General features: G+C 44.8%; 7 protein-coding genes across 10 annotated transcripts; 4 read left to right on the top strand and 3 right to left on the bottom strand.

Annotated features, from left to right (window-relative positions):
* Window positions 1-269: 269 nt before the first annotated feature.
* Taf10 (TATA-box binding protein associated factor 10) lies at window positions 270-1,587 on the top strand. 2 transcript variants are annotated; one of them, XM_032893192.1, is made up of 5 exons: window positions 270-540; window positions 646-800; window positions 965-1,029; window positions 1,113-1,236; window positions 1,393-1,587. In XM_032893192.1, exons 1-4 carry the CDS (start codon window positions 309-311, stop codon window positions 1,231-1,233), a joined length of 573 nt encoding a protein of 190 aa, XP_032749083.1. In that variant the 5' UTR covers window positions 270-308; the 3' UTR covers window positions 1,234-1,236; window positions 1,393-1,587. The 2 variants fall into 2 exon arrangements, with proteins under 2 accessions (XP_032749083.1, XP_032749082.1); XM_032893191.1 differs by having other exon boundaries at window positions 1,113-1,227; window positions 1,393-1,562.
* On the bottom strand, window positions 1,531-7,794 carry Ilk (integrin linked kinase). The gene is made up of 13 exons (XM_032893190.1): window positions 7,679-7,794; window positions 7,153-7,289; window positions 4,099-4,264; window positions 3,841-3,936; window positions 3,586-3,682; window positions 3,410-3,493; window positions 3,223-3,308; window positions 2,970-3,079; window positions 2,747-2,874; window positions 2,551-2,672; window positions 2,362-2,461; window positions 2,116-2,246; window positions 1,531-1,943 (listed from the first exon to the last, which is right to left on the bottom strand). Exons 2-13 carry the CDS (start codon window positions 7,239-7,241, stop codon window positions 1,794-1,796), a joined length of 1,359 nt encoding a protein of 452 aa, XP_032749081.1. The 5' UTR covers window positions 7,242-7,289; window positions 7,679-7,794; the 3' UTR covers window positions 1,531-1,793.
* A 79-nt stretch (window positions 7,795-7,873) lies between these two features.
* On the top strand, window positions 7,874-12,277 carry Rrp8 (ribosomal RNA processing 8). Its single transcript, XM_032893189.1, has 7 exons — window positions 7,874-8,097; window positions 9,309-9,675; window positions 9,884-10,337; window positions 10,437-10,566; window positions 10,697-10,803; window positions 10,883-10,979; window positions 11,188-12,277. The coding sequence occupies exons 1-7, from the start codon at window positions 7,999-8,001 to the stop codon at window positions 11,305-11,307; spliced, it is 1,374 nt and encodes a 457-aa protein (XP_032749080.1). The 5' UTR covers window positions 7,874-7,998; the 3' UTR covers window positions 11,308-12,277.
* A 9,533-nt stretch (window positions 12,278-21,810) lies between these two features.
* Dnhd1 (dynein heavy chain domain 1) lies at window positions 21,811-107,839 on the bottom strand. The gene is given in 44 exon segments (XM_032893188.1): window positions 21,811-22,197; window positions 22,325-23,136; window positions 23,332-23,481; window positions 23,633-23,724; window positions 24,461-24,659; window positions 24,743-24,856; window positions 25,052-25,238; window positions 25,405-26,367; window positions 26,490-26,668; window positions 26,962-27,114; window positions 27,323-27,628; window positions 30,087-30,549; window positions 30,707-31,138; window positions 31,265-31,447; window positions 31,682-31,831; window positions 34,995-35,097; window positions 35,173-35,377; window positions 35,601-35,809; window positions 35,983-37,591; window positions 42,652-42,940; window positions 49,224-49,416; window positions 49,576-49,741; window positions 49,942-52,825; window positions 52,933-53,030; window positions 53,399-53,524; window positions 59,054-59,261; window positions 59,842-59,936; window positions 60,309-60,507; window positions 60,605-60,732; window positions 62,384-62,873; window positions 63,658-63,815; window positions 69,174-69,417; window positions 69,508-69,770; window positions 83,401-83,452; window positions 83,584-83,721; window positions 83,828-84,082; window positions 88,889-89,045; window positions 91,155-91,265; window positions 91,349-91,552; window positions 92,705-92,863; window positions 96,217-97,039; window positions 97,261-97,460; window positions 105,912-105,969; window positions 107,818-107,839. Coding segments are annotated over 42 exon segments (14,364 nt in total). The 5' UTR covers window positions 97,325-97,460; window positions 105,912-105,969; window positions 107,818-107,839; the 3' UTR covers window positions 21,811-21,846.
* On the bottom strand, window positions 105,652-108,537 carry Timm10b (translocase of inner mitochondrial membrane 10B). 2 transcript variants are annotated; one of them, XM_032893186.1, is made up of 4 exons: window positions 108,428-108,537; window positions 108,190-108,285; window positions 107,818-108,022; window positions 105,652-105,969 (listed from the first exon to the last, which is right to left on the bottom strand). In XM_032893186.1, the coding sequence occupies exons 1-3, from the start codon at window positions 108,455-108,457 to the stop codon at window positions 107,846-107,848; spliced, it is 303 nt and encodes a 100-aa protein (XP_032749077.1). In that variant the 5' UTR covers window positions 108,458-108,537; the 3' UTR covers window positions 105,652-105,969; window positions 107,818-107,845. The 2 variants fall into 2 exon arrangements, with proteins under 2 accessions (XP_032749077.1, XP_032749078.1); XM_032893187.1 differs by lacking the exon at window positions 108,190-108,285 and having other exon boundaries at window positions 108,428-108,532.
* An 82-nt stretch (window positions 108,538-108,619) lies between these two features.
* Window positions 108,620-114,731, top strand: Arfip2 (ADP ribosylation factor interacting protein 2). Of its 2 annotated transcripts, none has more exons than XM_032893184.1 (8): window positions 108,620-108,762; window positions 109,566-109,666; window positions 109,881-109,977; window positions 110,637-110,755; window positions 110,927-111,148; window positions 111,682-111,839; window positions 111,974-112,148; window positions 112,566-114,731. In XM_032893184.1, exons 2-8 carry the CDS (start codon window positions 109,568-109,570, stop codon window positions 112,719-112,721), a joined length of 1,026 nt encoding a protein of 341 aa, XP_032749075.1. In that variant the 5' UTR covers window positions 108,620-108,762; window positions 109,566-109,567; the 3' UTR covers window positions 112,722-114,731. The 2 variants fall into 2 exon arrangements, with proteins under 2 accessions (XP_032749075.1, XP_032749074.1); XM_032893183.1 differs by having other exon boundaries at window positions 109,526-109,666.
* Window positions 114,732-115,383: 652 nt separating this feature from the next.
* On the top strand, window positions 115,384-138,067 carry Trim3 (tripartite motif containing 3). Its single transcript, XM_032893182.1, is given in 13 exon segments — window positions 115,384-115,547; window positions 122,898-123,063; window positions 128,649-128,880; window positions 129,036-129,205; window positions 129,419-129,599; window positions 129,908-130,640; window positions 130,816-130,919; window positions 135,073-135,221; window positions 135,223-135,238; window positions 135,422-135,590; window positions 135,828-135,898; window positions 137,249-137,389; window positions 137,506-138,067. Coding segments are annotated over 12 exon segments (2,250 nt in total). The 5' UTR covers window positions 115,384-115,547; window positions 122,898-122,932; the 3' UTR covers window positions 137,659-138,067.
* Window positions 138,068-141,522: the final 3,455 nt, after the last annotated feature.

Raw genomic sequence — 141,522 nt, 5'->3', positions numbered from 1 at the left:
GACTGTTAAGGAGACTGGTAATGAAGTATCTGACATATGAGTCCCCAAGTCAAATCTGCGCACCCAGATGAAATGAAGTGTGCAGTCCTGGATTCTTCGCGGTCCCATCTGGGCAGGGTTGAGCCGCAGGGTGGAGGCTAGGTCTTTCACAGCTCTCCTCTGCCAGTCTACACCTAATCTGCCAACAGCCAACCTAAGGTCGCCCGTGGCCGACTAAAGCGGTGGGCGGGAACTCTGACGTCATGCAACGTGCGCCTGGGCGAGCGGAAGCGGAAGTAGCTCTGTTCGCCGCCTTTCCCACCAGCCCCATGAGCTGCAGCGGCTCCGGCGCGGACCCCGAGGCGGCGCCAGCCTGTGCCGCCTCGGTCGCGGGTCCGGCGCCCCCGGTGTCCGCTCCCGCTGCGCTGCCCACTAGCACGGCCGCGGAGAGCAAAGCCAGCCCCGCGGGGACAGCAGGGGGCCCTGGAGCTGGAGTCGCCACTGCAGGCACGGGCCCCGTGGCGGCACGGGCAGGGGAGCCGGCGGAGCGGCGCGGACCGGGTGAGCGCCGGGCCCGGTGAGGGAGGGGGGAATCTCCGACTGGGTGCCGCAGCGGGGGTTGGGGGGACCCTGCGCTTCTCACCTGTGTTGTTGATTCTCCTTCAGCTTCGGTGGCAGCAGGCGGCGCGGCTCCCCCTGAGGGGGCAATGTCTAACGGGGTTTACGCCCTGCCGAGCGCGGCCAACGGAGAAGTGAAGCCCGTAGTGTCCAGCACACCACTAGTGGACTTCTTGATGCAGTTGGAGGATTATACACCTACGGTGGGCTTCCCGCCTGTACAAGGCCACCTGCCTCGCTGTCGTGCCTTTCAACCGCACCTTCATGCTTTCAAGCGTCCTCTACTAGGAAGCTGCCTCTTTATTCTTCCTTCCCACCCAGCGCATCAGTAGGCAGAGCTAATAATGACGGCTATTTGATTTTTCAGATCCCGGATGCAGTGACTGGTTACTACCTGAACCGTGCTGGCTTTGAAGCTTCAGACCCACGCATGTGAGTAAACTCAGAGGTTAGACTGTTGAGTGCTGGGTGGAGTTTGTTAAATATCTCATTACCACCACCCCCTTCCTCTCTAGAATTCGGCTCATCTCACTAGCTGCCCAGAAATTCATCTCAGATATTGCCAATGATGCCCTGCAGCACTGCAAAATGAAGGGTACAGCCTCTGGCAGCTCCCGGAGCAAGAGCAAGGTGTGAGAGGTTCGCCTTCCACAGCAGTACAGGCTTAACTTATCCTGAAAGCCTTTTGGGGAAGCAGCATCCTAGGGGAGGTATTGGGCCTACTCAGGGTTACCCACAAAGGACTGGAATCTGGACTTGCTGTGCTCAGCTGGTGGTCTTCCCTCTTTCCCCCAGGATCGCAAGTACACCCTAACCATGGAGGACTTGACCCCTGCCCTCAGCGAGTATGGCATCAATGTGAAGAAGCCGCACTACTTCACCTGAGCCACCCAACCCAGATGTATTTGTCTTCCCCTCTGTCCCCACACGAGCCTGTTTTCATAATAAACTTTATTGTGACAGGCGGGGCTGATCCCTCCCATGTTGGGAGACATCATGTGGCAAGTGACAAAGCTCTGAGCCCAGCCCTCTTTGGGGCTACAGTGGTAGGGATGGGAGCAGGGAACAAGCCCCATAACTGGGGTAGTACCATGATTAGAGACAGGGGAGGCAACCAGAGATCTTCAGCTTCGGGGAAGTACACTCCCCCAGCCATATTCTGATACTTCTGAAGTTTGGGCAGGGACCTTCAAGTCCTACTTGTCCTGCATCTTCTCCAAGATAGGTACAATCATGTCAAACTTGGGTCGCTTTGCAGGGTCTTCATTCATGCAAATCTTCATGAGCTTACACACGTGGGGAGAAATACCTGGTGGGATAGTAGGCCGAAGGCCTTCCAGTGCCACCTGCAAATTATACAGAACAAGGTGAGCTTCCGAATTTGAGTTCATCATATGGTCAAAAGCCTTTGACCCTTGAATGGTAGGATTACTATAGATCTGTATACACTGCAGGAAGGGCTTACCAGTGATGTCAGCACCACTATACCCACACAAGTATCTGCAGTTCTGTGCTCACCTTCATTCCAATCTCCATATTAGAAAGGTCGGCAAAGGGCACCTCTCGTGTCACCAGTTCCCACAGAAGCACCGCAAAACTCCACATGTCTGCTGAGCGTCTGTTCGTATCTTCAGGCTTCTTTTGCAGGGCTGGAAGGGATAAGGCTTATTAACTATTCCAGTTGCATAGCCTTTTTAGTCTCTGCCTCTTCTACTGTTACTGAGCTAATTCTTCTTCATTTCCCAACATGATGCCTTTACCTACCTTCAGGGGCCACCCAGGCAGGTGCATACATGCGCCCAGGGCACTGGAAAGAAAACTTTACATCAGCCATGCTGATTCGGGCAGTCATATCTTCATCGATCTGAGGAAGAGAAGTTAAGGTCAAAAAGGTGGAACCTATTGTAGGCCAGCAAAGGGCTTTGGGGACCAGAAGTGAACTTGTGGTCTTACCATTACACTACGGCTATTGAGTGCGTGCCGAGGTATGAGAGGCTCTAGTGTATGAAGAAAAGCCATGCCTCTTGCCATGTCCAAAGCAAACTTTACAGCTTGGCTCTGGTCCACAACGAAATCTAACAGGAAGCAAGAATCATTAGTTTAGAGTCCCCCACCCCTATTCTATTCCCAACAAGACCAACATCCTTACTGGTGCCTTCATGTAGAACATTGTAGAGAGATCCATATGGCATCCAATGTGTGATGAGGGTTGGGTGGGGAGCTGGGGGAGCCTGGCAAGCACCTAGTACCGGAAGCACGTTAGGATGAGAGAAAATCCTGGGAGAGGAAGAGAGTGGTGAGACCCAACAGAATTTCACTTTTCAGTACTATTTGGGGTTCCTTGGAAACCGCTTCCAATTCAGGTGTCTCACCTGAGCCGGGGACATTCCTCATTGAAGTCCCTGCTTTTCCTTGTACTCCAGTCTCGAACCTTCAGCACCTTCACAACAATATCATTGCCCTGCCAGCGGCCTTTCCATAGCTGAAGGACAGGTAGAGGTTAGAAGACATTAGCTCGGGCTGTACCATTTATTTTCTCCTAACTTGAAGAAAACCTTAATTAGTAATACAGAGTGGGCAGTTTGTGGGTGTTAGGGAGGGAGAAACAAAATGGATAGGGATCACCTCTCCAGAATGATTCTCGTTGAGCTTTGCCAGAAAGTTGAGCTGTTTGAAGTCAATACCAGAGTGTTTGTTCAGGGTCCCATTTCCTGAGAATATGAGCAGGTCAGGTACCCAGCTTCACCTTAATATGACACCAACAACCCAGGAATCTTGTGTTGCAGCCCTTCCCCCCACAGTAGTGACTCACGGGGCCTTGTGCGAGTGGTCCCCTTCCAGAATGTGTCCTTGTATGGAATACGATTAAGATTCTGGCCCATCTTCTCTGCCCGTTCTAGAGAAAAAGAATGGTCTTGGCTTTAATTGTGCTATGGAGAGAGAAGATGCAAGGTGGGACAAGAGACAAGGTAGGAGTAGATAATGAACCTCGGAGAAGCTCTCGAAGGGGTGCCTTGGCTTTGTCCACAGGCATCTCTCCATACTTGTTACAGATGCTCACAAGAGCCCCATTAGCTACTAGGTCCTGAAAAGAAAATTGTCAGGCCAGTCACAAACAAGCATGAACACATGGACGCAACGACAGTTCTGTAAATGTCCCACAGTGGGACTGACAGATGCACTGATGGTTCCATGCCCAGTTTGCTTCCCACTCACCATAGGACTTGGGGTCTGAGTACTTACCTCTGCCACCTGGTCTTGGCCCCAGAAACATGCATAGTGAAGGGGCACATTCCCATGTTCATTCACTGCATTGATGTCAGCCTTGTATTGCAACAGCTGCACCCCATGGCCAAGAAAAGAAAAGGGCAGTCAGTTCCTGTGAGATACTTGTGCCCAGGCACGAAGAAAGAAAGAACAGCACACATTCTCCACATGACAGTGCCTGTTACTAGCTTCATATTGTGTGTGAGATGTGGATGGTAAAGGATTTGCATGTACCTTCTGTACAATGTCACGGTGTCCGTGACTAGCTGCCAAGTGCAGGGGGGTATCGTCCCCACGATTCATCACATTGATCCGTGCTCCCCGCATGATCAGCATTTCAACCACTGCAGATCGGCCTTCTCGGCAGGCCCAGTGCAAAGGGGAGAAGCCATGATCATCCCTTTGAGAAAAGGACATAGACACTAAACTGGTGTTGGGAAGGACAAAGCTTTGATTCATCGGGGAAAAGAAATTCTGTAGCCACAGAAGGCTTGCCTCTTTAAGACTTAATTTCTACTTGTGTTGGCAATTCCTAAAGTTCAGTTCAGATTTTCCCTTGAGCTTTACACCCAACAATCACCTAGATGTCCCAACAGCTCTAAGGTTTATCACTTTAACAACTCCTTTCCTAGCAGTTCTACTTCATTAGGTAGACAGTACTCTTCCTGGGGTCCTCTGGCTTCCCTACCTTCTTGTCTTCCCATCTGACAGTGCTAGGAACCACACCCAGGACTTCGTATGCTTGGCACATGCTATACCACTAGGCTTCATCTCCAGCTCATGCATCTTTAGTAACACCTATCATCCTTTGACTGCTTTTGTGCATCTCCTTGCTGTAAAGTTACAAAGGCATACTGGAGAAGACAGGCTATACAACTTAGGAGAGGAAACAGGCTTACTTTTGGCTCTGTTATTGAAGCTGACATCTAAAAATGGAATGGAATTAAAATATTTTGAAGGGGTACAACAACAAACATGCTTTTGATTACTGAAGAGGCAGATAACCACACAAACCAGGATGTTCCTACTTACCAACCAAAATTCACAGAGGAAAATGTAAATTGAAGCTTTTGAATAAAAAATGTATCTGAGTTTTATTTTCATCCCCTAAGGACATATATTTTATAAAAAGAAGTGTACAAACAAAACAACTGTATGGGCTGGGTCAAACTGACAGCCTGGAGCCATAAAAGGAAATTCCCTCCAGCCCTGGGATGCAGATCTGAGGGGCGGAACAGGGGGCGGTCTGTGGTCTAGGCCTGCAGCCTCCAGATGCTTTAGTGCTGTGGTCACTTCCTGTGAGGGGGCTGGAGGAGGGGCCTTGAGTTGATCCTGGCTTGGTCACCCAGAATCCCCCAACAGTTGAAGGAGATGTGTAGCTTTAAATAATTGTCCCTCTAGTGTGCCCTCATCAGTTAATACAAACTCGGCAAAAGCTTTCTGAGGATGTGAGTATATCCATTGCTATCAGTCTTCTCTCCCAGACTTCAAGTATTCTGACCAAACAACTTCCAGAAGTCTGTGGCCTCAGAGGAAGCTTAAGCTTGAGAACAAATGCAAATGTTTTGCCCACTGTCACCTCAGGGCCTGGATTTCTATCTGAAGAATGCCTGCAGGGAGTTAACCACCTCCAGCACCACGCCCTTTCCCTTCAAGCCACCAAAGCTTTCTGGTTTCCCTAATGATATCCTTCACCTTTTGACAACAAGGATTCTTCCAAGATGCCACTCCCACTGGACAACAGCCTAAACTTCTATTTTCTTACCAACAAAATAGGACAGACAGCTTAGTGTTTACAGAGCGCACAAGTTAATGTAAAAAAAATGAAACAAGTAACTTTGAATATAACAGAGAAACAGTATTCACCCTAATGGAAGCTGGTGAAACCTGGCCTAGGATGACAGATGATCCTTTCCAACCTAAAACAATCCTCTTATAGTCAAATACAGTTGCAACAAATGGAAATCCCAGCACTCAGAAGGCTGACACAGGAGGAAGGAGAGCTGGAGGCCATTCTGAACTACATGACAGGCTGTCTCCAAAAGCAAACCAAAACTACCTACTAAACTCTTCCAACACTTTCTTGCTTTCTTATATCAGCCAGCATTGTAGAAAGTGTTCACATTATCTATTTCCTCACTTTCCATTCACTTTTTTCCCTGACAGAAGCCTGCCATCTATAGGGAATAGATGATGTCTTATTCAAGGATTTTTTTTTTTTCCGGAGCTGAGGACCAAACCCAAGGCCTTGCGCTTGCTATGTAAGTGCTCTACCACTGAGCTACATTCCCAACCCCTCAAGGATTTCTTATTTGAAGGAACCCAGTGTAATGCAGTTTCCTGTTACTTTCTGCAATACCATTCAAAGACCAAATACATCCTAAATGGAAACTAAATGAAGACTTAAAATGCTCACTTATGTTCTTTAACTTCTCATTAAAACATCCATTCTCTAATCTTAGTCCATTTCTTATTTCTCCTTCAGATGGTTATTCTCTGTCAGTCGGCCAGCCTTCTCGACCTCTGCCTTTATTTTACTCCTCTTCTGAGGTACTATTTTTCACATTATAGAATCTTAAGGTATCATTTAAACGCTAATTTGTGGTATCTTGGTGTCCCAATCAGACCTCTCTCGAACTTAAAATCTGCACGAACAACAACCTGCCAAGCATTTCCAAGTTATTGTAGTGTCACCAAACTGTAGTCAGTCCAAAATGGAGCATCGGCAACTGCCAAGTGTCCAAGTTCCCAAACCTAAACCCCAGGTCATCTTTGACTTCCTCCTTCACTTCCCATACCAACCCAACTACTTCATTCTTATGACTTTAGGGCTCTCACCACTAACCCTGTCTCAATTCTTGTATCCAAAACATCACTTTAAGGCAATTGCATCCACGGTGACACCTGACAAATGGGTAGTCTCATCACTACACAGCTTCAGAACTTTAGATCTCTAATGTCCTTTTCCACTTCTACCCAATGCTCTAGGGCGCAGAAACTCATCCTCCAACCACATGTAATTCCAATTTTCTGGCACTCTGGTCTGCCTTTGACATGAGTTCACAGAGGCTGCAAAGTCCTCGGGAACCGATTGTGAAACTTAGTAAAAACAAAAAACCCAGACACAAGCTTCCTCTCTGTAAACCCTCCTCCATCAACAGACTTTGCTTTCTAATACTCCTCATCACACTGGATAACAAAGTTAGCTGTCTCCGCCCGACATGAGCACCCCAAGTAGCGGAGAGCGGACTTCTAGCAGTCCTCTCACTCGCCAATGCTTCAGCTCACCCCTGATTTAGGTCGTTCTCTGTGTTGTCCAGCCACAAGCGCACCGCCACCGCGTTGCCCTCCCGGCACTGAGTGAAAATGTCGTCCATAGCAGCGTCCCGGCACAGAGACCCCGGGACTGGGGAAGTCTCGGGGAACTGCGGGAGAACAGAGACAAGAGAATGACTGTATCTCTGTTCCCTCAGGACAGAGGTGTCAGTGCTGGGATGGGGAGCGTCGCGAAAGGGACAGTGGTTGTCTGTGAAGGGCTTCGGGCAGCGGACGACCCCTGGGCTCGAGGAGCAGGGGGATCTGGAGGTATAGGGTAGACTTTGCTAGTTTCCTGAGTTGGCGTCAGCGGGCGTCAGAGTTGGAGTCACGGCCCTAGAACACGGCTTGGGGGAGGGGAGGGGCCCAAAGCTGCAAACACCCGGGGGAGGGGAAAGGGGTCCTTGCCCGGCGGCCCCGGCTCAGAGCTACTGTAGAGATCGCACAGACAGGTTTGCAAGACCAGCATGGAACAGGGCGCGGAACTACCCGCACTCACCGGGACTCGGGTCGCAGGCGGCTTCTCCGGGGAACTCCCGTCCGACCGCGCCCGCCGCCCGGCCCCGCCCCGGCCGGCCCGGCCCGGCCCTCTCCGGCCAGCGCGGGCCGCGGTCCCTCCCTTCCGACCTCCTACTGCCTCTCTAGCTCACGAGCGGTTACACTCGATGGTGCTCTGCTCCGCGCGGGCCGCTCTAGCTACCACAGAATTTCTCTCGGTGGCTTCCGGCCGAGTTTGGTCTGGCTCCAGTCCTAGGATTCTCGGACGCGCGCTACACGTGGGCCAGAGCGTAGACTCCTCCAACCCTGCCGGCCACCAGTATGTTTGAGGAACCCGAATGGGTCGAGGCGGCCCCAGCCATCGTTGGCCTCCGGCCGGTGACAACACAGGTTCAGGCGGCGACTGCCCCGCCAGTCAAGGTGAGCAGCCCTGCACCGGTCTATTTGAAGAGTTTTAAGGAGGCAAAGTCGATCCTCCCGGGGTCGTGTTGGGTAGAGGGAGAGCCTGAAATGCTGTCGTTTATTAGGATGGTGAGAGAGTTAGTCATGATCTGAAGATCCGGAAACTCTCCAAAAAACTGACCTTAAAACATAATTGGTGAGAAGTTGGTGTGGAGAAGAGCGTACCTGAGATTTAGAAAAATGTTGAGAAGCTCCCGGGCAGTAACTCACCGTGTCACAGTGTGTCCTAATAGGAATGCGGATTAGGAGCTTGGAGCGCAGAGCTTGAAAAGTTAGTAAGTTTTCTGTACACTAAGGGTAGAAATCAGTGGAGTTTTAGCAGTGGAGTGGTTTCTCCAAGTTTTCTCTCACCTGGCATCACTTTATATACTGAGGTTCGATTCCAGGGCTTCAGCATGGTAGACAAGCATTTACTACTGAACTGAATCCGAAACCTTGAAAGGGTTTTTAGTTGCAGTGTATATTAGACAGAATCAAGGCAGGTGACAGGGAAAGTATCAGAATCACTATTCAAAGGAGGCTCAGGGAATCTAGAACCTCCAAGGTAAGGGTCTGGCTGAGGACCAGCAGTAGGACTTGAACCCCAAATCGACTTCACGGAAAACAGGCCTTTTCCTTTGAGTCTCATCAGATGTGAGGAATTCTATATTCCCTTAAGCTGTTCCTGACCTTCAGTCAGCCTAGGATGTACTATTCATTTCTGTGGTCCATTTCTGCTTGTCTGTGTGCAGCTTCTTCCTAACAGGCTGTTCCTTCTACTGCAGTTAGGAATATCTTTAATAGACAGACATGTGTGACACTGTCCGTCCTGTTTCAAAACAAAAAAAAAAACAAAAAAACCTCTGCTGCCCCTAGAATGCTGTCAGTGAGAGGCAAAGATAGCCACAGTCTTACCTTGGTCCTGTTGCTTGGGTGCTTAGCACATTCCTCTAAGGAAATCAACTGGCAATCCTTTACCCATTTAGAAAAGTAGAACGGGAACATTGTCTGCCCTCCAGCTTCCCAGAAGTTGGAATTGCAGCCTGAAAGTTCTGGACTTGGCTGACTTCACAACAAATGTGCTAATTTTGGATGGGAAGGACCACCAGTAGCTGAAGTCCATCTCTTTTCATAGCCTTCAGGCTTCATCCATTCTCACATACACACTCTTATCCCTTGTTTGCCTCCAGGGCCGCAAGCGCCGCCATCTCTTGGCTACATTACGAGCCCTGGAAGCAGCATCTCTCTCCCAGCAATGCCCCAGCCTACCTGGCAGTGACTCTGAGGAAGAGGAGGAGGTAGGAAGGAAGAAGAGAAACCTCCAAAGGTCCTCACTTGCCAATGTCTCAAAGGAAGTAGGGAAGAAAAGAAAAGGGAAGTGTCAAAAACAGGCACCATTTATCAGTGACTCTGAGGGGAAAGAAGTGGAAAGAACATGCCACAGACAAGCTCCTCCTCTTGGCGGGATCTCTGCTGGAGAAGAAAAAAGAAAGAGGAAATGCCAGGAATATTCTTATTTACACCCAACCCAGTCCCTGAACAGTGTTGACCAAACAGGTACCAGTATATGTGAATGGGGGGAGGGGTATGAACTTACTGTGTAGATGGCACTGTCTTTCTCTTGCGTGCACACACACACACCATGGGCTGGATGGTAAGAGCTATAGACTCTGTCTTAAGGACAAGGGAGTAGCCAGGATGACTTCCTATGCCTCTGAATTTAGGGGATCAAGCCTCAAATGCCTTCTCATCTCCCTTTCTGCAGTTCACAATTCTAGGACAAGTACTGCTACACTTGACCCACCCAAGTCAAGCCTCGAGTCTGCATCACCTAACTCCTCACACACCCTGAGCCGCAAGCAGTGGCGGAACCGGCAGAAAAATAAGCGGAGACACAAGAACAAATTTCGGCCACTTGAGACACAGGACCAGGTGCCTCTCAAGGCTTCCCTAGAGGAGACTGAGGTGCCTCCTGCTCCAAAGTCAGACAGTCAAGAGACTAGAGCTGGAGCCCTGCGAGCACGCATGACACAACGCCTGGATGGGGCCCGATTTCGCTACCTTAATGAACAGCTGTACTCAGGGCCCAGCAGTGCTGCCCAATGCCTATTCCAGGAAGACCCTGAGGCTTTTCTCCTTTATCACCGTGGCTTTCAGAGACAAGTAAAGAAGTGGCCACTGCACCCTGTGGACCGCATTGCCAAAGATCTCCGTCAGAAGTAATAGGGGGGCAGGCTATAGACTACGAGAGGGGTGGTGGTGGTGATCAAGACTTTGACCAGACCAGTAAGTGACCCGACCCTCCCTTCCACTCCTAGGCCTGCATCCTTAGTGGTAGCTGACTTTGGCTGTGGAGATTGCCGCCTAGCTTCAAGTGTTCGGAACCCCGTGCACTGTTTTGATTTGGCTGCTCTGGACCCCAGGGTCACTGTGTGTGACATGGCCCAGGTAAGCCCTTTTGTGTATCTGATCTTACCCTTCTTCCTGGTCTTCTCATCAGATTATCCAGTTCAAGCATTTTGGTGCTGGATTTCCTCTTCCAACACTGTGTACTCCAATTAACATTCTTCTTCATCAGGTGCCTCTGGAGGATGAGTCTGTGGATGTGGCTGTGTTTTGCCTTTCACTAATGGGAACCAACATCAGGGACTTCCTTGAGGAGGCAAATCGAGTACTAAAGCCAGGGTGAGTCCCTAGAACACAGATGATTTTGCTGTGCATACATGAGTCTACACCTTTACACATGACTTCCTCCTTTTCCCAGGGGTCTTCTCAAAGTAGCGGAAGTCAGCAGCCGCTTTGAGGATATTCGGACCTTTTTGGGGGCTGTGACCAAACTTGGCTTTAAGGTCATCTACAAGGTGAGGGTCCCCAAGAAGTCTGCCTTTGTTCTTACATTTTTTTCGGATAATGGTGCTCAGGAAGGAGGATGTAAACATAGAGACTGGCATTTTGCTTTTTCAAGACAAAACTCTGGGAGGAGCTGTGAGATGCTCTCTGAACAGGGGAAACACTGAGGTGTGTGGTTGGAGTGAAGATTTGTAGCTCATCAGTATTCTCTGCTCCTAGGACCTGACCAACAGCCACTTCTTCTTGTTTGACTTTGAAAAGACTGGACCTCCTCGAGTAGGACCCAAAGCCCAACTCTCAGGCCTTAAACTTCAGCCCTGTCTCTACAAGCGCAGGTGACCAATGGACACCTGTTGAAAGGGAGAGATCAGACTCCCATCTCAGAACTCTGAAGACTGTATCTACCCAGGCTCTGAGCCGGAATCTGGTACCACCCTCTTTCTGTGCCAAGAACACTGTGGTAAAGGCTCCAGCTCAGCTCTATTCTAATGGAGCTTTCGTGGCTACAGAAAGCATGAAATTTCTTGGGCAGGTTCAAGAATGAGGTGTTTATTGTGAGGGCATGGATGTGTCTGGAAGTTTTGGGTCACTTCAGGTATTGTGGAAACTAGTCAGCTGAGAGTTGATGGATCTCTGGATTTCTTTTTATCTCTCAGAAGGCATGTGGGCTGCCTGCTGTGTTGTCTTCTAATCTGTGTTGTTCACCTCTGCTCATCTATAGTTTCTGCTCCTTCAGCTTCAAGACTGCAGACAGGAAGCTTTTGCCACATGGCAGGTCCCAATGCCAGTTTGCCACTTGGGACTGGGAATTATTTAATTTCTTTGTTTTTTGGAACTGGAAATCATTTAATTTTTTACATCATCTCACACTAGTTCAGGCTGACCTCAAACAAAACAAATGGCAATCCTCCTGCTTCAGCGTCCTGACTATTGGGATCACAGGCATGAGCCACCATATTCAGCTTAAGAAATCATTTACTCTCTGAATATTCCATTTCTCATTTGAACAGTGTAAACGTCTCACAGTATGTTGTGTGGGTTCACTGAGGAGAGCTAGAGTTGAGAAGAGTAAGGTGCGAATGAACCAGCTGTGGCTACTGTATATCGTTGATCTTACTGTTCTTTAAAGATCACCTCTAAGCAGGTTTAGAGGTTGAAGAGTAAGTAATTTAGATGTGACGGAGAAAGATTGGGAAAGTTTGATATAGGCATGTAAACAGGCTTATTTGCTATTTAGAGACTTAGTCCATTTGAAGCTTTCTTTGGAAGGGGGTAATAAAGAAGCTGGATCTCTGTTCAATAACAAAAACTGTGGGGCTGCTCACTGGCAAAGTCTGGCCATGGTGCCTACCTTGACCATGTCCATGTCCTAGAAAAACTACAGGTACTAAATATACAACTTCTTGAAGTAGTGCTGAGGGAAGGTGAACTAGATTGACATGCTGAGCTCATCCAGGAGGTATCTACCTTGAATCCAGGTATATAGGCTTGTTTACGAATTCCTAAGAATAAGACCTGGGAGTTCCCTCTAGGAAGAAATAGGTCTCAGGATTCTGATCTAGTTAGCTGCCTCTAGTCCTAAAGGAATAATGATTTTGAAAAAGGCCAGAAGGCATGTTGGAGGCTGGACTGTGAGGCTAACCTTAGTCGACACTATGCAATGTTTGCATGTGCTATTGCTGCTGAACATGCATTTCACTACCAAAGTTTAGCCACCTCCCCAGATAGCTTAGCCCTCCCCAGAAGCATCTATATTCTCAAACTGCAAATGGTCTCTTAGCATACAACTACTGTGTTGTGAGTGGTTTGTATGTTTCACTGCAGACTTCTCAAGCCATATTTCTTTTTCTATTTCCAGGGTTTGTTGACTTTTCACTTGTGTATGTTGTGAGGGGTGTAAAGGAGTAACAGTTAACTAAAATGGATAGGAGTGTTGCAGAAGCCAGGTCTGGGCTTATCCTAAGGGTGCCGTGAGCTAGTGCTGGAAAAGGGATGTCAGCAGGAGAGCCTCAAGACAGACTTGGTGGAATGCAGAGTATTGGAAGCTGCAGTAAACGGGCGTGCTGATGTGGCCATTCTAAATGTGGCTAAGAGTACTGCTATGCAAGCATGAAGACCTGAGTTCAAAGCCTTAGCATTCATATAAAAGTGCGTGTCCAAAGCTGAAGAGGGTTGGAATTTTGACAGATAGAAACAGAATACTGGGCTTGTAGGCCAGCCAACTTACCTGAACAATCAATGGTGAGTCCCAGATCTAGTAAGAACTTGTCTCCAAACAATAAGGCAAAATGATAGAGCAGGGAACTTGATGTTTTCCTGTAGCTTCTACACCTACACGTGCATATGCATACACACACACCATCAACTCTCACAGCATACCCAGCTTAAAGGACAGGAGGCATATATGGCCAGTACAGGTTGAAGGAGGGAGAAGAGTACTAAGGGTAAGGGGTAATGGGAGGATTAACTGAAAGACAGTGGCTTTCAAACTTTAGGGGGTCTAGAGTCATCTATGAGGTTCATTAAAATGCTGCATTCTGAGCCTTCTTGCATTTCCTGGTTCTCTAGATCTGAGTAGGGTCCTAGGAATTTTTTCTGATGGCTTTGAGTTTTATTCTTGGAGGAAGACACAAAACTTTATTCATTGAGAGTAAAAGTGGAGAGAGGATTGGGATTTTGAGGAGAGGAAAATGAAGATCACTTTGAGACTAGAAGAGAATGAATGATGGCTGGGTGTGATGGCGCACACCTCTAATCCCATCACTCAGGAGGTAGAGGCAGGTGGAGCTCTGTGAGGTTGAGGCCAGCATGAACTGCATAGTCCCAGGCCAGCTAGGGAGTACATAGTTAGACCCTGAACTAAGGAAATACCATAGAAGTGCTGGTAGTGTTAACATAGGAGAGATGGAGCATGATTCAGTGTTATATCAGAAGCTTGTTACTTCCCCTTACTACTGGTCTATTAGAATGGAGCCCGTTTGTAGGAAAGGGGAAAGAGGTTTCTAATCATAGTTCTAACTAAGGTCTACTGGGAAGACCATTTGGGAAGCATGAGACATTTATTGGTACCACTAAAGAATAATGAGCCTAAAGTTCTACTCCTACTCTGGAAAAAGTACAGGGCCAGGAAAACCTCACTGATTGTTTGGATGGTGTGGCAGTGCAGTGCTGCTGCTTAAGCACTGGCTTTTGTTTCCAGAATGCAGGACAATAGCACATGAATAACATTTGAGTGTCTTCTGTGCATCTTGTGTGAAGTGTAGGGTAGGCTTGGGTCCTGTCCTGCGGAGCCACTTTGAAGAGATAACAAGACTTTATAGCAAGCAGCAAGGAGTCAGCCATTTGGGCTGATGGAACAGTTTCAAGAGACCACCCAGAATCCTGTAGTATTCATCAGAGACCAATGGGCTTTCCCTTTTGAATGTCCTCTAGGCCTGTTGGTCCCAGAATCAACCGGTCAAACCAGATTTGTGTTCCTTTGCCTCTTCTTGTTAGCACTTGTGTGTGGAATAATCAGCAAGGAGGTAGAAACAAGGTCCAGAAAGCAGAGAGCTCTCCTCCATTTCCCCAAAGCAGGCAGGCTCCTTAGGTGAGGCAAAGCTAGGAGGGGAAAGATTTCAAGCCAGCACAGGGTCAGTTCTTTATTGTTATTCAGAATTAGACATTCTCCTCGAGAATATTTGTGTCTTGAGTTAACTTAGTTAACTAAGAATATCAGTGAGCCTGAACAGATATGTCTGATCAGGAGCAGTGACTGCTCTTACAAAGGACCCCGGTTCAATTCCCATCACCCACAAGGTGGCTCATAACCATCTAGTCCTTGGGGTACCCATGCCAACTTGGACTTCTGGGCATAGCAGGCATGCATGTGGTCCACAGACATTCATGCAGGCAAAACTCATAAAACAAAGTTAAACAAAAATCCTCACAGACTCGCTTCAACCTTTCCCCATGTCAGAGAAAGAATAGCCCTCTTTAAGAGCTGTAGGAGACAAGACTGAAGTTAGGTATGGGTATCAATCCAGATCTGGTACACATTCAGTATCCCTTCAGAGCTCTTGGAGTAGAGTGTTCTAATGCAATTATTCGTGTGCTGCTGATTTTGTTCCTGTAACATAGTCCTAAGAGAGAACACAGTTCCAAAAGAAACAGTGTGATCTTGGCAGAGGCAGCTCAGCTTCAAGCATTCACCAGTTACGTCATTGCATAAGCCCTGTGCAGCTTTTCACAGAGACTAGCAATTGGAGCCTTTCATTTCCAGGTCATCCTCCTTCCCAGGTGAGTTTTCTAACTAGCCACCTGGTTCCAGGACCTTTGGTTACCACAGTAACTGCTATGGGGATCTACTTGCCTTTGCTCCCCACGCAATTCATTTTCCTTACTGCCAAGTGATCTTTATGAAATGTAAATCAGATTGTGCCACCTCTTTGCGTAAAATCCTTCAATGGATTCTCATTGCTTGAGGAGAACAAAAGACAGACTCCTTCCCAGGCTCTGTGTGATCTTACCCAGTCATTGTTCTGCTGGCCAACTGCAACTTAACTTCCTCTTCTCCATCCTCCTGAGCTCGCTATTTATTTGTAATGCACTCCAAACTCTCTTTACTTCTAAACATGCCCCTCCAACTTTGTACAGTATTTCTTTCTGGGGAAGAAATTCCCCCAGTGCCCTCTTTCTGAACTTAACAGTTAAACTATTTTTCAAGCCTGTGTGTTAGGCAGCCCATGTATCTAATGGATAGTCTGGGTGACGTTTTCATACCAGACAAAGAAAGTGAAAGGTAGATCAGCTCTTTCCACTTTCTCTCAGGCTCAAAGAACAGGCTTTGAAAGTGATGAAGTCATAGTATACGAGAAGTTTGGCTAATTTAGGAGAGAATTGGACTCTGAAACAGAATTAAAACCCTTAAATAGCGAATGTAAGCATGTTACAGCAATTATCATTATGCATCCTGGACATGTCTTCCTGTCCACCTTACCACAAAACCCGCTTTCTTTTAGGGATGCTTCAACATTTGTCTTAGCAGATGCCACTGTGCATTTTCTAATCAACCTACTTTAAAGATTTATTTTTAAATTCCATGTCTGGGGCCTGTTATACATGTGCAAGTGCAGTGGCCAAGGCCACAGACATAAGAGTTTTGGGAGCTGCCTAATAAAGGGTGGTGAAAACTAAACTTGGACCTTCTGCAAGACAAGAACTCACCCTTAACAACTGAGCTATCTTTGTAACCCATTATCCTACTTTTTTTTTTTTTTAAAGAATTATTTATTTATTCTATGTATGCGAGTGCACTGTCGCTGTCCTCAGACACACCAGAAGAGGGCATCGGATCTCATTACAGATGGTTGTGAGCCACCATGTGGTTGCTGGGATTTGAACTCAGGACCTCTGGAAGAGCAGTCAGTGCCCTTAACTGCTGAGCCATCTCTCCAGCCCCCATTATCCTACTTTTAAATGAAGAAATGCTCACAATCAGAAAAGAAATATTGAAATGCTCACAATCAAAAAATATTTTTATCAATTATTTGTGACTAAAAGAAGATCCCATTAAGTGTTTTAAACATTTTATTTTTATTTTTTTCTAATATAACAAGGGATTTGAAGGTTGGTGACTTTGCTTTCGGTTCAGGAGCTCGAGAGTGTTAGGAGTCAGAGCTTTATGATTTTGTGATTCTCTGAGTCACAAGATACAGGATTAACTAAGCATAGACACCTTGCTTTTTAGGCTTCTTGGAAGTCTCTCCAGTTGCCACAGCCTTTTCTTCCTTTTTGGTTTCACTTCAAGGATCTGTTCTCTTGTTAGTACTCTGGTACAAATATGTTCTCTGTGATAACTGAATCCAATCTAGAAAATTGATCCTTTAAATACATTTTCCCTCTCTGTTACCTCCCACATTTCGGGACCTTATCAGTAGCTGTTAGGTCTCAAACTTCTCTTCAGTTCAGTGGATCAGGGAATATGATCTCTTACTCCTTCCTTACCTCTTCTGTTTGTTTGGGTATTGGAATAGAGAAAGGAATATTGGAGAAAATTAAACTTAGCCAATTAATGCGTCATTGATATGTTCAACCAAGACAAACTTTTGAATGTAGGCTTTTGTGGGTATTGTTGAGGTCCTGGAGCTTCCCATGGTGACAGGCATTAGCTGACTTTTATAGATTCCTATGATACATGAAACAACCGCCCCTCACATTTGTAGCTCTTAACCCAAATGGTAGATGCTGGTTAGTTTCTGTCACCTGGGAGGAGACCATCTCAGCTGAGAAAATGCCTCCATCACATGGGCCAGTAGGCATGTCTATGTGGCATTGCCACTCATAGGCAGGCAGGTCTGGGCCATGTAGGGAAAATAATTGAATAAACCAGGGAAAGCGAACAAGATAAGCCACATTCCATCCTCTCAGTTCCTGCCTCCTGCTCCTGTCCTGGCTTTCCTTGATGATGGACTCAATCTGTGAGATGTAATGAACCCTTTCCTCCCTGAGTTGGCTTTCTCAGTGTTTTACCAGAGCTATAGGCAGAACACAGGGTATCTACTGCCACCTAGTGCTGAAGAGCCTTACCTAGCAAGAAGCCCTCCAAGGAAGGTCCCAACATACCCTCAGGGCTGGTTATCTTTCAAGGAGCCCGCGGGAAAGCCATGCACATTTATCCTGCCAACTGGGAGCACAGGCTAGGCAGCAGTAACAGTTCTTCCTTTGTGCTGTTGAGAAGTACCCGTCCATATGGTTCTGAAGCACTTCCCCATGTCCCCTTCATTGCATTATGTATGTCCCTAGCCTCATAAATATCTTTGGCACACTACATGGTGGTTTGGGTATGTGCTATGGTGGTGAATTAACAGTGTTCTTCACGTTCATTTTCTTTCTGGCAAAACCAGAAACTGTACTATATGCCTATATCCCCATAGAGTTGTGTGCCAACTGATAGTATAGACAGTTGGTTAATAGTGAAACTACTGCTTCCAAACTCCGATCTAACACAGTTCCCTTGTGTTATTACCACATTGCCCAATGTGATGCATTTAGCAGCGATGACTATATCTAGACCATCACCAAAACTAGAGTCCCCATGAATAGGGACGCCTGGACTAGGTTTCACCTCAGTAAGAAGTGTATTGCTGTTTTGTAGTGGGGCACTAGTAATCTCTTGAAAGTACTTTTAATTGAAGGGAACAAAGCACTGATAAAGAAAAATATTTAACTGTGGAAACCACACAGATTAAGCAACAGAAGGCTGTTCTCACCTAAGGCCTCCTCCCCACACACATCCTAACTTCTCAAACTTTTTTCTCTTGATCCACAAAATTCCCACCACCTTAACTCAGTGTGATTTCCTTGGTCTTCTACATAGTCTACCATGTAAGCTTCCGCATTTAGCCTTTCCATGTGTCCAGTTGTTTGCACTCATCCCTTACCATTCATCCATGTTACTAAGTGCAACTCTTTGTTTTTATTACTATGAATAAACTGCAGTTTATTGATTGCTTAAACTATTAGCGTACATATATCAGTTGGAGTGCCTAGGTCCACTCCACTTCTTACAAGAAATAAAAGCCCAAAATATTAATGATTTAAGCCAATGTGGTAATTTCAAGAATTTTACAGTTTTATTTTTTTATTTGGAGGGAGTGGTGGTACATGTATGCCATGGTATATGTGTGTGGAAGTCAGAGAACATTTGATGGGGTCTGTTTATTTTGTGGTTCCAAGGGTTTCCACCCAGCTTGTCAGCCTTAGAGTCAGGTACCTTTACCTACTAAGCAATATCACCTCCAATGAGATTTTTCCCCTATCAATATAGATTGAGAGGGAATCTGATCACACTCAGGGATCAACTAATGGAAACACTATCAACATATTCTCTTAGAGTCACTGAGACAAGAAAAGGGAACAAAAACAAAATCATCTTATTGCCAAAATGGAAAGGAATCCTTTGTGCTCCTATGCATGTAATTGACCAAAACAATTATCAATGTGAGATATAACTTCATAGATTGAAAAAAAAAAAAAAAAAACAACTAAAAAACCCTCCAACCATATCCAAAAGGGAGAGAAACAGAACAGCATTTGTACACTGTCTAGTAACTGTCTAGTATCCCAAATTTTTTCTGATTTGTCATTCTTACAAATAGTGACATTTTTGAAAAAATTGTATGTATGTATTCTTACCAGGAACATAACCAATAACTAAGAGTATAATTTAAACACATAAAAATGTAATCTCAAATTTGTAGATAATGCTATTTCTAAATTATATTAGGAGATAGGGTTTCTTGTAGCCCATTCTGGCCTTGAAGTCACCATGGAGCAGAGAATGACTTTGAATTTCTGATCCTTTCATTTCTCTCAAGTGCTGGGATTACAGGTGCGTGCCATCATGCCCAGTTTTATGCTTGAGGTCAAACCCAAAGCTGTGTGCACGTAGGCAAAAATTACCAACTAAATAAGTCGCATATTTAGTGGTTATACACACACACACACACACACACACACACACTATAGTTTGAATATGTTGAAGGTCTTGTCCCAAGCAGTTGGTGCTATTTTGAGAAATGATAGGAACTTTAAAGTGTAGGGTATAACTGAAGGAAGCAGGTCTCTCTGGTGATATAGCTTTGAAAAACACTTTTTGTCTCCAGCTCTTTCGTCTGTCCTCAGCTTCCTGACCATCAGGACTGTGTTTCATGCTCACTGCCTTGGCATTCAGCCTATTCACAGGTTCACAGCAATAGAATCATCAGTTATGAACTGAGGCTCCTGCAACCATGAGCCAAGACAGCACCTTCCTTAACCTTGTTTCTTTCAGATATTTACATATTGACAGAAACTCTAACCATAAATTTATCCTGAAGAAGTGAGGTTATGTGATTAAACCTGACTTTGTGATTCTTTGGGATTGACTTGAGAGAAGTATAAACTGGAGAGATCTTAGAATGTTGTTAGAAATGCTTAATGGGCAATTCTGGTGAGAGTTCTGAAAGCTAGAATGCTGATAGGAATGTAGACAATAAAAATGAGAAGATCTCTCTTGGGGAACTGGACTACAGACAATTTTTAATCCCAGCCAAAAAAAAGTTTGCATGAGTGCAAACTTAAAGATTCAGACATATAGCAGAGGGCGTTTCAAGGCAGCCTGGAGTTGAGGCATGGCATGGTTGTTGCTAGCTGCTTTTAGTCAAATGTATAGCAAGAATTGTTACCAAAAGCAAAGTGTTGACATTTGAAACTCAGTTTGGGCGGGGAAAAAAATGTTGCAAGAGATATAAATGTGGCTACTGAAGAGATTCAGGCCATTAAAGGAGTAGGCTGTGTGCTTATGCATGTCTACCATTACCAGCCAGCAATTGGTAAGATAGAGGCAAGAGAATTACGGTCAGCTTAGCTATATAGTACATTTAAGTTCAGACTGACTATGTGAAACCCTGTCTCAAAGACAGAGGCTGAAGCAGCAGCTCAGTGGTTAAGAGCATTTGTTGCTTTTGCAGGTTCCCAGAGTCCATATAGTATTCACAACTTTCCATAACACCAGTTCCAGAGGACCCAGCACCCTCTGACCTTAACAGGACTCCATGTACATATAGTACATGGACAGGCAGAACACTCATGCACATAAATCTTTAGAACAGACCCCCAAACAAAAGTCAAGACAATGACAATTATCAGAACTTGACATGAAAACAGCAGTGAGTGGAGCAAGCCCTAGAGAGAAGTCCAGGGTGCTTCTGGCCAGGGCCTACAGGACTTTTGTCCTGCTGGGTTTCACTCTTGCTCTGGTCCACCCTTTCTTTGATGTCTATCTCATCCTCTTGGAATGAGACTGTCAATTTTAGAATATTTCCTGATTTTATAGCTAATAATTCAGGTTTGAAGACATGAAATTTAGACTTTTGAGCAATGCATTTGAACTGAATATGGTTTGTGCCTCCAGTTTTAGCATTTGGAGAGTTGAGGCAGGTGTTTGAGGCCAGCTTGGAACATAGCAAGACCCTGTCTCAAAACACAGAGGGTAGAGGGAGATGCTTTTTCCATTATGAAGCTTTGAGGTCCAGTTGTGGACTGGTGAAGTTTGGATATGATGTATCCCCCAAATGGGTTTATGTCTAGAAGGCTTGGACCCCTTGTGGTGCTGCTTGTTAGAAGCTAACTGGATAATGAAAGTGCTAATTTCAACAGTGCATGATTGGGCTGTTAAAAAGTATGATCTAGTCACCAGGGGAAGAGTGCTTTTTTTTTTTTTTTTTTTGGAGCTGGGGACCGAACCCAGGGCCTTGTGCTTCCTAGGCAAGCGCTCTACCACTGAGCTAAATCCCCAACCCGGGAGAGTGCTTTTAAAGGGTATAATCTGTTCCCGGAACTTACATGGGACAGGACATAGGTTTCCAAGGAAAGCAGGAGTTTGGTCCTGAAAGAACACCTCACATGGAGGAATGCCTGCTCAGATGGTTATTGTTGAGTGGGGGGTTGGGAATCTCATTTGGCCTTTGTTTTGGGTATATGACTCATTCAGAGAGGCAGAACTGGGGCATTCCAAAAAAATGCTAAATGCCTTAACCAACTTTCAGCTGTAGTGTTCTCCATTCAAAAACACCCACTGGATATTTAGTGCAAGTGCTGAGCCCACAGTAGTGAGCTGAGCAAGAACCCAGAATTTTGTTACATTTGCCTATGCTTTTGTAAACATGAAACAGCAGGCCCCTGTACCCAAAGTGTCCCCACAGCCTTTGCCCCACTTGCACCTCCCTCATCTTCCTCTGTTGATAGTGTCCTTTCCCATCATTGGGCCACAATTTGTGCTCTGTGCATATACACCTATTTTCTTCCAAATGCCAGAGGTCATTCCTGACATCACTACAGCTTTATTTTGGTCAGGACTCAGGTTAAAGTTGGGCTGCACACATGGACTCTCCGTTGAATACATGTATCAGGGCTGAGCCTTGTGGGTAGTGGCAGGCGCATCAGGATGTTCTTGCTATGCAGCTTGGTGGTGCCAAGGGGCCCAGTCATATATAAAGGACAGGAGTATATGCCCAGGCCAGCTGAGACTGATGCATCTTTGGCACCCCGGGATTGTGTGCTGACACTGACAGGAGGCAGAGGACAGGGTTGGCTGGAAAAACTGTCCTTCAAGGCTCCATCTGTCTGGTCCCACGCCGCGTGCTGGAGTTGTAACCCAATCAGCAGCAGTCCCATCTTAGGAACTTTGGGATTTGGGCCATTCTCCACCTGGGGGGGAGGGGGCAGGGTACCAGAAAACAGTTAGGCAAAGCTAGAAAGATGTGTCAGTCAGGGATGACTAGGATGGGACGTAATTAGATACTTGGATGGGGAGCAGGAAGTGACTTCAGAATACCCAGATATGCAGAGGGTGGTTGTTCAACTCCTGACGTCTAGGTGGGAGATTGCCAGAGCCAGAGCCTTGGTGACCAGGAAGCTTGGGGCTGTGTCCTGAGTTCTCCAGGACAGCCTCCCAACGAAGCGCTAGCAACAGGCGACGGGGATGGCGAAAAGCTGACAGGTGAAATATGCGCTCTGGTCCGTTGGCATTTTCGCTCATGCCACTGTCCAGGTATTGAATCAACAGGTGCCCACGGCGGGACAGTTGTCGCAGCCATAGCCAGGGAAGCTGTGGACCAGCAGGTGCATGAGATCTCCAAGGCTGAGGTAGGCGCCCAGCCCAAAGAGCCTGGGCCACCTCAGCACAGCGGCTGGAAGTGCACGGGGTCTCGCCCTTCAGCTGCTGTAATAGGCAGTCAAGGTCACGCAGCAGCATACCCACCAGCTGCTTCAGTTCCAGCACCTCGGTCTCTAAGAAGCCCTCTAGAGGTGGCCGGGCATTGGGTCCTAACACTGCCCAGGGGGTGACACACTGGCCTGAGCGAAAACGGTTGTTGGTTAGCAAAGCCTGAAGTGCCACCAGCCTCTTCTTGGCTTGCACTAGGCGGTGCCGAAGTCGCCTTTCTTTGCGCTGGACAGTTCCTCCACAAACTGTAGGAACCCAGGTGGATGAACACTGCCGCAGCGCATTCAGGAGAGCACGACTTTGGCGTCTCAACAGCCAGACCTGGGGCCCCTCGTTTAGTCCACAGGTACGAGGTTCAGATGGTGTGGGCAGTAGGTGCATCTGGGCCTTGCAGTCTGTCCTGGCATCCAGCTCCCCTAGTTCTTAGAATTAGAGGTGAGGGGATGAGGAACAAAATAGATTCTCCCATCAGACCCTAGGAAGTAGGTCTTCCTCTGACCCCATAGCTATCAACATTGCCTGCTCATTCTTTTATTGGTGTGAATAGCCATGCTGTGGGGGATGGCAGTGCAATGCACTAGTCCGTACCCCAGTGTGGACATTTGCTTGAAGCTTACCTGGGCTGGGCATCAGAGTAGCCAGGAGATACTGGGGTGTGTGTGGCTGGACCCAGTTCATGTTCCTGGGATTCAAGCAGGCTCCTGTCAGGCTAACCAGGGTCTCTCTGTCCTCCAGGTCCCTCAAAGGACCTCCATAGAGAACTGAAGCTGCAGATGAAGTCAGAGGTCCTGAGCTTCAGCCCTTCCAGTTTCTACCACCCCTCAAAACAAAGCTGTATGTCTATCCATCACATATGTCCTTGCAGACTCCCACCCCACCCTTTTCCAGGTCTTCTGGGACACAGCAGGAGACCCTCACCAGCCAGCTCCAACAAGGCAGCACTGGGGTTGCTAAGACTGGCCCACAGCTGCTCTTGGATCTGAAGAACCCTGGTCAAGGTCACTTGACTCCTGGGTAGGGGCACAGAGAGTACATTTTTAATAACAGTATACTGAGGACTCTAACATTTTTTCTTCAGTGCAAACCTTTCTCCTGAGCTCTAGACTTATGAGAATTCATTGGACATTACTGCTTTGTTCCCCCAAACAACTTGCTTTCTATTGCAATTTTCACTTCCCACTATAAGACCTGTTCTACCATAGTAAGAGGTATCACCAGACACCTAGTTGTCTAAAAAGAAGTCTAGGACTCATTCCTGACTTCTACTCTGACTCCCACATTACTTCCTACTACCCATCTCATGGTCTCTTTCTTAGAGCCTCCTTAAAAGCTTCTCTTTCTCTAGTCCCACCCCATCTGCCTGTTCTTCACATCACAACCTGGGTAATGCTTTCAACAGACTGAATCAAGTTTCCTCTCATTTAAAACTCCCTCAGCAGTTTTTTGATGTCTGCAGAATAACTGCAGACCTCTTGCCATGGTCCTAAAAGCCCCTTGTGATAAACTTCGACATTCTCTAGTCCATCCATCGCATATGCATATCAGCCACACTACATTCCCTCTGCTCAAAAAGCCCTGTTTCTACCCAGTTTGCTTCTGCTAATTTTAAGGCTCAGTTCAAAGTGAGATTGCAGATAAAGTCTTTGGAGAAGACTTCCTTGCCTTCACTCTTCAGAGGTTCCAAAGATCATGTAGAAGATACCCAGTGTTTGCCAGACAACTGAATGGGACTGGTGGATCACTCACCAGCGTCCCCTGTGTGCTTGCAGCTTTAACCCATAGAGCTGTCTGTGTACTAGAAGACCATATAGGAAGAACAAAGGAAATGTCTGGGTGAAGGATTGTGTGCTGAGTTCTTGCTGGGAATCCACACTGTCGATCAAGATACGGCCCAGTTCTAAGGACTGATTCCAGAAAACAGGCATGGAGTGCTGGGTCAGCACCCCTGTGGAGGAACAAAGTGCTGAGTCAGCATAGTGTAGTTACTCTCCTCTTGGACCTGATAGCTTATAAGGGGATGTTTCTCACCTGGCAAAGAAGTACTGGCCTCAGTAGATGCAATCAGCCAAAGACGGAAATCTCTATGGACAGTGGCCACAGTCCTGCTTTCTGGTTCAGCTATCAGTTCAGAGTCTGAGACCACTAAAGTTAGATAAGGAGCTGAAATAAATCCTCTGGTAATGAATGGATTGACCTACAAGTTCAGGGGCCATATTCAAGACTGGAGCAACAGGAATCAGTTACACGGCCAAAGGGATAGGCTTTGAACTTGGAGATCAGCCATTAAAGCCTTGGAATTCAAACTCAGGACCAAGTGTAGGGTACCCCAAGGCTTACCCTTGGCTCCATCCAGCAGTCCCTGCAAGGGTTGTAACAGCTCTCTTGGCCAAAAGGGCATCAAATGACAGTTATCTAGCACTAGCCAGTGCCCCTGCAGCATAGCCTGGGATAGAGTGTTGACTACAGTTGATACAGGATCCCAGTCTTCCGAGCCCAGTGCTATCACATGCAGATGCTTCTGCGGCTAGGAACCAATAGAAAGGTGACAGAGTGAATCAAGGACATCTTGGAGTTATTCGATAGACTGTTATGCCACAAGAATCCTAAAGTACCCATGTGATTTAAAAAGACCCATAAGAATGTTGGAACAGGGCTCCCACACACTGTGGGCTAAGTAACTAGATCCAAACCTTTTCACTGGCAGCCAGTTTCCGGATGACAGTCACAGGATGCAGGGTGGCTGTAGGGTGGCCAGGTGGTGGCAGTAAGATCAGTATGGGTTGAGTAGGCTGAATATGTTCAAAGATCATGGTAGGGGCATCCAGGTCTTCATCTAGGGGCCGACCTAATAGGCTGGTGGTGAGGTCTGCTAGGGCACCTACCAGGCAATCTGGTCTCAGTACCCGCCATAGAATCAGCTTTTGGAAGAGGCTAAGTGGCTCAGAATTAGGACCAGGTGCAGGACCCAGCACAGTGGATGATAGTGACAGGTAATCCTGCCACACATCAGAGTGACTTGCCAGGGATGCACGAAGCCCAGCAAATGGGGACAACAACTCCAATGCTCCACACTCTTCCCAGGCTCTTGAACTTAGCCAGGCTGGCCTAGTCACACCAGGGATCTGTATGTTGTGGCCTGAGCTGGGAGAGGCTAACAGTCCTGGCCATAATGCCAGTCTCTCTAGCTTTGGTGTCTTCTTTGTCACTTGCAGCATAGCCAAAGCACCGAAGGCACCCACCAAGGGTGTTTGGATTAATCCTAGGGCAACCACAGTGTTGATCAGCAATTGACGGGCCAGGTGTATTTTCATCCGTAGCAGATGACTGGGCAAGTCTTCTCCATGATAACTATCACATGACTTCATGCTGTCTATAGCCCTTCTGATGACTGCCAACCAATTCTCTGACTTCATACAGAAAAACGGCAGCAGGTTCTGTAGTGAGCTTAGTGCTTCTACCATAGCCATTCCATAATAAGCTACCTGCCGGTAGGGTGCCCACAATGCTGCCACCTCCAGCTTCTGCTCATCTAACTCCTCCATTTGAGCATTCAGTTGACATATCTTTGCTTGAGTCCTCACCATTTCTCTCAAAAACCTTGATGGTTTCTGACGCATTTTGTTCTGGCGTAGCAATATCACCAGCAGCTGTTCCTAAATGTGGTAATTTGTTAGATAGACGTGGATCTTTGTGATGGTCCCCAAACATCATCTCCAGCTCTTTACTTGAACCCTTTCAATGTTTATCCCACCCCACAGAATGGGCCCCCACACACCTCATCAGCCTTTATAGCTTCATAGTTATCTGCTGCTCTGACTTTGAGGTCTTGCCAGCGGGTTTCAAGCTCAGGGCGCTCTCTGCACAGAATTTCATGCAGCATCTGTTCTTCTAGTATTTCCATGTTCAGACCCAGATCCAGAACATTCAGCCCTTTCAGCAATTCATAACCTAGTACTTGGATCACATGAGAAATGCTAAGTTACCCACATCAGAGTCAAGGGTGGAGTAGACAGGGAATTTGGCTCTCTGTCATAGTTCTCTCTGGGCCTAGTTGAATGAAGCCCCCTTAGGGATGATTCTGGGGGCCTAGTATAAAAGAAAGAAAGAAAGAAAGGAAGGAAGGAAGGAAGGAAGGAAGGAAGGAAGGAAAGAAAGAAAGAAAGAAAGAAAGAAAGAAAGAAAGAAAGAAAGAAAGAAAGAAAGAAAGAAAGAAAGAAGCTATGCCAATAACTTAGTTCTGGTCTCACCTCGGTCCAAAGCATGGATGGGAAAGGTAGTACTCAGAAAGAGACAGAAGCCAGGCTGCACATATGGTGGAATCAGATTCTTCTTTGACAGCAGCCATTGAAGTTCTTGGCACCCTAGGCTCAGCTCCATATTGGTCAAGAGCACAGGCAAGCCTGTGAAGGGGAAGCAAAATCAACCTATCCACAACACCAGCACCACGCTATCCAGTTCCTGCACAAGATCTGCTTCTCTTTTTTAAGAGGGCTCTATCAAGATTCTTCAACACAGTGAGACACAAGATCAGAACTGAGGTCAGAATGAGGTGTGAAAGGATTATGGAACCAGGGAGTCAGGGAAGAAAATGGAGGCTGTGGCTCTCACCATTGGCAGCTGCCTCCAGGAGCTGAGGACCCAACTCTGGGTCTGTGCCTGAGAGCACAGTGAGGTAGGAGGGCAGAGACTGAGTCTCAGAGGGTGGACTTGAGCTTGAGTCTGAGCTTGTGCTCTCTGCTTCATTCTCTTTCTCTGTTTCTTGCTCTTCCTGCTTGTTCTCTTCCTCACTCTTGTTTTCCTCTGTTTTGTGCTCTTCTCTTTGCTCATTGACCTCATCTTCATCTTCATTGTTCTCACTTTCCAGTTCATCTTCTGTTTCATCCTCACTGTCTTGATTTGTCACATGGTACTTTGCTGGGGTAGAAAGATGCAAAAGAGTGTTTCTTAGAGAAACTGGGTTTCTGAGGAGTCCTGATCACCCAAGGGGAGGGTTCATGTGTGACCTTATGGAGTTACTCTGAAGATTTACTGTGATAATACACAGTTTGGACTAGGACATGGAAACCAGCAAACACTGGATGACATTATTATTTTGAAGTTAGATTAGCCCCAAGAAGAGCTAATCATCTCTGAAATTGGCTCCGTTTCTGCCCTTTTTATAGGTTAGAGGAGTCAGTACCTATTCCATCTTTTTAAAAAAAAAAAAAAAAGCTATTTTGGCTGTAACAACTGAAAATTGTCCTCCTTGATACAGAAACTGGTGCCTGAAGCAGTGACTTGTAATTCAAGGACTGTAAACTATCACACTAGATAAGTCATGGCTAGGGTTCTGGAATGGTACAAGGTGTGGGAACAGCCATTCCCAACCCCTTTCTCCTTCAAAAAGTGATGTTTTCTTACTTGGCTCTCTTACAAGTGGAGGCTGCCAAGCCTGCAGTTTATTGCATTCATTTTTCTCTCGCTAAAAAAAAAAATTACTGCAAATTTAGCAGGTAAAGCTGCCATTTATTATTCCTAAGTATTAAAGGCTAGTGGTCCAGCATAGATAGCATCGTTAGATTCTCTGCTCCACCACAACAGGGTTTAGATGACGGTCTCATCTGGGACTGGAGATCCTTCATCAGGTTTCATGGATTATTGTTGTTTGTTTAAGATAAGATCTCATTTTGTTTCCCAAATAGTCCTCTAACTGTTGGGCCTAAGCCATTCTCATACTGTGGCTTCTTGAGTAGTAGAGTCCACAGGTATGTACTGCTGAGCCTGGCTCCTTCTGAATTTTCACAGTATTTATTTCCTTGCCACAGCTGACCTGTTATCCCCATCAATCTCAGGTCAATAACAGTTTGTTGACTACTTCCTGGCCTTCTAATCTGTGTTTTCTTTCCCCCTTTCTTCCCTGAAGGGCGTATTTGATTATCTTGAGCTCATGAGATAATTCAGACCAATAGCTTTCTTTCCCAACCTTTGGTATCCTATCCTATCCTGGAATATTATCATGGGAGAAATACTAGAGGGCAAAAGCTAAAGGCCAAGGATGTCGCTTGGTGGTACTATGCTTTCCTAGCTTATACAATCCCCAGCACTTGAAAAAAAAAATCACAGGGACAAAAATTCTGCCCAACAGTTCTGAAAAATCTTTTGCTTTCCTGACAGAAGAGATGCAAATTGCCAGAAGTAACTTTGACATGATACCTGGGTGGTGGAAATCCTGAAACTATGATGTATGGATTAATTTCTTAGATGACCATACCAACTTTCCATAAACTTAGTGCCTTAAACTAATATTCTCTCAAGAGTTGTGGAGACCAGAAGTCCAAAATCAGTGTGCCAGCAAAGCAGTCTTCCCTCCAGAGGCTCTAAAGGGCCAAAGGCTCTAAAGGGCCATCTCTCTCTGTCTCTTAGTCCCCTGGTGAGTGGAATTTTAAGTATTCCTTGGTTTGTGGCTCTGTAACTTCCTCCTTCATATTATCTCCCCAACTGTATATCTAACTCCCCTATCTCTTAAAAGATGACTGTCATGGGACTTAGGGCTCACTTGTACAAGGAACAAAATGATCTTATTTCAAGGTCCTGAAGTTCATTATTTCTATAAAAACCCTAGGTCCATAGAGGGCTATAATTTCCCTCTCATCTATTCAATTGACCAACCTCTCCTTTTACAACTGTATTCATTCCTGTCTCCTAGGAAATGTTCCTGCCAATACTCTATTCAGATAGGTCTCTGATTGAAACCTAGCCAAATCATTCCCCTCTGTATTGTCCCGCTCCCCTCAGGTAACCTCTGTCTGCCCTTTCACATTGCCCCCTACCTCACCCCTACTCATGCTTTGGTCATTTGTCTACACCAGAAGTTGCAGGAGCAAGCCAAGACTGTGTTTGGAGATGTCCTCTTGTGCTCTGCTGCCATCATCTATCTGGGTCCCTTCCTACCACAGCAGCACCAAGAACTGCTGGGAAAGTGGCTATCTCTGTGTCAGGGCTTTGAGGAAGCCCTGGGCCCAGAGGGTGTGACACAGGCACAGGCAAATGAAAATATCTTTCAAGAATTTCTCAATATTGCATGAATTTGGGTAATACTACCACAAATTGTAAGCTTTAGTTGTAAGCAAGATTTCCTATGGTGTTGGGTAGGCTAAAGAAGTAGAAGATCATGGCTGGGCCAGCCATGTAGATTTAGGGTCATTTTAACATGAGCTAAAACCAACCACAAAAAACTGGTAAATGAGACCATTTATTAATATAGTTTAAGCTAGTAAAATAATACAGTTTAGTCACCAAAAGGCAGTATCTCTACCATGGAAGGGCAGACCACAAGAAACTGAGTGTTGGGGCTCAGACTTCCAAGAAAGATAATGCCATTATCCATGCCTACCTCTGCTCTCTTTGGGAGGTTGTTCCAACCACTTGTTCTGCTTTGGAGGTAGTGGGTTCAACCAGATGATGGCCTGATTGCTGGGATCAAGCAGCAGAGGCCAACGGGAACTGCTGAAGTGGATGTGGCTTCGCAGCAGCAGGCCTAATAGGCGGGCTGACTTAGCTTGGGGCTTCAGGTCTCGATCCCACTGGTGCTGTTCAGATCCACAGCTCAGCAAGGTCAAAATCCTGAAGGGAGTGCGTGTGGGCAGCAGAGGGTCCTTTGATACCCTAACAGATTTCTGCCTCAGTGCCTGTGCCACATCATCTGGGTCCAGGGCTTCCTCAAAGCCCTGACACAGAGATAGCCACTTTTCCAGCAGTTCTTGGCGACGCTGTGGTGGGAAGGGACCCAGATAGACGATGGCAGCAGAGCACAAGAGGGCATCTCCAAACACAGTCTTGGCTTGCTCCTGCAACTTCTGGCATGGACAAGTGAGCAAAGCATAAGTAGGAGTAAGGCAGAGGGTATGTGGAAGGGCAGACAGAGGTTACCTGAGGGGAGTGGGACAATACAGAGGGGAAGAGAGGTATGAAATTAACTGGGAGAGAGACATATGGGACATACGGGTTCATTACCTGGAGCTGTGTCGTCCACATGTGCATGGGTGTGAGCAGTGCAGACTTCATGGGCCATCTGTGAAAGTGCCCACATTGTGCCTGATTGAGGGTCTCCATAACGCGGTTATGACTGAGTTGGGCCTCTTCTAGCTTTTTAGTCAAAAACAGAGTTTGCTCTAGCAGATCATGGGCCTGAAACTGGAACTGGCCAAGGCGGGCCTGCTCCCGAGCCAGTGTTGCATCTACCTGCCGCAACAGCAGGCCAGTGGGCAATCCTCGGCGTTGTGCCAGCCCGTAGCGCAGGACTGCCCGGAGCCAGACTGCCAGGTTTGCTGCAGGGATGCTTACTGACCTCAAGGATGCATCACTCATACCTGGAGCCCTTAGAGCTTGGCTCAACTTGGTCAGCTCTGAGTCCATCAGCTTCTCCTTGGGGAAGAATACCAGCTCCTGGGAGGATGTGTGTTAAGGGGAGAGAAGATATGGGTGCTTTTGTCCTTGATTTAATAAGCTAATCCTGCCCAATTCTCTTTATGCCACCCACTCCTCTCCCTTTATGGCGCTAATCTTCCCTACCTGATAAAAGTCTTCAGTACATAACAGCTGCTTGGCACTGGACCAGCCTGTCTCATGGTGGAACAGGTCACATAATGCGTCTGTCACCTTGACTACGGATTCTGGTGGGGCTCGGTAGCTCCTTATCTCCTCAAAGTCAGCCACCCGCAGCTGGCTCAAAGGACCTACGAATGCCTTGCCCATCTAAATGAGAACAGATACATTGCTGCAGAGACCCTGTGATGTTCTGCCCATTCTTCAGGATGTTTCCAAGAGAACTCACCTCTTAAGGATCCTCATGAAGGTCCATTCCCAAGCCACCCTATCACCTTGACCTCCCTGATGGAGCCTTGACTTTTAGTCATACCATTCTGTCCTCTGGGTATCCTATGAGTGGTTGTCCTCTCCCCAGCAGGCCAGGTAGCAGGAGGAACCTACCTGCTCCAGGAAAGCCTCGTGTTGAGCCTTTAGGGCATCATGCTGCCTGGTCAGATTCTCAATGAGGCTCTCCAGGTGTTGGCATTCTGCCATCTTCTGCTTGTACAGGATCTTACATTGTTCAAGTTGGGCTTGATACATACCGACATTCTGCGAACAGAGGTCCAGATCTTTCAGCTCCATTCCCTGGGCTATCTGAGACTACCCCCACACAGAGAAAGCATGTGTACACAATCAGATGACCAAATCAAACTGTCAGTAGGCCACAGATGGAACTTTTCTGAGTCTGTGACTTTCACATCTGGTAGCAGAGCCCTAAGTGGGGATTGCTTTTCTTGCAGTTTTGTTGCCAAAAAAGTAACTCCAAAGCTTGTATAGCTATTCTGCTACATCTCTTATCTTTCCAACTCCTTAGCAGCACAAGACTTAAAAAGCAGTCCTTCTCTCTGGGAGCTTCATGACATAGGATCTCTCCATCTCTTCTTTTGCCACCCTCTAAACTATTTCCTTAATAAAAAGTTTTCAGGCTCCCATTTCTTCTCATCCTACACTTCTGCATATCCTCTCATCTTATGGCTTTGACTGGTTGTACTGTGTAGTGTTTTACTGTATCATTATTCTAAAAACTCAAATCTCCTCTCTCTCTCTCTCTCTCTCTCTCTCCTCCCTCCTCCCTCCCCTCCCTCTCTCTCTTTCCCCCTCCCTCCTTCCTCCCTCCCTCCCTCTTTCTGTCCCCTCCTCCCATTTCTTCCCATCCTATACTATGTATTCATCTACTTCAGCTTCTTGTAAGCCCCTCCAACTCTATATGTCCCCTAAATTAATATGTTCATGTCTTCTGAGCTTTCTTAGTCCTGTCCTTTTTCCCAAAGAACTTTGGTAGAATACACTCAGATTAGTCATCTTGTTGCTACCCTTTGCTTTATTTCCTCAACACTAGCTCATTTTATAGAACTTTCCATTATACCTCCTGAATGTTCTTTATCCTAATTCTCATTCCCTGTGTCTGCTGAATCTCTCTCTTGAGCCATACTCCTTTTCTAATTGGTGCCTTGGTTTCACTTCTCATTTACCTTCTTCCAGCCATTCATCACACTGCAGCCTAGGTGGTTTTCTTAACTGAATCTCATTGTCTTTGTGTCTTAACACTTGCCTTTGTGGCTACTCATCTCTCCAGGTTCCTTGTTTTTTTGTTTGTTTGTTTATTTGTTTGTTTACTTTTTGTTTTTTTTCCTTAAGCACTATAGTCTTCAGCCATTCCCATCTTTGGCTTCCTCTAGTGTGCTGCCTGTTCTCTAGTCTCCGTGCCTTCACTCAGACTGGTGCACCAACTCGGACACTCTTCCCCTCCACCCTCCTGTATGCATGCCCAAATCTTACCTCAGGGAACAACTTCAGTGTACTTCATATTTTATTGCATTGTATTATAGTTTATAAGAATGTTTTCAAACAGCCACCTAATTCTATACATCTCATACTGAGACCTCTTCTTCTCTCCTTCCCCTTGCCACCCACTTCCTTTCTCCCCTTTCCTCTCCTCTCTGAAAAAGATTTCTTCGTATATTTTAAAGAACTCTAGATATTCTTTGTCAAAATAAGAATAACTGAAATTGCATAGACAAGTCCCTTAACTTCTTTGGACCTCTGTTTTCTCATCAGTAAATCAGAATGGAGAGCTTCTTCCTGTGCAAGGAATGGATATATCATTTTTTCTACCCATAAGTTTACATGCAGATATAAACACAAATACAGACATCAACATTGAGGACCTTGGAAAAAGTTATAGAGTTCAATCAAGTTTGTTGGTGATTTTGATGAATAAATGAACTAATTGAATATCAGAAAGGAGAAACTGGAGGAGAGCAGAATGATTCCAGGGACTTGGCTTAGATGATTATGGGAATGGTAGTACCATTTTTGAGGCATGGGAAACACTGGAAGAATGCATTATTAGGACCATTGAGTGGATGGCCAAGGGATCTAATAGAATGGCCCCAGAGATATGAATGTCTCTTATCTATATTTGGAGCTTGCTGTATTATGTTGCAATATAAGGATAGATATTGATCAATCAGATCAATAATTCATGATATTAATTATTTTGAGAAATAATTAGAAATGTAGGACCCAAGGCAAGACAGTAGAATTTAGGATATAAGAGAAAGGAGACTCCTATTTACTTTGAACTTTCTAATACCCCCAGTCCCTATTTTTAAATTCATCTAAGTCTTGAGGTCTAATGTGTCCATCATCGGATGACTAGGATAGGAAGAGAACACCAGCATCTTGAGAACTCCATGGGCCACAATTTACATAGCACCTGATGGAAAACATGTAACATAAGGAGCTAGCACTGCTCATGTTGATATGAAGAGGTATGTGGATCTGCAAGACCTGAAAGCTTAGTAGAAAATTGAAGAGATTACCTAATTCAGATTGTGACACTGGTTCACTTCTCAGTAGCTGGCCCTGAGCCTTTTTCAACATCTTACACAAAAGAAACTAAAACAAAACGTTATTTCAAAAGCCATTATATTAAAAATTAAAATTCACTATTTTGTGCAAATAACCTCAATGGAGTATTTGGCTGGTGAAGGTATAACAGCTCCCACCCACTATTTTTAGCAAGATATAAGAGGTTTATTTATTCAAAAGTGTTGGCTCTGCATTAAAGAGCAAAAAGATTGGTTTTGGGGCCAGAATGGAACTGTATTTGGAGTAGCTGTCAAATAGAAACAAGGAGCTGATGAGCAAGTGTTAGAAGTGGAGGAAGGAGAGGGCTAAGGGAAGACAGCTAGCAGCAGAGGCTAACTAAAGAGATCCAGGACATTGATGTCTAGCACACCATTTAAATACAATTCTGTTACTTTGCTATATGTCCCTCTGTTGCCATATTCATCCACATTTTTCTTTGTTCAGCACAGCACAAATGTCTTATACATTTGGTGTTTTGGGGGTGGGGGGGTGGCGAGAAAGATACAAAACAAAGTGGTACACCAGGAAAACAGATGGCTGTCATGAGTTCCACTGAAGAGGATAAGAAATCCAGGAATCTTGGGGACATACCAAACTGAGTCAAGGCACTAAAGGCATCCAGGGACAGACACTTGAGATTTCTGTGTTACAAAAGTCAATTTAGTCTGAGCTATATCATGGGAAACTTTGGGCCCTAGGCTCTAATATGAGAGGCAGCAGGGATTAAAGAGATCCTCCAAGAAAAAGAAGACTCTAAAAAACCGAGAATTCCCCAGGCCCTTTTTTGTCCTCTTGCTTTGATATAACTATGTAAATCTCACAATCTTCTTCCTCTTACTTTGTAGGAGCCTTTTAGCTGCTTTTCCAAGTCAGTGAGCATGCTGGTTTGGGTACTATGCCTCTCAACCAGCAGCCTCAGCGTCTTCAGGGCCGATTGGATGCTAGAAACAAAATAGACCTCTTGAGTGGACTCAAGAGAGGAGAAGGAAGTGAACTGCAGGGATGGGGTCACTTACCGCCTGGCCCTCATCCTCATCTGCAGGACCATCTGCTGCTGCTGCTGCAGGAACATATCCAAGAAGTCCTGGAAGGTCCTGGGGGTGACAAGTGGCAGTGCAGGACACATGTGTTGATGGTAATAGGCAGATGAACCATGAATGCGAGCCATGATGTTGGCCACATTGGGAATTAGGATCTTGAAATCTGGGCACTTCAAGGAGCCTGCAATGGATATAGTTTTGGTCTGGTCTTGTAGGATTGAGTGGGAATGAGAAAGGAAAAAGATCTTCTCCCAGTTCAGGAAGAAAGGTAGAAAATATCAGTCAGAAAACAAGGAGAGTGAGAAGAGTGAGATATCAGATCAAGACAATGAGAGAGACACCCTGGGCAGGAACTCTACTGGTCGGTTGGGATGAGTGGTGAGAACAAATGAAAAGTGGCTCACCATCATCAAGAGGTAGACTCTGATCATTCTCCAGACGGAACTGGGCAATCCTGACCAGAGAAGCTTGGTCCCAGGGTTCATAGCGGTCAACACTGGCAATGGTCAATTGAAGGAGACTCAGGAAAAGGGTAGAGGGCAGCTGCTTTTGGACTTGGTCATCTTCCATTAGGAAGAACATGTGGAGGTTGCTACACACTTGCTGGTAGAACCTGGAAGTCAAGGAGGACTCAACTGTCATCATCCTCTAGACCTGTTTACACACCCAGACACCTGTTCCAACCGTGATCCTTAAACCCTCATGCAAGCCTATAGCCTTTTCTCTTGTCTTTTTGATCAAGAAAGAGTAAAAGCAGAACTGACTTGGAGGGGTTCTGGGCCTTACCTATTCAGTACTGTGTCCTTCTTAATGCTGTATTTGTTCACAAGGTTTTCCTTGGGGAGATGCTCCTCGATGTTATCCAGATCTGCTTCTGTGTACTGGTCAGGGAAGCTACCTGAGGTTGCCAGGGCCAACAGCTGGCAAAAGGTAGCAACATTCACTTGATCAGGCACCAAAAGAGCCACTGACTGGTTTAATACGCCAGCATGCCAGCTGGCATCTCGGAGACACTGGAAAACAGCTTCCTCTGATTCAAATGGTAGATGAAAAAGGCGAGCCTGACAAATGTTAGAAGCCAGGATGATGGCTGTATTGCGCCCAGTACCCCGGAACTCTGAGAGTAATAGACCATGCTGCCGGGGCCTAGCTAGAACTCGGACCAGGCGAGCCACATGCTGGACCATCACATGGCACTGGGCAAAGTCAGAGTTCATCTTCAGCCCAACAGCTGAGGCAGCCAACTGCTTTTCCAGGGTTTCCCACTGCCGTTCCAGGTACAAGTTGGGACTCTCAAAGTTAGATCCCAGTGTAAGCTCCAGACTGAACACCAGGTCTGAGGGATTCTCCTGGGGATAGAACAATAGCACCGGTAGCAACAAAGGTAAACTTAAGTCCGTCTGCGGTGCTCTCTGCCACTTGCGCTTGTGTGTCTCTAATTGGAGCTTACTGTTAGAATTCCTTATATCTTCCAACTGCTGAGCCACCTGACTTACATTTTCTGTGTTCTCCTTGTTTACTGACTTTATGGGCAATGGTGCTAGACCGCTCTCACTGAGGAACGACCCTGTGGTGGCCTGAAGGCCAAATGGATCCTCCTCTTCCTCTGATCCACTGTCACTGTTGCTTAAGATCTCCCAGTGGGCTATTTCTTCTTCAGATTCTACTTCAGGCACTTTCTCCTCCTCCACTTCCTCTTCCTCACAGTCCCTGGCCAAGGACTCAGACCCTGGCACACTACAGAAGACCCTCTGAGCTACTTCTAGAAGCAGCTTAACACAATGAGAACGTTCCCTATCACTGTCCAGCCGGTCACAAAATGTTCTTTGTGCCTCATGCAACCAAAGACGCACCATGACACGCATAGACATCATGATAGTCAGGCGAGTTCCACGCAAGCCGGATACCCGGCGCAGATGCTCCTGGTGATGGAAAGAATCTACAAAACCTCGTGAACCCATTCTGGTAGGCAGCAGCTGCAGGCTTCCCAGAATATGGCTCACAGAATGTGGGGAAAAGCGGTAGTGTGGGTGGAGGGGTGACGGCATGAAGCAATTGCACACAGCCTCCCAAGCCTCCACGGAAGCCCTGACAAGGGCTCTTGCCAGAGTATGCTCCCGCTCCACAGAGGGGAAGCGCTCAAGCCAGGCTTGGATACTAGGTACGTGCCTACTCAACAGGGTGTCCTGGGTCATGCTGTTCAGGGCCAACACTGTGAAGAGTCGGTAGAGACGCGGGCAGAGTGGGCGCTCGGAGTAGCCTGGCACTGTAGCAGTGGCAAGGAAGTTGACTGTAGGCTGCAGAGTCTGTAATTCCAAGGTGTTGTGGGCATAGATGGTGCCTTCCATTGCCTGCCGCAGAGTCTCCAGCACTGGCTGGCAGCTCTTCTCTGGGTCTGTAAAAACATTTGACCAGCACTAAGGACATGTGCAAGTCTACATTAAAGTATCTCCTGTCTCTGCACATAACCACTACCAGCACACAGAGTTCTAAAGGAATTCTGTGCACTTGATGTTTTGGCAATAGGTAACCTCTGAGTAAGTTGCTTTCTCCACACATTCCTAAAATAAAGTGATGTCTTCTCTCTCCTCCCTTAGATTCTACCTATGAATACTGTAATAAGATTTGTAAGTTGAGGTGGTTGGAAACTGGGTCAGATCACAATTAGAAAGTGCAAATCATCTCCATTAAAGAATGCACAGTCATGCAACACCTATACTTTGTTTCAGTCATAGTGGAACCTTTCATCCCAGGACCTGGGAGGTAGACACAGAAGGATGAAGGCCACCTTCGGCTACATAGTGGCTTCAGAGTCAGCCTGGGCTACCTCAAAAGGGGAACAGGGGGAGCAGGGAGTAGGAGTGCTAGCCAAGCAAGCCTAACAACTAGAATTCAATAAAATAATGCCAGGTGCATTTGTAATCCCAGCACACATATTACAAGATGGGAAGTAGAAACATTAGAATTGCTGGGAGTACTTAGCACAGCACTGGAGCAAGGGAACTCTTCCTGCTGCTTGGAAAGTGTGTGTGTGTGTGTGTGTGTGTGTGTGTGTGTGTGTGTGTGTGTGAGAGAGAGAGAGAGAGAGAGAGAGAGAGAGAGAGAGAGAGATAACTAGTTCCTAGAAGTTGTTCTTTGATCTCTACATATATGCTGTGGTGCACTTATACATGCACATACACACATGAATAAATAAAATTTTAAGTGACTTTAAAAATGTAATTTACCAGAGAGAGGCAAGGAGAATAAGGAGGGAAATGGGAAGGAGTTGAGAACAAAGCATAGAGATACATATGCATATGAATACATATGATACATATGAAAATAGCATATGAAACCCACTCCTTTGTATCCTAATATGAAAATACTGAGGGGGGAAAAGGTGATTTACGTAAAACAAAATATACATGTTTAAATGTAGTGAGTACTGACAATGTAGACAGCTCTATAAGCCACCATTTTCATGCTATTTAGATTTTATTAGCCCTAAAAAGCTCCTCTGTGCCCCTCTTTATTGTCCCCTTCCACCACCATGTAGACATTATTCCTTGAACTGACTCTATCACTGTCAACTATGCCTCTTCTAGAGCTTTACAAATACAAACATAGAGCAGCTATTTGACCATATGTTTTCTTTCACTTAGCCTACATTTGCCATTCTGAAATGTAAGTAAAGAAATATATCTAATAAAAAATGTAAATAAATATCAAATAAAAAAGTCAAAAAGAAAAAAAGAAAATGACATAACTTATAGGTCCATTAACACAAGGAGGTTAGTTCCAGGCTTTGGCTGGTTTATCCATAACATTTTGTGGGGGAGACATGTGTTTGATTTTGCTTAGACAAATACAAGAGAACAACTCTACTACATTTTTTTTCTCTCCACTTTACTTCTACCTATATCCGACCCCACTAACAGCATTGTAGTATTTGTTCTGACTACCAGCTATCCTTTAAGGAAAGCACAGAAGAAAATGACAGTCATTTATATGCAACCACATGGTCATTATATTTTTATGTTCTTCACTCTTCTCTGCACATCAAATTTCCACGTTATCACTGCCACTCTGCTGAACCAAGGCATTCAACATTTTTCCTTTTAAGATTTTTATTCATCTTATTCATTTATGAGAATGTCATGTATGTGCAGGTTCTAGCAGAGACCAGAAGAGGGAGCCAGATCCCCTAGAGCTGGAGTTACAAGTGGTTGTGAGCTTCCATGTGGGTGCTGAGAATTGACACAGGTCCTCTGAAAGAGCAGCTAATGCTCTTAACCACTGAGCCATCTCTCAAGCACCTATGAATACTGTTTTATTTATTTTCTGTGTGTGAATGTTTGCTTGCATGTCTATGTGCACCACATGTGTGCCTGGTACTCACAGACATGAGATGTCAGGCCCTTTTCTGGAGTTACAGATAGCTGCCATGTAGGTGTTAGGAACCGAATCTGAATCCTTTGGAAAAGCAACAAGTGACTGTAACTGCTGAGCCATCTCTCCAGCCCCCTGAACACTTTTATAGTTGTTTTAAAGTATTTGGCTGATAAATCTAACATGTATGTCATGCCAGAGTCAGTCTCTATTAAACTCTTCCTCTTCACTCTCTTCCTCCTCTTTCTGGCAGAGCCTTACTGTGTAGCCCAGGATGGCCTCATGATTTTATCTTCCTACCTCACCTTCCTGAAGGTTGCAATTACAGGCATGTGCCACCATGCCCAGCTCATTGCTGATGCTGTTTTTTCTCCTCCCCCTCCCTCTTCCTCCTCCTCTTCCCTCTTCCTCCTCCTCCTTCCTCCTCTTCCTCCTCCTCTTCCCTCTTCCTCCTCCTCCTTCCTCCTCTTCCTCCTCCTCTTCCCTCTTCCTCCTCCTCCTCCCTCCTCTTCCTCCTCCTCTTCCTCCTCCTCCCCTTCCCCCTCCCCCCTCCTCTCCCTCCTCCTCTTCCCCCTCCTTCCTCCTCTTCCTCCTCCTCCCTCCTCTTCCTCCTCCTCCTCCCTCCTCTTCCTCCTCCTCTTCCCTCTTCCTCCTCCTCCTCTCCTCCTCCTCCCCCCTCCTCCTCCTCTCCCTCCCCCTCCTCTTCTCCTCCTCCTCCCCTCTTTCCTCCTCCTCCCCTCCTCTTCCTCCTCCTCTTCCTCCTCCTCCCCTCCTCTTCCTCCTCTTCCTCCTCCTCCTCTTCCTCCTCCTCTTCCTCCTCCTCCTCCTCCTCCTCTTCTTCCTTCTCCTCCCCCTCCTTCTCTTCCTCTTCCTCCTCCTCCCTCCCTCTTCTTCCTCCCTCCTCTTCCTCCTCCTCCTTCCTGTTCTTCCTCTTCCTTTTCCTCCTCTCCCTCCTCCTTTTCCTCCTCCTCCTCTTCCCCTTCCTCTTCCTCCTCCTCCTCTTCCCCCTCTTCCTCAATATGTAGTCATTCTTTAAATTTTGCAGGAAGCATTTTGGTTGGTAACTGTCACCCAAAGACACTATTTCACAGCAGCAACTCTAACATTCCTCTCTCTCTCTCTCTCTCTCTCTCTCTCTCTCTCTCTCTCTCTCTCATGTTGTTTGCAATGTTTTCAATCTTACTATGCCTGCCTTACTCCTTTCATTGTCTATAACATATATTTAAATTCAGCATAATGGCCAAAATATGGTGAAAAAGAATGATAGATTTAGAACAAAATAGAATTGGATTTTAATATTAATTCTGATACTTAGTAGCTAGGGTATTTCAGTCAAGTTATGAAATGCACCAGTGTTTCCTTCTTTGAGATTTATTTTGTTCTTGTGTGTGTGTCTGAGTGTGTGTCTCTATTTGTGTGTATTAGTATGGGTGCCCCACAGAGGTCAAAAGAGGGCATCATTTTTCCTGGAGTTGTAGTTACAGGTTTGCAAACTACCCAGTGTGGATGCTGAGAACTGAATCCAGGTCCTCTGAAAGAGCAGCAAGAGTTCTTAACCACTAAGCCAACTCTCTAGCTACCTAACATTCTCTTTACCATTAACTTATTCCATTTTAAAGTCACAGTTTTACAAAAGTCTCCCCCTCCCCTCCATCTGAGGCTAGAGAGGTGGCACAGTGACTAAGAGCACTGGCTGCTATTCCAGAGGACCCAGGCTCTAGTTTTAACATTCACATAACAGCTCACAATAGTCTGTAACTCTAGTTCCAGGGGATCTGATGCTCTTTTCTAGCTTTTACGGGCAGCAGGCATACATGTGGTACATATATATACATTCAGAAAACTACTCAAACACATAAAAATAAATGCATATGCATACATATTCTATGTTTTTATAAACGTTAAGGATATCATAAAGCATGGAAGAGATAGTAAATTTTAGCACTCCATTTTTAATAGAATTAATACACCTGGTTCAAGTTTTCTACATACCACTACAGACTTTAATATATGATCTGACAAGCCACCCAGTACTTCAGTATTTATTGGGAAATATTTATTTGGAAAATGAATAAAAATTTTTAGTTCTTTCTTCCAAAACGAACAAGGCAGATTCATGCCCTCATGTAACTCAGAATGTGACAAAAAGACAAATGTGCATACAACCATAAAATCAGGCTGTTATCTATACACAGATTAGTATGGATATCTAACCCAGCCTGGGGGCTTAGATAGGCTTCTAGGGATGCTACTGTCTTGATGATTTAGAAAGAATACTTAGGATTTTTGCCAGATGAGCTGAAGCAAGGGAGCAGAGGGCAGCATCTTCAGGGCTGCTTGAGTCTGGTGAGAGCAGAGTGTAGAAACACAGAGAACGCCTGGTCACAACAGGCTTCACACTCCATATGTCAGTGTTCAAGGCATTATCTACCACTAAACCAATAAGCCTGCCCAATGGTATTTAGGAGATAGAATTGACACACATTGGAGTGGACATTAATTAAAGAGGAAGAGACGTCAACAAGAGTCCTGTCGTGGGGGCCAGCAGGATGACTTAGTAGGTAAGGACACTTAGGACCAAGCCTGGTAACATGAGCCCCCATGGAAAGGAGGACTCCCTCAAGTTTCTCCTCTCACATCCACACATGGAATATTGGCATGCCCTGCCTCATGCACATACATACACAGTAAATGTTTTTAAAACTTTTTAAAGGTTATTATAGCTTAAGTAACCAGTTGGATGGTGAGATATGTTATTTAGAGACACAGGAGCAATTTGGGAGGGCATGATGAGGCCAGGACAGGACATGAGGAGTCAATGAGCTCTCACGAAAGAGATGTACAATAGGTACTTGGATAAATAGGTCTGCATTTAAGAAATATGTCTGATTTAGAGATAAAAATTCAGTCCAGGCAAAGAGATTGTGGGTGAAGCTTTGAGAGAACATGTACAATTAGATAATAATTTGATTTCTTTGGCATTATTTTGATCTGCAGGCATATGTTTGAATCAATGAATATTGCCATGGATTTAAGTATGAGATGACAGAAGCTTTCCCTTCATTTCCCCTCCCAGCTCCTTACCAAAAGCAGCCAGGTGCAAATCTTCCATCAGGAAAAGGATAGAGCCTTTGGAGTCCTGATGAGGCCCAACAAATGAGCCAGCTTGTGTTTGGCCATGGACTGCTCTGCTCAGCAGGTTACGAAGGTGAGCAGAATTTAAGGCAGGGTTAATGGGTCTGTGAATGGTAGGGTGATTTGGCTCCACCAGCACCTCCACAAAAGCTGACTTCCCTGTTGCTATCTCTCCAGCAAGCAGCACTGGCTGTCCATTTGACAGAAGTAGGTCCACCACATACAAAAGCTGTTCCATCTGCAGGCAAGGAAACAGGCTTAGTATGACAGTTCCAGATAGGACAACAATCAAGCCAAAACTTAGGTCTAGGGAACTTCTCTATAAAGCCATAATTAAAGAACAGGTAGTCTCCATCTGTGCACCATGGAGTTAACCTTGTGGCACAGCTCTCTGGAACCAAATCCCACCTGGAGAGAGCTGGTCTCCAAAGAGTGCTAATACACCTAAGATCACAGGATCCACTCAGAGACAGCAAGACCAACTAACACTAGAGATAACAAAATGGCAAGAGGCAAGCACAAGAAGGTAAGCAACAGAAACTAAGGCTATTTGGCATCATCAGAACCCAGTTCTCCCACCACATAAAGTCCAAGATACCCCAACACACCAGAAAAGCAAGATTTGGGATTTAAATTCAAATCTCATGGTGATGTTATAGGACTTAAAGAATAACATAAATAACACTCATAAAGAAATACAGTACAACATAGGTAAAAAGATAAAGGACTTGAGCAAAACCACCCAGGATCTAAAAATGGAAAAAGAAACAAAGAAATCATAAAGGAGACAGACCTGGAGGTAGAAAACATAGGAAAGAGATCAGGAGTCATAGACTCAAGCATCACCAACAAGAGATGGAAGAGAGAATCTCAGGGGGAGAAGATACCATAGAAAACATTGACACAACTGTCAAAGACAATGTAAAATTCAATAAGCTCCTAACCCAAAACATCCAGGAAATCCAGGATATAATGAGAAGATCAAACCTGAGGATAGTAGGTATAGAAGAGAGCAAAGACTTCCAAGTTAAAGGGCCAGTAAATACCTTCAACAAAATTATAAAAGAAAACATTCCTAACCTAAAGAAAGATATGTCCATAAACATACAAGAATCCTAAAGAACTCCAAATAGATTGGACCAGAAAAGAAATTCTTCCCATCACATAATAGTCAAAAATACCAAACACACAAAACTAAGAAAGAATATTAAAAGCAGTAAGGGAAAAAGGTCAAGTAACATGTAAAGGCAGAACTATTGGAATTACACCATACTTGTCAAAAGAGACTATGAAAGCCAGAAGATCCTGGGCAGATATCATACAGACACTAAGAGAACACAAATGCCAGCACAAGCTACTATATCAAAAAAATTATTAATTAACATAGATGGAGAAACCAAGATACTCCATGACAAAACCAAATTTTACACAGTATCTTTCAACAAATCCAGCTCTAAAAAGGATAATAGATGGAAAACTCCAACACAAGGAGGGAAACTACACCCTAGGAAAAGCAAGAAAGTAATCTTGCAATGAACCCAAAAGAAGAAAGACACATAAACATAATTCACCTCTAACAACAAAAATAATAGGAAACAACAATCACTATTCCTAAATATCTCTTAACATCAATAGACTCAATTCCTCAATAAAAAGGGATAGACTAATAGACTGGATACATAAAGAGGACCCAGAATTTTGCTGCATACAGGAAACACATCTCAGTGACAAAGACAGACACTACCTCAGAATAAAAGGCTGGGAAATTTTTTTCCAAGCAAATGGTCCCAAGAAACAAGCTGGAGTAGCCATTCAAATATCGAATAAAATCAACTTTCAATCAAAAGTTATCAAAAAAATAAGAACACTTCATATTCATCAAAGGAAAAATCCACCAAGATGAACTCCCAATCCTGAATATCTTATGCTCCAAATGCAAGGGCACCTACATTCATAAAAGGAAACTTACTTAAAGCTCAAAGCACACATTGCACCTCACACAATAATAGTGAGAGACTTCAACACCCCACTGTCATGAATGGACAGATCGTGGAAACAGAAACTAAACAGAGACAGAGAAACTAACAGAAATTATAAACCAAATGGACTTAGCAGATATTTATAGAACATTTCATCATAAAACAAAAGAATATACCTTCTCAGCACCTCATGGACCTTCTGCAAAGCTGACCATATACTCTTTCATAAAACAGGCCTCAACAGATACAAGGACATAGAAATAATCCCAGGCTTCCTGTCAGATCACCATGGACTAAGGCTGGTCTTCAATAACAAATACAACAGGAAGCCCACATGCACATGGAAACTGAACAATGCTCTACTCAATGAAATAAATGCCAAGAAAGAAATTAAAGACATTTTAGAGTTTAATGAAAATTAAGGCACAACATACACAAAGTTATGGGACACAGTGAAGGCACTGCTAAGAGGAAATCATAGCTCTGAGTGCCTCCAAAAAGAAACTGGAGAAAGCATACATTAGCAGAATGACAGCACACCTGAAAGCTCTAGAACAAAAAGAAGCAAATACACCCAAGAGGAGTAGACAGCAGGAAATAATCAAATTCAGGGCTGAAATCAATCAAGTAGATACAAAAGGAGCTAAACAAAGAATCAACAAAAACCAGGAGCTAGTTCCTTGAGAAAATCAACAAGATAAATAAACCCTTAGCCAGACTAACCAGAGGGCACATAGTATCCAAATTAAGCAAAATCAGAAATAAAAAGGGAAACATAAAACAGAAACTGACAAAATTCAAAAAAATTATTGGATCCGACTACAAAAGCATATATTCAACAAAACTGGAAAATCTGGAGGAAGTGGTCAAATTTCTAGACAGATACTGGGTAGCAAAGTTAAATCAGGATCAGATAAACCATCTAAACAGTCCCATAACCCCTAAAAAAATAAAAGCAGTCATTAAAAATCTCCCAACCAAGCAACCAGAGCTTCCAGGGACTAAGCCACTACCTAAAGACTATACATGGACTGACCCTGACTCTGACCTCATAGGTAGCAATGAATATCCTAGTAAGAGCACCAGTGGAAGAGAAGCCCTGGGTCCCTGCTAAGACTGAACCCCAGTGAACTAGACTGTCGGGGAGGCGGCAATGGGGGAGGGTGGGGAGGGAACACCCATAAGGAAGGGGGGAGGGAAGGGATGTTTGCCAAATGTACATAAGAAATACTCAAGTTAATAAAAAAAAAAATCTCCCAACCAAAAAAAAGCCCAGGACCAGATGGGTTTACTGCAGAATTCTATCAGACCTTCAAAGAAGGCCTAATACCAATACTCTTCAGACTATTCCACAAAATAGAAACAGAAAGAGCACTACCAAATTCCTTCTATGAAGCTTATACCTTAACCACACAAAGACCCAACAAGAAAGAGAACTTCAGGCCAATTTCCCTTATGAATATCGATGCAAAAATACTCAATAAAATTCTGGCAAATCGAATCCAAGAGCACATCAAAATGATCATCCATCACAATCAAATAGGCTTCATCCCAGGGATGCAGGGATGGTTCAATATACAGAAATTCATCAACATAATCCACTATGTAAACAAATTCAAAGGAGAAAAACCACATGATGATGTCATTAGATGCTGAGAAAGCATGTGACAAAATTCAACGCCGGCCAATTCATGATAAAAGTCTTGGAAAGATCAGGAATTCAAGGCCCATATCTAAACATAAGAAAAACAGTATTCAGCAAACCAGGAGCCAACATCAAACTAAATGGAGAGAAACTTAAAGCAAACCCACTGAAATCAGGCACTAGACAGAGGCTGCTCACTCTCTCCCTACTTCTTCAATATAGTACTTAAAATCCTAGCCAGAGCAATCAGACAACAAAAGGAGGTCAAAGGGATACAAACTGGAAAGGAAGAAGTCAAAATATCACTATTTGCAGATGATCTGATAGTATACCTAAGTGACCCCAAAAGTTCCACTAGAGAACTCCTAAACCTGATAAACAACTTCAGAAAGTGACTGGGTAGAAAATTAACTCAAACAATTCAGTAGTCTTCCTCTACTCAAAGGATAAACAGGCTGAGAAAGAAATTAGGAAAATGACACGCTTCACAATAGTCACAAATAACATAAAGTACCTCGGCGTAACTCAAACCAAGCAAGTGAAAGACCTGTATGACAAGATCTTCAATTCTCTGAAGAAAGAAACTGAAGAAGATCTCAGAAGATAGAAAGACCTCCCTTGCTCATGGATTGGCAGGATTAATAGAGCAAAAATTGCCAGTTTGCCAAAAACAATCTACAGATTCTATGCAATCCCCATCAAAATTCCAACTCAATTCTTCATAGAGTTAGAAAGGACAATTTTCAAATTCCTTTGGAATAACAAAAAGCGAAAACTTTCCTCAACAATAAAAGAACTTCTGGGGGAATCATCATCCCTGACCTCAAGCTGTATTACAGAGTAATAGTGATAAAAACTGTAGATATTGGTTCAGAGACAGGCAGGTAGGTCAATGGAATAGAATTGAAGACCCAAAAATGAACCCACACACCTATGGTCCCTTGATCTTTGACAAAGGAGCTAAAACCATCCAGTAGAAAAAAATAGCACTTTCAACAAATGGTGCTGGTTCAACTGGAGGTCAGCATGTAGAATGCAGATTGATCCCTAATTATCACCCTGTACAAAGCTCAAGTCCAATTGGATCAAGAACCTTCACATAAAAGCAGACACACTCAAACTAATAGAAGAGAAAATGGGGAAGTTCCTCGAACACATGGACACAGGGGAATATTTCCTAAATAGAACAGCAATAGCTTATGTTCTAAGATCAAGAATCAACAAATGGGACCTCATAAAATTGCCAAGCTTCAGTAAGGCAAAGAACACTGTCATTAGGATAAATGGCAACCAACAGATTGTGGAAAGATCTTTACCAATCCTACATCAGATAGAGGGCTAATATCCAATATATAGAAGGAACCCAAGAAGTTAGACTCCAGAGAATCAAGTAACCCTATTAAAAATGGAGTTCAGAGCTAAACAAAGAATTCACAGCTGAGGAATGTTGAATGGCTGAGAAGCACCTAAAGAAATGTCCAACATCCTTAGTCACCAGGGAAATGCAAACCAAAACAACCCTGAGATCCCACCTCACACCAGTCAGAATGGCTAAGATGAAAAACTCAACTGACAGCAGATGCTGGCAAGGATGTGGAGAAAGAGGAACATTCCTCCATTTTTGGTGGTATTGCAAGCTGGTACAACCACTCTAGAAATCAGTCTGGAGGTTCCTCAGAAAATTGGATGTAGTACTACCTGAGGACCCAGCTATACCACTCCTGGGTATATACCCAAAAGATGCTCCAACATACAACAAAGACACATGCTCTACTATGTTCATAGCAGCCTTATTTATTATAGCCAGAAGCTGAAAAAACCCAGATGCCCTTCAACATGAGCATGGATACAGAAAATGTGGTACATCTACACAATGGAGTACTGCTCAGCTATCAAAACCAATGACTTCATGAAATTCATAGGCAAATGGGTGGAACTAGAAAATATCATCCTGAGTGAGGTAACCCACTCACAGAAAGAACACACATGGTATACACTCACTGATAAGTGGATATTAGCCCAAAAGCTCAGAATACCCAATATACAATACACAGACCACATGAAGCACCAGAAGAAGGAAGACCAAAGTGTGAATGCTTCATTCCATCTTAGAAGGGAGGACAAAATATTCAAGGGAGGAAATATGGAGACAAAATGTGGAGCAGAGTCTGAATGTAAGGCCATCCAGAGACTGCCCCACCTGGGGATCCATCCCATATAAAGACACCAAACCCAGACACTATTGTGGATGCCAAGAAGTGCTTGCTTACAGGAGCCAGATATGGGTATCTCCTGAGAAGCTCTGCCAGAACCTGACAAATACAGAGGTGGATGCTTGCAGCCAACCATTGGACTGACCACGGGGTCCCCAATGGAGGAGTTTGGAAAAGGACTGAAGGAGGTAAAGGGGTTTGCAATCCATAGGAAGAACAACAATATCAACCAACCAACCAACCCCCTCCCAGAGCTCCCAGGGAATAAACCACCAACTGAAGAGTATACATAGAGCAACCCATGGCTACAGGTGCATATGCAGAAGAGGATGGCCTTGCTGGGCATCAATGGGAGAAGAGGACCTTGGTCCTGTGTAAGTTCGATGACCTGGTGTAGGAAAGTGCCAGGGCAGGGAGATGGGAGGGAGTGGATGGATGGGTAGGGGAGCACTCTCATAGAATCAGGGGGAGGGTGGATGGGATAGGGAGCTTCTGGAGGGGAAACCAGGAAAGGGGGGTAACATATGAAATGTAAATAAAAAAAATATCCAATAAAAAAAACAGGTTGTGTTTTCATAATTTTGGAAGTATCAAAAATATGGGCATAGGTGGGTTTTGGGGTGATCTCAAATATTGGCTACTAGCTTCTTAAGCCTCAATTCAAATTATTTTCTGTCTTCATACCTGAGAAGAGGGCTGGAAAGAACCCAGACTTCTTTTGACACGGGTGCTCAGGTACTGGCCAGTGAAGGGAACCAGTGTTCCATCTTCAAGGTTTATATGTAGATCAAACACCAAGGCTGAAGGAGGTGGCTCGGGATAGTTGGGCAGGGAACTAATAGACTTCCTCATGAAGTCATCAAAGAGAGGCCAGTGTCTGCTCAGAGGACACACAGGTAAAAGACAGTCATAAAAGTTACATCTATGACATTCAACTACTCTACCATGTCCCCACTGTAATATCCCATGACTTTTAGTTCCCACAGGTCAGTCTGCCTCAGCACTTTCTACACCACACCTCCCATTATCATAGTACCTGGAGGAAAGGTGGGCTCCAAAGCCCCAGATTATGGCAAAAAGAAAGCTACTGATAGCCAGCAAATGTCTCCTCTCCTTTTTATACACACTGATGCGGTCAGACTGGGCCTTGCTTTTTGAAGATCTGAAGTTTTGAGTCACAAGATCAGTGCCACTAAAGTCCTCTGCAATGGTCAAGGTCAGAATAGGAATCCACATAGGAAAAAGAAGATAGAGGGAAGAACAGAGGTTGGTTACATTCTCTTCACCTTTAGTTCCCTAGATCAGCTTCACCAAGGAACCCATGCTTGTGGTTAACCCAGATATAACCCAGTTACCCTGAAGATCCCAGCTCTCTCAAAAGCCAACCTTTTTACCTTCCTACCTTTTGTGTGTGGCTTCTCTTCCTCAAATAAGTGTAGATGGGGGTCAAGTAGAGCACGCAAGATGCGGATCAGGCTGGTGACTTCTGCCACACCTGGGCAAACAGCCTGATGTCCATGTACCTGTAGCTGAGAACTAGCACCTATGCGGGTAAGGAATCGGAACACTGAAGGCACTAGTACTTCAGCTAAGTGGTTGAACTGCACGATTGTCTCTTGCTGTAGATGGTATTCATGAGGCAGAGATGTTATCAAGATATTAAGCATGGACTGCCAAGTCTGTTCCCCACAACACCAGACGAGAGCACACCGGCCTAACATTGTAGGAGACATACCTGCTGCCTCTGCTACCTCTATCAAGAAAAAGGTACCTAGGGGCCGTGCTATCTGTTGACCATTTGGGAGACTCAACTGGGGACGGTCAGCCAGGAGGCAAGTGATGGAGTCTAACCATGCATGATTAGGAGCCCCATCGCATATTATCCATTGCTGGATCCCTGTGAATCTTTCTGACTTCTCTTCTGAGCCTACAGTCTTACAATAAGGGGCAGCATGAAGGAGCTTAGGAAATATACCATAGTGCCAGGAGGAACCTTCTGACCATCCTAGGTATTCTTGGGAAGTGAGCACACTAGGATATAGGTGGACAGTTTCCACAGATTGGAAACCCTTGGTTGAGGTATGTTCCATGGCTGCCAGACGATTCTGAATCTTAAATAAGCTCTTCCAACAAGTACTCTTGCCACTGCCTGCAGTACCCAGGAGCAGAATGCCAGAGGCCTTGCTCAGGGCCTCACTGAGCTGCTCCAGAGACGTCAATGTGTTAAGGGTGGGAAACAGGCCTAACTGCTGGAGTTCTTCCACCACTACTGACTTCATCAGCCTGTGGCACACAGGCTCTGCCAGCACATGACTAGCATTAGGAAAAATCCCACAGAGCAGTTCTTGGAGCTTTTGTAGGCGGAGCCCATCAAGAATGCTGAACAGTGGTGAATGCAACAGGGCACGCAGTAGCGCAGCCTCCTCAGCGGCAGCTAGGTTGTGGGGTTGCTGGGACTTGTTTTCTTCAGATGCATTTAGTGTCTCTATTGTGTTTTCTAGTACCTGTTTGAGCAGTGGCAAGCGACTGGGCAAGGTCCCAGACACCAGCTCACGTTCTAGGGAAAATAATTTGGATAGGCGAGTAGCCATTCTGGAGGCATCCCGTACCCCTGCTCCCAGCAGTTGCAGCTCTGCCACTCGCTGCAGGTCTGGGAATGCCAATGCCACAGGACGCAGTAGCAGATGCAGATTGGCAGGCACATCAGGACTCAGGGAATGAAATGTCAGGAAACAGCCAAAGCCAAGACGTACGGACACTTGATGCTTCTCAAAGAAACCAGCACCAAGGAGTAAGTGTTTAGTAGGGTTTATGGTACTGATGTTTTTGGAAGCTTTCTGATATAGTGGGGCGTAAAGATGGTGCAGTTCATCCAGACGCTGGCCCAGGGCAGAAAGCAGGCCAGAAGGTAGTTGGTGAACATTCTCTAACAGCAACCAGGCCCCACACTGAAGGGCACCATTCAGGTAATTGCTCAGACATCGGAACTCTATCTGGGGCAAGCAGGGCATTATTACCAGCTGGCAGCCCAGGGCCCATGCCAGGCTATTCACAGTTTCTGCCTTGCCCAGACCATCCCTGCCCAGTACGGCCCCATAGGCCACCTCATTCAAGGCCAATAAGAGAATAAACACTTGCCGCTCATGCATCAGGCTAGGTAGAGGCCCCAGTTTGGGCCCCATGTACTCATAATTGTACAAGAAGGACCGGCCAAGCACATCTATCCAGCATGCAGCTGGTGACACAGAGGGCTCCTCAGTAGATGCAGTAGTCGTAAGACATTGCAGGGGGCTTTTGAGATTCAAGTGAGATGAACCCAGGTGATACTTAATTTGGCGGACCCAGTGGAAGTCTGTCAGATCACTGACCTGGTTCTTCTCCAGGAGTTGTGCTATATCCCTATGAGTCACTGCCTTGACCAGCAGGGAACTGAATAGACTAGTCTGGCGAACAGAAGGCAGAGGTTGTTCACCCTGAGAGCTCCTCTGAGATCGTATAAATTGTACCAGGACCTCAAGATTGCGTACATGTATGGAACTCAGGCGCATAGTCTTTGACTCAAGCAGAGCCTCCTCCATCTCGGCTCGCCACACTATCTCCTCTGCCACCAGTATGCACTGCCATGGAAAAACTTGCACTGCATCTAGCCAATGCTGGACATACAGTTGTGTGGACATCTGTCTTTGTTGAGGCATTGCCTTCAATGCCTTAATGAGGGATGGGCCTTGAGCAAGGCGGGTGGCCACACAGCTCTGGAGCAGGTTCACTACTACAAGCCGTAGACATGTCTCCAAAGAGGCCAGCCACTTAGGAAGGTCTGGATACAGAGGAAGGGGCTCCTGAAGCTTCACTTCCTCTCCACATGCTCCTAGCACAGAAATCGTCTCCACAGTCTCTATACTTGACTTTGAATCCTTGTCATTATTTTCCTTATTAGTTGATTTGGACCTGAAGTTCACAGCTTTAATGTAAGGAAAACAACGCTGTGCCCATGGCTTGGCCTCAGAGGTATCTAGAGGGGAAGCCAGCAGGGCCACCAGTTCACTGTCACTGAGGAAGAAAAGGCGGGGGAAGTTGGCACGTACCCCATAGAGGACATCCTCCAGACCCATGATGATGGCCTCCAGCTCTACTGATCCTACTTTCAATAGGTGCTGTAGATGCTGACCTTGGAAGTAAGGGCTCCTCTTGGTATTGGGCACTATAAGTGACAGAACCATTGGATCAGCCACAGAGATTCGCATTAGAGTCCGATACTGATCATCCATGACTTTGAAACGAGCATTCTGTGGTAAGAAAGGTGGTAAGTGAGGGGAGTGTGACAGCCACTCTTTCATCCCGAGCCCTGATACTCAGGAGCACTTGCCCAGTCTGCTTTAATTCCCTTCCCTACCAGCTCAGCAGTAGGAAATTCGATCTCCATCTCATGAAGAACTTTGTTCAGAAAAATCCACTTCTGCTGGAAAGACACCCATACCTCCAGCAGGGCACCTGTGTTAAGCAGTCAGAGAAATATTTGAGAGAGATTCTATGGTTCTAATACCTTTGAGTGGGTCCAGCGTACACCTGACCTCTCCAGTGACCCATTAGCCCAACAGAAACAAGCTGTTCAGCATAACCCAAGGACCTTATTAGAAGAAGTAAAACATTCACTAGAAATAAAGACCTGGTGTCATTGAACCAAGTAAAAACCTGGGGAGCCCTTACTCTGTCTTAGAAAAATACTTACTTTGTCTTCTCAAATTCTCATCTGACATTGGGAAAGTTACTTACATCTTCTATCCAATGTTCACCTGTTATCCTCTGGGCCAGTCTACATCGTGTTCCACCCACCCACCCAACTAGAGCCCTGTACTCACCTAGGTCATACATGATGGTCACCCACTCTAAAGCTATTTTATGCAAATGTCCTGACTTTTGGATGGCTAGGATCTTGAATAGTGCCTGAAGACTGTTCTGGATGGCATCTTGTAGGCTGCTGTAGTCTAAGGAAGAAAAAGATGCACTGTCAATGTTCAGCTAAGCTAGTTTTATTCCATTTGAGTCAAGAGGAGAGGCTGGGGAAGAAAAAACTACATCTTGACCTTCTAGGAGAGGCAACTGTCTCAATACACTTCTATCTTCAGAGGCTCCATGTCATGGAGATGATATGAAAGAGGCCTGAAATCTTAAAATAGGCACCATGGGCAGACTCGAAACAGCTCATTTCTCCAGCTAGATATTATCATTCTTGTCTAGTTCTACAGACAGTCTTTAAGGCATCAGAGCCTTCATCCTAGAAAGAAGCCTCATAGATCCAAGTCCCTACACAGTATGCATTCAGCATGAATGTCCATTTTGGGATGACTGAGATCCTGGTAGAAAAGTTGAGACCAAATGTTTTTCTCATGATTCTAGCGCTTAGTTCCTTGGTGCCACTTAAAGAGTCCCACGATTTTATGTGAGACCAGACCTGAGTAAGGCAGGGACAATACCTGGGTAACAACAGGAGAGAAATTGGTTTGGATAGTTGTAGGACTCTCTAAATAAATACCCTATTTAAAAGAAAACACTCCATATCCTCATCTCAGAGTTTTTTAGAGAAAACAATATTGGAATAGTTTGGGTCCTCTGTTTTATCCCCCTTTAAATGACCCCTGAGTGGAGGGGGCATAAAGGCTCATCTGTAGTGCTTGTCTAAGGAGTATGGAGCAGACTATAATTCCCCAGAGTTACCTGAAAACGCTGTGTCTCATTTCCTTTATACTTCAGACCTCAGATTCTCATCTGATCTTGGGAAGGTTAAAGAGGTTGTGTGAAGTTTTAACCTAAGTATGTCTGCCAACATATTAGATACTAAAAAAGAGACATCCCTTGGGGGATATTTTGGATGTTGAACTATCCTTTTCATATATGTCCTTGCCTTTATTTTGCTAAGAATCTAAAGCAGGGAGTAATGTCACCCCTATAAGAACATGTCTTCTTGGAGTAAGAGTTAAATACACAAGGTTTCATCATCTTAAGCTCATTCAAACAAGTGAAGTCATGAGTTTCATGGTACATGGCAACCACAAAATGGGTGCTTGATTAATACATCCAGAGCTGATGCAGAATCCTAGTACAGAGAAAAGAGAAAATCTGTAGGAAGATATGCAAGTGTACAGTGCTCTGTGTGAGTTGGAGCCAGAGGGAAAGCTGGACAGAAAGTAGGCTAACAACTGTGAACTCTTGTGACGATTGGAGGACTCTACTTGGTACCTGAAATTATACTTAGAGGTGGCCTAATAACCAAACCATCTACAGTTTGTTCTCCACTAGTTTTTAAAATTACTTAAGTAGCAGAAGATCCTATGGGTGATACAGGAAAGTAGAATAGAACAGAGAGAAGCAGATTGAAAAGTGTGGAACCAGGGTCAAACACAAGCAAAAAGATCAAAGATCAACATAATATGTGCTCCTGTCAAAACTGGGGAAAGATGTCCACTGAATCATGATCTGAGTATTAATTACAGATGTCTGGTCTTATTAATGTTTCAGTCAATACTGAAAATGATTAGTTCTAAAGAAGAAAGATGTGAACAATAAGTCCCTGGAAAAATAGAAAAGAAAGGTATTCCAAACCAAATGGAAAACCATGCTGCACATGGAAGCATAAAGATAACTATTATAATAGAAAAGCCATATCCTATGACGAATTTGCACTGCCTACACATTTTGCCCAGATAGACTTCTAAGTAGCCCAAAAATGACTTCTGCCATTATTGTTTTTCACTTGAGTTACACCAGGTGTCTCCCATTTCTGTTTCTTTGCCTCTCAACTCTCTCTATTGAACTAAAATCTGACTTTATTACTTCCCTATAACAAAACATTCTCCATATTCTTTTGCATGATCTTAACTCCCTAACTTCATGTGCCTATTTCCTGTCTCTAGTCTCAGAGAATTGGAAGATCCTCTATATCATAGATATACTGGTTGTACAAAGTTTGGTTGCTATGATGAATTGCCTAGCATACACAACTAAGGAGAAAGAGATTTATTTTAGTTCATCATCTCAGGGATTTTGTCAATCATGGTGGGGAGGGTAAACACAGCAGCTTACATCATGATAGCCAAGAAACAGCTAAAAGGGGAAATGGGAAGAGCAGAAGCAAGATGTGGCTCTCAAGGATGCATTAGCAGTGAACTACTTCCTCAATTAGGTCTCATCCCCTACTTCCTACCATCCAACAGTGCCACTGTACTACGAATTTATCAAGAGATTAAACCAAGGGATAGGATACAATCACTTCCTAAAAGCCTATCAGCTGTCAATCAAACTCTCAATACATAAGCCTGTGAGATACACTGCATATTCAAACCACGACTATGGTACTAATGATCAAAATTAAACCAAACATCACAAATTTCAAGCTATTCTTTAGAAGATTCCAGTGTTTTTGCTCCAAATTAAAGCACATGCCTGATTAAATGCTAATTAAATGAGTGCTTAAAAACCTATTTGTGTGAGTTATGTCACAATTTTAATTAAATAATCTAATCTAACAGAGGGCTAAGTACTGGAAGTATGTATGAGAAGATGTTTCTAAGGACACCATAGGCTTAGGAAGAGTTGAGCTGATAAAAAGCTCTTGTTCTTAGAACAAAATGTTAGCATGCAAATGTGCATGCATATGTTTTTTAGCTAAAATAAAAATCTCAAGTCCTATTTACCTACTTATCATGATTATATACTTAACTTCTTGGATTCACTGGTTTGATACCCTTTATGTTCAATAAGAGAATTTCCCCTCTACTAGCAATTCCCACACATTTTGGATGTTTTTTGTCATAGTTAGCTTCAGTTCTCAACTTGACACATCTGGAAGAAGGAAGTTCAATTGAGGAATTACCTTAATCTGTGGGCATGTCTGTGGTCATTTTCTTGATTGCTAATTGATATAGGGAGGCTCAGGCTACTGTGAGCAGCATCATACAAAGGCAGGTGGGCCTTAGCTATATAAGTGAGGTAAGTGAGGAAGCCAGAGGAAGTAGGCCAGTATCAATCATTCGTTTGTGATCTTGCTTCAGTTTCTGTCTCTAGATGCCTACCTTGAGTTCCAGTCTTGGCTTCCCTTGATAGAATAATCCCTTAATTATTTTCTTGATAAGCCAAATAAACGCTTTCTTCCCCCTAAGTTGTAAAAATGCTGTTCCCTATGTGGCATTCTTTGCTCACCTTGCAAATCTGACAAACTCTTACTTCAAAAGTTAGCCCGAGGCTGCTGTCTAGGTTGTACTTCTCTTAATATCTCTGTCTCTTTGAGCTGGTCTCCTCTTACCTACTGTGCTCAGGGTAGGCATAATGTTATTGTGCACTGTGTGAAGATTATCCTTGTATTATTCAAATGCTGATTTCTCTGCCCCATACCTGGTTGCAACCCTTATTCTGAGAATCTCTTAACTTAATGTTGTGTACATTGCTCCCCAATTATTTCCTGATTGGCCAATAAAGAAGCTGATCACCCAGTGACTGACCAGAGGAGAGAAAAGGGCTGGAAGGTGGGAGGAAAGAGAGGAAGTGGGGATTCTCCATGGGGAGAGACTCCAGGAGACACCATGAGAAAACACCTGGAGCCCAGAGAGACAAATCAATACTCAAATATAAGTCTCACTGAGACTTTGACTGGGAGGTAGCCAGATTAATTTAGAGGATTAAAATAAAGTAATATTGCTCAGTTGTTGTGTCCTTAAAGCTTGGTAAATAAATAGTCCAGTCTCAATTATTTGGGAGCTAGCTGGGTTGAGAGGAAAACTGCAACAAGCACTTATTTAAAAGCCATTAACACCTCAGTATTGTGGTCTATCATGCATTTAAATGTATGGTACTGTCAGTTTCTCACTGGGATGTCAGATAGGGATATATCTGTTTGATACAAAGGAGGCCCTTGACTTTAATAAGAAAAAAAGAAAAGAAAAAATGACTCTTTTTCTTCAACAAGGTGGCCAGTTGGCAGACGTGCAGATCTTCCTAAAGACCCTGATGTGCAAGACCATCATTGTTAGCATTCTGTCTAAACTCTGCCCCACAGTTACCTGGCAACAGCCAGGCATGCCTGACACTATAAAAGGGGCTGCTTGCCCCCTCCTCACTGTCTTGCTCTTGCTCTTGTTCTCCCTTGCTCTTCACCTCTTTCCCTTTGTCCTTTTTCTCCCCATTCCCCTACCCCCTACCCTCCACATGCTCATGGCCCGCCTCTACTCCTCTCCTCTTTTCTTCTTTCTCTCGTCCCTCTCCATTGTCTCATTTTTCCATTAAAACTTTCCACGTGGAACCATGTTAGCCTGGTGTGGTTTGTCAGGACGTGAGCCGAGATTTCTAACCCACCAGTCATTACCCTCAAGGTTGAGCCCAGTGATACCTTGACACCATGGAGATGGTGAAGGTCAAGATCCAAGACATGAAAGGCATTCCATCTAGCCAGGAGTGGCTAACATCACTGGCAAGCTTCTGGAGGATGGCTGCACCTGACTCCAACATCTGGAAAGAGTACACCCTCCACCTGGTACAATGCCTGTATGGTGGCCTCATTGAGGCATTCTTTGCTCAGCTTATACAGTACAGCTGTCACAACCTGCTGTAAGTGCTATGCATGCCTGCAAACCCATGCTGTCAACTGCCACAACAAGTGTAGCTACACCAACAACCTGTACCCCAACAATGAGGTCAAATGAGGTGGGGGCCCTGCTTGGCCTGTGGCTCAGGGTCAATAGAGTTTTCTTCTGTCAACTGGGAGAAAAAGAAAGGATGAAATGAATGAATGAATGAATGAATGAATGAAGAATAAAATCAGCAGGATAAAATCCAGAAGACAGAGAATTAATAGGTGGAGAGAATTGTTTAAAGATGTATTTTACATGTGTAGATGTTGTGTGTGGGGGGGGTGTGGGGGGGGGGGTGAGTCTGTCTGTCTGCCTGCCTGCCGAATGCCTGTGGAAGCCAACAGAAGGCACTGAATTCCTGGACTGGAGTTACAGATGGTTGTGAGGTGTCATGTGCTGCTGGGAATTGAACTCAGGTCCTTTAAAAGAGAAATTAAGTGCTTTTAACCACTGAGCCATCTCTCCAGCCCTATGAGTAATTTTTTAGGACTGGCCAGATGGCTCAGCTAGAAAAAAAAAAGGGGGGGGGGCTGCCACTGTCAAGTGTGATGGCCTAGTTTCATGCTCTGGACCTACATGGTAGAAAGAGAACTAAGCCCTGCAGGATGTCCTCTGATTTCAACATATGCACCATGGCATGCAAAATCATTTTCTAGTATACCAGAAAAGGATTTGCTGAAGGAGCCAGGAATTGAGTATAGGAAGGAATGTTGTGTAATGAGTTCCTGCAAAGACTAGATATTAAGGGAGCTTGGAAGATGCTATTTCACAAAACATGTATGTCTCAGCTTATCTTTAAGGATGGGCCTGACTATGGGAGCCATATTTGATGATTGGTAGATGAAAAGAGCCTTTAACTGGAGGCATTCACTGGAGCATAAAGCTGAGACCAACCTGAGAGGAGGAAGGTGCCGCTATCCTTGCCCACTAACTCCCACTGGGGGCTTCGGAGTGCCGGCCTTTTGGAGCGCTCTGAGGTTGGAGGCCTGTAGGGCACTTGCAGGATGAAGTTGAGCAGACGCAGCTGGCGCCCCTCCCAGTACTGCTGCATCTGCTGTAGGATCTCTTGGGCATGAATTCGTTCCTTATCGCGCTGCCAGACCTGGAAAAGGTATGTCTCAGAACCACACCTGGCTAGTGACTCAGGTAGGGCAGCTTTGAAACTGGGCCTTGAGGACTGGGTCTGATGCAGAACCTAGGGGCCTGAAGAGTAGAAGTCTCAGTGATAAAGGAGGAGTGGGACCAGCAGGCTTCAGTGATGTGCTTGCAGCACAAGTTAATACTTGGCTCAGTATGGCTGCCTCCACTGAGCAGCCTCCTGATGACTCCCTACTGAGCAGACAATACCCTACCTAGTCAGTCTGTGCCCCTTAGGGATCAAGTAATCATTGGCAGACATGTGTCCGTCTATGTGCCCACAGCTTTGAGGCCGTTACTCACTTCCTTCCACCACCGGAAGGAAGCATTTAGTCAGATATGAGTCTGGAACTGCCCATCAGGTACTCATTTGCAGATGGATAGGGACTCTTCCTACCCTCTAGGATGTGACCCAGTCCCAGCTTCCCTCTTACCTCCACACCACCCACTGTCCCCACAGCTCCAGGGACTGCTTTATAGGCCTTGACTGGTTTTAGCCCACATTTTTTACTCCAACCACCTCCATTCCTTCTTGTGAGCCCTACCTGATTGATTCGGTCTGCGAATTCCAGCAGTGGACAATTGAGCAGCCGGCCCAGTGTAAGGAGGTCCAAGCTTTGTAGACCACCCAGCCCTAATGCTGGAATAGAACAGACCAGACAGAACAACACCTAGCACATAGCTAAAAGTGAACTCGTATCCCAAAACTCATTTCTACCTTGAGCCCAGACCAGCTTGGACTGCAGTTCAAGATCAGGAGCAGAACCCAGAGCCAAGAACCCAGAGCCTAAGGTCCAAGGCACAACTTGAACCCAAATCTGAGACTAATCCCCATTGGTTAAGAGGACCCTGTGTTGTAATGAGCCAGTATAGAAAAGTGTTTCCCCAGGTTGAAATGAGTTTAGCATATGTGGGAAAGAGGAGGGTGGAACAATGTTCTAGCAAAAGCAGCAGGAAATTACTCCAAACACTGTTTTTTCTCATCCCTCTCCCCTGCTCTAACCAAACACACCTCTCAAGAGGGATTGGGTATTAACATCCTGCAGCTCCAGGCTGCCCAGCTTGATAAGCAAGGGCAGGTAAGCTCGAAACTCCTCTAGCATGCGCATACAGCGTTGGAGCACAGGGCTTTGCTGCCCCAGGGCTGTGCTGAGCCTTGCAGCCTCTGTCAGCCAGGCATTGGTCTTCTCCCGGGCCATAGAAAGATTGAACTGCATAGGAAAGAGCTTATTGTCAGTTTGATACCCTCCCGACCTCCACCTACCAACTTCTGCCCCCAGCAAGAGCTCCCAGAAGGAGTGTCAGGACCTTGCTAAAAGCCACACATTTCCACTCGCTGAAGTTTTCGTGGATGATCCTGTAAAGCCTCCAGATGCGCTGCTGCAGTACTATAGGCCGGTTCCCAGAAGCAGGCGGAGACATAGTAGTCTTATGCCCTGCAGAACATAGCTGGCTGAGAATGGGCCATAGTTGTGGGGAATGGATCAATCAAAAGCCCATCATGAACAAAAGTCCAGGAAAAAAGTTGATGTGCCTATGTAAATCTCTCAGTTCAACCATGGAAGTGGGGCCACCCAAAGAGCAATGATTTCAAAGAAAGGATTCCTGAGGAAATGCCATAGTGATCAACTAAAAGGGCTCCTCTCTACCCTGCTCACCTACTCAATTCCAGCCATACTAGACTAGGCTCAGATATACACCAGGAATACTCCCTGTTGCCAGAGCCTTGGACCTACAGGCTTTTTTCCCCATTATTTTATAGGAAATTCTTGCTACAGAGAACCACCACTCACACCATCACCACCTCCAACTCCAAGTGCTTGCTGCAACAGTACCTTCCTCATGAGGCCTATGCAGACTACCCCATAAAACACTGTTCTCTAATCAACTGAATTTTCAGACACTATTTCTTGTTCTGGTGTTTTCCCCCAATGTCTTTACTTATCACTTTCTAATATGCTATGTAATTTAGTTATATTTGATAATTATTATTTATCATCTTTCTTCTCTAGTTGCAATATTGGTTCCATTTACAAAAGATGGTTTGCCATTTGTTGGTGTATTTTAAGCTCAGTAATAGACATTAAACAAATAAGTGTTTAATGAATGGTAAGTGAATGAACACTCAGAAATAGAGGATGGTTATTAAATCATCAGGATCTAAAGTACTAGATTATTTTTACAAAAACTAGAATTAGATGAGGAGCTGGGGACAGAAGGAAGTGTATATATTGCTATGCAGTTCCCTGGGCCTAGCAATGCCTGGCCTGAGTCCTCTACCCTGCTTTTCCACCAACAATCCAAACTCCTAACAGAAAGGGTTGAGTCTATGGTTGAAATCAGTTAGAATATGGACTGAAAGCTTCTTAGTACTCTGCAAAAAGAAAAAAAAAGTTCCTGATGAAGGATGGTTCTAGAGTTCTAGAGCATCTCCACCCCACCTAGCTAAAAGGCCCAGTTGACAGCTGACTAAGGAGCAACTCACAATGCACCCTTTCAAGAGGTTAAGTGACAGCATATGGGAAAAGAGCCCATGTGAACCAGCCTAGCTGTACAGCTGTAGAGAAAGCTGGTCATGGATCAGCAGCTCTGTCCTGATCTCCTGTGGGATAGTGAAACTCACCAGTTTTGTTTTGTTTTGCTTTGTTTTTCTTTAAGATATGTTGGCTGGAGGCAGTGGTCAGCAACCATATCAAGATCTTATCTTGACTATTCTTATCCATGACCTGCTGCTTAGAATAGGACAGCACTGACCAAGGCTACACACAGGCTAAATTTTTACAGTAAGTGTACACTTTTCTTCTGAACCAGTGTTCAACCCTGGCCCCATCACATTCTAATGAAACATTAAGCTGTTTGTTTTCCCTTCCAGACCGTGAACTCCCTGTATCTGCTAACATAGCAGCTGAGACATATAACAAATGAGGCTTTTGTCCTCTGATATTTGTTTGTAAAAGAGACCAGGGGAAGTATATGATTCTCAAGGCTTGTTTAGGATCACAGAAGACACAAGACCCCAAGTCCCAACCCTTATCTTAGTTGGACAGCCCATCCCAGGGTGAAAGTGGAGACGGTGAAGATCAGTACCGGTGAAGGAGCGGTAAGCATAGCATAGGGCATTGAAGTTATTGAGTGTATTCAGGAACTGATTCTCCAAGGCACCAAGCTGTTGCTCAGTGCTCCTCTGTTCTTGGGAAGGATCCATAAAGGGACCAGACAGTGCCTTCGCTAGCAGGCCTTCCAGCTCTGCCAATGCTGCTGCCATCAACTGCTGCAGCTTGGGCACAATGGCATGTCGTCTACTGAGCAGGAACTCTGAAACTTGGCTTCTCTCGAACTGAAATGTCTCCCATAAATCCAGAAGCTGTGGGTCAAGCAGAGGACAATTGAGATGTGGTTATAGAGAAGGGAGACCAGGAGAGATGAATAATTTCTTATATTATTCTCTTACCGCGATGTCTAGAGTCTCATTCTCAGAAATGAAGAGGACACAGTGGTTCCGGATGAGGTCATGGAGTGATCGGACATATTCCACTTGCTCCTCCAGGTGGCAGTATTGCTCGTTGGCTTCATTCAGCTGCAGAGGTGACAGCCTAAGACCAGCACCCCAACAACCCTGGACTCACCCTCAAGGGGAAATCCCATCTTCCAGAGTGGGGCATCTAGAGGCTCCAAACCCAGCTTCAGCCTTTAAACCATTTGAGATGAGGAGGACTATCTAGGATCAGACTTGCTTTAGACTTAGGTCTTAAAAGACATCTAGTTCTTATCTCCCAGACCTGATGACAGGACAATATATCCTTCACAGACCAATTGTCCCAAGATACAAAGACACATCTTTGAAAGCAGTGGTTCTCAACCTTCCTAAAGCTGCAATCTTTAATACAGTTCCTCATGTTGTGGTGACCCCAACCATGAAATTATATTCATTGCTACTTCATAACTGTAATTTCACTGACCCCCGTAAAAGGGTTGTTTGACTCCTAAAGGTGGCGCAACCCACATGTTGAGAACTAATGTCGTTTTTTTTTCTTTTTTTTTTTTTTTTTTTTTTTTTTTGTCTTTTCTTCGGAGCTGGAGACCGAACCCAGGGCCTTGCGCTTGCTAGGCAAGTGCTCTACCACTGAGCTAAATCCCCAACCCGGAGAACTAATGTCTTAAAGCAAGGTTCTCTCTTGTTTCTTTGGGGTCTGCTCCTGTATGAGGAAGTAGAGCAGCACATAAACAGCAAGGACAGATGACATAATGCAAGCATGGCTTCAGATTGTCAAACCCTGTAAAGAACTCAACAAAAATCTAAATGAGCTTTTGAGCAGGCCGGACCCTGGATATATGAGGAAGAAAGGATGAGGAGAACTCACTTTTTGGGAGCACTGTGCAATGGCATGAATGTCTAAGTTGATGGTTTGGAAGACCTGCAAGAACTCTGTCAGTTTTTTCATCAGCTGCTGATTACGGCTCCAGCATTCATCTTTCACCTGTTCAAGAATGTTCTTCCTCAGGTTATTTAACTTGGATTCTGGAAATAAGAGAATATAGTGTTAGGGGATGCATAGAAATAAGCATATCAAGTTAATATACAAGAGGGAAAGGACAAGACAGGACGTTTCCTCATACTACAACAATAGAGGTAAGCATATAGACATAAAGGGACAATTACAAGGGGTTCTCATAGTGTAGTAAATCCTCTGAACTGATGGATACCAGCCCTTCATCATGAGGGGAAGTGGACCCTGAGAAAGCTTGAGGAGGCCTCTACGGAGGAGAGTATTGAATTGAATGTGCGAATAGTTCTAACACTCCAAGCAACATGGAAGTATACATTCATGAGTCCTTGTCTTGTGTTCCTTTGGAGTCTTTCTTCTAGCAGAGGGACACCAAGAAGAGGATTAAAGCTGCCTTTTTCTGTTTCTTTTTGTTTGGTTTGATTTTGGCATTTTGAATACATGGTTTTGCTCTCATATTCCACCAAGCCCAGCATATATTTTGCTTTTGCAGATTCAAGGAAAGCAGTTGGGAGTGGATATAGGGTTAGAAGATAATCTACCTTAATAATAAGAACAAATTCATTGTCTCAGGAAGCAGGAATAAGGGGGCTGTAGTGATGTCTCAGATGGGTAAAGGTAAGCAAGCCTGACAACCTGAGTTCAATCCTCAGCACCTACATGGTGGAGAAAACTGACTCTTTTGAATGTCCTTTGACTTTCACACTCACACACTTATGATTGTGCACACATGCACCATGACATGTGAGCACACACACTCAAAACAAATATATAACTGTAATTCTATTTTTTTAGTTTTATTACTTTTAATTGTATAGTGTGTGTATGTGTGTGGGGGGGGTTGGTTGGTTGGAGTATGTGCAAGGAATCATAGGTGCCAGAGGAAGCCAAATAAATTTGCTTTCCTGAATGTATACCAGGGATACTGGGAACCAAACTCAGATCTTCTGGAACAGCAGTCCACACACTTGCCCACTAAGCTATCGCTCCAGACCCAAATATAATTTTTTTTACAAAGAAGTCTGGAATAATATTCACATGATACAATTCACTGCCTCTTTTTTTAGATATATTTATTTATTATACAGGAGTACACTGCAGCTGTCTTCAGACACAGAAGAGGGCATCAGATCCCATTACAGATGGTTGTGAGCCACCATGTGGGTGCTGGGAATTGAACTCAGGACCTCTAGAAGAGCAGTCAGTGCTCTTAACCACTGAGCCATCTCTTCAGGCCCTTAAGATCTCACTAGTTATAAAAGATATCACAATTTTAAATACTACTAAAAAAAGGGAAAATTAAACTGACATACTGCAATGTTATAAGAACTTCTCCAGTTTAGGTGTGTTAAAATAGGCATAGGGTATCAAAGTGCAATATAAAGATACTATATACCACAAATCCAGTACTGAGTACTTATTATATGTCAGACATCATTTCAAGTACTTCACATACAATAATTTACTTTACCCTTTGAGTAAGTACTATTGTTTATACTTATTTTATGAATAAGCACATAAAGACTCAGAGAGGTTAACTGTACTTGGTTCACATTATGCAATGGAGAATAAAGATTCATACTTACAGAGCTTCACTTTGCTCCATTATAGTTCAGGTTACAGAGTTAAACATGTATACACGTAGTCTGTGGTATACACACACACACATATATATATATATATATATATATATATATATATATAATACTACAATTTTATTTTATATACTGTGGTGGGTTTGACTGGTATTGTTATATATTCAAATGCTAAAGGCCCGAGACAAGGAGAGCCTTACATACACCAAATGATGTTATATAACCTTGTTCTCCAAGTTACCTTAGGATCCCTTATTTTCAACACAGAAACTGCTCCAGAGGGGTTGGGGATTTAGCCCAGTGGTAGAGCGCTTGCCAAGGAAGCGCAAGGCCCTGGGTTCGATGCCCAGCTCTGAAAAAAAGAACCAAAAAAAAAAAGAAAGAAAGAAAGAAACTGCTCCAGGCCCAGTGGGATGAATGTTTTACAAACACACACCAATAAAAGGTCTGTGGTTGAGCGGTAGATAGTACTTCACATACAATAACTAGGTGGGTGGGTTTTCAGTTACCTGTCTGGGGGTTGCAAGTAAAGAGAGGAAAAGGAGAAGAGATGAGACTAACGGAGGAGGCGGCCACCTTAAGAGGAGATGGACTATGAGTACGTGGCCAGGCCAAACAGCAAGTACCAGGGGCATATGGCTGGGATGTAATACAACAGCTCCAAGCCTGCCCAGTCTAGGCTCACAGCTCATAAATAAACACCTGGGCTGTGTGTCTTTCACATGAGCTAGCTAGAATTTGTAATTCCTTTTATAATATACTATATAATGTTATACAGAAAGTAAACCTACCTACCCTCTATTAGCATCTATGCAACTGGTGGGTAGAATAGTGAGTTTGGAGGGCAACTGAGATACACTGTAGATGGCACTCTCAGAGACTTGGAAAGACTATACAAGAAAACTAGGTACCAAGAGATGAATCTGATGAACCCTACCAAGAAGGACCTTTTGAAGAGCACCTATGCTGAACATCTCCCTTGGTGGTGATGGCCACCAGGCCACTGAATGCTGCTGCTGTGGTGCCAGGAAGACCATGTGGGAGTGCAGCAGTGTTTTCACATGACATAAAGAAGCAATGGCATGATCAAATGTTGGGGCTCCTTGGGTTCAAGAGCTGGGTGGTGATGAACTGGAAAATGTTTGAGAGATATCAAAGGGGAGAAGAAAGGGAAAGACTTGGTGATAAGTTAGGTGTGGTGTATTTCTACCTTTCTCTGTTCAAGTGAGTTTGTAAAGAAAAGGGGCAGAATTAACATCAAGGATGGTCAGTTAGAAGACTGAAGCAGTCATGGAATAAGAGGAAATAAAAATGCCACTGTCTACATCAGTCACTTCTAGAAGTAATTCAAAACTAAAGCAAAAAATAAAAAAGGAAAAAAAATGTTTTTCTTTCTGTAATCCCACATGACACATTAGCCTGCCTAGGCTACAAAGAACCCAAAGCTGAGTGGTCTTACATCACAAAGTCAGTGAGAGCCAGAGTTAGGACACTAGGACACTAAACTCTCAACTTGAAGAGGTCAGTGGATCATGGAATTCACAAACTAGAAAGAAATTAAAGACTCCTGGGGCAGGGCCAGAGAAAAGCCTGCCCAAATCAGGGTCAATAGAGAAATTGAACCAGTCCTGCCTTGCTAGAACAAACCCCTGCTCACGAGATGGAAGCCTCAGTGGTCCATAAGAAATTCATGAGGTCTGTGCATTCATCTAGTAAGGAGCAATAGCCAGGATGGCTAGGCAGGTGAGTGCTATCAAAAGGCTCACACCTTCATAAAGAAAGCAGGCCTGTGTGTGTGTGCGTGTGTGTGAGTGTGTGTGTGTGTGTGTGTGTGCGCGTGTGTGTGTGTGCGTGCGCGTGTGTGTGTGCGTGTGTGTGTGTGTGTGTGTGTCTGTGTCTGTGTCTGTGTCTGTGTGTCTGTGTGTCTGTGTCTGTATATGTGTGTTTGATTTTTCTCCTGTAAATAGGTACTGTGGTTGAGCCTATGTGAGGATCAAAATGCCTTCATATTTCCTAAGTAAACAAAGCAATGAGTTCCTAATTTACTCCACTCTAAGCCTCTCTGAGGCCAGCCGGCTCATAGTCTAGGCACTTAGCTGGGACGTGACAGCATGAGCCATACTTCACACAGGAAGTAAGATAGAGAAAGGGGGAGATAAGAAAAAGAGGTTATAAACCAGACTTCTCAGATCCAGGAATATTAATAATTGGTCTTGACCTAGTAGAGTATGATGTGACTGGAGGACTCAGGGTGAGGGAGCACACCTCTAATCCAAACACGTGGGAGACAGAGGCAGGGAGAGCTTGGATTTCTAGGTCAGCCTAGTCTACAGAGTGAGCTCTAGGACAGTGAGAAAAACCATGTTTAGAAAATACAACAACAAAACGAAACAAAAAAGAAAAGTAGATGGACTGAAGAGGAAACGGACCAGAGTGTTCTTAAGTCCTACTTTTACATGGAACTTTGGGATGAGGCCTCCTTAAATGGCTTCCAGTTTTGATAGTAAACAGTCACTGCATAGTAAAAATTATGGTGTGCTGTGTTGTGGCAGAGAGGAAATGAACCCAATATTTACAAGTCCTCCTGGTCCCAAATGACCGGAGATACCCCAGATAGCAGAACATTGATCCCACTGAGCCTGGATGCAGTTTCTGTATTAGATATAAGGGATCCTAAGACAACATAGAAGTGGTCGGCTAAAACAAGTGGCAAACGCAAGAGATAAGAAAAAGACTTCATTAACCTCCCAAAGAGCCACCATGGCAATAGGAGCCATGGTTGGGCTGATTCAGAGAAGGGTGGGGCTGGAGAAATGGCCCAAAGGTTAAGAGAACTTGCTGTTCTTGTAGAGTACCAAAGTTTATTTCCCAGCACCCATATTGGACATGACACCAGCTCCAGGGAATCCAATGCCCTCTTTTAGCCTCTGCTGGCACTTGCACACTATACGCACCCTGCATATTGTGCAACACACACACACACACACACACACACACACACACACACACAACTTTTAAAGAAAAAAGAAAAAATGCACACAGAACACATCCCAGCTACACCAGCCTGCGATGCACCAGCACCAGAATCATCAATGTCAACAGGGCTAGGACCAGGCAAGGGAGTGTTATATACTCTGTGCAGATATTGTACAACCTAGTAGGCTGCCCCAGTGCCAGGGTTCCCGTGGAAGCAAAATGGAGCAGAGAATAATTGAGAATAAAAATCAGTGGTGTTAAGGATTCTGAACTGACTAAATATTCAAAATAGACTGAGTTGGACCACAGTGACTGTTGTTAATGAGAAGAGTCCTCATTAACTGGGAAGTGTATGCTGCTTTGCCATTGTCCACAGAGGCAGGACTGCAGCATGAGGCAAAAACAGAGAGGAACTTCTCACTCATGCAGATGGTGGTAGAAATTTTAGCACCATTACATTCAAGAAAGGGTCATCCTAGATTCCCAAGACTCTCTGTGAAGAAATCCAAGCTCAGGATAAGCTTCTTAGTCATATATGGTTTGACCTTTCTTTACAAGAATAGAAAAGTTTTCATTAACTAGAACATGATTCCCAATAAATACAGGGAATTCCAAATAGGAATATAGGAAAGCCAAACTTTTGATGGCAAAAAGGAGGAGCTATGAGCTAGTGCTCTGGAAGACTCTAAAGATACAAACAGGGACCCGAATCAAAGGTTTCTAGACGATATTCTAGCCCCATGGTAACCCATGTGTAAGGATGTAAGGAAGGAAGATATAGAGAAGACAAGAAGCACTTACCCAACTCTTCTTGAACATCACGGCCACTCAAGAGCAGCAACTTGCTTTTTGTCAGCAGCTCGACAGGCATATTGGAGACACGTTCTTGCCAATTTTTCAGCTTTCTTACCAGTTTTACATAGTCACTGATAGGAGAGCCTCTCAGGTCCTCTAGCTTCTTAGAGTTCCAGGCTTTCAGGAACTCATAGATGTCTTCTACCCATTGCTGTTTATTGCAGAATTCCTGCACCTCCTGCCTCATGTCCTATGGGCAAATAAGATGTATAAAGCAGAAGGCAGCAGCTGTAATGGGAGCTGGCAGCCAGAAGCCCATTTCTTAAACCCCTGCTCTCACCTCCAGGAGAGCCTGTTGTACAGCCAGTGCCTGTTGGATTCCAGCATTCTTGTTCAAGTCCTCCTGTACATGGTCATAATTAGGATGCAGATACTGACCCCGTAGCCGGTGCCCACGGACTTCCAGGACATTAGTAATTGCATGAGACTTCCAAGGCCACACGTATCCTACGTTCGGGCCACAGAAGAGGCGAACAGCATCGCTGGGCTTTCCATGAAACTTGGGAATTGTGAATTCTGTATTTGAGTCCTGATCTTTATTGTCTAGTGGAACACATGATAGAATAGTCTGTGAGCACTCTCTAAAGCTATACACAAACCTTCTCTCTATTATGAATGCACACTCACAACACACTGTGCTCCTATTCCCTGTTTCTTAGTGGAAATATATATATATATATGTCATCAATGTTAACAGTATAGCAAATCCATGGGAGGAATGGGTCAGCTAGAACTCACATACTGATAATAGAATTTGTCCAGTGTAAGCAGAAAGGGAAATTATTACAACTTATAAAGTGTGTTTCAAAGTAACTAATAGATGAGAATAGGCTGAAGAGTCTAGCTAACTGGCACAGCTCCTGACAATATCTTCTTTGGCTCAGCTTCTCCTGGCTAAACTGTCACAAACTGACTTCTCTAACACTGCTCTCTGACCCTACTCTCTGTCTCTTGGAACCTCCACTCCTTTTCTCCAACTTAATTCTGAATTGAAAGCTCAGATGAATCTAACTGTCAGACCCTACATCAATAGGCTGTCCGCCTGCAAAGGCACTGGGAAGTGCACTTTAGGAGTATACCTAGCCTCTGCACAACAAAGGAGGACAGAAAAATGGATGCATGTTAGGCAAAAAATTATCCTTGGGCCTGGCTTCTCCCAATAACATTTTAGGAACTGACTAATTGCCAATGTCAGTATTTTTGGTAAAAAGGCATGTAAGCAGGAAGAGTTGAGAGCTCACATCTCAAAACTACAAGCAGGAGGCAGAGAGCACATTAGGAAGGATGGGAGACTTCTGAAGTCTCAAGGCCTGTGTGCATGACACTCCTTCAACAAGGCTACACTGTAGTATGATTCATTTTGTGTGCCTAGCCCTTTACCGGACTCTGTGCCTTTCAGTGTTGATTGCCTCTTGGAATTCTGGGATACAAAAAAAGCCTGCAGAAGCTGAGACAGAGGAATAGGATCAGAATCAGAGAATAATAGAGTCCAGTTGGCAGAAGAGGGGAGGTACCTGGAGACAGAGAGTAGGGTCAGAGAGCAGGGTTAGAGAAGACAGTTGGTGACAGTTGAGCCAGAAAAAGATGAGCCAAAGAAGACATTGTTCGGAGGCAGTTGAAGAACCTACACCAAATATTGGAAAAGAGAAACATAAAATAAAAGCTACACCACACCTCCCATTCCTTCCCAAATAGTTCTACCATCAGAGGAGCAAGTATTCAAACATATATGCCTATAGGAGCCATTCTCCTTCAAACCACCACACTGACACATGAAGTCTACATTCAAACTATACCCAGAATCCAACTAATTTTCCCCATATCTACCATCATTTAACTAAACTCACCCAAACCATGTCACTATTGTCTTTCACTGCCATTGCAGAGAATAGCTTAGAAACATAGACTCCGCTTGGCTTACACGACACAAATACTCCATTACTAACAACCTGGGATCCTCGCCTGCACCAAAATGTAGTTGAAGGGCAGACTCCACTTCAAACAATGGATTAAGTTATTCCCCTTAGCAACTTCTTGGTAACTCCCCTTCTGTGGTTACTTTCCATTCAAACATGTTGCAGAATATTTCTAGGAACCAGAGGCAGGGATCCAATCCAGTGTGAACCAGTTTTGGATTCAGGCACAGTAGTATGTTCTAAGTAAACTTTTAGGGTAAATCCTCTATTTGCCATTTATGCCTATCCATAATTGGGCATGCTTATGATCAAAATCATCATGGGAAAGGACAGGCACAGCAAAGTCAGGCTTGCATAACCTAAGCCTGTTGATTAAACAAAGAAATCAACCACACTATACCACTTAGCAACTAACTCTTCTCCCTCTTAGACTCCACAGAAGGAAGCCACAAGCACCTGTCACTTTAGCCTAAGGGGCTAACACTTCTTGTTGCTTTGCTATTTGTATATGATCTTTCAATTCTCTCAACAGGAACCTGGAAACTCCTGGACTAGATAGCAAGGTTAGGAAACAGTACTGCAATAGTCTTTTCTTGCCAATAATATCTTATAGCCTGTTCCGCATAGAAAGAATAACAATGTTAATGTCAGAAGGGATTCTAAGACCTTGGGCACTGGCTCTGTACCCAGTCCTACAACACCCAGAGGAAGCCCAACTCCCAGGTGTCTAACACATCCAGGATCAGAGGTGTGGAGGCCACAAGTACCCCAACACCAGGAATAACTGGGACCCCCAGAATGCAGGGATGCGGGACCACTGCACAGCCATTGGCACAGGTTCCTTCTGGTCTGAACCAGCGCCCTAGCTGGTTCAGACCCACTCCTATGACCAGAGGGAGCCTGACTCCCAGGTGCTCTGAAACACCCAAGATCACAGGAGAGGCCACAACATCCTCCCCAAAAACCACAACACCCAGAGTAACTGGGTCCCCCAGGATCCGGGGATGCAGGAACCCCCAACCAGCCAGATACACAGGTCCCTTCCAGTCTGAACCAGTGCCCTGAGCAGACCTTGGGTGCTGGCTCCACTCCCAGTCCCAAAATACCCAGAGGTGTGACTCCCAGGTGCTCTAATATGCCCAGGATCAAAAATGTTCTGAAACACCCAGTATCACAGGATCACAAGATACCAGAATCAGGACCACAGAGACGGCTGGATTCTGAGGAGTTCTGACACAACCAGGATCACAGAAGAGACAGAGACAGCAAGGGCAGGTCCACAAAGAGATAACCAGATGGCAAGAGGCAAGCACAAGAACATAAGCAATAGAAACCAAGACTACTTGGCATTATCGGAACCCAGTTCTCCCACTACAGTAAGTTCTGGATACCCCAACACACCAGAAAAGCAAGATTTGGATTTAAAATCACATGATGATGATAGAGTAAATTAGGAAGGACATAAACAACTCCCTTAAAAAATATAGTACAGCACAGGTAAACAGGTAGAAGCCCTTAAAGAGGAAACACAAAAGTCCCTTAAAGGATTATAGGAAAGCACAGTCAAACAAGTGAAGGAATTGAACAAAACAATTCAGGACCTAAAAATGAAAATAGAAACAATAAAGAAACCACAAGGGACCCTGGGTTCGGTCCTCAGCTCAAAAAAAAAAAAAAAAAAAAAAAAAAAAAAAAAAAAAAAAAAAAAAAAAAAATCCAGAAGAAACCACAAGGAGACAACCTTGGAGATTTGGAGATGGAAAAACTAGGAAAAAGACCAGGAGTCATAGATGCAAGCATTACCAACAGAATACAAGAGAGATAGAAGAGAGAATCTCAGGCACAGAAGAAACCATAGAAAACATTGACACAACCCGTCAAAAAAAATGAAAAAAAAAAAAAAAAAAAAACTCTGAACACAAAACATCCAGGAACTCCAGGACACAATGAGAAGACCAAACCTAAGAATAATACGTATAAAAGAGAGTGAAGATTACCAACTTAAGGGCTATTAAATATCTTCAACAAAATTATAAAAGAAAACTCTAACCTAAAGAAAGAGATGCCCATGAAGATACAAGAAGTCTACAGAACTCCAAATAGAATGGACCAGAAAAGAAATGCCTTCTGCTACATAATAATCAAAACACCAAATGCACAAAACAAAGAATGAATATTAGAAGCAGAAAGGAAAAAAAGTCAAGTAACATATAAAAGCAAACCTATCAGAATTACACCAGACTTCTCACCAGAGACTATGAAAGCCAGAGATCCTGGGCAGATGTCATACAGACAATAAGAAAACACAAATGCCAGCCCAAGTTACTGTACCCAGCAAAACCCTCAATTAGTATAAATGGAAAAATCAAGATACTCCATGACAAAACCAAATTTACACAATATCTTTCTACGAATCCAGCCCTACAAAGAAAGGATAATAGATGGAAAAGTACAACAGAAGAGGGAAACCCCACCCTAGAAAAAAATAATCTTTCAAAAAACCCAAAAGAAGATAGCCACACAAACATAATTCCACCCCTAACAACAAAAATAACAGAAAGCAATAATCATTTTTCCTTAATATCTCAACATCAATGGACTCAATTCTGCAATAAAAAGACATAGACTGACTGGATAAGAAAACAGGACCCAGCATTTTTCTGTATACAAGAAACACACCTTAGTGATGGAGACAGACATTACCTCAGAGTAAAAGGCTAGGAAAAATTTTTCCAAGAAAATGGTCTCAAGAAACAAGCTGGAACACCTAAAAGCTCTAGAACAAAAAGAAGCAAATACACCCAGGAGGAGTAGAAGGCAGGAAATAATCAAACTCAGAGCTGAAATCAACCAAGTAGAAACAAAAAAGGACCATAGAAAGAATCAACAGAACCAAAAGTTGGTTCTTTGAGAAAATCAACAAGATAGATAAACCCTTAGCCAGACTAACGAGAGGGACACAGAGAGTGTTTCCAAATTAACAAAATCAGAAATGAAAAGGGAGACATAACTACAGATTCAGAGGAAATTCAAAAAATCATCAGATCTTACTATAAAAGCCTATACTCAACAAAACTTGAAAATCTGCAGGAAATGGACAATTTCCTAGACAGATACCAGGTACCGAAGTTAAAGCAGGAACAGATAAACCAGTTAAACAACCCCATAACTCCTAAGGAAATAGAAGCAGTCATTAAAGGTCTCCCAACCAAAAAGAGCCCAGGTCCAGACGGGTTTAGTGCAGAATTCTATCAGACCTTCATAGAAGACCTCATACCAATATTATTCAAACTATTCCACAAAATTGAAACAGATGGAGCACTACCGAATTCCTTCTATGAAGCCACAATTACTCTTATACCTAAACCACACAAAGACCCAACAAAGAAAGAGAACTTCAGACCAATTTCCCTTATGAACATCGACACAAAAATACTCAACAAAATTCTGGCAAACCGAATCAAGAGCACATCAAAACAATCATCCACCATGATCAAGTAGAAGCTTCATCCCAGGCATGCAGGGATGGTTTAATATCTGGAAAACCATCAACGTGATCCATTATATAAACAAACTGAAAGAATAAAACCACATGATCATTTCATTAGATGCTGAGAAAGCATTTGACAAAATTCAACACCCCTTCATGATAAAAGTCCTGGAAAGAATAGGAATCCAAGGCCCATACCTAAAAATAGTAAAAAGCCATATACAGCAAACCAGTGGCTAACATTAAACTAAATGGAAGAAACTTGAAGCAATCCCACTAAAATCAGGGACTAGACAAGGGCTGCCCACTCTCCCCCTACTTATTCAATATAGTTCTTGAAGTTCTAGCCAGAGCAATCAGACAACAAAAAGGAGGTCAAGGGATACAGATCGGGAAAAGAAGAAGTCAAAATATCACTATTTGCAGATGATATGATAGTATATTTAAGTGATCCCAAAGTTCCACCAGAGAACTACTAAAGCTGATAAACAACTTCAGCAAAGTGGCTGGGTATAAAATTAACTCTAATAAATCAGTAGCCTTCCTCTACACAAAAGAGAAACAAGCCGAGAAAGAAATTAGGGAAAGGACACCCTTCATAATAGACCCAAATAATATAAAGTACCTCGGTGTGACTTTAACCAAGCAAGTAAAAGATTTGTACAATAAGAACTTCAAGACTCTGAAGAAAGAAATTGAAGAAGACCTCAGAAGATGGAAAGATCTCCCATGCTCATGGATTGGTAGGATTAATATAGTAAAAATGGCCATTTTACCGAAAGCGATCTACAGATTCAATGCAATCCCCATCAAAATACCAATCCAATTCTTCAAAGAGTTAGACAGAAAATTTGCAAATTCATCTGGAATAACAAAAAAACCAGGATAGCTAAAACTATCCTCAACAATAAAAGGACTTCAGGGGATCGCTATCCCTGAACTCAAGCAGTATTACAGAGCAATAGTGATAAAAACTGCATGGTATTGGTACAGAGACAGACAGATAGACCAATGGAATAGAATTGAAGACCCAGAAATGAACCCACACACCTATGGTCACTTGATTTTTTTGACAAAGGAGCCCAAACCATCCAATGGAAAAAAGATAGCATTTTCAGCAAATTGTGCTGGGTCAACTGGAGGTCAACATGTAGAAGAATGCAGATCGATCCATGCTTATCACCCTGTACAAAGCTTAAGTCCAAGTGGATCAAGGACCTCCACATCAAACCAGACACACTCAAACTAATAGAAGAAAAACTAGGGAAGCATCTGGAACACATGGGCACTGGAAAAATTTCCTGAACAAAACACCAATGGCTTATGCTCTAAGATCAAGAATCAACAAATGGGATCTCATAAAACTACAAAGCTTCTGTAAGGCAAAGGACACTGTGGTCAGGACAAAACGGCAACCAACAGATTGGGAAAAGATCTTTACCAATCCTACAACAGATAGAGGCCTTATATCCAAAATATACAAAGAACTCAAAAAGTTAGACCACAGGGAGACAAATAACCCTATTACAAAATGGGGTTCAGAGCTAAACAAAGAATTCACAGCTGAGGAATGCCGAATGGCTGAGAAACACCTAAAGAAATGTTCAACATCTTTAGTCATCAGGGAAATACAAATCAAAACAACCCTGAGATTTCACCTCACACCAGTGAGAATGGCTAAGATCAAAAACTCAGGTGACAGCAAATGCTGGCGGGATGTGGAGAAAGAAGGAACACTCCTCCATTGTTGGTGGGATTGCAGACTGGTACAACCATTCTGGAAATCAGTCTGGAATTTCTCAGAAAATTGGACATTGAACTGCCTGAGGATCCAGCTATACCTCTCTTGGGCATATACCCAAAAGATGCCCCAACATATAAAAAAAAAAGACACGTGCTCCACTATGTTCATCGCAGCCTTATTTATAATAGCCAGAAGCTGGAAAGAACCCAGATGCCCTTCAACAGAGGAATGGATACAGAAAATGTGGTACATCTACACAATGGAATATTACTCAGCTATCAAAAACAACGAGTTTATGAAATTCGTAGGCAAATGGTTGGAACTGGAAAATATCATCCTGAGTGAGCTAACCCAATCACAGAAAGACATACATGGTATGCACTCACTGATAAGTGGCTATTAGCCCAAATGCTTGAATTACCCTAGTTGCCTAGAACAAATGAAACTCAAGACGGATGATCAAAATGTGAAGGCTTCACTTCTTCTTTAAAAGGGGAACAAGAATACCCTTGGCAGGGAAGAGAGAGGCAAAGATTAAAACAGAGACTGAAGGAACACCCATTCAGAGCCTGCCCCACATGTGGCCCATACATACACAGCCACCCAATTAGACAAGATGGATGAAGCAAAAAAGTGCAGGCCGACAGGGCCGGATGTAGATCTCTCCTGAGAGACACAGCGAATACAGCAAATACAGAGGCGAATGCCAGCAGCAAACCACTGAACTGAGAACAGGACCCCGTTGAAGGAATCAGAAGAATGAACTGGAAGAGCTTGAAGGGGCTTGAGACCCCATATGTACAACAATGCCAAGCAACCAGAGCTTCCAGGGACTAAGCCACTACCTAAAAGACTATACATGGACTGACCCTGGACTCTGACCTCATAGGTAGCAATGAATATCCTAAAGTAAGAGCACCAGTGGAAGGGGAAGCCCTGGGTCCTGCTAAGACTGAACCCCCCAGTGAACTAGACTGTCGGGGGGCGGCAATGGGAGGAGGGTGGGGAGGAACACCCATAAGGAAGGGGGGGGGGAAGGGATGTTTGCCGGAAACCGGAAAGGGAATAACTTACTCAAATGTACATAAAAATACTCAAGTTAATAAAAAAAAAAAAAAAAAAAAAAACAAGCTGGAGTAGCCATTCTAATATGGAATAAAATTGACTTTCAATCAAAAGTTATCAAAAAATAAGGAAGGACATTTCATATTCATCAAAGGAAAAATCTACCAAGATGAACTTTTGATACTGAACATACATGCTCCAAATGCAAAGGCACCCACGTTCATAAAACAAACTTTACTAAAGCTCAAAGCACACACACATAGCACCTCACACAATAATAGTGGGAAACTTTAACACCCCACTCTCATCAATGGACAGATTATGGAAACAGAAACTAAACAGAGACACAGTGAAACTAACAGAAGTTATGAACCAAAAGAATATAACAAATATCTATAGAACATTTCATCCTAAAACAAAAAAAAAGAATATACCTTCTTCTCAACACCTCATGGTCCCTTCTCCAAAATTAACCATATAATTGGTCACAAAACAGGTCTCAAAAGATACAAGAAGAATTAAATAATCCCTTGCATCCTATCACAGACTAAGGCTGGTCTTCAATAACAAGAACAACAGAAAGCCCACATACACATGGAAGCTGAACAACGCTCTACTCAATGATAACTGGGTCAAGGAAGAAGAAAGAAAGAAATTAAAAGACTATTTAGAATTTAATAAAAATGAAGGCAGACCATACACAAACCTATGGGACAAAATAAAAGCAGTGCTAAGAGGAAAACTCATAGCTCTGAGTGCCTCCAAAAAGAAACTGGAGAAAGCATACACTAGCAGCTTGACAGCACACCTGAAAGCTCTAGAATAAAAAGAAGCAAATACACCCAAGAGGAAATAATCAATCTCAGGGCTAAAATCAACCAAGTAGACACAAAAAGAACTATGCAAAGAATCAACAAAACCAGGAGCTGGTTCTTTGAGAAAATCAACAAGATAGATAAGACAGACTAAACAGAGGGCAAAGAGAAAGTATCCAAATTAACCAAAATCAGAAATGAAAAGGGAGTCATAACAACAGAAACTGAGAAAATTTTAAAAAATTGTCAGATCCTACTACAAAACCTACACTCAACAAAACTGGAAAATCTGGAGGAAATGGTCAAATTTCTAGACAGATACCAGGTAACAAAATTAAATCAGGATCAGATAAACCATCTAAACAGTCCCATAACCCCTAAAGAAATAGAAGTAGTTACTAAAAGTCTCCCAACCAAAAAAACCCCAGGATCAGATGGTTTACTCAGAATCCTATCAGACCTTCAAAGAAGGCCTAATACCAATACTCTTCAAACTATTCCACAAACTAGAAACAGAAGGAACACTAATCAATTCGTTCTATGAAGCCACAATTATGCTTATACCTTAACCACACAAAGACCCAACAAAGAAAGAGAACTTCAAACCAATTTCCCTTATGAATATTGATGCAAAAATACTCAATAAAATTCTCACAAACCAAATCCAAGAACACATCAAAGTGGTCATTCATCATGATCAAGTAGGATGCAGGAATGGTTCAACATTTTCAGCAATGTAATCCACTATATAAACAAACTCAAAGAAAAAAAAACACATGGTCATCTCATTAGAGGCTAAGGAAGATTTGACAAAATTCAACACCCCTTCATGATAAAAGTCTTGAAAAGATCAGAAATTCAGGGCCCATAACTAAACATAGGAAAAGCGATAAACAGCAAACCAGTAGCCAATATCAAACTAAATGGAGAGAACCCTGAAGCAATCACACTAAAATCAGGAAGTAGACAAGGCTGCCCACTCTCTTCCTTCTTATTCAATATAGTACTTGAAGTTCTAGCCAGAGCAAATAGACAACAAGAGGAGGTCAAAGGGATACAAATTGGAAAGGAAGAAGCCAAAATACTACTATTTACAGATGATATGATAATATACTTAAATGACCCCAAAAATTTGACCAGAGAACTCCTAATCCTGATAAACAACCTCAGCAAAGTGGCTGGATATAAAATTAACTGAAACAAATCAGCAGCCTTCCTCTGCTCAAAGGATAAACAGGCTGAGAAAGAAATTAGGGAAATGACACCCTTCACAATAGTCATACAATATAAAAAAAAAAAAATACCGTGGTGAAACTCTAACCAAGCAAGTGAAAGATCTGTATGACAAAAACTTCAGGTCTCTGAAGAAAGAATCAAAGATCTCAGAAGATAGAAAGACCTCCCTTGCTCATGGATTGGCAGGATTAATATAGTAAAAATGGCCATCTTGCCAAAAGCAATCTACAGATTCAATGCAATCCCTATCAAAATTCCAACTCAAACCTTCATAGACTTAGAAAGAGCAATTAGCAAGTTCATTTGGAATAACAAAAACCCCAGGATAGCTAAAACTATCCTCAACAATAAAAGAAATTCTAGGGGAATCACCATGCCTGACCTCAAGCAGTATTACAGAGTAATAGTGATAAACACTGAATGGTGTTGGTACAGAGACAGGCAGGTAAATCAGTGGAATAGAATTGAAGACCTAGAAGTGAACCCATACACCTATCATCGCTTGATCTTTGACAAAGGGGCTAAAACCATTCAGTAGAAAAAAGACAGCATTTTTAATAAATGGTGCTGGTTCAAGTGGAGGACAGCATGTAGAAGAATGCAAATTGACCCATTCTTATTGACTTGTACAAAGCTCAAGTTCAAGTCTATCAAGAACCTCCACATAAAAGCAGATACACTCAAACTAATAGAAGAGAAAGTGGGGAAGTGTCTTGAACACATGGGCACAGGGAAATATTTCCTAAACAGCAATGTTCTTATACTCTAAAATCAAGAGTCGACAAATGGGACCTTATAAAATTGCAAAGCTTCTGTAAGGCAAAAGACACTGTCATTAGGACAAAATGGCAACCAACAGATTAGGAGAAGATCTTTACCAATCCTACATATATAGAGGGCTCATATCCAATATATAGAAAGAACTCAAGAAGTTAGACTCCAGAGAATCAAGTAACCCTATTAAAAAATGGGGTACAGAGCTAAACAAAGAATTCTTAACTGAGGAATATCCAATAGCTGAGAAGCACCTAAAGATATGTTCAACATCCTTAGTCATCAGGAAAATGCAAATAAAAACAACCCTGAGATTCAACCTCATACCAGTCAGAATGGCTAAAATCAAAGACTCAACTGACAGCAGATGCTGGCAGAGATATGGAGAAAGAGGAACACTCCTCCATTGTTGGTGTGATTGCAAACTGGTACAACCACTCTGGAAATCAGTTTGGAGTTTCCTTAGAAAATTGGACATAGTACTACCTGAGGACCAAGACATACCACTCCTGGGCATATACCTAACAGATGCTCCAAAATACAACAAAGACAAATGCTCCACTATATTCATAGGGGCCTTAGTATAGCCAGAAGCTGCAAAGAACCCAGATGTCCTTCAACAGACAAATAGATACAGAAAACGTGGTACATTTACACAATATAGTACTACTCAGCTATTAAAAGCAATGACTTGGGCTGGAGAGATGGCTCAGTGGCTAAGAGCACTGACTGCTCTTCCAGAGGTCCTGAGTTCAAATCCCAGCAACCACATGGTGGCTCACAACCATCTATAATGAGGTCTGATCCCCTCTTCTGGTGTGTCTGAAGACAGCTACAGTGTACTTAGATATAATAAATAAATAAATCTTTAAAAAAAGCATCTGAAGACAGCTACAGTGTACTTATATATAATAAATAAATAAATCTTAAAAAAAAGCAATGACTTTATGAAACTCTTAGGCAAATGGAAGGAACTAGAAAATATCATCCTGAGTGAGGTAGCCCAATCACAAAAAAATACACACATGGTATGAACTCACTGATAAGTGGACATTATCCCAAAAGCTCAAATTATCCAAGATACAATCTACAGACCACATGAAGTTCAAGAAAAAGGATGGCCAAAGTGTGGATGCTTCAGTCCTTCTTAAAAGGGGAAACAAAAGTATTCATAGGAGGAGATATGGAGATAAAGTTTGGAGCAGCGACTGAAGGAATGGCCATTCAGAACCTGCCCCACCTAGAGATCCAGCCCATACACATACAGCCAGCAAACCCAGACAATATTGCTGAAGCCAAGAAGTGCATGTCAGGAGCCTGATATAGTTGTCTCCTGAAAGGCTCTGCCAGAGCCTGACAAATAGAGGCAGATGCTCACAGCCAACCATTGGACTGAGAATGGGGTCCCCAAAGGAGGAGTTAGAGAAAGGACTGAGGTAAGTGAGGGCATTTGCAACCCCATAGGAAGAACAACAATATCAACCAAACTAAACTCCCAGGGACTAAACCACCAACCAAAGAGTACTCATGGAGTGACCCATGGCTCCATCCGCATATGTAGCAGAGGATGGGCCTTGTTGGGTGTCAATGGAGGAGAGGCCCTTGGTCCTATGAAGGCTAGATGCTCCAGTGTAGGGAAATGCCAGGGCAAGGAGGCAGGCTGGAGTTGGTGGGTGAGAGAGCACCCTCATGGAGGCAGGGGTTGGGGGATGGGATGGGGGATTTCTGGATGGGAAACTGAGAAATGGGATAATATTTGAAATGTAAATAAAAAAATCCAATAGAAATATCCAATAAAATTTTTAAAAAGCAAAAAATGAATATATTCAATAAAATTTAAAAAAAAAGAAAAAGGGGATTGTAAGATAATGGTAATAAAACCATTCTGAAATGTCTGCAAATACTCACATTAAGATGATGAAGCAATTAGGAACTCAAATAGGTAATAATTTTAACAACTAAGGAAAAGGCACAAGTCCCAAAGTACCAGTAAGTGGCCAAGTCAATCTTAGCCTCAAGATACCAACATTTATGAGTATGTAAAATAATAATACTTGTTCCAACTTAATCTAGACTTACTTTTTGAAACTATGTCCCCAACAAGTGTGATCTATATGTATTTATCTACATAAAATCCAGACTCCTTTTACAGAATCTTTTTCTTCTTGTGAATGATCCCCTAAAACTAACTTCATATTTTATTCTTCTTCATGAAGACATACCAGTTGGCTAGAAAATTAAAAGGTATCTAATGGTTTTAAAGATTTTTTTAATGACAACATTATTGTCCTGAAGAAAGGTGATGTTGCTGGCATACACGTTTAATCCCAGCACTCAGGAGGCAGAGGCAGGTAGGCCAGCCTGGTCTATAAATTGAGGTCCAGGAGGGCCACAATTGTTAAACAGAGAGATCCTATCTTGAAAAACAAACAAAACAAAAAAACAGAAAAAAAGTCATATCAAGATGTATTTTCTTTCTAATGGTTAACAAAGTTGAGATTTTGGGCTGGAGAGATGGCTCAGTGGTTAAGAGCACTGGCTGCTCTTCCGGCAGACCAGGCTCAATTCCCTGCACCTACATGGCAGCTCACAACTATCTGTAAACTCTAGCTTCAAGAGATGCAACACCCTCATACATACAGGCAAAACACCAATGCACAAATCATTTTTAATTAAAGTTTTTTTAAAGTTGAGTATTAATATCTCAAAGCTTTGATGAACTTCCTTATCAGAAATAACAGCCACATGAGCTGAGGCAGAAGTTGAGCAAGCAGAGCTCATCAGACAAGCATACATTAGGATAGCAATAAAATTCAACAGAAAATAAAATGCAAGTGATAGTGGAGAAAACCTGGAATTTGAGGTGAATCAGGGACAATGTATCAATGTATCCACACACATGACTTAGCAAGCACATATACTTAAGCAAATGGATTAGTGAGCACAACTCCCTCTAGACTCTTCTACTGCTCAACAGGCATGTACAGTACCCAGGTTAGAGCTGCCCTATTACATCCAAGGTCTGACCTGTACTGGCTGATTCTCTTGTCTACTTTCTATGCCATTTGCAGTCTACATGTGCCCTTCCCCTCCATTCAGACTTCCTATCCCCTGTCTCAGCTTCTTTAAATACCTTCAGAATACAAGGGCTCTCTGGAGGTCCTCAGGTCTGTAGACTGCATTACCTTCAAGTCAGGAGACAGAGAGGGAACAGAAATAGAGAAACAATAAGATTCTAAACAGGTTGAAAACTTCAGATTTCATAGAGGATAGGACTAGGAATCCCAAGAGCCCACCCTCTGTTCAAGTCCAAAACCTTTAGGGCAGAGGTCTTGATAGACTGCAGGCTCTTAATGAGACTCTGGATTATAGATTCAACACGGGGCATAGGAGACAACTGGCCATTGTCATCAAAGACCAGCTGTGATACCAGAAAGGGGTTTTGCCTTGGGGCCTGTAAAAGAAGGATCAGGAGTGGTTGTAGGGCCAGATGAAAGTGTACCCCCCCACCCCCATGTAGTCCGTTTTCTGATTACCTTCCCACCCACCCACCACCTCACTTGCAGATTATTGGCTATAAAGGAAGTTATTTCATCTTCTAAGATGGAAACAAGGTTCTGACAAATCATGTAGTCAATCAGGCGGGCAAACATTCCCAGCTTTGACAACCATGTTTCTGCCTGCTTCAGTTTCTTCTCCAGTTGCCTGCACAGCGTCCTCTGAAGATATATGGAGCCTTGGCTTTTCCTGATCCTGTTCCAGTTCTGCACTCGCTCCTGCAGGCCCTGTTGCATTTGATATGTGTCTTCATGAATCTTTTAGAGTAGAAAGGAGAAACACACTGAGGACAGAGGATGAGAAGTGAAGCAGCTACTTACTGGTTCCTGCAAACAAAGAGGCCTTTGTGTCTAGAACCCAGAACCTAGACATGCATGTGCAAGGCTCCCTTTTTTAGTAGAGATTGACTCCAAACACTTTTAAATTACTTGAGAAGACACATAAGAGGATTTATATTTAGAGGACACATGTGGTAATGTGACAGAACAGGCCTACCTAAGAAAAGATCACAGGATAAGGCAGCTGACCTTGGTGATACATACCTGTAATCCCAACATTTGCAAGATATAGGCAAGAAAATCAAGATAAGGGTCAGTCTGAGTTATGAGACTATGCCTCAAGACAAACAAACAAATCCCAGGTTGGAACTTAATTGGAAAAAGTTGAGTATAGGGACATAGAGAGTGTCACAAGGCAAAGGGTAGATAAACATTGCATGACCAAAGCCAGCAATGATTGCAGGATTTGGACTCTAACCATTAGGTCTGGATTAATGGAGCCTTCTGAGAAATATAGTGTCACCTTATATTCTATTACAAGCTTTATGGGAACTGACATAGACTTTCAATTGAAGGAAAGTTGGTATGAGAGAGTCTCTTTATGGGTTCTTCTCAGTCTAGAAAGATTTTAAACTGATGAAGACAGAGTTTTCAAGTCTCTGTGTTATCTTGTTGGGGGACCTAAGAGAGATACAGGAAAGCTCTGTTTGGCCACACCAAACTGATGGTCTTGGACTCTCATCCTGTGCCAGGCTCTACTGAACCCATAATTAGAGCTGACTGGTGTCTGTACATTAGATTTCTATTCTGTAGGAACTCAGGTCTCAGTGTTCTGAGAATCAGTTGAGCCCTGAGCAAACGCATCCTCAAAACTAGGAAATTGTCATTTTCCTTGCTTTATTGATACCCTAAAGGCTTAGTATTTCACACTTCGTAGCCCTTCATAGTCTGGTACAGTGGTTCTCACCCTTCCTATTGCTGGGACCCTTTGATGCAGTTCCTCATATTGTGGTTGCATCGACTCCACAACTGTAATTCTTCTACTGTTATAAATCATAATATAAATATCTGACATGCAGCCCCTATCGGGGTTTTGACCCATGGGTTGAGAGCGGCTGGTATAGTACATTGTCCTTATCTAAAAAACTGTAAAACCTACCCTTTCTTCTGCAAGATCCTTGAGGAGGGAGTCTCCAGCATACCTTTTGGGTTTTTTTTTTCCTTTTGTTTAACACATTTGGTATAAAGTTGTTCCATTGTAAATGTTTAGAGGAAGAATATAATGCCTTCCATTAAAAGGGTCCCCCTAGTTTACTAATCAGCACAAAGCCATACAAATGACAATAATTACTACAGAAAAACATAATCAGTATACAGTTTTAAAATACCACTACTAGTTACAGTAACTTGGAAGTTGTAATTCTTTAAAACCCGTTAAACATGATTCAACCATTCATAATTTAAAAAAACTCTTTGTGAATGAGTAATAGAGAACCACAAAAAAAAACCCACTCTTTTTTAATGTTTCAAAACTATTTTAGCTCTTCATGATGCTGTTTTTAGTGAGCAGTGGAATGCACTTATTCAGCATCAATTAACACCTTGGTTTGAATAGTTTGGTGTGCAACTGTCAGAATGACTGAGTTCACATCTCCCATCCCTGCCTCCAGAAGGTGCTGGCCAGCAGGGAAAGGTTTCATTCTGTTCTGTGCAACAGCAGACAAGTGGCTCTATGCATTTAATGCTTGTCTTTTTGTTTCTTAAATGACATTTTTGGTACTAAAGTTTAAAATTCAACGTGGAAGCATGTACTGATATTTTATAATTTATAATTTTCATAGTTTCTTTAGAACACTTGCTTTAGCACATATAAGTTTCTGGGTTCGTGATGTTCAGCACCAGGAAGGAAAAAAATATATATAAGAAACCCTTTTCTAGCTTGAAATAATAAAAAAAAATCTGCCTCATATTCTAAAAGATTTCTTTTCATTTCAAGCTGATATCTTTTATCCAGAGTGAGTAGTAGTGGAGTGATAATTAGTAAAAAAGGCTCAAGAATCTAATGCACAGAATCCTGGGTAAGAGAAAGTAACAAATACAAAACTTGAAAAGACCCATGATCCTGAAAACAGGGTAGAAACATTAGGAAATATTACAGCTGTTGAGATAGCTGTAATAACAGTATAAAGCTGGGGTCTGGCTAATAGCACTGGCCACTCCTCCAAAAGACCCATGTTCAATTCTCAGCACCCACACGGCAGTTCCCAACCTTTAGTAACTCCTATCCCAATGGCTCTGACACCCTCACACCAATGCACATAAAAAATTAAATAAATTATTTACTTAAAAAAATTGTAAAGCTGGGTGTGGTAATGTGCACTTTTAATGCCAAGATTTAGTAGGCAGAGGCACGAGGATCTTTGGGGGTTAGAGACAATCAAGTCTACATATTGAATTCCAGGACAGTCAGGGCTACATAGAGAGACCCTTCTCAAAATTAAAAAAAGAAAAAGAAAAAAGAAAGGAAGGAAAGAAAAAAGAAAGAGAAAGTACAATAAGTAATCAGGTTATTTTGTATAAAAATAACCATCTAATTCCAAACAATATGGGAACGCAAAGAAGCAGAGCAGCCAGAGCTACCTCGAAGGGCAGAAAAGGTGTAAGGTGTGCAGTACCAGATAGAAAGCCTCATCAGAGAGCTGTAATAATGAAGTCAGTGTGATCCTGAAAAAGACACGCGTAGCTTAATGAGTGCTACAGATTTCAGACACAGACACTTAACAGATAAAACCATATGAGAAATGCTGGGGAGAGAGATGTAAAGCTCCTGTCTCACAAACGTGAGGATCTGAGTTCACATTCCAGCATCCAGGTTAAGGAGTGGAATCTGACTCTAGAGCTGGGGTTGAGGTCAGTTGGATCCCAAGACCTCACTGGTCAGCAAATCTACACAACTGATGAGTATCAGGTTCAGTGAGAGAGAGATTATGTCTCAAAAACAAAAAAGGTGAAGTGTGATTGAGGGCCATACCTGACATCAACCTCAACCTCTGGCCTACACACACACACACACACACACACACACACACACACACACACACACACACACACAAATATGTAAATGCATACACCCATACAAATACACCAAAAGTATTAAATGGAAAAAGACTGAATTGAAAATAATATTAATTTTGACTCTTACCTCACCTCATATGCAAAAGCTTCAGATTATAAACATAAATCTAAAGATGAAGTAATACAATTACTATAGGAAAACATAAGACTATCTCTAAGACTTAAAGTAAGTAGAGATATTTTAAAACAGAACCCAAAAGACCTGATAGCACTGCAAAAACATTAAGAAAGTAAAATTTGGGGCTGGAGAGAAGGCTCAGCAGATAAGAGATGGCTGCTTTTTCAGAGGACCCAGGTTCAATTCTCAGTACCTACATGATAGCTCACAATCAATTGTAATTCCAGTTCCAGGCAATCCTATGTCCACTTCTGGCCTCTCTTGGCACCAGGCACAAATGTTATGCCCAGACACATATGTAAGGAAAACACACATATACATAAAAATAAAAATATATAAGTATAAATAATAAATAAAATAAAAAATAAAAATAAAATAAAAATCTGTGTGGGTGGTAGACTAAGAGGAGGGGGTCTGATATTGGGATGTAAAGTGAATAAATAATGGGAAAAAAGGAAAATCCAAACTTAAGGAAAATTCTGTTTCACAAAAGACACCATGAAAACATTTAAAAAATAAACTACAAACTTGTTGTCTTACGACTGATATAGAATTTACATTTACAATGCCTAATAACATTGCAAGAGGAGGAAAAACATTAAAACACACACTAGTGAACACAAGAGTCTGACACCGGATGTATAGAGGTTTTATCATGTAAACACGTCTTTAGCAAACCAAAAATGTATATCCCAAAGTTTAACCCTGATCCACCTGGAAGCAGCCTTGGCACCCTCTAATGAAAGGCACAGACCACAGGCCTGTCTTCCACAGCAGGTGGTCATAGTCCATTTGTTCCGCTTTAATGGATTACTTGGAATTAGGTAATTTATAGAGAACAGAAATTTATTTTCTCACAGTTGTGGAGCCTGGGAACAGATTTCTTTCTACATCCTTCAGATAACAGGAAAACTACGCTAAGGGGGACGTGGAAGGACTAAGAAGGAGAGGGAGGCAGAGGCAGAACCTTCATGGCCATATTACTTTCCAAAGGCTCCATTTCCTAATACTGTCATAATGGCACCTGGTTTAAATACTAAACGAAAAGATAATAGATCACAGACAAGAGACAAACCCCAGACAAGACAATCCAGACTATTAGACAGAGATGGGGACGTCAGATACAAGGTAGTCAATTAGGGAAGATTTCGTCATTGTATGCATCTACTAGCCATTGAGGCTTGTCACAGGCTCAAAGATAATGCCAGAAGCATAAAAGGTTAGGATTCCTGTTCTTAATTTTCTTAATGCTCTAATTTACTCATGTTAGCACAAACACCAGACAAAACAGACACTGTTAACACACTTTGTCCTCCCTGGTCTTAGGTCAGGAACAACCCTTAAGAGAAAGAGTCCCAGGGTTTGCTCACTTGTTATTTATTGATCCATCTATTGCAGAATAGAAACTATTATTGCTAAGCAGAAACATTTGTCTAATCCAACAGCAGGGGTCCTAACCAAAAGAAGGATGGAATTCTGGAGAGCCTGCGGTTGGAGAAGAGGCTCACGCACAGTAACAGGGAACATCTTACCAGTTGAAGAATGGATGCACAGAGATTGAGAAAGTGACAGAGCACTCGCAGAGCCCTGTGGTTCTCTTTGGCTATGGCCTTCTTCAGGTCCCTCAGCACATAGCTCTTATCTGGCTCCTTGGGTAGCCAGGACACAGAACGAAACTCCTGAAGAAGCCTAGAATCAAGAAATAAGTTAGTGAGAGCAGCCATCCCTTTTTCGACACCTTTGAGCTCTTCCCAACCCAGTTCAATGCCAACTGAGCAAAGACTAATATTTTCAGGGACCAACAGCAGCTTCTTAAGATCAGAAGGTTGCCAGATGAGGAATCATTTGGAAAAGCCTCGTAGGATGCACATATGCTTATATCTAGTGACTTCTCTTTCACTAGAGGCTCAGATAAGTCCTGAGATGTGAAAAGACAAGTGGCTTCTTCCTGGGAATAAGCTGAACTGAAGGTCCTAAAAAGTCAAGGTTGACAGACACGTTTTAGGATCACAGGTGATTAAACCACAGTCTCTCTAGAGTTGACTGTCCTCAAGGAAGCTGCTCCTATTCTCCACCCTCTCTGTTCCCAGCTTTTGAGATTCCTTGAAAAATATGAACAACCCCCAATAAATAGGCAGGATGTTTAAGACGAAAATGAGTATATGGTATCTATTCTGGACCCCCCCCAAAAGTCACTCAATATGATATGTTATTTCTATAATCTCATTTAGTTCTCATTATTAGCACTGTGTTGCTGAAACCCTTACAGGAGTTTGCGGACCATTAACTTAGCTCAAAGAGTAAATTCTCTTTCTAGTTTTCAGGATCTAGATTCAGACATATCAATCCACCCAAGATTTACACCATCAACAGGCATGGGGGCACGTGGCTACAATCTTCAATGTTAGGAGTTTGAGGCAAGAAGTTCAAAGCTAGCCTTTGTCTGGGAATTATAGGCCAACCTGGAGTATATGAGACCCTGTCTCAGAAACAAAGTAAAACAATCAGAAAAACAAAACAGAAAACAAAAACAAAACAAAAACCATTTTGATGACTAGGCAAGTATGGAGGATGGTAACAGCCTAAAGAAGAGGTTGCAATCTGATGGCCAATGTACCAAATTCAGACTGAAAAGTTCACAGTGTGTATTACCCAAGTTGTTTTCTGACACACACGCATACACACAAACAACTAAAATACTATATTTAATTTTTCAAAGTTTAAATTTTACCATGAAATGTAGATTTCCAGGAAATCCTAAAACATAAAGTGAGCTGATCATATTAGTCCTATATTCTTAAATGTCAGTGAGTTAGAACTGAGAAGTGACTGTCTTTTACAGATGCAATCTTCAGGCTGCAGTGCCACCATCCCTAATGCCTTACATCTGATCACACTATATTCTTGCAATTTCTCCAGTTTAGGCTCCCTGGGCATTTGAGCTTGCAGCTACTATCACAGAATATACCTGAAGCATCATGAAGGAAATGCAAAGAAATGACTCATAAAATAATAATCAACTTTCAAAAAAGTGTGGGTATGTTTGAGAGAGAAACAAGGAGAATTAAAGAATGTTTAGGGGTTGGGGATTTAATCGCTTCTCGGCCTTTTGGCTAAGATCAAGTGTAGGGGTTGGGGATTTAGCTGAGTGGTAGAGCACTTGTCTAGCAAGCAAAAGGCCCTGGGTTCAGTCCTCAGATCCAGAAAAAAAAAGAATTTTTAGACTCAAAACCTAAGTTTGACCCATAGGTTTGGCAATTAATTGTGTTGTATTTAGGACAAGTTGGTATAAAAGAACATGTAATTACATGGAGATGCATTCAGAATACTGGTTATATGTATTCATATAACATATGATCATAGTTTATATATGCAATAGGACTAGTTAGAAAAATAAAATATGTTCTTAGTGATTATTTGTGGATGACAAAATTAGGGAGTTTTTCTTTGTGCTTCTTTTGTATCTTAAAATTTTAGGAATGGACATGGTATGCCTTTTGTCCAGATAATTTTTTTGTAGTTGTTGATGCAACATTTTGAAGACAGGAGATGTAGCTCAGTAGTGGAGCACTTGCCTAGTATGTTGAAGGCACTAGATTCAGTCCCTGGCACTGCAGTATACACATATGTGCAGCAAAAAAACAAAAACAAACCCTCAAACAACCAAAAACATGATAGGGTCTGTTATGCAGGATCTCCCTACCTCAGCCTTCTAAGAAGTGGGACTACAAGCATGTCCCAGCATACCCAGCATTTAACATTTAAAATTCCATGGCAGTTGTGTTTGTAATACCTCACCTGTTAATGTGGAGCATCCCAGCTCCAAAATGAGGAATAGCCAACAGCAGATGAGTCTTCAGGAAAGTCTGGATCCGATGCAGCCCACGAAACCTCACATTTTTCCTCCAACTACAAGTTAGAGGTGAGTGATGATATGCTTCTGTATTTCCTTCATCCATTGATCCACCCAAGACTACCCTGCCAGCACCTACCAGGTCAATGCCTTTCGTAAGAGGCAGTTCTTAAAGAATGGGATGCGCTGGAGCTCGTGCCAGAGAGCAGTGTCGCGGTGCCAAGTGGCTAGTGTCATTGTTTCACTGCCTTCCACAGGATGTACATGCAGGATCCCAAAGGGAGAGAAAATGTAGTGTTCAGGATTCACCTCGTTCGGTGGCACCACCACCAGCTTGTAAGGGCTGTTTTTAATTACAAGACAACAAAACCCAAGTCTGATTAGTGAGAACCAAAGAACTTATATGCACATATCCTGAGGAGACCAGAGGAGGACAGGGGAAGAGAAAAAGGAGATAGAAAGGTAGGCAGAAGAAAGTAGAAAAGGGGAAGACAACAGATTAATATTCACACTAGAATGATTGAACAAATATCAATTATGAAAAGATAAAATTAAAAATCCTTCCATGGTGGGAGCTGGAGAGATGGCTCAGTGGTTAAGAGCACTGACTGCTCTTCCAGAGGTCCTGAGTTCAATTCCCAGCAACCACATGGTGACTCACAACCATCTGTAAAGAGATCCGATGCCCTCTTCTGGTGTGTCTGAAGACAGCTACAGTGTACTTATATATAATAAATGAATAAATCTTTAAAAAAATCCTTCCATGGTGATACTTAGATTTTTAAGACACATGGACATTTGGAAACGTTGAATTGTATGTGGGGTGGGGGTGGGAGTGTTTTAATAGTAGCTATCAGAGCCTGTAAAGGAGGTCGGAGGAAGGATGAAAAGAAGAACTTAGGGCTGGGTTGTCCCTTGGTGGTAGAGCATTCACCTAGCGTTTGTGAGTCCCTGAGGTCCAACCAAGAAAAAAAGATTTGGATATAATGGGAGAAAGTGAGTGGATGCAACAGATGTGGAATCCAGAGGCTTGTTTTTAGTCTCAGAAGCAAAAAAAAAAAAAAGAAGAAGATGAAAAGAAGATAGAAGTCCAGGGAAAGAACATTTTAGTTCAGTCTAAAATGCTTTTGGAAGACCATGTTTCCCTAACATTGAGATTTCAAGATGTAATTCTTGCATTGGAGTTGGATAAGGTCAGCATTAAATGTGCTTCTGAGACTATAAATAAATGCTTTCTTCAGTGTACAAAAGAATAAAGAACAAAAGTAAGAAAGGCACAATTCAGACAAGAGCTTCTAAGAGCAAAGTGAGACAAAGAGGATCTGGAGAGTGAAGAGGAGGGCTGAGAAGGGAAGATGGCTAGAAACGATGAGGCAGGAGAGGTGTATGGACAGCAAAGCAGAAGAGGGGAATAAGCATGGAGAGAGACAACTGGATGGTAGCATGACCAGGCGATGGAGGGAGCTGTGGCAATGCACTGGATCCAGGCCCTTACTTAAAGTGCCGATCAGAAGCCACGTTGAGATAAAGGAAATGGATCTTCTTCTGGGACCAGTCTCTATTCAGAAGGGATTTCACCTGACTTCTCAAGATGGAAGTCCTAGGGCTTTTCCTCTTGAGGGCCTTCTCAGGAGCTTCAGAGGCAAGCTGAGGTCTGCATGACAAATCAGGGAGAAAAGACAGAGCAAAGAGATCAGTGCCTGGAGGAGAGCCTTGCCATCACTAATCATGGGAAGCAGACATTAGATCAAACACCTGAGGGGCCACAGCACTAGCAGAGCCTAGATGGCCTAATCTATACTCAAAGATGTGACATACTGAGCAGCTGCAGTCCATTATGCATGTTGGTCAGCTGTAGTCAACTATAGCCCAGGTATGTAAAACTCTTTTTTCTGATAAATAATTCTATTATACTGCTGTGATTACTGCAGTCAACATTATAATATTGTATAAATTAATAGGAAGGCATTATTGTATCAGCTTATAGGTTTTGATATTCAACCAAGTCCTATTCACTGCTATATCTGCAATCATAAGAGAATATCAAGTTTGAGGCCAATATAACCAACTTAGTAAAACCCTATCTCAAAATAAAAAGTACAAATAGAACTAAAAATTTGGCTCAGTAGTATAGCGGTTGCTTAGCATGCATGAGAACTCAGGATTGATCCCTAGCATAACAAAAAAGAAAAATGTATTTTTTTTTAGTAGTGAGGTCACATAATCACAAAACTAGAACTATTGGTTCCTGAACAATCCCTAGTGTCCAATCTCAATTCTGGGCTCACTCTGCTTTGATCTCATAGTACAAACAACTGTTGTTCTCAGTTCCCCAAGATGTTCCACCTAGGTGTATACTCAGCCCTGCCTAGCCTCAGCCTCATCACATCCTTCTTTGGCTGAACAAATTGAGCTTCTCAGCTCTGAACTAACTCCCTTGGTTTCAGTTGCCTCCTCCCAAACTACCTTCCCAGTTTGGAGGACACTGTGCCCTTTATTTTCTTCAAGGGCACTTTCTTGTGTGTATGCCATATTCCTTATTGTTCATATAATTTTCTCTTACTATAGCCTGCTGATTCCTTTAGTCTACAAATACAGATGTGTTACAGGATATTTGATCACACTGTGAACTCCAAGATTGTGTTATTTACTGAAAAAAATCTGTTTCTAGTTGCAGTGTGGCTTAACCCTTTATACACATTTTTAATCCCTCTGGCTGGAATATAGATACACTCTTACTACACACCTTTAATCCCAAACAATGAAGGTAAAGTTAGTTTGTAAAAGGAAGCAGCCATTTTGAAAGTGAAGTCTAATTGAGTAGCAAAGTGACAAATCAGAGAAAGATTTGACAGAATAGGATATGTCCAACTCTCAGGAAAAAAGAGAGGAGAGGAAGCTATTTAAGAGAACAGTAGAGAAGAAAGGAGGCAGTTTTACCAGGACAGTGGAACAGAGACAGGTTACAGAAAGATAATCAGCTACACATAGGTGAAGACAGAAGGAGCCAGAGGATGAGGAATAATTCAAGAGAAACCCAGAGAGGCAGGATACAATCAGTCAGCCTGGAGAGGAGTTGGAGCCAATACAGTTGAGTTGAACCACCAGTCAGAGCTCAGAAAGAACTAGAAAGGGTGAGCTTATTCATCAGCAAGTCTCAGAGGCTAAAAATATTTTAGGCTTAGATAAGATTGTACAGAGGCTAGAAGTTTCCAGGACTATGAGTAGTTAGCAGACAGAGGCAGTAAGCCTCCCAGACAACAATTACAACAGGAGAATAAAAGATACTTTAACACAGAGTACCAATATCTCAGGATCTCAGGTGCTGTGTCTTAAGGCCTGAAAATATCCCTCTACTTTCTTTACCAAGAGTCTCATCCCAATGCCACAATTACTTCAAACTCTCGTCCTAGTGTCTTTCTCTCTTTCAAGCTGGTGGGTGTTGATGAAGAGTCAAATGGCATTCCCACTGTCTCCCATTCATTTCCAAATGCACACTACAATCTGGTTTTCTCAGGACAAAACTCAAAGCAGCAGCGAGTACTACTACTAATTGCTGCCCCATGGACACATTTTCAGCTCCTAACCCACTTTATCAACCTAATCTCTATCCAAATTCTCTAGTCCTGTTGTTTGCGCTCTCTCTCTCTCTCTTTCTCTCTCTCTCTCTCTCTCTCTCTCTCTCTCTCTCTCTCTCCTCCTTTTATCCCTCCGTCTCCCCCTTCCCTCTCTCCCTTCCTCTCCCCTCTCCCTCTCTCCCTCCTTCCCAGTCCCATCCCACCAGGAGAGTACATAGGCAATAGCCAATAGTCTTTTGTTTTATGCTACTTACTACAATTTGTTAATTATACCTTACTTGTCCTAATGTCTCCCTTACTAACGGAAAGAACTAAGTCTATTTGACTCATTTCTTACTTCCTGGCATCTAGATAATCCAAGTAGCAATTAAGTTATTAAATGAACCAGGCTCTAGGAAGACAGTCCTGGAGAAGAGTAAACTGTATTACCTAGACCACAGAGGATGACTGCCAGCTTCATAAGGGTATGAGAACTTGATTCCTTCTTGATATATCGGCCCATAGCCATTTCTACTAAGGTCTCCCAAGAGAGAAAAGTTAGATTTGGACCTATACTGGGGGCGGGAGGAAGCTTGACTGAGAAGACTGAAGACAAATTGTTGACATTTGACACTTTCCTTCATAGTTCCAAGAACCTGCCCACTTGTCCACCATTAGGGATCTAAAAGTTCACAAAAAAGTCACAAATTGAGCCCACCATAAATTTAAGAGCAAAAATTGAGCAAGTCATGCTTGACTACAGACAAAACTAGCTTTCCTCACCCCTAGACAGTGAAATGTATCATAGACAAGCTACAAAAAAGAGACAAACAGATCAGAGTTAGAAGTTCCTATACTAAAGTTTAAAAAAAAAAAAAAACTCCTAGAAGGGGTCCTTTGGGCATTCTGAAATCCTAGGATTTTAGAAGCCAGATTGGGGAACTGGAAGGAATAGATCATTATTCAAGGGATCACCCATACTGTTAGATCAGGAAGTCAACTCATAAGGTCAGTGGTTTGCCTTAGTCTAGGAATATGTAACATAGACCTGTGGAGGAAGATCAGACAAGCACTCCCTAGGAGTAACCAAAGACCCATATATAATACCTAGGACCAGCACAATATATGCCCAATAAGTATTTTTTGGCCAATATAAATGACCAAGAATATAAACCCCAAAGAAGCTTCTGGCATTATCTGAGAAGACTGGAAACTGTAAGGTCAAATCTTGGCTTCCTAACGGCTGCTATTGATTGCAGTATTCCCTTATATTTTCCTGTTGAGACATTAGCTTTGTTTTACAAGGGGGGGGGAGGCGCAGCCTAGTCCAGCTCACATTAGTGTGGGCTAATCCTGAAGAGCCATAAGGAGCTGGCTCAAGAGGCAGTGGCCCTGCAGGCTCCTAAACTAATTATCTCTTCTACCCAAAGCCCCAAAGCATGCCACTCACTTTCTCCCAGCAGGCGCTGGTTCTGCATGCCCAATATCACTGCTTTCATACTGTACAGGGATGTCCGTAGCCAGTGCCAAGGGCAAGAGACTAAGGCTGTCCAGCCACGGGGTCTCTTCTAGGGCCACCTCAGCACCAACAATGCCCAGACAGTGCTGTAGCTCAGGCAGTGTCAATGGTCGTAGCCACGTGGCCAATTCCTTTTTTTGTTGCTGGTCCCACCGAGCCTTCACAAAAGGGCATGCTGAGCATGGGGGTCCCCGATGAAACCGTTTCATCCAGGGACTGCAGTCAACATGGGAGGAACTATGTAACAAAGAACTGTCTGGGGGGAAGGCCTTGTCTATAGCATCTAGCAGGTCCAGCTGGAGCCAGGCTTGCACCTTGGGTGCCCAGCAGTACAGCTGCTCCAGGAAGGGCAGCAACTGGAGTTGACCAGCTAGCATCTCACGGTATGGAGGCAACAGGCCCAGTACTGCATGCAAATAGTGCCAAGCTTCACAACTGCCATCCTGCAGCACAGCTGAGAACAGAGATTTAAGCTCAGACAGCAGCAGCTCCAGCATGTTCCGCTGTTCTGATTCAACCACTGCCTTAAGATGCTCCTGTTTCTCCTGACAGTCCCAGGAGTGTTCTTGTCCGCTGCAGCTACATCCAGCGATCCCAGACTGAAGGGTATCAAACCATGGGATTTCGGGAGACAAAGGTACCTTCCTCTCTTCCAGCATAAAGCGGAGGCAGGTATTCAACTGCTGTCGAACCGATCTTGCCCACAGCTCAGGGTCCAAATGCCAATTCCAGTCTTTTGGTTTTTGGGTCTGACCTGTGTGAACCAGCAGGGTCGGGGGTAGAGTGGTGGAGGGTAGGTTCAGGCTCTGGGCTGTGCTAGTAGGGTTAGGACAGCAAGATGGATAGAGCAGTAGGGCACAGGAAGACCAGTAGAGGGCCTTTACTAAGTTCCTCACTGTCAAGGACTAACACTGATCCAAGAGGGAGCCCTCCCTACCCAAGGTCACCTCCTCACCCTCCATGGCCTTGTCTCACCTGGCCTGCAGGACACAGAAGGCATAGGAAGGGAAGGGGGACTGCTCTGTGGATGAGGTTTCATCGCGGAGCGTTCCCTGTGGTGAATGAACTTAAGATTCAGTCCCAGTCACTTAACGCAGAGACCAACATACGCTTGCAAAATCTTTGGAAAAACTGTGTTCATATCAGGAAACCTTCGGAGGGAGGCTGGCAACCGCCTTGAAAAGGAGACATAAAGGGGTTTTACTCAGAGGCAGCTCCGGTCACCTGAAGCCTTTGCCAAAGACTGAGAAGATCCAGAGTGCAAAGCCGGCTGCTGGGTAGAGATGCAGTTTAGGACACCTAGAGGAAAGAAGTGGCAGAAGACAGCTCCAGGAGCGCCAGTAGGAAGGACTCCCCCCGCCCCCCAAGCACTGGAAGACCTGAGCAACCGAGGGTAAGGGTGGCAGATCCCAAGCCAGAGCAGAGGGCTCAGCTGCACCTGCTCCCAGTTGTTAGAACCGTTACAGAATCCTGGAGGCCCGAGCCTCAAGCTGGAGCCAGGAGAGTTCAACAGGCATGTGGGCGGGGCCTAGGGTCGGGCCCTAGGTCACACTAGCTGGTTGTTTCTAGCCTGATACTCCAAAGGCCCAAAGAGAATCTGGCTGGGCGGGAGAATGAATGACAAAATTGATCTGGGGCACTAACAGCATCAGGGAGCGTCGTCTAGGAAGCAAGTGTAATCCTCGGTAGTCACCAGTCACTGATTCTTTCCTCCCCTCCCTTGACAGTATATCTTTCTGTCCCACCTCAACTCCCAACAAAAACCCAAGTAAGAAAAAAATCTTGTATCTCAACAAGCTACACGTCAAGTTGGGACTGAGACTCTGGGAGTGGCTTAATTATTAAAAAATAGAAACCCTACCTCTGTTATAGATTTTACTCTAACCAGTGGAGATTTTTGATATGCCAGACAGTAAAAAGAGTAGGCTTGGGGGAAGGGGCCAGTAGGGTGTCTGACTTCAGATATTTCAACTTTTAAGTCTGAGATACCAGATATCACAGGTGAGAGGCATAGTTCAGTGGTAGGGCACTTGCCTCACATGCTCAAAGCCCTGGGTTTAGTCTCCAGTCTGGAAAGAAATGCTGGCCTTGAAGTCATGATTCTCCTGCCTCAACCTCCTAAAGGAAAGGATTATGCTTATGTCTCCAACTAGAAGTTTCGTATTTACTTTCACTTTATTCACATTCAAGTCCAAGTATTCCCAGGACCAAGGCATAGTGTTCTGCCTTCCCTAAGGCTAAGGAAATAGTCTTTGCCTTTAGGGTTCAAGAAAGTCCACCATCACATCTGCCTAGGCCCATTACAACTATGAGATGAAGAGAAGAAATCACCCTTTACTAAGGGCACAATCTGGCAGTTGCCTGTGTCACTCATTCACTTGGCCTGACCTAGGCAAAGATACAACTTCCACATATAATCTTTTATTCAGTGGTTGTGGTGGCTTGAATGAGAATGGCCCCATAGGTTCGTATATCTGAATGTTTGCTCCCTTGCTGGAGCCGTTTGGAAAGGATTAAGAGGTATAACCTTGTTGGTTCATTTTAAGTATTATATACGAGAGGAAACACTTTTCTCCACATTGTTCTCAAAATTGTATTTCAAGTTTCTGCTCAGACATCCCCTTATAGAGAATCCTTTAATTTCCCAGAAGTCAGCACTCCCATGTCCTGACCCTCTTTACCGCAAACTTAATTGACTCCATACTCTGTTGCTATCTCATATACTCGTTTGCTGTTTACCCTGATTAAAAATGTAAGCTCCAGAGTGGCAGAGATTCTAATTGTTCTTATTGCCTCTTACTCTGTCCCTAGTCCTTGGTTCTTAGTACTATGAATAAAATGTATCAATGTATAACAATATTAATTAGTAAGATCGGTTCTGGGATCAGACTGCCTAAAATGAAATCTTGATTTTAACACTTGGCTTATTTTTTTGAAAATGAAAATAGTGTCTACTTCCTAGGGCAGTTATGAGATTAAAAGATGTTGTGTGTATAAAATATTTAGTCTCACAAAATAGACACTTGATATAATTGACACGAATGAGACATAACAGGGTTCAGTGTGGGAATGAATAAGGGCATAGGTAACCAACTCTTCTTGTGGGGAATCCACAAGTTGCAGATCAAAAGGTTTAGGCTTTAACACAACAGTTTCCAGACAGACAAAAATAAATGGGTATTGTTTAGTAATTCCTCATTAGTCTTCAATTTTGCCTAAAATCTGATGATGTTTATATCATCGGCTAATTCCCTTTTCTGCATAAGACTTTCAGACTTCCTATATTCACTCATCACCATTTCTCTTGTTTTGTTCTTTATTCTCAAATAATAACATCACCACCTGTTTGTTTGAGACAGGGTTTCTCTGTATAACAGCTCTGGCTGTCCTGGAACTCAACTCTGTAGACCAGGCTGACCACAAGCTCACCTTTTTTTGTTTTTTTTTTTTTAAAAAGGCAGGGTTCTCCAGAGGGATATGTGTGTCTTTGTGTACGTGTAAGTAGAGGGCGGGGTTGAATTTGTTTCACACATGTGGAGGTTAGTGAAGCATCTTGAAGCAGAATTTTGACCTCTACACCTGTCATGGCGTGTATATATATACATACATACATATGTATGTATATATATACATACAGATACACATACATATATACATATATATACATATACATATATATATATATATATATATAGAGAGAGAGAGAGATAATAAATATAAATGTAACTAAAAAATTTGAAATCCCTTCTTCAGGAGACTGGAGAGATGGCTCAGTAGTGAAGAGCACTTGCTGCTCTTTCAGAGGATCAGAGTTGGATTCCTACCGCCCATATCAGCTTACATTTTCATGTAACTTCAGCACCAAGGGATCTTGCTTCCAAGGGCACTACGTACATGTGTGCTTACATGCATGCATGCATGCACACATGCACACAAATGCAAAAAAATTACTTCTTAAGGTAGGATCTTGTTCTCATAAACAGGTAAATTTGTACTAGGGAATTTTCCATGACAACATACACTTCTATTTTAAATAAGTTATGCTTAAGTTTTCTATATTAATCTATACACATTAAATTCCAAAAGAACAACTACTACACCCATCATTTTTTTTTAATCTACAGAAAAGCAAAGACAGAGTTCAGAATCAGAAAAACATACTCAAGAACCACAAATAACATATCCTTTTTATTGGAAGCATAAGACAATAAAAAAATTTAAGAGGCTTAAAGATGAGTAAGGTATGTAGGACCTGTTCAAACAAAGCTCCAGTTTTGACGCTGAGTCTGATGTCACAAAAGCCAATAAGCAAATGAATGCTATAGTTATAGTTTGTATCAGAGTTGGCTAGTCTGGGAAATGAATTGGTAGATCTTTCTAAGGTTTTGTCTCCCTTAGAAACAGAACCCCTAATTTAGTTGGGCAAATGACTGGTAAGAACAGAGATTATAGTTTCTGCCTCCCTTATAATAAGATCAAGCACATGAGAATTTTTAACATGTAACATCCAGTATGTGTCTTTAACAAATGGCTGAATTCTGTTCCTTGAATGGTTTATGTGAAGAGAGTTCTACTTTAGGTCACAGGATGAAGGGATACCCCAGACAACCATCAGAAAACCTGGGAGCAGCCTAAATTTCAGATGATTGTGAAGCCACCACACCAGCTTTAGCCTAGGTTTTTTACTTAAATAAAAACTTGGTACACTGCTGTTTTTGACTCTGCTATCATTAACTGAGCTGGGTTCCAACTAATCAAAAGGGATCTGGATGATGACAAAAGGCTGTTATGAGACAGCTGCTATCATCTGTATTGTGAACACTTGAAAGATCAACTAAGGTGCTGATAATAAAAAAAATATTTATGGGACTGCAGAGTGGTCAAGAGCACTGGCTGCTCTTTCAGAGGACCCAGGTTCAATTCCCAGCACCGACATGGAAGTTCCCAAGTGCAACTGCAATTCCAGGGCATATGATACCCTGACACAGACATACGCATAAACAAAACAATGCACAACACATAAACAAAACAATGCACATAAAAAATAAAAAGGAATTACTGAAAAAACATTTTAAAAAGAAATATTTATACAGATTATTAGACCTACAAATTGAAAGCAAAAACTGCTGTAAATGGGCCTTTGGATGGTGACTGATCATACAGTGTTAGAAGATACTATAGTCAATGAGTTTTGGGATTAAAAAAGCATGTCCAGTTGGCCTGGGAGCTTGTGCTATAGTCCTAGCATTCCAGAGACTAGGATAGTGTTGTATTATAATTTCCTCTAACCAAACATTACATCTTGGAGGGAAGCTCCTTAAGATAAAGATGTAGAATATTCTAAAGACAGTTAAAATACCCAATCCTGCAGGGAATCTCCTTAAAACTCAGGAAGTAACTCAAAAGCTTTAAAAGTTCCTGCATCTGACCAGATGCATTAGGCCCCTCCCTCTCCGAGCACAAATATGCAGTACGGACAGCCGAGAGATAAGATAAGCTCAAACAAGAGAAGTTGCCCTGGAACAGATACTCTCCAATTTGCCAGGCTGCCTGCAGAATATGCAGTGGGCCTGAGGTTCTAGCTTTTGTGAACTGTCATCCTTGCTGGGTTGGGCTTTTGATGATGTGTTAAGAGTCACTTCTGGTCCTATAAATAGCTCCTTATATACACGCCTATAAGTAATCCCAATAAATTCATTAGTTCAACAAGTTAGACTACAATAGTATCCTTAGTCTGTGGTCAATTTTCTACTGTGGATGAGTTTGCATCTCTAAAGTCCAATACCAGCCTAGGCAATATAGGGAGAGCTTGTCTCAAAAACAAAATATCAAAACTCTAAATTATTGGCAAAAGGTTATATTTGCAGATTAGTTTCTATATCATCTGATAAAGCAAACTTTCACTTTTTCCATTGTTAATAAGTTGAACAAGAAGGAAGCTAAAAGCTATGTACTACTTGCTTTGATGAGGATACAGTGTGAGTTATATAGACATGGATTCTGTCCCTGAGGTACAAACCATTAAATGTTTGCAACCTTAATGTATTTAAGTTGTGTGTAACCCAACACACAAAGAACTCTGGGAAAATGTCTTTAAGGAAATGGCAATTGGATTAGGAAGTTTAGTAGGTAAAGTAAGGATTTCTCCCCTGCATCAGAAATAAACAAGTACAAAGACCCTTAGAACAATATGAAGGAATCAAAGGTCAGTGTGGCTGGAGTACAGAGAAAGTAAAGCATGATTCAACTCAATTCAATAGGGAAAGTTATTGTTAGATAAAGCTGAAGATACGGGGCTGGAGAGATGGCTCAGGGGTTAAGAGCACCGGCTGCTCAATTCCCAGCAACCACATGGTGGCTCACAACCATCTGTAATGGGGTCTGATGCTTTCTTCTGGTATGTCTGAAGACAGCTACAGTGTACTCACATACATAAATAAATCTTAAAAAAAAAAAGCTGAAGATAGGTAAAACTGGATTATACATAGTCCTATAAATCATGACTAAAACTCTAGGTTTTGGGTAGAACACTTGTGTAGCATATACAAAGTCCTGGTTTCAATCCCCAGCACTAAAAAAAGTAATTCTTTTTATCATAATCCTTTTGAGCATACTTACTTCCTGGCTGATGAGTAGATAGCTTAAATGAGGTGCAAAAGTAGGCATAGGGAGATGCAACATTGCAAAAGTCCCACTGGGAGATCACAGATGAAGAGAAACAGAACCAAGGGATATTTAGAAATGTAGGTAGGGTGATGGAATCTGGCAAGAGGATCAGAAGGATATACTTATGTTTCTAGCTTCTGCCACTAGATGAATACCAGGCATAAAAGGAAAAGTTTATAAGAAAAAAAAACATTTAGGGTTGAGCTGTTTTTAAATATCTGTAACTTCTTTTATCTTATGTGCATTGGTATTTTGCCTGCTACGTGGGTGCTGGTAATTGAACCTGGATCCTCTGGAAGAGCAGCCAAGGTTCTTAACCCCTGTGCCATCTCTCCAGTCCAAGATGTTCTTGAGACAAATGAAGATGTCAAGTAGCTTAAACCTCTGGAGTCATCAGTACCTAAAACCCAAAGTGGGAGAATTAAACCATCCCAGAAAAATCCAAGAGAAAAAGAGCATGATCTAGTGAAGACTATGAAGAGGGTGAGCCCAGTCCAAAGGTTAGGGCACGATAGTTAGAAGGATAGGAGTAAAACCTAAGAATGAAATCAAGACACTGAGAGAATGTCAATGAGGCACTAACTATAAATAGTATCAAATGCCATTGAGAGATGAAGTATGTATAGGACCAGAAAATAACCACCAGGCGGTCTTGTAAGCACTCTTTCAATAGAGTAAGGGCTACAGAACTCAAACTATGCTTGTCTGGAGATTGGGAATGGATAATGACTTGCAAGGTGGACACAACTATGTCTGAGATACATCTGTAAAGTAGTAAAAATAGGATGGTAACTGGAAACTCGGTATAACTGTTTAACAGTGAAGTCCTTAGCATATTTAGAAACTGATGACAATAAGCAAGAGGAAATTGGAAGTACTCAAGTAGGAAATGAATTAGGACTCCAAGTCCAAGAATGGGCACTGGCACGGGCCGAGAGGGTTTCCCACTATTTAGAAGGGCAAGGGAATGATGTGGATGGGTTAGTCAGCAGTAGCATAGTAGAGATTACCTATAGAGAGCTTTTACTTTCCCCTATGGAGGAAAACAATGACCTAGAGAAAGGAAACAATAAGGGGCTAAGGAGAGTTACAAATACTGGCTTAAAATAGTTACTTAGGATAGTAGTAAAGAACAGAAAAATCACTGGGTGCCTTTAATTTCGGCACTTGAGAGGCAGAGAGAAGAGGATCTCTGAAGTTCCAGGCCAGACAGTGCTACAGAGTGATATCCTGCTCAAACAAAAGACACACATACATACATACATGCTACCTAATGAGAGTCTGAGAGCCAAGATTCCACTTGAACGTAACTATTAATTCAAACTGGCATAAATATGATCTACAGTGATCACCTTAAGTAGCATTTAGCTGATCAAATGTAGACAAAAATGTTCATCAGAGGAAGGGCGCCCAAAAAAAAAAAAAAAAAAAAAAAAAAAAGAAAAGAAAAAATCCGCTCTAGCAGGAAACTACCTGGGGTTTAAGCTGGATAGGAATGTAAAGGCAAGTGCTAGTAAGAGGAAGAATGTGAAAGCTACAGTAAAACCAAAAGATGTCAGGACAGTGACTTCCTAAGTCAAGCAGAGGGAATATGGTCAGTAAATAAAACTAAAGAACTAGTGTTTTATTGTTTGATTTAGTAGCATTCTGAAGACTTAGTGGCTTAGAATGATGACAATAGGCAAGACATAACTAAATGGAATGAAGTGGTCTTAACTACTGAATGGATTGTCTGTATAAACATCAAAGTCGAGGATAGAAATAAAGAACTATTGGGGGGGGGGGGACTTGAGAATAGTAAAACAGTGAGAAGGCTGAATGAACAGCCTTAAAGCAAATAGACTGAGCCGAGGACGACAGTAAAGTTCTGAACTCAGAATGTCAGGACTACCACCTCTGCCCTCCAATGCTTGTGACGTGGCAAGACTATGTCGAAATTTACGACTGGTGTAGGTATGTAGGTCAAAGGTAGAGCCCTTGCTTATTAGCATGTCCAAAAACCTGAATTCGACTTCCTGAAACCCTCTCCCTCAAAAACAAAACCAACAAAACCACAAACACCATCACCATCACCATCACCACCACCACCACAAAACCCAACCAAACAACCAACAAAAGTATGCCTGCCAGGTAGTGATTACTCAGGAGGTTGGAGGCAGGGGGATCTCTGTGAGCTCAAGGCCAGCTTGATCTAGAGTTGAGTTTCAGGACAGCCAAAGTTACAGAGAAACTGTCTCAAAAACAAAACAAAAAATTTCTATATGCTGTGCTTGAGAACACTGCCCTGCTCTTACTATGCCAATGGCTATCACTTTATGACAAGACCTGAAAACGATTAGCAACTACAGAAAGGGAAGAAACTGGAAAGGAGACTGAAAGAAGAAAAAGGACCAACAAGCCAGATCAAGGCACATTTGCTTTTGCACTGAAGGCAAAGTGCAGATAATGCTGGACGTAAGAACTCTCTAGACTGAGTGGGCGTGGCATAGGTGTAACCTCAGCACTTGGAAGTAAAAGCCAGCGAATTTGAATCCAAGGCGTGAGACTGCATCGTGAGACCATCTCAAAAACAAAATGAGACAAAACAAAACAAAACAAGTTCAGACAGTTCAGAGTGGGCTCTAGGCACATATGTTTCCTAGTCTTTTTCCAGCAATTACTAATTATGTGTGACATGGGAAGAGAGGAAACGCAGACAACTCACAGCACATGTTTATTGAAGGGATACATACAGATGCCGATATAGAGCTCTCTCAGCAGCCACACAGTATCCTGGGTCTCCACCTTCCTGGTTTGGGGAATTAAGTTCACAAGCTGCTCTACTCACGTTTGTACTTGTCAAGGAGTGAAATTAATCATGTACACAGGTCACTCTGTAGGGAAGCTTCTGGTCAGCAATTTTTATATTCCTAAAGAATTATCTAGCAACCAGTTGTAGCCCATGTCTGTAATTCCAGTACCTGGGAGGCTGAGACAGGAGGATCGTATTGAAGACCAATGTGCCCACAGCAAAACTACCTAAAAGGAAAAGAAAAAAAAAGAAAGAAAAGAAAGAAAGAAAAGAAAAAAGTTGTGACACGCCAGAATCTGCTTTTCAAGAACTGTTTAAGACAGGGCTCTCCTGTTTTCATGCTTCTTTACCTGTCTAATGAAAAATACCTCCTAGTTTTGCAATTAAAAAGAGTATGATAAATTTATACAAAACAACTCAACAGACATCATTTAGAGTAGTCTGCTGTAGTGCAAAGACTATCAGGCTTGATGTCCCAGCTTACTTTATTGATAAGAGTCTTGATATAACAGCACAGAACGCTTTCAAACTCACAATGCTTGGCCTGTTAGTGCTATGACTGCAGGCACATATAACAAGCCTTGGAACAGGATTAGCCTTTCAATATGGAGTCAGCTGGGATTTTCAATTTTTTGGCTGGCCAACAATTGGGAGGTAGAGACAGGAGGATCAGGAGTTCAAGGTCATTTTTAGTTACCATTTCCAGGTCAGTCTTGGGTACATGAGACCACAACTCAAAGTAAATAAATAAAATAAATAAATAAATAAATAAACGCAAATTTCTGACCTGTAGGTGGGGGGAGGGCAGAGAATCTGCTCTGTGAATGGTTGGTTTTCACTGTGAATTTGATTCCTTTGTAAAAAAAAAAAAAAAAAAAAATGAAAGCTGGCCACCTGTTGCAATGGTGGAGGAGATGGGATGGGATTTCAGGAAGCAGTGAAGGGGAAGTGGGTAGCTTAGTTGTTTAGAGTTCACACCAGGCAAGCACAAGTGCTTGAGTCTAATCTTCTGGGAAACAGTAATAGGTGCAGACCCCATGCTGTTGCCCTGCAGGCTGTATTATCCTCGAAGCCCCAGAAGCCCCATGTGGTGGTGCATGCCATATCCTCCTTCCTTTCCCCATCTCCACATTAGGAGTGAAGTCATGGAAATGGCAGCTTCCAGGAAAGGACTCCTCCGGAGTATAGACGTGAATCCCACAAAAGGAGGTGGGGGAATAATGAAACAAGAATAGAGAAGCTGGCAACAGGGTAGTTAGAGTACTGGAAGGTAGAGAACTGAAACTAGGGGACTAGACAGGCAGTGAAACACTGAGGAAGCACGGGGTGGAGGGTCACAGATGGTATTTAACCATCCCTCCCTAATACCATCTCCCTTTCCCTCAGGTTTCTCTTGAGGTTTGACTAATGTTGTCTTCCTGACTGACTGAAGACAAGAAAGCCCTTCTTTGTTTAAAGTCTTTACTTCTAATTTCACAAAAGCAGGAAATACTAAGAGAGTAAATTGGGGAAATGGTCAACATTCCTGAATTCTTAGAGGCTTGTCTTTGTTCTGTTGTCACTGATCTCCTAGGAAGCAGTGACTAAAGCCTAAGTCTTCCTGCTTTTGTTGTTTGATATTACCTTCTTCCCCTAGATCTACAGCAATTCTTTTGTCTGACAGCTGAGAATAAAAACTAGTTATGAGCCAATGTATAGTCAGGTACTTGAGTTAGACCCGAGGACAAGCACAGAGAACTCTCCCTTTTGGAACCAATTTCCCATTGTTATTACCAACCTTAAAACTGTAGCCATAATCCCTGCTTTTGCTGGGGTGCTGGGAATGCTAAATTTGTCCTTCTACATACAAGAAGGTAATACATCAACTGCCAAGGCTAAAGGTACTAGACAGGCACTAGATGACAGAATAAAGGATGGTACCAATAGAGAAAAGTTCTTGCCAAGTAAATTAACCAGAATACAAAAACGGGTTTATTGGCTCCAAGAAAAGGAGCAAGAGCACCCAGCTTTCAAGCTCAGTCTCTCTGTACATATTTAGACAAGCCCAAGGTCCATAGAGGAGCCCATCCAAGCACCTTCTCTCCTGCGGTCAGGGACAGCTAGCTAGCTGCCTGATGGCGAGTCTCTGGGCTGTTCTGCAGGATCACCTGGCACGGCAGAGGCAGCCTCGTAGTCCGCCATGCGGCGCTGGACCAGGGCGGGCATGAGGTGCACGTAAGCGGCCATGAGGCGGTGGTTAGAATGGATGAGCTTCCCAGCACAGCTGTGCAGGCAGGCCTCCTGGAAGGAAGACAGATGGAAGTAGAAACTAAAAGGGGTCCTGTCAAGCCCTCCTCCATCCTTCCCGGTCCCCAGCCTAGGAATGAGGTCATGAGAGAGAGGGGAAGTGGGGGGGGGGTAAGTCACATCACGTTATTGTCAACTCTGGGACCCCCCACAGTCTCCACCTCCTCAGCGTCCAGAGCTCGGTGGTGCAGGCTGGGCACACAGCGCTGGAAGCACAGTTCTGTCATCCGATTGTAGACCAACAGAAAGTCTCGCAACTGAGAGAAAAAGGAACCAAGACTTCACCACCGCCGAGGCTTCCTGGGGCGCGCAGCCCGCCTCCCCCTCTGGGGGTTCTTGCGTGTACCCCTGGAAACATACTGCGCGTCTAACCCAGAGAGCAACTTAGCTCTCACTCACGTTTCTCAGTTGCTGCTGCTGGTGCTCCATCACGCCCAGGGCGCATGGCGTACGCCACTTCCGTCCGGAGGGGGTGGCTCTCGGAGTCGCCCCGGAAGTAAACCCTCGGTACTCCCCCAAGAGCTTGAAGGCGTAGCTCCAGGCTCGCCCTGCCCACAACTGTAAACGTCACCTCCGCCCTTTTTCTCTGCGACGTGGCCGGCTTCTTCTGCCCAGAGAGCATGTCACTTCCGCCGAATCTCTGACCTGCTGCTAGGATCGCGACGGGAACTGGAACCCGAGGTCCCCGCGCGGTCCGGGCCTCGCGCCCTGAGGGGAAGAGCGGCCCGGCCCAGGTGAGAAGGACATACTTGGACGAAGGGAAGTTGAACGCACGAACCTGTACTGAGGGCAACATGCCCTGAGCCCTTGGCAAGGATGAGGACACACCTGATGCCCAGGTGTATGGGGGTGGGGGGAGCCTCTCACATCTGGAAGGCTTCAACTGACTTTGGAAGGGATTGCCTGTGTCCTGGTGTCCTGACACCAGGAACATTCACTAACTGCTTCAACTAAGGCCTGGTGGGGAGCGCCTGAGGGAGTCAGGTGCATGAGATGGAGAAAGGAAGAGACCAGACCATCTGAAGGAAGAGGGGAAGGAACACCAAAGGATGTGAAAGATCAGGATCGCAGAGCATGCCTGAGTGGCAAGTGAACGTCTGAGCCTAGGAAAGAGTTTTGGTAAACATGCTTATGCAGGGTTAAGTTCCCAGAGAGCATAGACCTTCCCTCTGGTCCTCACTGCTGCAATTCCATTGCCTCGGTTTCTCACACATAGTAGAAACTCACTAAATGTTTGTTGAATGACTGAATGCATGAATGGTTACTAAAGGCGAGGTTGGGGGTTACGAGAAGACACCAGAGGCTTTGGTATGCATGCATTTGTAGAAATAATGTACTCAGAAGAGAATGGATACACATACTCAAGGAAAGACGTGGTGGCTGATCCCAGGACACCCAAGCCCTAAGACAATCCCTGAAACCTCCGAGAACACAGGGGAGGCCTCCTTATTCTGGAGTGCTGGCCAGTTTCCAGAATTGTCTTGTTGGGCTTTACAGCGTGCTGGGGTGGAGACCTTGACTCCAGTCCCTTCCCTAGCCATGACGGACGGGATTCTAGGGAAGGCAGCCACAATGGAGATTCCCATCCACGGAAATGGCGAGGCTGGGCAGCTTCCTGAAGACGATGGGCTGGAGCAGGTGCTTCTGTTTGATTCTTCTAATTGTCTCATTATGCAGTCCTGACTTATAAACCTTTTACTTTCCCCCATCCCAATAGCCTTCAGTTAACTAAACTCCTTCCTAGTTTTCAAATCTTTATGGTTCTGTACAAACTTTATGTGCACTGCCTCCATCCCCAAATGTTTCATCTATCCCCGTGTTCCTGAGGTGCCCCCTCTTCTCTGACCTATAGGACCTCCAGCAGGTGATGGTGTCAGGACCCAACCTCAATGAAACTAGCATTGTGTCTGGTGGCTATGGGGGCTCTGGTGACGGACTCATCCCCACAGGTATGAGTGATAGAGACAGGCTTGAGGGGTGGGGTGGGGGCCGTTAAGGCAGCTTGCCGGCACATAGGACACATACAGGAAAGCTTGACTCGTGACTGAAGAGCTTCAGAACTGCTAGTGTGAAGTTCATAGCCTGTTCAGTCCCAGACCAGCTCCAGAGTTGCCCATCTGCTTCCCCCCTGCCACTTAGTCTCTAAGATAATCTCATTTGTCTTTTCCTCCCTGCCGCCCCCACCTGAGCCAAGTTAAGACCTTGAGGTTATGAGCACTCAGGAGCTTAAGGCCAAGTTGGAGCTTTGTGAGGCTTCTCAGACTTTCATTTTAGACTGTTACACTGACTAGAATTCTACCTAGAAATATCAGCCAACTTCCTTGTTTTCTGTGCCCACCATCTTTGATCCTGCCAATCACACATATCACGATAGCTTCTATTCTTTCTTCTTGAGTACACCAACAGCACTCCTACCCTATACATGTATTGAGTTGGTTTGGTGGTCAGGACACAAGTCCTTGTTCCCCCTAGTGAGCAGAAGAATGCAGTTGTCTGTCTAGATTTTCCTTCTTCAGCAAGGTCATTTCATGTGCTGGAAGGGAAGTGGGCCACAGAAGTGTCTGGTTATATCTAAGAGAAACTAGTGTCAGAGAACTTGGTCCTTTAGGGTCTGGCCGCCATCCGTCTCACAGCACCTCACCTTCTGGCCCTGGTGATGAGGTGGCCCGAGGCATCGCTGGAGAAAAGTTTGACATTGTCAAGAAATGGGGCATCAACACATATAAGGTAAGATTCAAGCACCTCTTCTCAGAAACTCTCCATGGGGCCCTTTTCCCTTTCCCTGGGTCTTAATCTACAGTCTTTGCTATGACTAAGAGAATGGGGGTGCTGGAGTAGTTCCTTGTGGGGTGGAGTTTAGATTTCTGACCTCCATCCCCCCACCCCCATTCCAATCAGTGCACAAAGCAGCTGTTATCAGAGAGATTTGGCCGAGGCTCCCGGACTGTGGATCTGGAGCTAGAGCTGCAGATTGAGTTGCTGCGTGAGACGAAGCGCAAGTATGAAAGTGTCCTGCAGCTGGGCCGGGCACTGACAGCCCACCTCTACAGCCTGTTGCAGACCCAGCATGCACTAGGTGATGCCTTTGCTGACCTCAGCCAGAAGTCCCCAGAGCTTCAGGTGCCTCAGCCAAAACAGAGAGGGTGGGGGTACTGGGCCCTGGTCCTTCCAGGCAGGCATCCCTCAGCCTCCCTCCCTCCCTCCCTCCTGCAGCCCCCAGGGAGAACCCCTCTGGGGTGCGCCCAGTCCTGCCCCCAGCATCACTCACCTATGGAGGCAGCCTAAGGGTTTGTACTGAGGTCCAAAAGTTGGAGGGGTTGTGGGAGAGGGCGCACCACAAGTAACCTGTCTCCATGTCATCCAGAATGCCTTTGGTGCTTGGCCTAATCAGACCCCCTCCCTGCCTGCTGCACTAGCTTTCTCTGTTCCTGTCTTGTAAACTCACCTAAGACCTCCCACCCCCACACTCTTACCTCAGGCATCGCCAAGATGACCCTACTAACTTTGTGGCTAAGAGAGCCTTGCTAGAGGCAGTCTGGTTGTTGTAGTTTTGATGGCTGATTCTTCTTTGGGATGGAGGGAAATGAAGGGCTCTACAGCTCCAGCCAGGTAAGGACTGTTGCTTAATGCCTACGCCTCCCTTCTGCCCTTAGGAGGAATTTGGCTATAATGCAGAGACACAAAAGCTGCTGTGCAAGAATGGGGAGACGCTGCTGGGGGCTGTCAACTTCTTTGTCTCTAGCATCAACACACTGGTCACCAAGACCATGGAAGACACACTCATGACTGTCAAACAGTATGAGGCTGCCAGGTGTGGGCCCAAGGTTTGGAAGTTGGCTGGCATGGGTCAAAAAGCAAACAGTAGGGGCATACAGATTCAGAGAGGAAAGGGATTATGTGTGTGGATGAAGAGGTGGATTCCAGCTTTTATCACCCCCTTCCCAGGCTGGAATATGATGCCTACCGGACAGACTTAGAAGAGCTGAGCCTAGGGCCCCGGGATGCAGGGACTCGTGGTCGACTTGAGAGTGCCCAAGCCACTTTCCAGACCCATCGGGACAAATATGAGAAGCTGCGGGGAGATGTGGCCATCAAGCTGAAGTTCCTGGAAGAAAACAAGGTGCTGCCCTACTCCCTTGGTCCTAAGTCACAGTACCCGTCCTTTCAAACCCTCTTAATTGTTGCGTGGGGAGCTGTCCCTGGCTAGGGAGTGGGTTGTTCCTCTAGCCCCTTGATACCTGGGCACTTTCAGGTCACCCTTCTCATCACTGGCCTTTTTTGTTGAGGATCTGGCTACTAGTCCCATTAGCATAACTGAAAAAACACTGCCCCTTGGGCTGGGGTTCCAGAACCCTAGATGCTCTGATCAAGTCAGGTTTCTTTCTTCATATTGCCCCTTTTGACTGCTCGGAAAGTCCCCCACCCCAATGCACTGTCAGCAGAGTCTATATGCTCTGGTCTGTGTCTGGGCTCAGGCTTGTAGCCCCTCCTGAAGGGTGCCTGAGTCCAGCCTTAGCTGACCCTGCTGGGCCCCCAGATCAAGGTGATGCACAAGCAGTTGCTGCTCTTCCACAATGCCGTGTCTGCCTACTTCGCTGGGAACCAGAAACAACTGGAGCAGACTCTACAGCAGTTCAACATCAAGCTGCGGCCTCCAGGAGCCGAGAAGCCTTCCTGGTTAGAGGAGCAGTGAGCGGCTCCCAGCCCAACTTGGCTATCAAGAAGGACACTGGGCGGGGCAGCCCCAGGGTGAAGGAGATTGGACATGGGATGTCCTTTGCCACTTACTTGCTGGCTTGGGCTCCCCTTTCCTGGCTGGGGTCTGACACCAGTTTTGCCCATCCTGCTGTGGTCTGAAGAGGGCCTGTAGGCCCAGAAGCTGCTGCCCTGTCCTTTATCTTCCCAGCCACTGGGCTTCATTCCCAGGTCTTTTCCTTTCACTCCACAGCCAAAGGCTATGACAAAACACTCCCTGGCCAATGGCACCACTCCTCAGGCCTATCCCCAGCTCTTGGGATGTGCCCCTGACCAAAGACAGGACCTCAAAAGGCTCTGTCAGCCAACGGCAGCTCTTCTTGGGCTCCCCTGGGCCAATAGTGTTGCCTCCAGTACCCTTTGTCCCTCCTCAATGTGTGTCCATTGCAGAGAAGGGAACTGGGACCAAAGGGGTGGGAATAATGGGGAGCCCCACTTGTGGCCCTGCATCTGAATGGGCCTTCCCCTCATCCACCCACCCAGTTGAACTGTGCTTAGAGCCTCAGAAGACTGGGTTCTAGCACTAGGAATAAACCTTTCATAAAAGCAGGCCCAGTGAGGTCAATTTGTGGGGGAGTAGAGGAGGGTGGATTGGTAAGAAATGCCCAGTAATCTTGAATTCAATTCCTATGAATTCAAAAGAACTGCAGCTAAGTTTGAGAAGCTGCTAAAGGCCTGATTCCCCCCATTCTCAGAGCCAAAGCTTTCTCTTCCAGTTAGCACCAAGGTGATCTACGTGTCTGAAGAACATAGGTCCAGAGGGGGTTGGGCTGGCTAACCGTCATGCATTCAATCACACAGCCGGTGTTTACTGAGTGCTTTTATTTGCCAGGCACTGCGTTAGGCCCTGGGGAAACATCAGTGAATAAAACACGGTCCCTGCTCACAGTGCTTAAGGCCTAGTGGGGGATAGAGACAAGTAACCAGGCAACTACAATACAATGAGAAATGCTAGGATACGGGATGCAGTGGGAGCACCAGATAAGGGGCATCTAGCTTAGACTGGGTTAGAGATGGTGATGCCAGTTTAAAAGCTGAGATCTGAAAAGTAAGTAGTTGACAGCTCAGGGAGAAAGGCCAATGTCCCTAAAGTCTGAATAAGAATTCAGTCCGGAATGAAAAATTAAGTGGGTGTGACAAGAGGCAGGACTTTTGATCTTTGGAGAAATAGAACTAAGAAACCTCTTAGAGATTTGGCAGCATGGGAGAACCGTAGTGTTGAAAACATACTTTCTGGGCTATCGGGTCGCCTAGTGACCCTTGCTTGTCACTCTAAGCATGAACCCCACCTGAGCTCCTTCACATCCAGTGACTAGCTACTGCAGAGATAAAGGCAGTCTCACCGCACCCTTGCACTGCTCTTGCTGAAGTCAAACCTGATCATTATATAAGAAATCACAAGAAAACTCCCAGCAGCACTTTAGTCAGGGCTTGAGTGCCATCAACTACAGGTCCAAAGATACATGCAGACTTTTGCAGCATTCTCTCACCTCTGGAGGGTGGAGAAAGGGGACTAACCCAGTCAGCAGGTTCTCACAGCACAGGGTGCACACCAGTCTGACTTGACTCTTTGTCATTGATAACTGCAATTCCCAGGCAGTGTTCCTGGGCTCTGGTTAGCCTTTATGTAGTCAGCTGTCTGCCTTGATTATTAGAGGTGCTGGTCCTCATATTAGCCCCCTTCATTATGGGCCACTGGGGATTGTTCGTTGTAGGGGCACTGAGTCTCCAAATGGTTGGAGACAGAACCTGAGAGCAGAGCCCAAACGTGGTTCCACCATTTTCTAGCTGATTAGGATTAATGCCTGGGGAACATACGCTCCGCTCCTTCCGTTGTAAAGCTGCTAATAAAAGCAGCTACCTATTACGGTTATGCGTATTAAATGAGATAATGTATGTAAAGTGATTAGCTCTGTCTGGCACGTAATAAACACTCAGTCCCTGTTAATGTACAATTTTTATTGTATTCTACCAAAGCTGTTTTTCCATAATGCAATGATTCTGAGAATTGTTCTGGGTCTTTGGTGTAAGGAAGGAGTCGCGCTGGATAGTCTAAACCAAATTTCCTAACGAGGCGGCTCCTGAGGCACCTAAAACCGAAGTGCAGTCTCCCAGTTAGCCTGCAAACCTCTTCTCCTAGAGTTCTGGGCCGAGGTACAGGTGGTCCCCCTCCTTGCTCAGTGGAAACCAAACTAGCAGATTTCACAGGAGCCTCCGGTAAAGCCAAGGAAGGAACGACCAGAAGCCGCTGGAACGGGCTCTCGGAGTACTGAAGCTAGTTCTAGCTGCTTTTACTTGAAGGCACCAAGTGCCACTACCAGAGCCCAGCTACTCGCCCTCACTCTCGCCCTTAGGCCTCGTGAGCCGGAGGCAGCAGGAGAGGATCCCGGATCCTAGATCCTAGATCCGGGATCCGCTTGCCAGCTCCCAACCGCACCGCATAGGGAGCGCCAGGAGCCGCAGGGGCGGAGGGGCTGGAGGCGGGGTCTGAGAGATGTGGGCGTGGTTGGGGCGGGCCTTCCACTCGGGAGTCGCCCCCTCCCCCGACCGGTCCGCAGCCCCGCCCCGGCCCCTCCCTCCGGCCTGTGCGACGGGTCCGGCGGCAGCGGCGGCGGCGCCGGCGCGGGGACAGACGGAGGCGCGGGACGTGGGGCGGCGCCGCGGGCAGGGCCGGGTGGACGAGCGCTGGCAGCGGGGGGCAGCGCTGCGGGCCGCTCCGAGTGGCTGCAGTCCGGGCCTTGCACTCCCATCCCGCTCCCACGCCGTGAGTGCGCCGCGCGGGCCCCAAGGGTGCGTCTAGTCCTCCAGTGTATAGGGGTGCGGATCCTGGTGCTAGCGACAGTGTGTGGGTCCGAGCGTCTTTGGGTGGGGGCGCAGATGCTTTTCAAAAGCTGTTCCTGTCTCTGTCCACGTGAGGCGTGTCCGTGTCTGTGAGAGCAGCGGGGATTCTTTGGGCTGTGGCTGCTCACGTGAGGTCCATGTTTGCGGGCGGTGTGGTGGGGGGAGGCGCGGGTGGATGGGTGATGGTTCATTTTAGGAGCGCGGGTTTTGGGAGCCTGTGTGTTGGCGGAGGGTACCCAAAGCTGCGGCCGATGGTGGTGGTGGTGGGTGGGTGGGGTTGCTGATTGGCACTCTGGAATCCTGTGGCCCCGCTCGTCCAAAGGGTTCCTTTCTCCCGGGTGCAGAGCCTCCACCCCTGCTCCCTTCTCCGTCCTTCTTAGGCACCGAAACCCACCAGGCAGGATGGAGGACATCCTTCCTCCGCTGCGGGCACTGCTTGCTGGACAGGAAGCTTCCTGCAGAGGCTGTTTCTTGTAGGAAAGGACCCCTCTAGTTCCCCCTCAGCCTGGGCCCTGACTGGAGGACTCCTGTCCCCTCCCTGGTTCCCACCTCTTCCTTCTGGACTTGGTTTCAGAACCTGGGCCACAAACCTGCAGGGACAGATGGTTGCAGGTTGGAAGGGCAGGCTGCACCCCAGGGAGGTCATTCTGACTGAAAAAAAAAAGAAAGAAAGAAAAGAAAAGCAGGCCCTGTGCATGTTCCTGGTGTGGGAGTCCAGTGTGGATCTCAAAAACCTAGGACTTGGTTCAGAGGGAAGATCTGAGATTTTAGGGCGGGTGCAGTGGTTATCCAGGTCTCAGCCACACTGTGCAGCACCTCAGTGCCTATCTCCTAGGGGTCTGGTTTACTGCAGAATGGGAATGTGAGCTGCAGGCCTGACAGGTGCCCTGCCTCTCTCAGCTTGGATGCCTGCAGTGATAGAGCACTTACTACTTGTGCTGTGGGAAGCTCCCTTGTGTTATAGAGGTCTCTCTCCTTGGAATTTTGTTCCTTTGTCTTGTTTCTGCTTTTGATTTTGCTTCTCTTTGCTGAGAGGGACTTGCAGAGATTAAGCATAACTCTATCGCCAGCATCTATTGAGTACTTTATGGTAGTTACCAATTCAACTGCTTAGGGGACAGTGGCATTTCTGCTAATAGAACTTGAGAAAAAAGTACCATAGGTGGGGTAGTATCGCCTATGGTCAGAAGATAGGTGAGTGCTATAGAGAAGAATGCCAGGGTGAATGCAGCGGGTGACAAGCTCAGAAAACATTCGTTTTGTAAAGCAAGAGGGGGGGCAGCCTGTGAGCACTCTAACGTGCTTAACCATGTGATGGAAATTAGCAGTCAAATCCTCAAGGTAGTTTGTGTTGGGATCTAGTCATGGGCACCTTGCAGTCTGAAGGAGCCTTGATTTTTGAAAACAAGAAGACTCTCTTTTCTCCCATTTTACAAATATGGGTATGAGGTATAAAGTTGCTTAGATATTATCTTGTGTGGTGGAATTAGTGACAAGACTAGATCCTAAATTTCATGGCTTAAAAAAAATACATTTTAAATTAAAATAGATTACATCACTTTGCCTCCTCCCTTCATCCTCTCCCAGTTATGCTCCTACTAACCCGTCCCATGCTCATGTTTAAGTCGATAGCCTCTTTTTCTTTGATTATTACTTTTAATGTGTGTGTGTGTGTGTGTGTGTGTGTGTGTAAATGAATGCACAAGTATAGGGTCATGGGGACCCCAGCCCTAATGGATACATCTCTTGACTTTTTAAACTCACACATTTTTGCATCAAGGTTACATCAACCTTGTATGTGGAGGTGAGAGAAAAGTCAGAGTTGAGATTACTTGGTTTCTGGCTGATGAGGCCTGGGGGATGGTTGAGTCTTATGGAAAGAAGAGGCACAGCAGGAAGAGAAGGTCAGGAGGAAGGGAGTTCAGTTTAGGACCTTTCCTGTTCCTCATCCAGGCAAAGATGTCCAGAAATGCAATTAGATGTACAGGTCTTGAATGCAAGGGAGTCTTTCAGCACAAGACTTTGGGGGTTGTTAGAATGGGATGAGAATTAGGACTGGGGCAAATAATGAGATAGTCCAGGCAGAGCATGGAATCAGAGAAGGGACACTGAAGCAAAACCCCATGAACTAAACGTGTAAGAGATGGGCAGTGGGGGACTACCAAGGAGGGACTTAGTCATGAAACATGGGACTCAGATGCTTCCCTTTGGGTCTTACTCTTACACGACTAGCCTGTTGGTAAATGTTTCATATTTCTGTTCTGTGCAGTTTTCCCAAGGTACCTATGAAACCCATGTTTTCCCCTCCAGATCCAGTTCAGACAGCTCTTCCTTTTTTTTCCCATTTTCCACCAAGTTAGAAATGTCCTGCTCCCAGCATTTTGAACTTGTCAGTCTCATGACCCTTATCACTTTGTCATTATGTATGTGTGGGTGAGTTTCCCACAGGTAAAAAAAAAAAAAAAAAAGTAGGGAGCCACTTGATCCAACTTTGTGTATCTAGTTCCTAGATGAAGGGCTTGCTGTGGATTGTGCCCAGGGACATTTCTTGTACCTACTCTGTCAGGCATTAGTGAGAGAGATTAGTAATGTGAATTTCATCACTTCCCTTCTTTGGAAAGGGAAGGGTTGCTCAGGACCTAGGGCTTTCCCTCGGCCATTGTTGTTTCTTTTCTTTTGGAGAAAGCCCAAAGGCTACAACCTACAGACCTTTGTTATTTTTCTGAGCCTCAAATGATCAAATATACCTGCAGGCTAGTGAGTAGGTGGTGCCCCTATTTAGCAGGTGAGCCTAGCTGACTCCCTACACCCATACACACCTCGGCAATGCCTGTGGTCACCTCCAGATCACAGATGTGTAAATCCTGCACAGTGGAAATGTTGTATGACTGGAGGAGAACATGGAGGGTGACAGGAGGTTGGATGCTTGAGAATCTGGAAAAACTGAAAAGCTTTGAAACATATTTCTCCCTCTATGAGCAACATCTCATTCATTGAGTCCTAGTTGAGATCGTTTTTTTCAAAATCAACTTAACTCTCTGAGTCTGACTTCTCCAGCTCCCAGAAACTACACTCCTCGAGGCTACAGCAGTTTCTTTGTGCCCTTTAAGTCACGAGGTCTCTTATATTTCAGTGACAATCCCTGCCTTGATGGTAAGGCTCTCTTTTCCCTTGGTCTCCAGATAGCCTGCTTCCTCTTTGCCATTCCTGTCTCCCATACCTTCTCAATCTTCTCTACAGACTTTGCATTCTGAGCCTTTATCTTAAATGCTGGCCTTCCTGGGTGCCAAGTCGCAGGCTCTCCTTTCTCACTCTACCCTGGTCCCATCCACCTCCCTGTGGTTTCAGAAATATTCCTATACCAAAGACATCTAAATCCATGTCTTCTCTTTTCTACACTTGAGGTTGCCTTTCTAAGCGACAGCTGGACTATTCCACTTCAACTATGTCTCATGGGCACCGTTGAGTAATTGTGCTACACGCTGGACTTATACCTTGTCATCCAAACTCTTCCAGTTTCTAAGCTAGAAAACTAGTAACCCTTTCTAATCCCCTCTTCTACCCTCTCTCTTCACATAAAACAAACCAGTTACCGGGTTCTATCTGTTTCTGCCTATGAAAACTATTTCAGCCTCCCCTAGCAACTACCCTCCTCAGGCCGGTTTCTTAAACTTCCACTCTTGACCTCTGTATTTTCCACACAGCTATCAAAAATCTACTTTTGTCATTCTGGTCTTAACCCCCACCCACCAACCACCACCAAACTTTTCCTTTGCACTTTGGATAAAGCCCTAATCCCCTAGCAAGGAAGGGGGTAAAGTCTAAAGTCCTTAATGAGGGCAACAAAGCATTGTGTGGTGCAGCCCCTGCTTAGCTCTGCATCTCATTCGTTAGCCTTCTCCTGCCACAGTGAGAGGTGCAGCTTCCAGAGGCAGAAGGCAGCGTGTGCTCTGTAACTTCCTCATCCTCAATCTCCATTCCTCTGTACCCATCCCTGCCCCGGTCCAGGTCGGGGACTCTCTTTGTACTCCTAGAACAATCTGTTTCCTTATGCTTGTCACCACACTGCATTGCAGAAGTCTGTTTATTCGATTGTGGAATCCATGAGGGCTCAGCTGTGTCCATTTATCTTTGTGTCCCAGCAGAGGTGTCCACTGCATGCTGGATGAGGACTGAAGTGCCTATAGAACTGAGCCATAAAAGAGATGGGTGGAATAAAGGACAAAGATGCCCAGGGAAGGAGGTTGCATCCTAGTTCTATGTCCAGAATCCTCCAAACGGCCATGATAAACAGCCCAGTTGAGTCCTGGCCTGTTGGAGGCATTATGTGTAGAACAGAGAGGTAACCCAGGAGGGAGAAGAGCCTAGGGAATCAGTCTTTCGAATCCTAGATTCAGACTGGGGCACGGCCACAGCAGATGTGATGCCCTGAGTATCAGAGTGGGAAGCTGAAGCAGGAAGGGGAAGGGAGGGGGGAGCTGTTGGTCCTTGGACAGAGCCCAATGCCTGCTTCTGTGTGACAGGCTGGGAGATCCCCTGGGTTTAAAGAAGGCTGGAGCCTAACGTCCAGCTGCCCTAGCCAGGCTCAGCCTCCACTGGTACTCTACCTCCCACCCTTCCCATCTACAGACAAGCTTCAGTTTGCCTCCAAGCTCCCTGCCCTGCCAGCTCCCAAGCTGCCCTCCCTCCATCTAGTGATGCCCCGGTATTAAGTCCCCCCAAATGCCAGTCCCCACGTCAGGAGAGAATTTTCTCGAGTGAGTCCTTCCTTACTGTCCCATGTCCACCAGTACATACACACCAGACAAATGCACTTTGGAAGCCTACCTCTCATACCTTCCCAAACCTGAGGAGGCCTGTGGGCTGTCATTCACTCATTGTCTTTAAGAAGCCTGTGGTGCTTGAAGCTGGGCATAGCAGTGGTGATCTGGTCCTGGTCACTGCCTGTTTTGCAGCCTCTTCATAGATAACTTTCTGTCATGGATTGTCAATACCCACTTTGTTTACTTCCCCTGATCATCACTGTGACCTGGCCTCTGCCTGAACTACTCTGCCATAGCCAAACATAGTGAACACTTCTAGTCTTTAACCTGTTTCACCCTGCCCACTATCACTCTCCACTTTCTGTTCCAAGACGCCCTCCCATCCATTCTTATTGCTTTAAGGGCCATTAATATACCAGTGAGTCCAAATCAATAACAAGCCCAGACTTCGCTTGAGCGCTTGTATTCTAGTTCTCATTTAAGAGCTCTACCTAGACATCATGTCCATAGTTACAAACTTACCTCGTCTGGAACAGCATTCCCTTAGGCAGCCCCCGCACCCCACCCTGACCCCCACCTTAGCTCTTTCTATCTATCCATGGCCCTTTATTTGTGCAGTTGAGAAACTGGGGAGTTGTTATCAGTGTCCCCTTTTCCCTCTGACATCCAGTCTATGACATTGTCCTGACTCAACCTCACAGACATTACTTGCATTAGTCTACCTTTCTGCCTCTGGCTCTGTAACACTGTGTCACCTGAAGAATTGAGGTAGTTTCCTGATAGCCTCCCTCACTCTGTTCCGCCATAATTGTCATACCAGAGGAGTGTTCTGGTTTGTTTTCCTTCCTTTGTAAGTTGCCTCATCCCTCTGCCTATCTTAGGATAAAATAATATTCTTATCATGCCTACAAGTCCTTCATAATTTCTTTGTCCCCTAGCTTAGTGCTTGCTGGCATTCATTTTGCTTTAAGCACATAGTTCATTTAAGTATGAGCCTTCTCCCAAGAATGCTCACGCACTTTTGCTTCAGCCCGGCCCAGTCTTCTCACCTTTCCTACCAGTACCCCTACTTACGTTCTCTCCTTTCGGAGCCCTGTGTCATCACTCAGTAAAAAACTTAATTTCTCGTCACATCACTTTTCTTCATAGGATTCCTTGCTGCCTATGGCTTACAATACGTTCTTTTCGTTGTTGTTTTTGAGAACTGGTCTCTATATAGCTCTGGCTATCTTAGAACTCACTATGGTCTCAAGCTCACAGAGACCTACCTGCCTCTGCCTGCCACGTGCTGGGATTAAAGGTGTGCACCACCACACCCAGCTATCCATGTCACTTCCTCGCCTTTGCTCAGGCATTTCCAGTGTGTGTGCACAGCAGCCACTTACTGAATGTTTTGAATTAGTTATCCAGTTCGGTAAAGATTGATCATCTTTGCAATACAGTCCTTGCTAAGTCCTAGAAATAGAGAAGTAAAATGTTATGCCTGCTTTCAAGAACACTGCATAGGAAGGGAGCAGAGAAGTAGCAAAATTATAGTGTAAGGTCTAGGATGGAGGAAGTACAAGGAACAGGGGTGGCACCTAACGCAGACTTTGAGAAGTCTGGTCTTCCTAAAGGAAGTGACATTTACATGAAAGTTGGGCGAGGGATTGAGGGCAGAGGGGAACAGAATGAATAACTACAGAAACAGAGAACATGGTTTTCTAGGAAGTGAAACTGTTACGACAGATCGCACAGTGTGAGACCAGAGGTTGAATGGAAGGTGTGGACAAAGTGTTGCTACCCAGCCTCTAGGGCCAGTTTAAGGATTTTCTCCTCTGGACAGTGGAGAACCATTGAAGGAAGTTAAGAGGAATAATGGTAGGGTCAAATCTGTGTTCAGAAAATCCCCTCTGGTTAGAAGGGGTGGGAGATGAGAAGGGGTGGTAGATAGGCTTAGGAGCAGAACACCAGTTACTGCATCCTAGTAGAGAACTCGGGCAGCCTGAAATGGGAGCAACACTTAGGAATTTGGGAGAAAGGAATGCTTGGGAGTCATCCTTAACTTCAATAAAGTACCCCCAGGTTGTTGTGCTAAGTGATAGGGGGGTGAGCTATCTCAATGACTCTTGGAGGCCAGGTGGAGGCATGCTTAGTAGAATAAGAGTTTCAGTGAAGAGTTATTCCTGTACTGTGCTCTTGACATGTACCTCTCTCTCGGGCTCTGAAAACAAGCGTGGGAGATGGGAATTAGGGTTTGCATTACTAAGAATTAGAAACTGAGACTCGTAGATAGGAATGATCCAGGGTCACCAAGATGCCAAAAGAGAGCCTTTAAAATCCAGTGTAACCCCAAGTCTGTGCTCCAAAATAGTGCCCATTCATGCTCAGAAATCACACAGCCCACGCACTTCAGCCACCACCTTGTCCTGTCCCTGCAGGGAAGAAAGGGGCACATTTCTCTGCAGGAGATCTGGTGGGGAGAGAGGGACTGCTGGCCTTCCTGCTGCTGACTATTTCTCTGTACACAGGCTGGTGTGAGTGGCAGGAACCATCTGTGGTCACCATGGCAAAGAGGGAGGACAGCCCTGGCCCGGAGGTGCAGCCAATGGACAAGCAGTTTCTGGTATGCAGTATCTGCCTGGATCGGTACCGGTGCCCCAAAGTTCTGCCTTGTCTACACACCTTCTGCGAAAGGTGAGGAGAACGACTGGAGAGACAAGGGCCTGCAGCCCCTCCCCCTGGCCCCCACAAGGAAAACCCACGTTATAGACAAGCGGAGCGTGCACACATGGGAGAGAGGGACAAATGAACCCCACCCTGCAGGAGATAAGGATTTGGTTGCAATAAGCTATGAGAGAATCAGGAACTCTGAATACTGGGCCAGAGAGTCGCCTAGAGTCAGGATTTGTCGTCTCCATCCCAGATCTCAAGGCAGCAAGAGGAGAAATCAGCACTGAGACTCCCAAGCAGCACTGGGGCCAGCATAGTTTGTGACCGATGGAAGGATGGATATTTGCAATTAGGTCTGTTCTTCCCTGCCTCTACTGAAGCCCAGCCTCTAGGCTTCTATGCATCCTACCTTCATTCTCCTAATATTTCTTTATTGAGTGACTGCTATGTGTCAGACCCTATCCAAGTGATTGAGTATGCACTGAGGAGCAAAAACGAAAAAAAGAAAAAAAAAAGGATCTTATTTTACGAATTTATTGAGACAAAATCTCACTGTCTAGCCCTGTCTAGCCTAGAGTTCACTATGTAGAGCAGGTTGGCCTTGAGCGCACAGAGATCTGTTTTCCTCTGCCTCCCAAGTGCTGGGATTGAAGGCATGAGCTATGCCACCATGTCCAGCCCTATAGACATGACCTTTATGATTTAAGGGTTTGTAGTAAAGTGAGGGGGTTAGCAATCAGATATTTATAGAGCTGCACTGTAGATTCATGAGTTACACCCCAGTAAATTCTGCAGGTGCAGTATTCAACTGTGTGAGCTTAGTGATCCGTTAAAGTTTGTCGAATCCTGTGCATCCCCGGAGTTGGGTAAATGGAATTTAAGAGCAGGCTAAAGAATGGAAAACTCAGCAAGGCCATGTGGCCTGGGGAATGTGATTGATAAGGGGCCTATGAGGAACCCTGGGAAGCCGGAGCAGAGTGCATGATTAGCAGTGGTCTGGGAGGTGGGCTCCATAAGCCCATTAGGAGAGTCATCTTACCCGAGAACCACTCAAGACCCCGTGTGGTTTTCTGCATGTTCACGTTGTTTTTTGGCAGCATTTTCTCTCTGGCCTCTAATTTCATGGCTGTGTCTTAGAGGTCGTAGTCCCCAGGCCTTCTCACCAGAGTCTCCAAACCTTCCATCTATTTCCTCCCCTGACAGCCCTGCCCTTTGAGATTCCAGCTTTGCTGTCTCCTTCCTGCTCACCAGTGGGCAGAGGCCTTCCTGCTCACCAGTGGGCAGAGGCCTTCCTGCTCACCAGTGGGCAGAGGCCTTCCTGCTCACCAGTGGGCAGAGGCCTTCCATCAGCCTGTGGGCCTCAACCCACTTGGTCTGACTCTGGAAAGCAGTTCGTCCCTGATTGTGAACTCCAGCCCTTCTAGCTCCTTCCAGCATGCGATTGTTTTCACACCTTTGACTCACTCTAAAGCCTTGGCTTCTCGGCTGCTCCCTTTCTTCCCACGGGCCACCACCCCCTGGCTTCCCTCTGTCCATCCTCAGACCTACAGCTGATCATCTAACTGTCCCTGGCCCACTTCCCTCACTCTTTTGTCCTTTGACAAGCCTATGCCTCAGAGGCTCAGTGCTACATCACAGCGGTAACTGAATGCCTCTGCATGTATATGCCTAGATCACCGGGCACTCTTGGGGCAAATAAGTGACTGCTTACAGTTGCCCATGGATTTTCTACATGGTTTGCATATATTATTTTACTTAAGATATGTTATTTTTTTCCCCTTTGGATGTGTATGGTATATGAGTGGGTGCATTTTTTTGGTGTGTGAGTTCACATACATCATGTGAAAACCAGGGGAAGATGTCAGGTGTCTTCCTTCATTACTGTCTGCCTTGTTGCCTTAAAATAGGGTCTTCTATTGAACTCATTGTTTGGTTAGGTTTGTTGTCAGTGGGTTCCTGGGATCTGCTGTGTCCATCCCTCCCCTCCCCTCCCCCACTGCTAGGGTTATAGGCATGTACAGCTATGCCTGGTTTTTTATGTGGGTGCTGGAAATTCAAACTTAAGTCTTAACATTTGCACAGCAAGTCCTCTTACAGTGAGACATCTTTCCAGCTCCAAAAGATACATCATTCCCATTTTAGGAGAAAACTAAGGTTGAGTCATTCAGTCACAAAGGACTATAGCCAAGGCTACCCAGCATTTAAAAGAGAGAAGACAAGGAAGCTGGCAAGAGAAAAGCTTTGCCTTAGGAAGTAAGCAAATCTGGTGTGGTGGAATGCACCTTTAATTCTTGTCAGTTTGGAGGCTAGAGGGGCTATGTAGTGAGACTCTGTCTCAAAGGGAAAAAATACAAAATAATAACAAGGAAAAGAAGTAAACAGTAAAAGGTAAAAGCAAATAGGAGGCCAGAAAAGGCAGTGTGTGCTAGTGGGGCAGGAGCTGGGAGGTAGTAGAATATGAGCGTCTCTGTGTGGCCCAGGCTGGCGCTGAGCAGGTGAGCCTCTGGCCTCAGCGTCCCGAGTGCTGCGATTACAGGTGTGTGGCATCACGTTGGCCTGAACTGGACTTTTTAAAAAGCTCGTGAGTTGTATAGAGAGTGAATTTTAAGGGAGCAAGAGAAGAAACAAGACCAGATGGAAACTGTGGCAGTCCAGGGATGTTGACAATAGGAGTTCTGCATCAGCTTCAAGGTGGAAGGAAAAGAGGTAGAATAGTGGGATGAGCGTTGTTAGATTTCAGAGTCAAGAGGTGGCCATTGATGAGATGTGGGTGGGAGTGGGAGATTCGAATGGACGGATGAGAGGAGTGAGGGAACAGTTGGGTGGCGAGGAAGCAAGGATGAAGAACCCTGATGGAGATGGGCCATCGTTGACGTCAGAGCCACTGAGAACAGTGCAGAACATGAGGGAATGAGGGGTACAGAAGAGTCAGGAAAAGTACTTCAGTAAGTGAAGAAACAACTCTTAGGTCAGCAGACAGCAGCAGGGGTGGGGGTGGCCATAGGCAGAAGAGAGCAGCTTCAAAGGAGCTGCAGACACTTAGAACGTTCCAATTGGGAAGAAGGAGGAGTCAACCCCACCTTCTGGCCCTAAGGAATGTGGAGCATGAAACAAAAACCACTCTCTACTGGGAGGGACTTCAGGGAGAAGTAGGTCACAGGGAAACCAGTTATTATTTGTAAAGCACTTAAGAGCATACCCGACATGTAATGTTTGTTACGTTTTAATTAAGAACAGAAGGCATAGGCAGGAGCGAGAGAAGAGTCTGGGGTACAGGACAGTGTGCACTGTGGGTGTCTTTCCTCTGTAGATTCACCATCTCCGAGCACGCTCGCCTTCAGTCTGCTGTCCACTTCAGTAATCATCACGCTTCCCGCCCTCGGTGACTAATCCCAGCCACATCCTCCCGTACTCCTCCAGTCTTCGCTCTGTGGTTGAGCCTGCCTGAGATGTTAGGCACTCTTCTTCTGACTCTATCCCTGTGCTCCTCTGCTAAAGCCACCCTTCCTGTGTTCCTTCCTTTTACCAGAGATGGGGTTCATGCCTCCCCTTTAGGCCAACCAAGCCTCCCTCCACCCCCAAGACATTGTCTTACGGGTTTCCTAGTCTCTTCCATCACTCTCTCTCTACTGCTAACTTTAGCTTAAAGAGAAGCTCAAATCCCCATTATAATGGGCTGGAGATAGTGGCCCAGTAGTAGGTTGGATAGACTGCAAAATCAAATAAGGTACCCCTTATTAGCAGAGAAAAACTATCCTCTTGTCTCCTTGCAGCACCATCCGGTCCTCCAACCCCCTCCCACTCAACTGCCCAGCCCCCTCCACCCTTCAACTTGTATCATTCAGACTTCCCCCCACCCCACCCCCTATCCTGCCATTGCTGTCACCTTCCCAGAGAAAAGTCTCTTCATGTTTGCCAAATGCAGTGGACACTTTCCACTCCTGACCCGACCCCCCCTCCCCCGTGAGTCATTCCCTCCTCCGGGCCCACATTGCTGACCGGACAGTCACTCCTCCAGCCTCTCTGCCCATGCCCTCTGCTCTTCACGTTCGTCTTTGCTCTCTTACCAGTGTCTACATCTTCTTTTCCGTCCTCCTCTGTCTTGGCTGATGTTGATTCCCTCCATCTCTGTCTCTTAGCCCCCCTTCTCGCCAGTGCTGTTCTGTGTGCCATTTTGATGTGTGCCATCCTCATTGTCTGATATGCCTAAGCTAGGAGGGGGAGCCAGTTAAGACTGGTCTCCCTCACTCGCCATGTCTACTCGCTATTGTCTGCTTCCCATCTCTCCCTTTTCCCCCTTACTCCTAAATCTGAGCTTCTACCACCAACCCCAGTGGGTCTCATTGCATAGCCCAGGCTGACCGTGTAATCGAGCCAGTCAGTCCTCTTATCCATCTCCAGAGTGCTGGGATGATAGGCGTGTGCTGCCATGCCTGGCCATGCTTCTTCAATATAAATGTGTTCCCGCCCATACCCCGAATGCAGGTCTGTCTCACCTCCTGTCTAGAATATCATGAGTGTCTTGGTTAAGCACACCCTTGCTCTGCATTTAAATCTAGGCTCCAGTGCGCATTATCTTGATTCCTCTGACCATTCACCATTGCTCTGCCCCATCACACAAGTACAAAGCATAGTGTCCAACACGCATGTCCTTCGTAAATGGTAACTCTGTAACAGTGCCCTGACTTACCTGCTGTCATGTCCCTCTCAGACTCGCCCTCCGGTTGCTGCCCACTGCTGCTGGGATCCACGGCTAGGCTCCTCCTCTTCTCTTGTCGTCCATGTCCTGCTAAAGTGCTTTTTGTACCATTCTTCCCCTCCCTCCACCTTTCTCTGCTTGGCTGAACGGTTATTCCTCCACACAGATTGCGTTTACCTCTGAAACGTCTCCTGGCCTCTTCCCCACCTACCTGCGCTGTGTACACTCCCCATCTCCTGTGTGTGCTCTTTGTGAATTGTGCTTCTGTAGGCCAGGCTTTACATTTAACCCCCTTACATGTAAGCGGGCCTCTTACATTTACTCCCCTGTGTGACCGAATTCTGTACTGTCTCCATGTTATAAGGAAAGACTCCTTGGTTCGTGAAAGTAACTTGTCAGGGGTCACAAGTAGATTAGGTTCCTGACCTGGAAATTGAATGGAGGCACACTATCTCTAGGACCAATGTCTTTAATCTTTAAACTCTAATTCTGTCTTTGTTTCCCTCTGAAGACTAGAACTATTTTAAAAGCTGGCACTGTGTTTTATTTTTTTATCCCCAGAGCTTGGTACAAATTTGGCAAGAGTAAGCAGTTGGTAAATGTTTAATGAGTTAACAGGGCTAGGACTAGTGGCTACATATTTTCTTGAGGTTTGGTAAACACCTGTGAAAGGTGAGCTTTTGTTTGTTCAAACGAAGGAATGTAGACACGTCTGTTCTTAGAGAGACCAGGGATGAATTTCTGCTCAGTCCTCAGAGGCCTTTTAACACCTGCTGCTGGATGAGGCCTGTGTGCACCACACAAAGATGCCTCAAAATGAAATCTTAATCGCACACCTCTGTAAAGGGGTTGGGCATTTATGAGCGGTGCTTTGCCACTCCCCTTTTGACTCTCCCTTTTCCTTGGCCAGATGTCTCCAGAACTACATCCCTCCTCAGAGCCTGACACTCTCGTGTCCAGTATGCCGGCAGACATCCATCCTCCCAGAACAGGGTGTCTCAGCCCTACAAAACAACTTCTTCATCAGCAGCCTCATGGAGGCCATGCAGCAGGCACCTGATGGGGCCCACGACCCTGAAGACCCCCACCCCCTCAGCGCAGTGGCTGGCCGCCCTCTCTCCTGCCCCAACCATGAAGGCAAGGTGGGCCCAAGCGAGGCCCAGTGAGGCCAGGACTTGGGGTGGGAGGAGAAGGAGAGTTGATAAGGGTAGGGTTGTGGTGGGTGAGGGGTTCTGCAGGGGTGAAGAGGGCCAGAGGGGTGGGGACAAAGAAGTGTAGTGTGGCTGTCGCCTCACAGGAACCCTTGTACCACCAGACGATGGAGTTTTACTGTGAGGCCTGTGAGACTGCCATGTGTGGTGAGTGCCGCGCAGGGGAGCACCGTGAACACGGCACAGTGCTGTTGCGGGACGTGGTGGAGCAGCACAAGGCAGCTCTACAGCGCCAGCTTGAAGCTGTGCGTGGCCGGTAGGCATCTTCTAGGGTCTGGTGCCTCAGCAGGGACAGGGCAGGGGCCCCGGGGAGGGGAAAGAAAGGGTCTGGGAAAGGCAGGAATAGAAGGCTGAAAGTCAAGTAGGGGATCTCTCAGAGGGCGATAGATAGTGAGGCCCTCTTTGAAAAGGCCTGGTTTGACCAGGACACCCTCCAGCCATCCTTGTATGAGATGTTTCGCCTCCTCAGATTGCCACAGCTGTCTGCAGCTATCGCCTTGGTTGGGGGCATCAGCCAGCAGCTGCAAGAGCGCAAGGCAGAGGCCCTGGCCCAGATAAGTGCAGCCTTTGAGGACCTGGAGCAAGCTCTGCAGCAGCGCAAGCAGGCTCTGGTCAGCGACTTGGAGAGCATTTGTGGGGCCAAGCAGAAGGTGCGTCGGGTCACCTTGCCTAACCGTGGTCTGTGATAAGGTGGTCTTACTGTCTCCACTGTCCACATAAGGGTTCCTTTTTCCCAGTCTTCGTTTTGCTTCTTGGCATGGTCTGTCATTGCTGCGATCATCTGCCTCCCTGTCTACATGCATTGGCGTGGTCTGTCATTGCTGCGGTCATCTGTCTCCCTGTCACACGTATCTCTGTGTATTTCTTTCCTGCTGTGATACTACAAGCTCATCAGTAATCCGAGCGCCTTTCTTTTTTGCCAGTCTGCACACTCACCGCTTCTCTTCTTCTTCCACAGGTGTTGCAGACACAGTTAGACACACTGCGCCAGGGTCAGGAACACATTGGCAGTAGCTGCAGCTTTGCAGAGCAGGCACTGAGACTGGGCTCTGCCCCTGAGGTTTTGCTAGTAAGAAAGCACATGCGAGAGAGGCTGGCTGCTCTGGCAGCTCAGGCCTTCCCAGAAAGGCCACATGAGAATGCACAGCTGGAACTGGTCCTTGAAGTAGATGGGTTGCGGAGATCGGTGCTCAATCTGGGTGCACTGCTCACCACCAGTGCTACTGCACACGAGACAGTGGCCACCGGCGAGGGCCTGCGCCAGGCACTGGTTGGCCAGCCTGCCTCACTCACTGTCACCACCAAAGACAAAGATGGGCGGCTGGTGCGCACGGGCAGCGCAGAGCTGTGTGCAGAGATCACTGGCCCCGATGGCGTGCGCCTTGCGGTACCGGTGGTGGACCACAAAAATGGCACATATGAGCTGGTGTACACAGCACGTACAGAAGGCGACCTGCTCCTCTCAGTGCTGCTCTATGGACAGCCGGTGCGTGGCAGCCCTTTCCGTGTGCGTGCCCTGAGACCCGGAGACTTGCCACCTTCCCCAGATGATGTGAAGCGCCGGGTCAAGTCTCCCGGTGGTCCTGGCAGTCATGTGCGCCAGAAGGCAGTGCGTAGGCCGAGCTCCATGTACAGCACCGGTGGCAAACGGAAAGACAATCCAATTGAGGATGAACTCGTCTTTCGTGTTGGTAGGAGGGCCGAGCACAGAGCCAAGTGAAGGCTAAGGGCAGAGTCGAATGGAAGTTGAAGGGAGGGGGCTGGTGGGGGCCCAGGAAAGGATGGTGGGAACTCGCTCAGGCAGGGGCCTTGGGGAGGAGGGGAGTGAGGCTCACTCATCTTTTCCTTCTCATGTCTTTCTCACAGGCAGTCGTGGAAGGGAGAAAGGTGAATTCACCAATTTACAGGGCGTGTCCGCTGCTAGCAGTGGCCGCATAGTGGTAGCAGACAGCAACAACCAATGTATTCAGGTGAGCCATTTACCTCGCCCCTTCAGTGTATTCAGGTGACCCGTTTACCTCGCCCCTTCAGTGTATTCAGGTGACCCGTTTACCTCGCCCCTTCAGTGTATTCAGGTGACCCGTTTACCTCGCCCCTTCAATGCCACAAAGGGCTCTCACTGCACGGTCCTCCAGGTTCCCGCCCGAAGGTGAAACCCACAGTCAGTACTGTCCTAAAGAGCAGTGAATCAACGTACCTCTTTCCCACCCAGGCCAAAATAGGGTCCAGGTCCTTCAGTCAGGGCAGGGTTCCTGTGCTCATGGCCTTTCCCTTCCAGACATCTTAAGACTGCTCCTAGATTGGCAGCTCCTGTCTTCCTCTCTGTCTGTTCTTGAGCTTCCTGCTTGCTGGTGTCCTTTGTCTTGGTTTAAGTTCCAGACCTGCCCTTCCCAGCTCTCTTCCAGCATACCATCCTGGCTCCAGAGTATGCTATCCGCCTGGAGAATGCAGCCATCTAGTTGGCTAGAGCACCTTTCATCAGCAGGAGGGTAACACACAACCCCACGTGGTTTTGTACCCATCTTTCTTTTCCTTGTACCTCTGGCAGCTTCTTTAGATGCCAGTCATACTCAGTGTCCATGGTCTCTGATGTATCAAGCTCCTTGTTACATCCAGAAAACATGGCTTCCCTTCTCTACATCCCTTGCAGAAAGCACAGATCCTAGCACAGTGGGCATGAGTGTGGTAGATAGTGATTGAGGGCATAGGCCCTGAAACCAGACACCTCAGCTTGAATCCTGGCTCTCCCTGTACTAGCAAGTCATGTGACCTCTTGGCACTGTAGTTAGCTGATGTGTAAAATTAGGAAACACATTTCTCAGGATTGTTGAGAGTATTAAATGTACTATACCTAACACCTAGCTGCTGTTAAATGTATCATTGTCTGCATATGGACTGTAAGCAAAGTCAAGAAGGTAGGAAAGCCGGACGTTCCCAGCCCATCCTGGCTCCCAGAAGCTTGCTATTTGGAACTTAAGGTGACTGAAGTCAGATTGCAAATTGTTTTGGAAATGATTTTAGAATTTTGATTTTACCCTGTTCTCACAGGGTAATTGTGTACCTCAGTTCTTAGAAATGTATTCTCAGGCAGCTAAACCTTAACTCTGAAGATCCTTATTTTAAAACAGCTTTAAATTTCTTGACCTGCCTGAATAGCCTTGCTATGAATCCAGCTCTGCCTTTCTTGTCACTCTCAGCAACTTCCTACCCCAGCCCACCTAGCAGAAACTCTTGCAGTCCGGTTATCAGGCCTGCTACCTCAATTTTTCTTAGGGTAGAGGAACAGAGAAACCAGGAAGGGATTTGGGGCCAGCCTAGATAATGAAGGGAAACTTGGGAGCTCTGGGGTAATCTGGGATTCTACTCAGGATCACCTTTAGCCTCACCCCCTTCTTCCCTTTAAGCTAGAAATGCTTTCTAGCATAAAGGTGGAGATTTGTGGACATCTGTCATGTTGTGCAAACACTTGGGCACTTATCACAATATGCAGAAAGGCTAGTGCTACTTGACTGTCTAGTGAAGGGTTGTGAGAGAGGCCTGGCATAGTCCTGTCTTCCAAATACCTGCTTTTCTGTAACAGTCCTTGCTCAACTCTCCATTCCCAAGTCCACCCTGGCATCATAGCTGCTGGAAGCTTCTTGGATTCCAAAGCTGAGCACTTGCCTCTCTTACTCTGGGCTACTTGGGACTGATAAGATATGATCCCCCATTTGCTCATGAGGCTGGGGGTCCTTGTGAGCTTATTCAATCAGGCAGGGTGGAACCCTGCTGACAGAGCGCACTCATACAACACTTCATGATTTTGAATGAACAACTTAATTTGTAAACATTTGGCATTGAATCATTATCTTAGTCTGAAAATGTCTCGAGCTCTTTCTGGGAATATCCTTTACGCTGTGTGCTGGTCACATTCTCCTCTGATCTCCCCCAGCCCTTGGCTGTGGTGGTTTTCACACTTTTCCTTCTCTGGGTTGGTTTGTTGGTCTTGTCTATTGTCTCTCTCTCTCTCTCTTTTGTCATTTCCATTGAGATTCTTGAAGTCAGAGATCTACTTAATGTTGCCAGGTCTAGGAGAGAGATGTAGAGGCCAAACTGAAGAGTCCAGCAAATTCTAGTGCTGTGAGGGAAACAGTGTGGCAGCTCTTGCTGAGTACCAGTGTCATGATAAAGAGGGATGGGATGGAGAATGGAGGGACTTGGTGGGCTGCATACGTGGTGTTCCCATTAAGAAGCAGGCCCCTTTTAAGTTGAAGAGGTCACTTTTATCCCTATTGAGTTTTGAGGCTGCTGTGTGTCCATTGAGTTCAGGCCTGAGATTGAATTGGGGTTCTTTTGTTGGTTGAATGCCTAGTGAATGCCAGAAGCTACATGTAGCAGAAAATGCTGTGGCAGACAAAGCAGACGCAGCACCAGCTCCAAGCAGGGCTTGCCTCCTTAGAAGGGGCAGGTCACAGATACAGCTACAAAGTGACAGTTGTTACAAAGAAAGCTATAAAATGCATACTGTAGGGCCCTAACTTTACATGCATGTATTGACTTGAACAAAGTGGAAACTCTGAAGAATGACCTGGAAATTTAGAATTCTAAAGGTAAATAGGAATTGGCCAGTTCTAATAGGGGTGTGAGAAAGGATGAGAAGAATGAGGCTTCCCAAACCCTACTCTCGAGTCTGAATCAAAACTGCCAGCAGGGGGTGGGGGGCATCATGGACCACCTCACTGCTGACCTGCTCCTTTCAGTCCGGTCACTTCTGGTTTTTACCCTCTGGTACTTCCTTTCTTCTGCTGACAATTCTGACTTTGCATAGGACCAGTGCAGACCCCAAGTGCTATGCTGGCTGACCAAGTGAAGGCTTGCTACAAGGTCCATGTCAGAAGAAGTGATACGCTATGGTCAGTTAGGTCTGGGAGACCTATCCCTGGGTGGCCCAGCAAGAAAGGGGAGAGCAGGGCTGAAGTGAACATTATGTCCAAGACTTAGAAACTTGAGCCCTCTGTGGTAGCTTCTTGGCTCTGATCCATCCATCTTGTGTCCCCAGAGGCTATAACAAAATGGTGTGTTGTAGGAATTCTGCAATGAGTAGCAGAGCTGTTAAATTAGATGCTGTAATCTAAGAGGAAAAGATTAACAGAGACACTTTAGGATGAAGAGATCTTAGCATCTTGTGAGGCTCAGGCGGAGGAGGAGTAGAAGGGGAGATAGAAAGATGCATTCTAGGGGACTCAGTGGTTAAGTGCACTGGCTGCTGTTCCAGGGGACCAGGGTTCAATTCTCAGCAACCACGTGGCAGCTCACAATTGTCTGTTTACTCCAATTTCAGGGGATCTGGTGCCCTCTTCTGGGCTCCATGGATACCTGCAATGGTGGTTTATAGAGATTCAGAAAGGCAAAACACCCATACACATAAAATAAAAACCTAAAAAGAGGATTTATTCTGTCCAGAAGGTTACCTTGTCAGCCTCTAGTCCGAATAGAACAATCCTTGTCGACTCTCCTTACCTACCCCTTTCCAGTTGGCTGGGGAATTCTGTTGGGTCTTCCTCCTGTACTTCTCTCAAATCCATCTGCTTCCCTACAGGTTATTTCCTTGGTCTGAACCTTCACTGTTTCTCATCTGGATTCCTGCTTCAGCCTCTAACTTGTTGGCTGACTTCCAGTCCAGACTATTTCTGTAAAAGCAGATCTGACCTTGTTGCTTCTCTGGCCATAAATTGTCAGTGGCTCTTCATTATAGCCAGGGTAGATGTAATTCCTGTTGACTACTGCAGCCACACCAGTGAGGTCCTCACACGGAGCTCACACTGGTTAGCCTCTGTACCTCTCACAGATCGTTGTGGATGGTTCATCAACTGATATCTTTATTGGCTCACATATCTCCTTCTCTTGGTGCCTTTTCCCACCATCCCCACCGTCCCTTTTGTGTTTTCATACCCCCTTCATACCTCTACTGCATGTCCTTAAGGTAGCTCTCACCAGGTTCCTCCGTACCCCTGGCCTGGTGTGAGCACATACTTGTTGAGTGGATGAATAAATAAATGGGATCCTGCTAGGACCCAGCACCCTTTCCTTTGTACCCACAGTGTTCCCCTCCTCCCTGTGCCCTCCCTTGCTCCTCTACTCCAGGTTTTCTCCAATGAGGGCCAGTTCAAGTTCCGATTTGGAGTCCGTGGGCGCTCGCCTGGGCAACTACAGCGTCCTACGGGTGTGGCAGTGGACACCAATGGAGACATTATTGTGGCAGACTATGACAACCGTTGGGTCAGCATCTTCTCCTGAGGGCAAGTTCAAGGTGAGAAGAAGCTTACTGTTGCTGTGCTCTGAACCCCTGGTGACCTGTTCAGAAGGCCATGCTACTAGGTTAGGCCCTGAAGTGGTCTATCACCAGCTTAAGATTCTGCTTTGATGCCAGGCCAAGACTTTATTCCCTAGTATTCTAGACAGGATAAAGTCCTTATGTGTGCCTTTCCTACAGACCAAAATCGGAGCTGGCCGCCTCATGGGGCCCAAGGGAGTGGCTGTGGACCGGAATGGGCATATCATTGTGGTGGATAACAAGTCTTGCTGTGTCTTCACCTTCCAGCCCAATGGCAAACTTGTTGGGCGTTTTGGAGGCCGTGGGGCCACTGACCGCCACTTCGCAGGTATGAGAAAACAACTCCAAGATCCAGACTGAGATGCTCTAGTTCTATAGAATTTCCCAGGGTCCTCTGGATGTAAAGACTCCTTCTATATCTTGACCCTTAATTCCCCTTTCCTACTGCCTAGTTCCATCCTCCCAGAGACAGGATATATCACCCCTACCCAGAGATCCTATCCCTCACCAGACAGAGTGCGTCAGCTTAATGCTTTGAAACCCACCCCCTACTTTCTGTTCACAGGGCCCCACTTTGTGGCTGTGAACAACAAGAATGAGATTGTAGTAACGGATTTCCACAACCATTCAGTGAAGGTCAGTGTCCTCCCCATCTATGACCACTGTTCCAATCACCCCTCCTCTTCAAAAAACTTATTTCTCTCCTCTTTCAAACCCCCTTAAAATCCTTCATTGAACCAATAAACATTTATGGCATGGCTACTTTCTGGCCATATGGCGCTATGCTAGTAGCTGGGAATTCATGTAAGCAAAACAAACACATTCCCTGTCTTCTTGGTTTGTGTAGGTCGGGGTAGAGGAGACAACCAGAAAGTCACAATCTAAAGTAATAGATTCTAGGATAGGTACAGGGAACTGTGGGAGAGTTGAGCAGAAAAGACTTCGATATAAGGGAAGACCTAAAGCACCAGTAAAATTAACCAAAAAATAGAGAAGGAGGGAATTTGAAGCAAAGGATACAGAAGATGTTAAGTGTGGTGATACACACCAGTAATCCCAGTGCTTGGAGGTGGAGGCAAAAAGATCAGCAGTTCAAGGTCACCTTTGTCTACATGAAGAACTCAAGGACTACCTGAGATATGTGCTACCATATATATATATATGGGAGGGAGAGGGGGGAAAGAGAGACAGACAGATAGATAGGCAGGCAGGCAGGCAGAAAAAGACCTACATGGAAGTTGGCATCATGCTCTGGAAACCATGGGTACTTCAGATTAAGTACACTGCTGCAAGGTGAGGCTGAGACCTGTGTGCTCTGTGAAGGGGCTGGCTCCCTTTTTAAGAGCTGTGAGAAGTGCTTAAGGAATTGCAGGCAGGGGTATGATGAACCACTGTGTGTCTTAGAAAGGTCACTCTGGGGGCTGGAGAGATGGCTCGGCGGTTAAGAGCACCCGACTACTCTTCCAGAGGTCCTGAGTTCAATTCCCAGCAACCACATGGTGGCTCACAACCATCTGTAAAGAGATCCGATGCCCTCTTCTGGTGTATCTGAAGACAGCTACAGTGTGCTTATATATAATAAATGAATAAATCTTTAAAAAAAAAAAAGAAAAAAAGAAAGGTCACTCTGACTAGGGCAGTGCTAGAGACAGTGGTCTAGGTGGGAAGTAAGATCGCCCAGACCTTGAGACATGTATTTGAGACAGATCCGGGGATGTGTCTGTCTGTTGAGCTGAGAAGGTAGGATGGAGAATGGTCTGTCCCAGCAGGGTGGTAGGTAGCAGCACTGTTGAAATAGAGAAAGGAGAAGGACCACTCCCCCAGGGAAGCATCAACTGGGCAGTGGGATACAGAGTATGATCCCTGGGAAGAATTTCTGGGCTAAGCTGCAGATCTGAGAATTCTCCTTAGAGCTTTACCCCACCCTCTAAGGCCTTGCCCTCTGCCTGAGGTCAGGTCTCCAGTCCCTAGCCCCTTCTCCACCAGGTGTACAGTGCTGATGGAGAGTTCCTCTTCAAATTTGGCTCACATGGCGAGGGCAATGGACAGTTCAATGCCCCCACGGGAGTAGCTGTGGATTCCAATGGAAACATCATCGTGGCTGACTGGGGCAATAGCCGCATACAGGTGAGTTAGGCCCAGGGGTGGCTTGAGAGAGGCTTTCTCCGTGCCTCTGTCCTTCCCCACACAGACTCTTCTCTGCCTGACTTTACTTCTGTTTCCATTCTCCACATCTTCCTCAGGTATTCGACAGCTCTGGTTCCTTCCTGTCCTATATCAACACGTCTGCAGAGCCACTGTATGGCCCACAGGGCTTGGCATTGACCTCGGATGGCCACGTAGTAGTGGCTGATGCTGGCAACCACTGCTTTAAGGCCTATCGATACCTCCAGTAGCTGCACAAGGGCCCTGCTTGGCTCATGGAGGGACGGACATAGGGGTGATTGGACAAGAGGGTCTGGCTAAGAGGTGGGCCAGACCCGGCAGCACTGAATGTGGGCGTGGGCATGGGTGTGCCCAGTGCCCTTCCCTTCCTCCCCAACCCCACGGTTGCACTTTATTTATTCGGTTCTTGCTTTGGTGACTGGGTGGGCCTGGACTGGTCCCAAGGATGTGTGCAGAGCTTCACCCTAACTCCTTTACACACCCTCCCTTACACCCTCAGTCTGCTCTCTGACCCTCAGCCTGGGGCCAGAACAGCCTCTTACTTCAGAAGTCCCTCTGGTTGTCTCCCTAACACCCCATACACACTGACAGAGACAGCAATACCCCACCCCATATTAAATAAATGTGTTCGCCAAGGTGTTTTTGCTAGGTTCTTGTGGTGTGGGTCTCTGAAGGGTTGGAGTATTGGTATCTACTATGGACTAAAAAGTGGTCAAGAAGACAGGCAGATGGCCCAGTAGCAGCAACAAGTGGTGACATTCTCAAAGAATATTTTAATGTTTTTTGTCTTGTTTTAAATACTCATTTTAATTTTACTAATATGGGTATTGTGTTTGCATGACTGTCTGTGCACTACATGCATGCAGTGCCTGTGAAGCCCAGAAGTGTGTTAGAGCCCCTGGATCTGGAGTTAGAGATGGTTGTTAGCCATCGTGTGGGTGCTGAGAACCAGGTCCAGGGCCTCTTCAAGAACTAAGGGGGCTAACTGCTGAGCCATCTCTCTAGCCCCTAAAGAATATATTTACTTATCCTTTGACAATGTCACACGTGTATAAAATGTATCTTGATCATATCTACCTCCTACTCTCCCTGAAACCGCTCAACATATCCTCCTGCCCACATGTTCTCTTCTTTTATAACCCACAGAGTCCAGTTCCAGGTTTGCTTAAAAACAACAACAAACACAAACAAACACAAACCACTTCAGGCTACGAGAACAAAAAGGAGTGAATCTCTGGGACTCCAGCCACTTGCCAATTTCTCTTTCCTAGGCCTCATATCTCTTGAATGTGCTGTAGAAACAGACAGGTCTCTCCACCCTCCCTTCATGGGACTACAAAATAGGACAAGATGACTCTTATCCAGTACATAGCCACAGCTACTAGGAGAACTGTTTTAGATATGAAAGCATTCCCCGAGGTTTGTCATGTAAGAGACTCCATGGTTACTGGTAGAGGTCATTCCAAAGAACTGAACCCCTAACCCTTTCCACTGCTGTGCTCCAAGGTTGCTGCTCTTTTCCCACAGTGGAATGGAGGTCTTCACAGAGCTCTAGTCGCAGGGTAGGACTGCTAATCCCAGAGATAATTAAAACAGTATTCAGTGAACTGGGAGGTAGGGACTACAATTTCTCTTTCTCTACTGGAGACTGAAGCTCAGAGAAATAGGTCACATTGTTGACTGAAGAACAGAGTTAGATCTATAGCTGCCATTCTCTAAATTACAGTGTCTCATCCTAGGCTCCTTGCACCTAGCATGATGATTGGTAGAGAAGGTACACAAGAAGAATAGTGGATCTGAGGAGGTTGGTCATGAGAGATTATGGAAGAGAGAACATATTGCCTAATGTAATTTCCTGGGCATTGGATTGGAGGCACTGTGAACATCGCAAACTATTTGCAGAGAGTAAAAATAGACTGTTTGGACCACATGGAAGCCTTGGTTATACTTATCTCTCTGGTCTTCTCCATCTCCGTCAGTTGAGACCTGGTAGGCAGGTAAAGGGACACATTTCCTGAAGCTGTAGGGCAGTGTTGTCTCTGGGCTACACACCTGGATCTGATTATGGGCAGTGCTGCCTCAGTCCATGCACTGACCTAAAGGGGCAGTGGGCTCAGTGTCTGCAGTCTGTTCCTTCCCTTCATTCTGACCAAAGCACCGGCTGCAGCACAGAGTGGGGGCTTCAAGTTCCTTTTCCTCCGTCTCTTGGGATGCCTAAAAGCAGAAGAAGGAAGTAAAGGTGGCCTTCCTTGGATAGGAAGTCCTAAATACTTCCTGTGCCAGCCAGAGAGCAGGACCCTGGCTGGCTTCTAGATTAGGCAGTCTTCCTAAGCCATGCAAGAGGTGTCTCAAAGACAAACCACTTAGTTCCTCCTAGATTCCTCCACTCTGGGTATTTTCTATCTAGTTCTGATCAGAGGTTTGAGTAGGTATAAATGATTCTATGATTCATGTAGTGATTCAATTGGTATGACTCGGATGATCCTCACATACATGGGGCATCACTACAAAACCTTGGTCAGGACAGATCAGGAAGTTATTTTGTAGCCCTGCATAAACTCAAATCCTGCTTGTTCAGTGATCCTCCATAGCAGTGGGTCTCAACCTTCCTAACTCTGCAGCCCTTTAATACAATGCCCCTTTTGTGGTGACTCCCCAACCAAAAAAAATTATTTCATCACTACTTCATAGCTGTAAATTATTTCATCACTACTTCATAGCTGTATTTTCCTACTGTTATGAATCATAATATAAATATCTGATATGTGACCACCCTAAGGATTTGGGACTCACAGGTTGAGATCACAGCTCTATGGTCATGTATGTGTTACTATACACTTACTACTTGAAACAATTGATCAGAAAGAGCAGAGGGCCCTGGGAAAACAGAACAGAAATGGTTCTGTCCTTATGGAGGTTACAATGGTGGAAGAGTGTGACAAAGAACTAAAGGTGTAATGACATCGTGAGTTCAAGCATGAAGGAGAAAAATAGAGCACAAGGACAGAAATAGTGTTAAGTAGGGGAAACGGGGAAAGCCTCTTGATCAGCCTGCTGAAGAAGTTAAGAGTGGATAAGGGATTAGCCATTGTAAGCAAAGGTGTTGGAGATACCCAGAGGGGAGGTCTTGATGGGTTTGGAATCTGCAGGAGGTCAAAGTGGCTTCAGGAAGGTGGCTCGAGAGAGGGAAAGAATCAGGTTGAAGAGCAAGAGCTGAGTTGGATTTAATTAAGGCCAAATTTGGTCCAAGTGTAACAGCAAATCACTCAAAAAAACGTAAGCAGTAGGGCTGGGTGAGATGAACTGGTGACTGGAGAGAGGTGGGAGGAGACAAGAAAGGAATTGACAGCTCTAAACTCCTTCTCTGGAAGACTGGGTACCTTAAAATCATCTGTTGCTTTCCAATTCTAGGGATGTAGCCTATGGAAAAATTGGACAAACACAAAAGACTATGTGCTCCAAATGCTTAGCATAGCCTTTCAATACAGACAAATTACAGAGAAACCTACACGTCTATCAGCATGGAATAGTTATATAAACTTTTTGCTGATACCTATTTTTAAATACCCTATTTGCACCTTTAAACAGCAACAACAGAAAAAAAAAAAGCCCTGGAGAAGTAGTTGGGCATAGTGCATACCTTTAATTTCAGCACTCAGGAGGCAAGGGGCAGAAAGATCTTTGTAGTTCTAGGACATAGTTCTAGGACATAGTTCCAGGACATAGACTCAGTCCCAAAAAAGACAGTAACAATGTATAGTCTTGTCTTTACAAGCCTGAGTTCTCAGCATATGGGAGGCTGAGGTGGGCAGATTGCTTTATGTTTCAGACCAGTCTAGGCTACACCATGAGTAACAGACCATACATCTAGACCCTGTCTTAAAACAACAAAAATGCTGATGTGTGATGTTGTAGAAGAAAATCTTCCATCACTTGAATCCTTGTTTTTAGAGAAGATATTGCAAGAATGGGAAAAAGAGCACATGCCTTTAATCCTTGCAATGAAGCAGAGGCAGGTGGATCTCAGTTTGAGAGTCTAGTCCACATAGCAAGTTCAGGCCAGCCTGCCTCAAAAAGGTAGTGGTGGTGGGTGT

This window comes from Rattus rattus, chromosome 2 (genome assembly GCF_011064425.1).
Source record: "Rattus rattus isolate New Zealand chromosome 2, Rrattus_CSIRO_v1, whole genome shotgun sequence".
In the NCBI taxonomy this organism is placed as follows: Eukaryota; Metazoa; Chordata; class Mammalia; order Rodentia; family Muridae; genus Rattus; species Rattus rattus.
Note: the sequence above shows the minus strand (reverse complement) of the source record. Positions and strands in the feature narration are given on the sequence as shown.

Coding starts and splice junctions, on each gene's coding strand:
- Rrp8 (XM_032893189.1), top strand. CDS start 7,999: ATGTTTGAGGAACCCGAATGGGTCGAGGCGGCCCCAGCCATCGTTGGC. Junction 8,098..9,308: donor CGACTGCCCCGCCAGTCAAG/GTGAGCAGCCCT, acceptor GTTTGCCTCCAG/GGCCGCAAGCGCCGCCATCT. Junction 10,338..10,436: donor GCCAAAGATCTCCGTCAGAA/GTAATAGGGGGG, acceptor TTCCACTCCTAG/GCCTGCATCCTTAGTGGTAG.
- Arfip2 (XM_032893184.1), top strand. CDS start 109,568: ATGACGGACGGGATTCTAGGGAAGGCAGCCACAATGGAGATTCCCATC. Junction 110,756..110,926: donor GGGGCATCAACACATATAAG/GTAAGATTCAAG, acceptor CATTCCAATCAG/TGCACAAAGCAGCTGTTATC. Junction 112,149..112,565: donor AGTTCCTGGAAGAAAACAAG/GTGCTGCCCTAC, acceptor CTGGGCCCCCAG/ATCAAGGTGATGCACAAGCA.
- Taf10 (XM_032893191.1), top strand. CDS start 309: ATGAGCTGCAGCGGCTCCGGCGCGGACCCCGAGGCGGCGCCAGCCTGT. Junction 541..645: donor GGCGGAGCGGCGCGGACCGG/GTGAGCGCCGGG, acceptor ATTCTCCTTCAG/CTTCGGTGGCAGCAGGCGGC. Junction 801..964: donor TGGAGGATTATACACCTACG/GTGGGCTTCCCG, acceptor TTGATTTTTCAG/ATCCCGGATGCAGTGACTGG.
- Ilk (XM_032893190.1), bottom strand. CDS start 7,241: ATGGACGACATTTTCACTCAGTGCCGGGAGGGCAACGCGGTGGCGGTG. Junction 3,494..3,585: donor CCTTCGAGAGCTTCTCCGAG/GTTCATTATCTA, acceptor CTTTTTCTCTAG/AACGGGCAGAGAAGATGGGC. Junction 1,944..2,115: donor ATATGGAGATTGGAATGAAG/GTGAGCACAGAA, acceptor TATAATTTGCAG/GTGGCACTGGAAGGCCTTCG.
- Timm10b (XM_032893186.1), bottom strand. CDS start 108,457: ATGGAGCACCAGCAGCAGCAACTGAGAAAC. Junction 108,286..108,427: donor AGCAGCAGCAACTGAGAAAC/GTGAGTGAGAGC, acceptor TTTTTCTCTCAG/TTGCGAGACTTTCTGTTGGT. Junction 108,023..108,189: donor GAGCTCTGGACGCTGAGGAG/GTGGAGACTGTG, acceptor TCTTCCTTCCAG/GAGGCCTGCCTGCACAGCTG.